The sequence below is a fragment of the Pangasianodon hypophthalmus genome, chromosome 22 (assembly GCF_027358585.1).
Source record: "Pangasianodon hypophthalmus isolate fPanHyp1 chromosome 22, fPanHyp1.pri, whole genome shotgun sequence".
In the NCBI taxonomy this organism is placed as follows: domain Eukaryota; kingdom Metazoa; phylum Chordata; class Actinopteri; order Siluriformes; family Pangasiidae; genus Pangasianodon; species Pangasianodon hypophthalmus.
The window spans coordinates 12,430,616-12,574,794 of NC_069731.1; the positions used below are offsets into that span (position 1 = coordinate 12,430,616).

Consider the following 144,179-nt stretch of genomic DNA (forward strand, 5'->3'; position numbering starts at 1 on the left):
TGAACTACCTGTTGTGTTACAGGAAAATAATGCCCACCTACTGACCAATCAGATTCGAGCATTCAACTAAGCTGCGGTATAAAGCTGAAGCAAACATAGCCAAAAGCCCATGCTGCACTTCCTTCCTTTTACTTAAAGGTAAAAAAAATCCACATAGTAATTAACAAATGCATTGTTCATTTGAACACAGTCCATGTACACACAAATAACTAATTATGCACCAATCCCACTTTTTCCCATTTTCAATACAATAATCATATTTCAGAGGTCTGTGTATTGACGTAATCTGACGTAATAGTAATCAGACTGAGGCAACTCTCTGAAAACTCCTGCTTTCATGTCAGTCAAAATAACACACATTAAACATGTCATTAAATGCATCTTTGAACCTAAAATATGTTACATTCATCCAGTACCTTTGCAGCATTTCAGGTCAGTTATGGGATTGGTACATCCCTACAAACATGTACTGTAGGGTTAATTCAAGTCTGGGCCTTGCTGAAAAGTCCACCTTTCTCTGACCAGATGTCAAAACACACATAGACCATCCTGCCAGTTGGTAAGTGAGCTAATAAAATGGCTTTTGATCGAACACTACTAATGTTTCACTGCAGACAAGCTGCATTTTTCAGCAGGGTGGATTAGCGCACTGTGTTTAGGAAAAGAGAAAAGGATTAAGATTAAGATGCACACAACTTAAGGTTAAAATTAGAGCCACAATGGCGTTTTGGCGGCTATCCATCCAGCTTGTCCCTTGATTTGTATGACCTTTGCTCGCAGAGTTACACAGCAACACTGTCTCATCATCTGCCTGTAATACTTACAGCCTGCTAAAGTAAAGGAAAATTAGAACCGGAAGTGCCACTTCCTACTCTTACTGTCTAAGCGTTGTTGAGAGAAGTTGTTTTCCCTTGTGTTAAACTAAAATTCTAGTCTGTCCACTAAATATTATGAAGATAAAAATATTTTATTTATATATAGCAATTTGCTATTATGGCTACATTAAAAAAAAGCTACACTGAATATAACGAATAAAAAAGGCAATAAATAAATGCGGTAAATCCTAACCGACAGTTAAAGGAGAGAAAGAAACGTTTGTGTATCTGTTGGTTTAAAAATAATAATCTTTGAGCTTTGTGAAAGTCAATGAATACGTGATAACGCTCACACACAGACTCTACTTCAAATGACATTGAGCTGAAGGAGGAACCGCGCGTGCAGTTGGTGTAGCGGGCCGCGCGCCAGCAGTTTCCTCGCTTCTGATTGGCTGATGGAGCCGATCACGGAAAGCACCTGCTCCATTCTAACAGGCGCGTCTGAGTCGAGACCCATGCGCTACTGCACACACAGCACGTAGACAAGTTCAGCAAGCGCGCATCTTCTCAAATAAAGGTAACCAATAATCAATATTCAGTTTTCTATAGCTTTTCATGGAATGCATGCTTGTTAATGGTATACATTTACTCTGGAGATCTACCAGCATGCTCTCTAGAGTGATTATTGCATCATCATTATTATTGTTTTTATTATTTTATTGTGTTTGGAATGGTAGGGTGCAAACTGTAGGATTGATTATTTATGTGCCTGAATATTAGTTCACCTGATGCTTCAGTCATGTGAACTGCATTAATGATGGACTATTTACTGACAGACTATTTCACAAAGTTCTATAATAATCTATGCAGAATATTTTAATAACAACACAATCTTAAAAAACATTTTTAAAAACGATCTGTTATATAGTATGCATGACCTAGTTTATAAGATGCACTAAGATAGGTGTGTCACGCTGTTAATAATCAACCTTATCTAGTTGCTTTTTTTTTTTTTTCCCCTCCATCATTTTATGTGGTCATTTGAGTTTTATAAGCTGAGCTACAAATATAATGTTGCGCACTGGATTATTTTAGTGCGTGATAATAACGACTCACTGTGGAGCAGTGAATCGATTCTTCGTTCAAATGAGTCGAGTGTGCACACATCTGTAACCGACATTGTCTATTTTATACTGTTATTTTCTCTAAAAGTGGTATTCCTTTGTGTCTGGCTAAAATGACATTTCCATTTTCTAATTTAATTGGTAGGTTAACCTACACGCTGTAATTCTCACTTAATAATTAGGCCACCTATCGAGTTCTGGCTGCGAATCGATTCACCTGACTCGTTTAAAAGAGTGCTGGAGAAAAGAGCCGATTCGCGCGTGAGCTGCCAGACGTTCCTCTGTCTATCAGCATGTGACTGACTGAGCGCTCGAGCGGCGCGCGCGTTCTCATCATGAGCACCGGGAACTGTTTCAAAAGAGCATGCCAGTAATGCAGCACGTCTGGACTTTCTTGTATGACAGTAAATAACAAAATCTATCGTGTGATGTGATGCATGTGCGATTTACTGAATGTGGCACGAATAACGCGCTTCTTATTGATGCCATGTAGCAGCGTCAACAAAATGAACTCCTTCAGTGCTGAATGAGTATGATAGACCGAGTAGACTACAGTTTTAGCACTTATTTGCTTTTTGCATTACCGTGCAAAACTTTGGATGGATAGCATAGTTCATCCATCTATCCATTTTCTGTACTGCTTATCCTGCACAGGGTCACAGGGGAGCCTGGAGCCTATCCCAGGCACAAGGTGGGGGACACCCTGGACGGGGTGCCAACCCATTGCAGGGCACAATTGCACACAAACACTATGGACAATTTGGTAATACCAATCAGCATGTCTTTGGACAGGGGAAGGAAACTCCCGAAGCATGGGGAGAACATGCAAACTCCATGCACACAGGGCAGAGGCGGGATTCGAACCCCCAACCCTGGAGGTGCAAGGCAACAGTGCTGACCACGTGCCAGGGACAGCTTTCATTATACTGCAAACAAGCCTATAATCTAACTGAAGTAAAATCTTTGACATTTCCCCGTAAATTCTTCTGATGTGTTAGTAGCCTAGAGTCACCTTTAGTACTGAATCAGGAAATATGGTTGCATATGAATAGTTAGTATTTGTTTTATTAACTGTTATGAAATATTCATTCATTCATTCATTCATTCATTCATTCATCTTTAATGACAGCTTTATCCTGCTCAGTGGATTGCAGTGGATCCTGGATGGGACGCCATTCACTCCACTCATTCACACACTCATTCACACACTCATTTACATCTGGGGTAATTAACCTAGACAGTCCACCTACAGACATATTTTTGGGATTTGGGTGGAAAACTGGAGAACCCAGATGAAACCCACAGGGATACAGAGAGAACATGCTAAAATCTGGGGCATAGCCAGACCTTCTACAACGAGATGGTCAGGTTAGACCTTATGACTTTATTAGGGTCGCAATCTAGGATGGGCAAAATTCTAGAAAATGCATAATGTGGCTACTCTATCTGTGTATGACCCGAATAGGATCCCCATCTGACATAAAAAGCACACACATAAGCAACAGTTGTCTGTCATGTAGCAGACTACAAAAAGTCACAGCTAATACAATCTTAGGCTACATCTTATGAAGCATGCTAGTGTTATAAATTTGACATCAGTAGCTATCAGTAGCTAATAATGAACTGAAGAAAATTAGTGTTATGCCTTCAAATAATAAATACTATGTCTCCAAATAGTATGGTCAGTGGGGCCAGGGAATAATTCGCTTTCATGATAGCTAGCTAAACTGGCTTGTTCCTGCACAACATTATGCTTGTTGACAATTCTCTCCATTGGACAATGATGAAGTGAACTTTCAGACTTCTCAGAGACATTGTAGTGGGCGTTCTGTTATTACCGAAACCAGCTTTTCACAGCGAATTTTACCAAGTTATTTAGTTTTGCATCATGACATTGGTAACCACACATATCACGATTCTTTAAGACATTTTTATAATACGTGATATATATCATGATACTGTATATGCGTCATTTTGATAGCAATACAATAGTGTTGCATTAAAAATAAAACTCGTTCCATGTTTTATTTAATGTCTCCAAAAATCACATTATTTTTATTTACCTATTTATGTATTTATTGAAAAAAAAAATAGAAAAGCTTTATCACTGAAATGAAAAAAGTTAAAAATCTGTAAAAGCTAACATTTTGCAATTTTAAATACTAACTACAAAATTGTTAAAATCACGTCAGTGCTTTCATTCAGTTAAATTATTTAAAAAACAAAGCATTAAACATTTTATTTAAAAAAAAGATATTATGATATGCATGAAAATTGTATTGTGACAAATGCTATAAATGTAAATGTAAATTAAAGATCAAATAGACATAAAGATCTATGCTCAAAGAGGATGATGTCTCATATAAGTATAGGAATATGACGTTTCATAAAAAAAGTATTTCATTTGTTACAGCTGTATGCAGATCACTGTACCTGTGTCTCTGAATAAACTCTTAAACTGTGGGGTTAAATATATACATATAATGTTGAATTAAGTTCTACAGTGTTTCTATAAACCCAGCCAGAAATGAACACTACACCGTAAGACACTTCAAGTTGGTTAAACATGGAAACGAAAGCTCACCTGCAGCCTTAAAAACGTGAGTAAACGTGAGTTTCAACTCAAAGGCAAGTCAAGACAGTGACTCAGAGTCAAACAATAGATTACGCTAAGCATGTTTACGCTGCAGATGTTAGATAATTCAAACTAGCGAATTATAGGATATAGGTGTCAGTTCAACATTAGGAGTTATTCCAACACTGTAGCTGTTAGTTCAGTATTATATATGTTGATTCTGTCTTTAGTTACTTTAAATCATATGTTACTTCTACACTGTGAGAGCTGATTTCACTTGGAGGATTTTGCTGTAGACCTGTGGCCGTTCCTGGGAAAACCACAAGCTCAGCATTAAAAATAAACCGTGCCCTAGCAACATAACACCAACTGCCTAATCCATCTATTGTCCTTATTTAAAAATAAAGTACAGTGATGTGAAACAGTACCTCCAGGCTTATCTCAACAATCAGTTTTTATTCAGTAGATTGAAGATAAAATGCAGATGTATGACATTTGCCAAACAATTTAAGATATTTTGCAAAAAAACTCGCAAACAAATCAATTAGGCTACATGCCAAAATACAAACAATACATACTTGTCACGTCAATGCCGAATTCAGTCCGATTTTCCAGAATGCACCTCCGACTACAACATGGCCACCATGGACTCCAACTCCCAGTTCACCTGAATACTGAGTGCACACACCTGGACTCAATCACCACTACACACATAAACACGCTCACTGCACTAAGACTGCGAAGTATTTGTTCAGCTCTGTTCATGCATCTGATGTGCCAAGCCTTGGTTTCATGCTGGCTCATTCCGGTTTTGATCCTCGCTTATTTCCTCGTTTCCTGATCATAGCTTCTGAATACCTGTTTGTACATCACCTGACCCTTCGCCTGATTCTGGATTCAGATATTGATGTTGTGTTTTGGATTTGTTTGTGCTTGCCAGTCTTTATTTTTAATAAAAGCATTCACCACCAATATGGTTTTTATTACAGCTACTACTACTAATAATAATATAAGGTTTCTTACCAATCATGAATGGAAAAGTTTATGGCCACTAAAGGCAGAGACAAAGAGCCAAATCTGTTTGATTTAAAAAATAAATGGCTCCAAAATGTCATTTTTGCTCTGATTCTAATAAAGCCTATTTCACCCCACTGTAGCCTTCAGTATGTGTTATACACTGCCACACTCCACATGTCACTTTGCATGCATTTGAAATTTGTAGTAGAAACTACAGATTGTTTTTTTTTCAGTTGTTTTTTTTTTTTAAATTCAGCTCAACCAATGTGTAATTTCAGCTTTATGGGAATTACAGTTTAATTCAGTTTTATTTGTATAGCAATTCTAACAGTAGAAATAGTCACAAAGCATCTTTACAGAAATCTGGCTGTAGATTTAAATCTGTAATGAACAAGCCAGAGGCGAGAGTGGTGACTTTCCAGACTCAAAAAGAACCCATCCTCTTTTGGGTGACACTGGATAGTGGGATTTTGATCAGTATACTATACAGTTTTAGAAAGAAGTTTTTAACAAATTCAATAAGGGGACTCAATAATAGAGTATGAAAAAGTCTTTTATTTCTTTGGACCATTTCAATTTGGACCTTCTTGTATCATTAACTAATCATCTTTAATGTTTGTTAAGGTTCAAGCTTGGTTATCAGCCATCTACAGTTTAATTGAGGGTTTAAAGTGTCAATAAAATCAAATAACATTTACTTAGGGTATGCAATTTAATATGAATTGTCTGTTCTTTAAATAAAACCCTAATATCGTGCTCTAGATGCTCTCTTCCCGTGTGCTGCTTCGGGGTTTGCGGGCTGAGACCGGGTTCTGGAGGAGCCTGTCCACCTCGACCAGAGCACTGGCTTCACACAGCCGCAGTGAGAGTCATTCATACACATTCACACTTTATATACACACCTACTGTGTATTAGTGTGTTAGATCTTCAGATAGCTTCTCTCTAAGATTTCCTTTTCACTGTAAAACCTGAAGCAGAAGAGCACTTCCATCACTGTACAAATATCTTAGTATCCCTTATAAATAATAATAATAATGTTTACTACAAGCATATCCACATTTACTGTGCTAATGTAAACTTGGAGAGAAATAAAACTATTTACTTTTAATATACTAGCGTGTCTAAATATACTTGAGGAAAAGTACACTAGCTGTCAAGTGAACTAGGTTTCGACATACTAGTGATAATATGGCTGTGAAGCTTATTTCTGAGTATGAAATGTTTTTTCTAAATACTCAGGTGTACTTATATTAGGTCTGCTAGATTATGTCTAAATTATACCATAAATTTAAAATTTATTTAATTATTATTTATTTAATTTATATATATCGGATTGGTTCTAAATCTGATTGGTGTATAGTTTTTTGTTGTTGTACAGTATTCATGAAAAGTCCACTGATTTACAAGTAAAGTCTGTATATGCAATATTTTATATATATATATATATATATATATATATATATATATATATATATACAGTAAAAATAACAGGATTCATTATATTACTATTTATGTTATATTCATGTTATGTTTTGATGTTGTGGAAACACTTTTTCCACATTTTTCTATTTACAGTTTTTTACTGTTGCTATTTAACAGTACTCTGTTGTACTCCACCCCTGCACATGTGACATGGGCATAATAGCAATTTTATAAGCTCGTTTGGTAGTTAATACAGGTGACATAGTGGTTATTTTTTATTACATCACAGCACTGTTGAATTCTCATTTCTGATTGGTCAGAAAGTGCTGATTAATTTTCTAGAACAGCAGCTCTGACAGCAGTGCCGGCCGTAATTCAAATCACAGGTTTATATTAACGTGCTTGTTCTAATACGTTATAATTTCTGTAGTACCAACTCATTCACAGGGACTTTTAACTACATGTTATTCTTTAATAAATAATTGTAATAAAATAAATAAATTTTAATAAAATTAAAGTAATTTTATTACTTTATTTTAATAAAGTAATAAAAAATAAAAAATTGTAATCGTTGACAAATTGCTGTGATATAAGAGGAATAAAACAATTCGCTGTTGTTGGAAAATAACATTTGAGGTAGTGACGATCCCGGCATTGCTTATTTTCCTATAGCAGGATGCTGCTCTATTCCTCATATAAGGCATGGCCACAAATTATTATATTGAGGTCACGGGTTAATATTTTGAGGCCACAAGCTAAGTATCAAAGTCGTGAGCCACTGATTGTGTAACTTGAGCTCATGCCTTAATATGTTGTGGAATATCATACTTAATACATGGCCTGCAATTAATAATTTGGCAGGAACAGTCTATTTAAAAGTCTATTCACATTGAGAATCACGTCATCATTCCAAGATCAGAATGATTATTCTTAAAATTATTATTGCTATTATATATAACAATATCAATCACTTTTATGGTCTAATTCAGTTGATTTCTTTGTCACTCATTTTAAAATACAATAATTGTCATGAATTAAGTAGCTCATGGCCATAAAATAGAGATAGAGAAAAATACTTTCTTGGCTCAGTATATAAATTTGTGGGCACAGCTTATTAAAAAATAACCACCATCACCGTCACCTCAGTGGTTCTGTAAGTTAAGGAACAATTACAATCCTATAAGCCAGGGATTTATACACCTCCACACTTTACACAGTAGAGGGCACTGCTGAGCGAGAGATTGTTGCCATCCATGTTTAACTGAAATGATCAACCTGCTGATGTCTGTGTGTTTCTTCACTGTTAGGTGTTGATGTGATTGACTGCACTGTTCCCCAGTACAATAACCGTCTGGATACACCACTGCCTGACATTCCATTCGTCAGAACTCTCACTCCTGAGCAGAAGAAGCTGAAGGAGAAAGAGAAGGAGTCATGGACGACACTCACCAAGGAGGAGAAACTAGCACGTAAATATGACCCATCACAGTTTGTGTGTGATTAAAATCTTTCAAATCAGACTCTTTCTTTTACCTGATTAACAGCACAGGTAATGCATCTGATCGGGTGGCCTGGTCCGATGTAGAGTTATGTTACGTTACAGATTTGTTTTTTACTTGCAGCATATTATTAATCAGTTGTTCACTACAGAAATATAATTCCTGGTGAATAACGAGATAATAAGATGAACTTTTAATGCATTAGCCTTATATCTAAGTAAAGTTTTGTAGTAAAGCCCTTTTTAGTAATGGACCCTACAGTATGTTTCAGTTAAAATCTTCAGAAGGATTAGAGTAATAACTCAAAATAATAGAATTTTTAATTTTAATTTTTAATTTTTAATAACAGCATTTTAAAACACCCTGTATTTTAGCATTTTTTTTTATAAATGCCATAATATTAAATTAATAAAGGAATAGTGAAGTGAATCTAGACATGTATATTATTTATTATGTATTTAATGAATTGAGAAATGGTTTTATTGGCAATAAAAAACAAAAAACCTACATAATTAAGCATCACATATATATATATATATATATATATATATATATATATATATATGTTTTACAGTTAATACTAACACTGTTATCTATCAATACTTTATATCTAAGCTTAATGAGTTTACCCCCAAGTGTGCCTCTCCCCTTAATCATTTAAGATTCAAGAGCAAAAACAGTTAATAAGTTCCACAAAAATCTAGGTTATCTAAATTTAACTGCTATTCTGTATCATTTTTTTGGACCTGTGATGATAATAGTGATTCAAGTGTAATAAAATATAAGAAACTCCAGGGTGGTCCAAAACGTTTGAATGGTAGTCTTGATTCTTTTTTGTTTTTTTTGTTTTTTTTTAACTAAACTTTGCTTAGTTTTCCAAAAGCACCACAGCACAGATAATTGTTAACCAGTAGAGCATGCATTGCATTAAACACTTTCTATATAAGTTTAGACACTTAATTTTGGGCTTTTTTTTTTTTTTTTGATAAACTGCTTATAAAACATTGTCTTCTCTTTCACAGTAGAAAAAGTCAAAGTTCAACACAAATCTGATTATTTCAACATTTTTATACACCTGTGACCTGATTATCTGAAAGCTAATAAGAGAGTGCTTTAAGCTCTGCTCACTTGGCACAGTCACATCATGTTATATATCCCTGACATGATATATGTTTTCCAATATTTGTCAATTTATGTGTCATTTTTTTAATATTTAGAACCTTAAAATCTCGGTTTCTAGATGACCTGCATTATTTCTTAAATAAACCATAAAAAATTCCAACTGTTTTGTAAACGCCTTTGTCTGAAGAATGTCCTCATTAAAAAAGACTAGATTGTCTGTTTTATTAAGTGTGTAAATTTATATATATTTAATAAGATGAAACCTTGTTTCATAAATAATTGCATTTTTTTGGGGGGAAAAAAAACACTCCAGACTTCAAATACAAAAAAGTGCTCATAAAACATTAGCAATCAACTGAGAATAGAGTAATTATGATATCTATTGTTTTAAAAACGACCCTGTTCACCTGTAATGTCTGCAGTGCTTTTGGGAAAATTAACTGATTAATTTAATTTGTATGAAATCAAATGAAATTGGAACTCACTTGTTCTAGTTCTTAGGAGTTTTCCATTAAGGCAAGTTTGAGACACGTCCAGATGCCAATTAACAATAACTTGTAAATTCTAATTGCTTTAATTACGCTGAAGCATAGAATTAAAACATACTCATGAAAAGCTAAGGAGCAATGTCTGAACTGCGCCGATGTAATCAAATCCACCAGATATGGACTTAATTCCATCACAATCCAATTTGATGGCATTTAACTTATTTATTTATTTATATAAAAATTGGGTTACCTTCATGCTTAAGTCTGGCAGAGTTGTATCGCAGTGCAGTAACCACAAGGTGGCAGTGTTGCCCACACTCCTGATAGCAATCATAACACTCCCTGTAATGCCTGTTTACATTATGTTTAGCATATGACACTAAAATGTCTTTGCTTGTGCATGGTTGCCATTTGAAACAGGGATGAGCACTTGAATAAATGTGATTAATGTACAGTGTTCATGTGTTTTGCACAGTGTATAGACTCTCATTTGATCTGAGCTATGCAGAGATGAGGAAGGGCTCTGATGAGTGGAAGACGGTGCTGGGAGGAGTCTTCTTTTTCCTCGGCTTCACTGGCCTGGTGGTGTTGTGGCAGCGTATTTATGGTGGGTATAAAACTTCCTCTTCACCTGATTCACTTTCTGACAGTCATTTATATCAGCTACATCCAACATCAGACACCACTTAAACTAGCAATCATTACTAGTTTAAGTGGTGTCTGATGTCCGATGTAGCTGATATAAATGACTGTCTGAAAGTGAATCAATTTATACAATATTAGATATACATCACTCTATATCCTATAGAGTGATGTATATCTAATATTGTATAAATAATACAGAAGACTACCTCTTCACCAAGCACTTCACTTGACATTTTGTTAATCTATTTTTTAAAAACATCCTTGTCTTGTGGTTGTGTTTTCTTTTCATACTGTACTAAATTCCCCAACAGGGTTTTTTGGGCTGATGGTATTCTTAGTCCCTGACCTAGTGAACTAGCATGAGAATGTGTTTTTGATACAGACTCCAAAGCACTTCGCTAAGCCACTATGGATAAGGGCATCTGGTAAATGCTGTAAATGTAAAAGGACAAAAAGAAAAAAAAAAAAAATCCGGCCCAGTGGATTTCACAATTTTTTTTTATATTTAGATACATATCAATACATAAGAATGATTTTAGGCTTTCAAGAAACTCATGTAAGGTTATTTTGTGTAAAATAACTAAGGGTTTTTTTCTCTGAAACTTTCATGTAATCTGAAGTAGATAAATCCAAACTGTTGTAAATTTTTGTATATATATAATTCTATATATAATATAATATATAAATACATATTTGTTATTGAACTGAGCTATGTGGAGATGAAGAAGGGGTTTTATATGTGTGTGTGTGTGTGTGTGTGTGTGTGTGTAAAAGTTAAAAAAAAGAACATAAAAAGAAACTCCACCACACTTGGGTACTTTTTTAGGTACTTTTCGACATCTTCTTTTACACCATACCCGCCTTGAATGTTGCCATAAAAATGATAGTTTTCTCTCATCTGACCTTAGTGCCCAAACGGCACATACATTTCTGATGAGAGAAAAGTTTTCTTCTGCAACACAGTCCAGATAGTTTGTTGGCATGGAGTTGGTGCCTAACTGCAGATTTGGAGACTTTGGGACCTCCAGATGCTACAATCTTCTGCAAATCTCCAACTGTGATCCTTGGAGAAATTGTTGCCTCTCTAACCATTGTCCTAACTAACCACAAATAATAAACATCTATACTGGAATTCTATGTGCTTATTAGAAGAAAAGTTGCTCCCTGATTACTGGCCAGTCTTTTCCAACTATTGTGTTTTTGCAGTAATTTGGATTGTTATCTTATTGCAGCATACACCCATATTTCAAGTTCCTGGAATTCTTTATATTTGTAGATTGGTTGTTAAATAGAGGTACGTTTTCCTTTTTTTCCATTGCCATTCATGGCTTTGCTGAGTTCGCAGCCATAAAAAAGCTACTGATATCACCATCCCTTTCTTGTTGTACCCTGACCTACTTCGTTAACCATCTGATATTCCCGACATTTCCTGGAGGTTGTAGTTTATTTGTTACTAAATCTGTACTAGGTCTCATAAACTGGCTTGTTTCACTTCGTACAACCTCAGAATTAATTTTCTTGCACAGACGATGAAGAACATTTCTCTGAAAAGTTCAACATTTCTCTGGAAACTTGGTATATACTTTTTTTTTTAAAACTACTTCCACTATTATTACTGAATTATACTGCAGTTACTTCCTGGATTCTTCTTCATACATATAAACTTTTCCAGCTACTCTAACAAGTAAACTGTGAAAGAGGTGGGAGAGGGTGGAATTATATAAGCTTTTTCCACCTGCAGTAGGCACTCTGTCTAGCAGCCAGTCCTTTGTACTCAGTAATTGGACAGTTCTGAGTTGCTGGTCATTGCTTCCAGAAACAGAAAGGGACCAAAAAAGCTAAAGATTTAGCTGTTTGAACTCAGACTTCATTTAAAAAAATCCGCAGACCCCCACACTCGCACCTCCACTCTTTCCAAGGCTATCTGTGTGTGATTGATGGTGAGCAGTTGATAATGAACACGCCGGAGCAAAAGGCTTTTGTGTACGTGCAGGGAGTAAATCAGGGGTGCATGTGATTTAGAACCACTGTCGGATGCAGCCGAGACTTGCATCTCGCACCTCCTGTCTCAGAGGCCGTGGTTCTTTGAGGAAGGAAGTCAGGAGAGAAAAGAACACTGCAGTGGAAGAGAACAGGAGTGTAGCGAGTAGGGTTGTAACTGAATACAAGTACATTATGCCGAATGAACTAACATTGGGGTGTACATCAGGCCAGGGATGCAACAAAAAGTGGTACTGGGAGATGTTTTCTTTCAAGCAGGCGTGAGCAATCGGTCAGATGAAGCTAATGGCAGGAAAAAAAGACCTTTTTTATTAACATGCATGTACTGTGTGCATTCATTCATCCTTAGTAACTACCTGGCCAAGGTTGTTTTGGTTTAACTGAGGCTACAGGGCTTTTTTTGGATTTTGGCAAAGATTTTTGGGCAGGTACAAACATAATAACTGCATGAGCGGGATTTGAAAAACCCTCCTACGTACATCTGTAGTTGAGACCAATTATGAACTTGTGTGATATCCTGTAGCTGAGGGTGAGGATCTGTCAAAGCCAGAATTCACAGAATTTGCTGACAGTGCTGGCATTTCTACATTTCATTTTTTCATAGTCTTTCTTGAGGAATAGCTTCAAAATAAAAATAAAGAAAGAAAAACAACCTTTCTGGTTTAAGCCACGCCTACTTCAGGGTTACACCTGAATACAGGTAGAGATATGGACATTTAGAGCACTGTGCAGACACAGATAGTGGCATTGCACTACACCCCTAGTAGAGATAAAGCAGAGAGAAAGAGCAAGAAGAGGAAAATAGCAAAACAGAGAAACATTATGGCTAAGTTTTGAGTCAAAGTGAGGGAGGGAAAAGAAGAGAAAGGAAAACATTGAGTCCAAAAGCCAGTTAAGAATGGGGTATTTCCCACGCTGTCTGCTTCATGTTGGAACTTGAAAAGCGAGGGAATGCACCTCATTAGGCATTAAGCGCTCGTCTGGCGTTGACTTAGACACGCAGCAGACTTGAAGGCTTGAGCTCAGATGAAAGAATGGTGAAAAAAAATGTTCAGGTTGGGTCAGAATGATACCTGACTCAATGATAAATGTATGTGGCTCAGTTTCACAGATTTACATAGCATTTGGCTGTGTGTGTGTCTGTGTGTATAAATTCTATGTCATGGTATTGTAGCAGTAGTAGTTGTGTGCTTCCCTTTGGCTGCACTCACTCATTTGTTTATTCCATTCCTGTTTTTTAGGATTAGATACTACATCAGGTACAGCATCTGTCAGGACAATTAATAGCTCTTTATCTTTGTTTTGCTGACAGAGCTGATGTGTGAAAAGTGTGTTGTGGTGTGTATGTGTGTGTATATGTGGTGGGGTATTTAGGGGATTTCACACAATTAACTGTTTCTTTCATTCCTCTTTTTATTTCCTTTTTAGATTTCGTTACCACTTTGTTACTACTGACATCCTGGGCTCCATTTTATCCAAGGCAATGAGTTTATTTCATCCAAGGCAGTTTCTGAAAATATTCCAAATACAGTGTGTGCCAAGTTAGTATGGAAAACAAAGTTTCAAACCAAAACATATATTCATTTTGAGACTATTTTCATTATTTACTTTCACAAAAGAAAGAAATTGCAAAAGTGTGTGTAGTGTGCCCCTTTATTATAACATGCATTTTTAAAAACATGTTTGAAAAGTAAATTTTTTCAATACCATGTGGCACGGCGATGCAGAAGGTAGTGTTGCCGTCTCACAGCGCCAGAGTTCAATCCTGAGGTCTGTTTATTATAACGATTATAACGATTATTTCCTCCCACTTCCCAAAAACATGCCAGTAGCCGGATTAGTGACTCTAATGCTGCGTTCATAACGCCTTGTAAGTGGTAATGTGCAAGTTGTAATAACGTCATTTCCCACCTTGAGACGATTGATGCGTGAAGTGAAAAAAAAAACCAAAACGTAGACGCCACCACGAAAGCGTGTCTTTTGTTTGCTCTGTCAGAGCACATAAAGCTCATAAAAAGCTGATTTAACCGCACTTTGACAGTTACGGGACTGAGTGGCTACTGGTACTATTTTATTGTAGTGAACTTTTCACTAACATTTCTGCAGCGACAATAGTGAGTAGCTTAGCAACAAGCCAGTGGGCTAACGTTAGTGATAACTGATGTTGATGATTACCTTCTCAAAACAGCGATTAGTATGGTCAGTGTTATAGATTTAACCAAGTAATGTGCCGTATATTAAGTGATCTAAAGCCACTACTCCTATAATCTAATTTAAAAGTAGAGAAGGGGGAATTTACATTGTTCACAGTGTGCATGGTAATGTTGATATGACATCTCTGTGCAAACAGGGAAGGAGCTGGTATTTGAGAAGACTACCACAAGTTGACGAATTGAAATTGCAAGTTGAGGGGGTGTTTTCAGTGGCTTTTTTACCAGTTTTAGGTGGGAAATTAGAAGTTGCAACTTCACCTCAAATGGAGCATAAATTTCCAACTAAGTGTAAATGAGTGTGTGTGTGTGTGTGTGTGTGCATGGTGCCTTGTAATGGACTGGCATCTCATCCAGGGCGTATTTCCGCCTCACGTCCTGTGTTCCCAGAATAATCTCCAAATCCACTGGGACCCTGACCACAATAAAAGTGCTTACCGAAGATGAATGAATGAGGATGAATACTGAAGAATGGAATATTAAAAAGAAAACTAGATTGCTGGAACAGTCATCACACTCTTACAAAACAAAAGGGTTTAATATAGAACCATTAATCAGTTTGTTCCTCTGGAAACTCTCTGTGGAACCCTACAACTGAGTGTTATCCTATCAGAGAGGGGTCAAAGTTGAACCCTTTATGGAAACTAAGAACCCTTAACTATCCAACAAATGCCTTTGGTGAACACCTAAATATGATGGTGCTTTGTTTTGCTTCTCCCATTCAGGAGACATCACCTGGTTCCTGAATGCAGTCGACGTCTCAATAGGTTTTTGTCCAGAAAATCACATTATCTTTGTTCATGTCAGCAGGCATTTGAAAAGAGCCTATAATTTAATCTTTAATAATTCCTGCCCTTATCATGACACACCCACATCAGTCAAAGAAACTGCAACCACAGACTCAACCATCAGTCCATACAAAGTGGCCTTCATGCCATCAATCCAGACAAACTTGCTGAAATCAGTTTACAGATACATTTGAGCCCAAGCTACACACTTTTGCTGATGTTTCTTGCTTAGTAGAGGTTTTGTCTGCACCCACCATGCTTTTCCATTTGCTTTGAGTTTGCAACAAACTGTCAAAAGTGAAATCTATTTGAGTCCTACAGCTTTGAATATCTGTGAACTGGAACCCAGTTGATTAATTGTAACAATGTCTCTCCAGCTTTCTAGAAGACACCAACATTTTTTCAATTTCCAGATGATATTTTCAGTGTAATATATAGCCTTCACAGAGCTATTATTCAGACACAGTGCTTGATAAGTCTTTCTTTGTGACCATTTTGTCTGTACAATGTGGAAATGATTAGCATATTAAGTGAACTCACCTTAATTAACATTTTAGTACCATGTGGCACACAATAGCATGCTTAATGAATGTCACTTGTTTTAAATTGGAAATTTACTTTATAATTTACCATTGGGTTTTCCTTAATTAAAATGAAAATAACAACGAGAATAAGGGGCTGCTTATTAACTAAGCACACTGTATATAATGAGAATCCGGAAGACATTTTAAAGGCAGAAGATACACCAATCAGCCATAACATTAAAAACCACCTGCATAATATTGTGTAGTTCCCCCTTGTGCCGCCAAAACAGCTCAGACCCGTCGTGGCATGGACTCCACAAGACCTCTGGTAAGACCACAAGGTATGCTGTGGTATCTGGTACCAAGACGTTAGCAGCAGATCCTTTAAGTCCTGTAAGTTGCGAGGTGGAGCCTCCATGGAGCGGACTTGTTTGTCCAGCACATCCCATAGATGCTCAATCAGATTGAGATCTGGGGAATTTGGAGGCCAAGTCAATATCTGCAGGGAGCATTATCCCATTGAAAGAGGCCACTGCCATTAGGGAATACCGTTGCCATTAAGGGGTGTACTTGGTCTGCAACAATGTTTAGGTAGGTGGTACGTGTCAAAGTAACATCCATATGAATGCTAGGATTCCCAGCAGAACATCGCCCAGAGCATCACACTGCCTCCGCCAGCTTACCTTCTTCCCATAGTGCATCCTGGTGCCATCTAAATATGATCAAACTAAATTACATAATTATAGTGTCATCCAGGTTTGCCTATATCAGTTGCTGATCACCTTTAATACTTAGTGGTCCAACCTGTCAAAATGTAAAGACCTCATGCCTACCTAAAAAAAGAAAATAATAATTTAGTGAAGTTAGTTACTTCAATTCATGTAAATTAAGAACTATTATAAGTAAACTGTAATTATCATTGAATCTGATTTTGTCTCTGAGTGGCTTCTGCTTATTGCTTTGAAGGGTTAGTTTTTCTTTTATATTATATTGTAAGTAAGGAATAAAACACAATGGGGCATGCTGTTATAGAAAATAATCAATGTGGGGGTGGTGTGGTATGATGCAGCCTGACATAAAGCTACTTGTTACCACCCTGAAGCTGATTAATTTCTAAAAAAAAAAAAATAAATAAATAAAATAAAGCATGTCTTGAAGTTTTATTCCTCTTATACCACAATAATTTGCCAACAATTACAAATTTTTATTTATTAATTGATGACATGTCATGCTTGTTAACCATTTATAGTTACATTTAATGTCCTGGAATGTCCACTGGACAAGTTAGTTTCTGTTATCACTTATATGTTATAGTGACTATAAACAGTCATCACCTCACCATATTCTCTTTTTCTCCTCTCTCCTGAACTTAATAAGACAGAAAATGCAGCTTGTCATGTTACCGAGAGTGCAAAGTCCTCTGTCCTGAAGACTGTCCCGTGATCACCGACTTACTGACTGTTACAAAATGCGGCCACCTTCCATAAATGTTAAATAAACGTCTACCTACAGAAAGCTTTATAGCTTATATCAACTATTACGAGCTTTTCTTAGTTAAGTAACACATTTTCTAATCCTCTTTTTATGAGCCTCAGATTACTTGGAGCATCTGCCACACAAGTCCCTGTGAATAAGCTGTTACTATAGAAACGATAATGTATTAGAATGAAGACATTAAAATAAAACATTTGAATTACAGTTGGCAGAGTTGCAGTTATAGAAAAATAATCAACACACTCTGACCAATTAGAGTCGAGAATTCAGCAGCGCTGTGTTTATCTCAGTGTTTTATTTTCACACTTTTTTAAGTTTTATGGTTTTGATGAACATTAGATATGTCTTTTACCACAGTGCTGGTGAATGCTTGATTCAGATTGGTCAGAAGGTGCTGATTAATTTTCTACAGCAACTCTCACACTAGTTCTGGCTGTAAGGTTTATATTAATGCTGTCATTCTAATACGTTATCATTTCTATAGGAATGACTTAGACAGGGACGTGTATGGCAGATGTTCCACATAAATGGTTAAAAGAATTGCTGATGAGATGAAGTTTTCTGTGAGATGTTCATTTGGCATTTTTGTAAGGAGTCTCCAGTGTCAGTGCTTTGCAACTGTCAGTGGTACAGGAAATCTGGAAATTGAGGTTTTTCAACATAGAAAAGTCTTCAGGGCAGAGGGCTTTGCAGTTTCTCTGTAATGTCTTATTAACTTCAAGAGAGAGTAAAGAGAGGATGGTGAGGGAATGAATGTTTATAGCTGTTATAAAGTAATAACAGGAACTAGCTTGTGGACAGTCTACAATATTGAACGTAGCTATAAATGGATGTGTAGGTCTTGTAAAAAAAAAAAAAAAGTAATTGTAGGCAGGTAACTGTGGTGACAGGAAAACAAACTTTGGGGGCGGTAACAGTAACAGGTCATATCACACCACCCCGTCATTCATTCTTTTCCTTTAACAGTATGGCCTGTTTTATTCCTTACTTAATCATTGTACCTGCCTGTGGTCAGCTCACTTCTCCTTGCTGTGTGTTCTGCAGTGTACGGTGACGTGCCACACACTCTTTCTCCTGAATGGGTGGAGAAGCAAACCCAACGGATGATCGACATGAGGGTTAACCCTGTGCACGGCTTCGCTGTCAACTGGGACTATGAGAAGAAGCAGTGGAAGTAGAATCCCACTGGCTAACAGTGTATCCCGAGCCGACATTACCCCGAGGTTCAAATCTTAACAGCTTTAAAATATATTCACACCATATATCAAATAAACACTGAATGAAAACACTGAGTGTGTGCTTGATTTTCTGCTTTGAAGAAAATGCACAAACCATTTGTCAGTTTAAATTAAAACATCAGTCAAGATTTGTCCACTTCAGCATTAGGTCAGCATGGTAAATGTACTTATTGAATAATTTAGATAGCACATTCATAGTGTTCTGTTGTTTGAAAGGCTTTGTTGTCCATGACTATACAAATAACCGGACCATTATCTAGGGAGTGTGACTGTGTGTTATAAGGGTGTATCACACACGAATGAGAAGCCTGTATGCGATCCAGGTCATGAGGAATCATTTCCGTGGATGTGCACCGACCATCAAGACTTGAAGATCCTATTAAACAATTAGAATCCATCCATCCATCCATCCATTTTCCGTACCGCTTGTCCTACACAGGGTCACGGGGCAGCCTGGAGCCTATCCCAGGGGACTCGGGGCACAAGGCTGGGGGCAGTAGCACACACATTCACAGACTATGGACAATTTGGAGATGCCAGTCAGCCTACAACGCATGTCTTTGGACTGGGGGAGGAAACTGGACGGAGGTGGGGTTTAAACCCCCAACCTGAGGGGTGTGAAGCAAATGTGCTAACAACCTAAACTATTAGAATATTATTTAAAAAAAAAAAAAAAACCATGCTGAAGCATGAGGTCATGCTGGACATCATTTTGGATAAAATTCTGTAACCTGAAATAAACCATGGACAACAGAATACAGCGTTGCAAAACCGCAACCTTGACTAAAATTCAGTTTCTATCTAAACTATTAGTGGTTGAGTCAGAGTTGTTGTCATACACTTACTTTCTGTAAGTCCTCTTATATGCTGCTTTATTCTTTACAGTATGAAGAACACTGAGAGCAGTATTTCAGTGTGCACAATATGTTTAGCCTCCTCTATTTGCAAGTTAAACTACTCGAGGCTATGCGATTCAAATTTGGGAAGCATCTCACATTAAAACGTGATTATAAACACCAGGTTATATATAGAAAAGAAAAAAAAACACAAACAAAACAGGCCTACTGTCATGTCTACTGAAGGGTCAAGATAAGCAAATTGTAAACCATTGTCCTAACCGGTCTAAATAGCGCACTACTGGATAAGTAGTGCACTGTATAAGGGTGCAAACTGTAAGTAGTTCATACCATTTCTAGTGCACTTTGAAGGAGTACGGGGCTGTTTGGGATTTGGCCACAGCCAGTAACCACAGCGAAAAATTGAATGGGTGACGTAGAGGAAGTGCCGGCCCTCAGGAGCAACAGCCTGCGCGTTCACAGCGTCTCCAATTACACACACACACACACACACACACACACACACGGAGTGAGGGAGAGAGACAGAGGGAGAGAGAGACACAGAGAGAGAGAGAGAGAGAGAGAGAGATAGGGGAGGGAGAGAAAGAGAGAGACACAGAGAGAGAGAGGGAGAGAGAGAGGGAGAGAGAGAGAGAGAGACAGAGGGAGAGAGAGGGAGACACACACAGAGGAAGAGAGCGAGAGAGACAGAGAGAGAGAGAGAGGGAGGGAGAGAGAGGGAGACACATACACACAGAGGAAGAGAGACGGAGAGAGAGAGAGAGAGAGAGAGAGAGACCGCGGGTTGAATGAGCGAAGCTGTGGAGCTTCAATTCCGCAACACTGTCAGGATCTTCAGCGCTTGACGTTACCTTTCTACCGACAAACGCCTGAATTGCTCCAGTCTAATAGCTGATAGAGGGGAAAAGTGTAGCGCGAGCGCTCACTTCATACCGATTTCTCTTCCGTCTTTTTTAGGGTGACGCCGAATGCGCGTGAAATCCTAACGCAGGAAAAAAAAATTCTTGTCGCCGCACGCGCTTTAATATTATTATTATTATTTAATTTTTTTTCCCACTGAGGATCGTATTTACAGCTGAAAATCCTAAGGCAAAAAAACAAAAACCAAAAAAGCATTGCGCATTCGCGCAGACGGACGAGCAGCGCGTTGGAGCAGCGCCTGAATGAGCTGCAACTTTGCTCGGTGAAAAAGGGGCGTTCCGGGCTCGTGCGCTGCGATCAAGGCGGACGCTCGCGCACAGAAGCTCGCGGTGGTCCCGCCGCAGAAAAAAAAAAAAACAAAAAAAAAAAAACGCGCTTCTCATCAGCTGCAGCTTTGCGCCACACAACTTCAGGATCTCTGGTTCGCTTTCGTGTCATATCAGCCTAAATGCTCCAGGCAGTTGGCGCCAGTCCCCGTCGGGATCGCAAGAAAATCGACGCGCGAGACAGATGTGACCGGCGTGGAAATGGATCTCGTGTTGGTTTTGAGGTTTTGCTCCGCGACAGACTGTTTTCAGGTTGTTTCTGAGATGCGTTCCGAGTGACCCCCGAAATTACGCATTGCGCGTCAGCTCAATTCACGGTGTCTAAAAAAATGGCAAACCAAAGTCCCTATGACAATCGGGATATCGTAGAGAAGTATCTGTATCACAAACTTTTGAAGCGAGGCTACGTGTGGGAGTTCCGCGCCGGAGCAGAGGAAGACGACGGATCGAGGGAGCCGCCGGCGGAAGTTGTGGATCGCAGGCCGCGCGCCGTCTTGCCGCTGCACCGCGTTCTGCGCGAGGCCGGCGATGAGATCGAGCGGACGTACCAGCGCGACTTCGCGGCCATGTCGGACCAGCTGCACTTCACCCCGAGCACTGCGCAGCGCCGCTTCACCGCCGTCATCGAGGAGCTGTTCCGGGACGGCGTCAACTGGGGACGCATCGTGGTCTTCTTCGAGTTCGGGAGCACCCTTTGCGTGGAGAGCGTGAACCAGGAGATGGCGTCCCAGGTGGACAACATAGCAAGTTGGATGACGGATTACCTGAACGGGCCATTGCAGAACTGGATTCGGGACAATGGAGGCTGGGTAAGTGCACGCAGATCCAAGCGCGCGCTGTTTCTTTTTAATACACAATGCTTCAGTGCTTCAATTTAACACACGGGGGTCTTTACAATGTTGTAGTAATAGTCTCTTAGAAACAGTGCGTGTGCCTGTTCCTTAGGCGCATGCGCACTATCAACCTCCCTGTGGAAAAATGGGAAATCTCGCTTTTAGTTCCACGTGCTCCTTTTACACATGTTCCATGAGGATTCGCCCACTATGACTGTACATAAGAATTTGGTACTCATGGTGCATATGATTCATATTCTAGTAGGCCATTCTCCATGAAAAGAAGTGTCTTCTGTTTTGCTTTTGCTTTCTGGAAGTCAACTAATTCATTCATTCATTCATTCATTCATTCATTCATTTTCAGTAACCAGAGCAGGGCACCATGCACACACACTCACACACTCATTCACACCTAGAGGCCAGTTAGAATAGCCAGTCCACCTACATGCATGTTTATGGGAGGTGGAGGAAACCGGCGAACCTGGAGGAAACCCACCCGAACATGGGGAGAACTTGTGAAACTCCATGCAGACTGAAACACTGATACATGAATTCAGGATCGAACTAGTGACCCTGGAGTTGTGAGATGGCAACACCACCCACACATCATCTATAAAGGCATACTTAATTTTGCATAATTGTTAACTAGATATTTGAAGGAGCTTGCTGAATGTTTGTGCCTGAAATCATGCCGTAGTCCCTAATTGCCTTCAAACATCATAGCGCATTGTGTTCCTCACTACGCTAAGCTACTGCTGTGCATTGTAGTGTGCATTACTGTGCTGCGTATTCTTCAGTATGCTTTCAGACATGATGGTGAAACTCCAGAAATAGCGCACTAAAGTCAATAGGGTGAGATTTTGGACCTCACACTGGTATAGGTTTAACTATTATCTTAACTCCAGTCATATATGCAAGGAATGAATGAATATGTTTCTTCTTCTTCTTCTTTAGTTGGTAGGGATATGGGGGTACGCAGAGATTTTTCTACAGCCTGCTGGTTCCTGCACTGCAGTGCATGTGTGCTGAATAATTTACAGCTCAAATTGAAGCAGCCCATCACAGCTTTGTGCACTTTTACATGAAAAGAGGAAATTTTTTTTACCAGTATCTGACTGCACATAGTAGCGTCCCTCAGAAACTCGCTGTGCCAGTTTCCTATCTATAGAAAATCTTGAATTTGACATTATAATTTACATGCTGTGTTATGTTCAGGATGTTTATTCCTCCATGTCCTTAATATCGATATGGCACAAGCATCAGGGATGGTACAGTCTAAATTCCACCCAGGTTAGCCTAGTTTTTGTTTTTATTTTTGGCTGAGAGCCATCAGGTGGGAGGGTGGTGGCCCAGTGGGACCATTATTCCTGTCTGGTCTGCGGATGGACTGGGGCAAAATTAATGGAGGTCATTACTTAACACAGCTGCTGCAGGTTACTCTGAGATGGAGTAAAAAGCCTTTCTGACAGGATGGGTTGAGCAGAGAGTCAGAGCTGAGAGAAATGACCACTCAGCCATGCCACGTCACCTACTGTATTTCTCATTGTCACTCTCAACACAACCATACGACATTTACAAATGCCATGAAAAGAAGAACTACTCTTATTACATGTGATGTGCTGGAATTATATATATATATATATATATATATATATATATATATATATATATATATATATATGCATGTGTGTATTGAGGGGCGGGGTTTATGTCCAACTAGCAAGTGATAATGTTCAACGTGATGAGACAGCATGCACTTAAAATGCAATTAGCTTGGCAGTTCGTTAATGATGTTTTAACTCATGTTTGCATTATTCACAAAGCAGCTACTCTCTTGGCCAGAGGCAATCAGTGGTTAATTTAGCTCATTTTGTCAAGAAAAGCATGCTTAAGTTTCACCTTAGATATTGCAGAGGGAATTAGTGTGCACAAAGATTGTATATTGTGCTTTTGTGGCTTTAAATTTCCCCCTTAAGCTTTTTTTTTTTTTTAATGTAAGATCTGTTTAATTATTTCTTGCACTAAGACCCAGTCATGTGTATTTATGTATTCTTTCCTCTGATACTGGAGTTCTTGAATAGGTGTCTTTATTGTATCCTGTCAGTGCACTTCATCCATGGTCCATATAGGTTTTGTTATATTTATTTATTTTTGGAGATATCAGGTCATAAATGTTAATTGGTCTTAAGACATCACTCAACCCCTGTCACTCTCACAGCCACCACTATCAAATCAATAAACTGGTGGCTTTGGTAATCCCAACCGTTTACACAGCTTTAGTTTAACCAGTGGATATCACGTGTCCTTGCTAACAAACAGAAGCGTATACAGAGACTAAATCATCATAAAACGTGTGTACTCTTGGAGGGAAAAAAGAACCTGACTGCTAATGATCTTCCATATAGAGTTTACATCATAATTTGAATATATAAAAATGGACTGAAACATAAATGCTCCTGATTGATTAATTGTTCTCTGAAAAAGTGTAAATAGGACCTGTTATCCGTCCCTAAACTGGCTCACATTTGAATTAATGTGATTTTTAAATACATGGATAAAGCCTATGGAATAATTGCTCAGTATCTGGAGAATACTGCACATGATTCTGCTGCTTTTTCATTGCTCTTCTTCCTGACACCCTGCTGAGACTCCCCTTCTAACCAACACGTGATCAAGACCTTCATCTTATTTTGGTTCTTTTTCCAATTGAATCTGGCATGCAGTTGAGTTTCTGAAGACTTTGAAAAAAACCTGTACTTATATGGAGCAAGAGGCAGGCATTCTAACTGTAATGGTGAATCATCTCAGTTTTGACAAAACAAAGGTCATAATTGAATTGAATTGACTGTCACTGATTGAATTTTTAAAAATATGATTTATGTAAATGTGGAACAGAGGGTAGTCTTACTAATTCACAGTTTTAGAGTCTATGGTTCGATCCTGAGTTCCTTGTGGAGTTCCTTAGGGTTCTCTGGGTTCTTCCTAAAAAACATGCTGGTGGGTAGATCAGCTTGTCTAAACTGGCCCTAGGTATGAAAGAGTGTGTGTGAAAGTTTGTATGTATGGTGCTCTGCAATGGACTGCAGTCCCATCAAGGGTGTATTCCTGCCTCATGTGTTCCTGGGCTAGGCTCTGGTTTCACCGTAACCCTGACCAGGATAAAGCAGTTACTGAAGATGATTTAATGCACAAATGATTCTTGTAAATGAGAACATCTGACAGTGAAGCGTTTTGAAATCCTAGTTCTTGTGACAGATCTAGTATTAAACCAGCTACATGAGAATGAACAGGAGCCTTTCCCTTCTATGAAAGGTTCTGAGTAGTTCAGGTTTTAGCTTGGTTTTAGTAGTTCAGGTTTTAGAGGTTGTAGCTTTCTTACAACGTCAGTCAAATTCAAAATTCAAAATCGTGTCTCTACTATTTTTTATTTTTTTTTGCATAAGATCAGGTTTGGATAGATAGATACTTACAAAAGAAGTTCACCATGTGGTCCACTTTGGCCACAAAAGGCCTTAATGGAAGGGTTTGCTTTGAAACTCCGCATTTAAACCACATCTCTATTTAACAAGGCTTGAGTTCAAAGAGGGATACAGACTCCTGACCATGCTGAAAAAACAGCTTAGACAAGCATAGCTGTTCACTAGCATGACCAGCATAATGCACCAGTGGAACCATGTCAGATATTTCTAGTCCAGTGCTTTGCAAGACCATGCTGCAAAACCAGCACCGGCGCTATCCAACATAAACGTGCTTGGAAAACCAGTATGAAATTCATGCTGGTGTAAGATTTTCTAAGCTTTATTCAGCAATATATCTTTAGTTAAACTGAAGCAGTGGCTCTCCAAATAACATTTTCCCTGATTGTTCTTCAGAAAAGGTTCCCATCACGCCACATCTATTCCTCATATGTTGTCTTAGAATCTTTTGAAATAGTGACCTTTCTGTTGATTCTCTGAAATAGAGCAACACTTAATCAAGAAGAAAGAATGACAATGGCAACGTCTTCTGTCATGAGAAACAAAAGTTTGAATCCATTCAAAGATCATAGTTACTAGAAGTACCTGAGCTATGTAGGAGTTTAATAAAGGGGGTGAGCTATAACTAAAACTTTATGTCTCTTAAACCTCAGTAAACACTGCTCAGCTACTTGATTTCTGGGTTGTAATGTTCTTTACTTGAGGTCTTATTAGTACACTTGCTGCTTTGAGGTAGTTTGTCTGCTTTACTTTGTTTCCCCTTTCAACAAATGACCGGTTGCTGTTGTTGTAATTGGCAGGTTGTTAAACTGCGTGTTGGGGGGTCCACAAGCCGTTCAGTGGGTGGTTTGCTGCATTGTGACTCATTCTACCCTCACAATCAACAATAAGAATTAGCAGCTCTGTTTATTCCATGCCCCCTGGAGATAAGCAAAGATTAAAGTGTGTTTCCATTCTGTCCATGATTACAGATTTACCTCGAAGGCTTTCCTTCTCCCATGTTAATACCATGCATTAGTATATTACTTTGTTTCTGCAGAACCAGAATCCAAAATATATGAGGTGGCCTAGGAAAACCCATTGGATGTTGCTGGGGTAGTTACAGGCTTTGATTAAAATTGAGTTTTTCTGTCAATAATATACTTTTGTGTTTTTAAATGGAAATGTTCTTATTTAGGCTACCTCCAAACCTTGCCTTGGCTTTTTGCCTGCAAAGATCATGTTGGATAAATCGTCTGTTTAAAAAATGCAGTCAGTCTGCCTAAAGATGTCTGAACCTTGCTAGCCGTTGAATGTCATGATTGGATCAAGCTGGTGGATAACTACATGCCATAGTGAAATGTCCATGAGCCTAATCAAGCCTGAGATACCAGCTGTCAAAATGTACACTTTTGACAGAAGTACATGTATGACTTTTGAATAATGCCAGCATATTGAGTCATTTACCTGATATCTACATCGCAATATACCTGAGTCTGTATATTTGAGGAAGACCCGGATAGCGCCCTGAGATACTGGGGATTCTTAGTGGTTCCTCTGGCACCGCTGGATGTGTTTACGGATCCAATGTCATCGCCTGCCGGACTGCTTGCTCTTGTGTGCCGCATGTGTTGCATGGAGGAGAGTTCGAACTTTCATCAGTAAGGTAGCCATTTTGTTTGATTTGCTCACTGTTTGATTTGAAGCGGCAAGTTATTCTGTGCCTCAACGCACACAAGCTGCAAATCAGGCCTGCAGCGTTCCTTTTTTTTATTTAAAAAACTGGGTTTGTTGTTTATGTTTAAGGTTCTGGGATATTTATATGAACATTGACATTTAAGTTGAAGCAAAGGGGAACTCGGTTAGACTAGTTAATATGGTCATATTTTATTTTAGGGATATTGGAGTGTATTTTTTGTTATTCACTGTCATATTCGATACTTGTTAATGGGTTTAAGTTGTAGAATTTGATTGGGGTATCACTACATCCAACTGAAAGGAGAACTTGAACGTTTTGTGCAGTTTTCAACATAGAAAGGCTTGATAATGGTGCATGGTGCCTTTAAAGGTTTATTTCGAGCAGTTAAAGGGAGAAAACTTCTCATTGAAATACTTTGAAAAGGGACTAATCTATTTTATTATATTATTGTTTTTTTCTTTTGGGTTAATTAAACACAACTCAGAGTTTATATTTTCTGCTTTATATTGTGTTCTGGTTATTATTTTAGTCAAAGGGAGCAAAAACCAAAAACAGAGAAAGAAACATATACACAGAAATAAGTGTTTATTGAGTAACAAGCTGCTAATAATTTTAGGGACATTCGTTTTACAGAGAAGAACCCAGGGCCCACCCTGCTTAATTATAGGGATTAGAGCTCTACACAAGAAATTTAGCGAAAAGAACTGAATTCATCAGCGATTATTTCAGCACCAGTGTTAGCATGAAAAGTGAACAGTTGAGTGAAGATCATTTTCTCCCTTTTCACTTTTGGGAATAACCCGAATTTTCAAATGCTATAGCTATGGTTCTCGTATGAAAACGAGAAACATGTCAGTTCAGTAGAAAGTAGAAAATGTCAAAAATTCACTATGTGAAGGGTTTTCCCATGATGCAGCTCATATATACTGTTTGATGTCACTGGACTGAATCCCTGAAATAAATTCCCCTGTCCAATCAATGCGAAAAAAAAAGGGGGAAAAATAATCAGACCACCAAGACATAATAAAATAACTGTGAACGTCAAAAAAGCACCATTTCCCTGATGCTGTTTACCAAATCAGCTGTAATTCAGAAATCTCTACTTAGCCATTCAGACAAAAACACAGCGGTGCCTCCTGTATTGAAGTTTGTTTAGTCAGACTACAAATGCGTAGGTGCTCAGCCCACACACAGCACACCTGTGGTTCCTGTGTTCCTGTGTGTGTGCGTGTGTGTGCGCGCGTGTGCATGTGTGTATGCATGCGTGCGTTTGTGCGTGTGTGTCTGTACAGTAGAACTAGTGGTTCCTCGCCTGTGAGGCACATTTGACCCCACCTGCACCTTTTTTATTTGGGTGGGTGTTGTGTTGGAGCGTTTACCAAAAGACAACGAAACACTTCAGAAGAGCTGCCGCTGCATAGCTATTCATTTTCCAGAACGTGTTTCGCTTGCTCCTTTCAAGTGACATTGTTTGTGAAAGCCATGTAGACGCCAAAGCTAGTATGTTGGGAAAAAAAAAAGACTCAAAGGAAATGAGAGAAAGGAAGGGGATTCTTTTTTGTCTTTTTTGTCCTTTCTGACAGTTTGATAGTAATCGCTGCAAACAAACCTGCTGCGCGTTCAGATAGTTGGCACTGGCTGCGAAGGCCGATTGAACATAGTACAGGATGGGAAAATGAGAAGAGACAGAAAAGTGAATTGAGACAAGAAAAAGGAAAAATGAACCAAGATATGAGAGATAGCCAGGATGGGTGATAGAAAGGGGGATGTTTGTTTTTGCCTTTTCCTGCCCAGATGCTCACAGGGAGTGCCAGTTTCTCCAGGGGGCAAGGTACAGCACTGAGAGATCTGAAAGCTGATTGGTTATCAAAGATCTGCAGAGTGTTGTAGATGCCTTGATTTAGAGAAGGTGTGTTGAGCTGATGGGTTAATATGAGCAGGGGAGGAGTGTGAGGATTCCCTCCTAGGTGGAGAATCTGTCTAGAATCTTGTGTTCTCTCATGTGTGCATGTGAGACATATTCACGTTTCTTTATTGAACATAATTTAATTTGGTCCATACATTGGTCCAGTTTAAAAGATCCTGCCTAAATGATTTATTAGGGTGTTTTCACACCAGTTAGTCTATTTGCTGAATCTGAATCAGAGTGAAATCGATACGGTTGTTTTGGTCCGCTCGTGAGTGTGACTACCGTATTCGTACCTGCTTAACAAACCGCACCAAGGGGGAAAACCCACCACAGTCCAATTCAAACGGACTAAGCGCTGCATATATGAAAGCACCTGTAATTTCCACATTGTTGTAGTGTTGTAGATCAGAGACAGAAACAGAGAGGACAAATTGGATGTGAGAGACAGGCTGAGCAAAAAGTGAGAGCTGAGTGTGGGGAAAAAACGCACCCACAACTACAGAAATGACCCACCATGTACCAAAACACACAGGGAAAAAAACAAAAAAAACATACACGTGTTCTTGCTTTATACTTTATCGGCCTCTCAGTTTAAGTCAGTGAAACTAGTGATTAATAAGAAAAAAATAACCTGAGTGAAAATGAAATGTCCTGGGTCTTTTATATGTTAGTCATCAATTTCTCTGAACAGATCAAAGCCACCGGGAGAAAGTGGCTGGGAATGCCCCTTTGTCTCCATACACATTTTTGATATTATTTGGAATGTGATATTCATATCTGATAATGTTATAGTATTATTGTTGCTGTTGTTGTTGTTGTTGAGTAATCCTGGAATGGAGAAACATTATTCTGACCATCATACTCTCAACTTAAACACCTTAAACACCCATATTTAAATTTCTCATACTCGTATTCCTTGCCCTCGTAACGTTTTCTGTTGTTTTCACGGTAGTTACTGAATAATTCATATTAGTTAGTGAATAATGTGCTTTACTATGAATAACTGAACAATTAACTTTGAGTTTAAAAGCACAAATTTCTACTGACATATTTTGGACACATGGAGTAAATGTGGATTACAGATATTTTTTGAGTTCTACAACAAAGTGGTTCATATGGGAAGGCTTTAATTCGGTTATACGCTAGGAAGATGGCAGATATGGTAGTGTGACAGCCGCAGTACTACTTTCTTCCTGTGAAGCAGCTAAAGCAGATTTGACATTTATTAGAACTGTGCGTCTGTAAGCTAATCACAGATAATTGACGTACATCCTAATTAAATTAACTATGTGTATGAGTAGTGCCTTGAGTTTTTTTTTTTTTACTTATCGATTGCTGATGATTGTCCAAAGTGACTTGCCGTGCTGATCAGAAGGGCTTTGTATTTGTTATGAGCTTCATTCTCGTTTGTTGTTTTCAACCATGTTTTCCTCACAGTTCCAGTGTGTGGGTTCTGATCTGTGCTTAATGACTGTACTTGCTGTTCTTTTCCGTCATAATCTCAAAGTGAAGCACTGACAATAACAACAGAAGAGGAGCGAAGCAACACATATCCGTGGTCCTGATTCCTAGAGCAGGGAATTCATTTGGTTTGGAGAATTGTGGCAAGTGGCTCTCAGCCTAAATGCTTTAGGTTAATGGCATAATCATTATCTCTCCACAGAACTGAAGTTTGTTCACATGAACACAGGGACACACTGTGCCAAAGTCTTCGTCGCATACATCAACAAGTATCTCTCAAGTATCAGCAGCTTATACACATCCTGTTCAGTGTATTATTGTGCTTTTTTTTTATAAATACCAGTTAGTAAGTGACAGTGTTTTATCTTGGAGCTAAGTCTTGTGATACGTCCAGAATAAGACAGTCTGGAACAAAAAAACATTTCTGGTACCTTTATAAAAAAGGGACAACCTCTCTTATGCAGCTTTGAAGTCAACTGTCGGACAGACAAAGGGAAATCCGGATTATTTGAAAAAAAAAAAAAAATCCTGATAGAATGGTGCCTCTTTGAGATGCCCAATTCAACCTCCTACACAAATGTTGTCAGCCTTGACAGTTGGCTCATAGAAGCATTTTACAGTAAATCCACATTCCTCCATTGCGCGTACACACACACACAAAAGAAAGAGAGAGAAAGAAAAAGAAAGAGAGAGAGAAAGAAAAAATACACCATCACACAAAGGAAGTAACAGAAGTAACACTCTTGCAAAGACTCAGTCAAAGAAAAGCAGACTGATGGCTTGTATTAAGGCACAAAGTGGAAATTGAACCATATAGCTGTTTAAATACGTGGCTAAGCCTTGGTGTCTTATGCTGCTGGAGTCTTAAGATGTGGGATTTTGTGTAGGCACGTTGGGGGATTGCTAATGGAATTAGCCTGGGAGCAGTGTATGGATTTCTTCCTCTCTTGTAGATGCATTCTGCCAACAGAGTCTATTTTCTATTTTTACTTGTTGCCCAAGCTTTTTGATTATTAAAATAACGACATTTCATACCTTTTATCCATGTATAGTTGTGTTTAATAATATGGAATGCGAGCAAAGGAAGTTTATAACATGTTTATAACAGTCATTCCCTCACTAGCTTCTATTTTTTTCCTCTCTCTTGAAGTGAATAAGACTAAATAAGCTTGTCAGCTTACAGAGAGACCAGAAAGCCTGAAGATCTGTCCTGAGGACTTTCCTGTGTCTGAAAGCTGAAAGTTGAAAGCTTTCCCTCTGATGGTTGATGCTGATGCTGAATAAATGTCTCCTTACAGAAAACTTCACCATATCAGCAATTAGACATTTTTAAAAAACTGCTAATGTGGAGCATCCGCCTGCATAATGCGTTACTGTAGAAACGATAACGTATTAAAATGAGTACGTTCATATAAAACTTGCAGCTGTCACTACTGTCAGAGCTGCTGTTATAAAAAAATAACAAACACCTACTGACCAATCAGAATCAAGCATTCAGCAGTACTGTGGAGTAAAATGGCACATGGAGTATGCTGCATGTGGAGTGTACAGGTATGTCTGTAAAATAATGACAAGCCTTTGTGACATTGGAAATAAAAGCCAACTAAAACACCAAGACCACCAACAAGACTGTCATACCACTGTCAGCCATGTTTTTAAGCCAAGCAGGAATACACTGACTATTATGAATCAGGTACTCTGTAAAGCCAATAATCACATTAATAAGAGGCACCACAATGGCACTCTTAATAGCCGCCTCTCTACTGAGGAACTTTAGCCCAGGAAATTTGGTACTGAAACACATGGGTTGCAGTTATTTCCATTACAGGTCTGTAAAGGCCAAGAAAAAAAAAAAAAACATTAAAACGGAACTGGTTCAGATTGTGAAGCTTGCCCTGCTATTCATTAACGTGGGAGTTTTTGAAGAAAAAAAAATGTTGTTTTTCCATAACCTGTTCAGTGATCTTTGGGTTTGTCAATTATAGATGAACTCCTGAACTCTCAAGTGCATTTTAGAAATAAGGAAAGTACAACCACACTTTCCATTAGCACTTTTTTTTTTTTTGCTGCAACAGTATTAACTACACTGATAATGTAAAACACTTAAAAAATAAAGTCTTCTGTTTGCGGATTGGAGCCGATCACATTCAGCTTTCCACCACTGCTGGTGCTGCTTTGTCTTGTGAAAGCAGATCCATTGAGACTTGTAAAGGATTAAGGGGTTGGAGCCAAATGTCCCTCTTTTCAGTACCTCTGTGTTGACCCTGGCTGTTTCGTCTGCCATCTGCCGTGCCTTTTGCACCTGGCACTGCAGGCCCTGCAGTCTCTTCTTCTGTCCAAAACAACTATCTGTCCATCCCAGAAAAGCATGTCTGTCCTTCTTTCATATGTTCACAACAAGCTGTTTCCTTAGGACATGGTTCTGCTGGGGTAAAATATGTTGTTATGGTAATTCCCTTTAACCAATGCTAGGCTCAGATACAGCTTTTGGTTTTTTATTGCCAGCCTGCTGTTTGTCTGTGGGCTTGCACTCTGATTAACATAGTGAGTCAGACGAACAGTGATCAAGCTCAGGAACCTCCAATGAATGCTAATAAGCCGTTATTTCCTGATAATGCAAAGCCTGCACCATGCTGATGACAGATATGGGAGAACCAAGCTTGGATAAATCTAATTATGTGCTCTAGGTTAATTCTTTGCAAGAAGAATTATTCACAGGCTTGGCTGAGGGTGACAGAAGTGGGAATATTATGTACATAAATTCTGACTGAACTTTGGGCCTGACAACAGAGAAAATGCATCTTGAGTTGCTCTTTAGGATGTTAAGGTGCCCTGTGTTGCATCCATTGGGGTTTGCAATGTCTGAGCTTGAGCAATACTTGACAATCTAGTGCTTTACTGAATTCCTGTGCAGAGAGACGACTGGCATCTAGAAGGATCTACAATCGACAATCTCTTTACTGAGTCAGGCGGAATCAACAATGCTCTGTCGGCCTTGGTACTTACGCCATGGTGGAAGAATGCAACTTTGCTAACCCCAACACTTGCTTAGTGCTCTGCTGACAACTGTAACTTCTGAGTTAAGCTGTAACCAAACCTCTGTAACCCAAAATGCCTTATCCAAAACAAATTATTTTGAGCAAGCCTGAAAGCAGAACAGTGTTGATGGGTAGACTCCAAGGTAGTAGTAGGTGGATAATCTCCAATAAAGAGTAACTGCAATCAGAAGGCAATGGAGACATCATGTTCTTTTTATTTGATAAGATATATTGGCTATGGCTGCCTCCGCCCTGTGTGTATGGAGTTTGCATGTTCTCCCCGAGCTTTGGGGGTTTCCTCCGTGTGCTCTGGTTTCCTCCCCCAGTCCAAACACATTCGTTGTAGGCTGATTGGCATTTCCAAATTGTCTGTAGTGTGTGAATGTTTGTGTGTGTGTGTGTGTGTGTGTGTGTGTGCGTGCGATTGTGCCCTGTGATGGGTTGGCACCCCGGCCAGGGTGTCCCCCATCTTGTGCCCTGAGTCCCCTGGGATAGGCTTCAGGTAACCCTATGACAATGAGCAGGATAAGCAGTACAGAGAGTCGATGGATGGATGGTATTGGCTATGTCACTTTATCTGACCTCTTCCTTAGCAAAGGTGATGTGGTTCATAGGTTTTAAATATTTTGATTGAGCAGCTGAACTGAAGCATGGCAGTGACCATAGTTACTCGTTCATCTTCAGTAAGCACTTTACCCAGGTTAGGGTTGCAGTGGATTTGAGCCAATTCTAGAAACACTGGACACAAGGCAGTAACATATTAGGAATGGGACTCCAGTTCATTGTAGGGCACCATTTTGGAGTACCCAATCTTACCGGCATGTCTTTGGGAGGTGGGAAGAAATTAGGAGGAAACATATGCAGACACAGGAAGACCATGCAAAACTGCGACAATAACCAGAAGGATCTCTCACTACCTGCTGTGCCAATACACCACCCACCATAGTTGTTCTTAATGAAATATACAGTAGTTGTTTCCTTAGAATAAGTCTTCATTTGTGAGCAGGAAACTGGTGGGCTACAGTGTATAGCCTAGGGTCTGATCGACTGTTTGGTACCACAGGAATTTCCTGAGTAGTTAATACAAGGGAAGAAATTTGATAGGATTATTGCAAAGGCTTCCAATTGTCCATCTTGGCTTATAAGTATTATTATCCCAATCATTCAGGAACCGTACAATAACTATTCAGCTCAAGTACAAGTACAGCTTGCTGCAGAACCAAAAGTCTGGGGGCTGGGATTGGACCTCCTCCAGTTCCTCCTACCTGGGCAGAGTCAATCCGAAAGTGCCGGGTGGGGGTAAAAACAAATTAGTGTGTTTCAATCTGGATAAATGCATTTTTTAAGTGTCTTCTTCCATGTTGTAGAGCATCTTGTGGGTTAGGGTTATAGGAGGAGTTGGATCAGGTCCAGCTCCACCCCTTGGAGTTTTGATTCTGTAGTGAAGATGTGGGATGCTATACTGTCCCCATTCATGTCTCCGGAAAGTGTGTTACTTTGTGCCATGAACACATTCTCAACAGGCCAAACAGTGCCCGGGGCAGTGCGGCATCCCTTACATGAGGCTTTAATGGACCCCTTGTTTTCTTCTTGCTGTATGTTTCAGTGTAGGTTAACATCATCTTTCAGACTGTTTTAACTTTTTTACCTGACGGTAATTTAGAATGTGCCAGCTAATAAATTATTCTCTTAGAAAATAAAATGACCAAGGACTTGTCAGATTGTAACCAATACTTTGACATCATTCACCAACAAGAAACTTGCCTCCACTTACTGTTGGTAGGTATACTCTTCTGGGGCCATATCCCTGCTCCAAAAAGAGTTTTTATACACTTGTTTTTGGGATATGTCAGCCTAGCAGAGGGGCCTCTTAAGCATGTAAATAGGTGGCAGTGTGGGCTAAGGCAGCTCAGCTGGCTCAGGGTACCTCCTCCCTTGGCTCAACTGGGCTCTTTGATGATGGCAGATGGGGATTGAAGTGCACAGGCCTCACCTGTGTAATGAGAGAAGATGAAAGAGGCAAACTGTCACATTCCTCTGTAGCAGGATGTTTGGGAGTCTGGAGACAAGCTCAGACTTTCTCTGTAACATTCAGGCCAAATCAATGACTCACACAATCTGCTCTTCAAGCAAGAGGAAGGGGTGTGTCATACACTCCCAACTACCTTCCATTGTGATGGTGCACATTATTTAAAGACATTTAAGAAGGCTGGGAAGGTCTGACTGAATGGCGTCACGTTTCTGTTGTTGGCTACTCTACTGTTTCAATACAGTGTCAAACATATCATCCTTCTCAGTCAGAGCCTTTACATTCCACTTTATTGTCTGTCTTGTTATTAAGGGAACCTTTCCTCGTCCACAGTACATTTTCCGGATAGTTAGCTTGTGCATGTTTTAAAGTGTTTTAGTGGTTGAACTTTGTCAGTGTAGAAACTTAACTTTTTGTTTCCCTTGTTGTTGAGAGAAATTCAATGTCTAGACATGGATAACAGCAGCAATTTGCACAAATTCCTGTACAACTTGCACAAATTCCTGGAGTTAATCCAAGTTGTTTCAAGTAAGGCCAGTAAAGTTCTCTTATTCCTTTCATGCCGGAGGCACATTTCTGATGCATGTGCAATGGTTGAAATATTTGAGGTGGTTTGTGAAAAAGCAAAAAAAAAAAAAAAAAAGACATTCATTGCCTTGTCTCGTGTTTTTGGTCACTAGGTAACATAATAGTGGTAACTAAAACATGAACGGTTGGATTTACGTAAGGAAATGAAGCAGGCATTAAGCTGCAGCTCGCAAGGTTTGGCCAGCACCAGATGCCAAATGGCTAAGCTGTTCCTGCTTGATATTAGTGGTTTTGTGGTTAATGTGATCATACAATGACAGCCAGCTACAAACGAGGCCCAGAATGCTTTGCGGGCACCGGCTTGGTGCTGAACCAGTCCCTGGAGTCACTGATGTGGCTGGAGGCTGGGAGTGGCCGTGCACATTCTCGTTTGGGATGCTCTCGCACTGCTGCACTGGCTCAAATACCCGGGCCAAAAATACCAGTGTGATGCATGCACTCTCTATTATGAAGAGATGTATATATAATAGAGGCCTGTGAATACTGTCAATACACAGGACTTTAGCAGTCATGCACCAAAATCAACTCAGACACATACAGCAGCAGCAAAGGAACGAAAAGTAAGTTGAGACTGAACATGAGGGGTGGATGTGGCATATGGGTGATTTGGAATGCAAGCAGCCTGAAGGAGTTCTTCTCTCGTTCACTTTCCCAGCCTCCCTTGCGTCTTCAACTTTTTCTTCTTCCACAGCCCCTCCATCGCCAATCCCCAGTCTGCATGCTGAGCAGAGGCAGAGGGCTGAAGAGTCAGGATAAGACAATGAGAGAGAGAGAGAGAGAGAGACAAAGAAACAGACATCCTGTGCTCTGTACTCACTGTCTGTAGGTCTAGTTGGTGTTTTATCTGTCATGGTTGTATGAAGTTTATAGTCATGACATCATGTTATACTATTCTGTGTAAATATGTAAATACACAGGCTATCCTGGCTCTACTGACTTACAGTCAAAATGTAGTGGCAAGGACGTGTCATGTTTCTTTTTGATAACTAAAATTCTTCAGAATCATGATCCAGCTATCAGTTTGCTCAGGACTTTATAGTTGTGAACTCCATTCAGCATACTTAATGCAGAGATGGCATCTTTAATGGCTGCATGAAGATGAAAGCACCTTTGTGAGTTAAAAGCTTGCATACTCTCTGCAGGTTCATTTTGGCCATTGAGTACAAGTGCTCTAGTACTGCAAGAGGTACTATTAAAATTGCATGACAATTTCCATGACTACAGGAAGAAGATTGCCCACTGCATAGTCCTGACAGCATAAACTATGGCACCGCAGTTTGTTGTTGAAAGTACGTAAACAAATCACAGAACTTGAGGAATAGGAAGAGGTGTTTATTTTGTTCCAAATTTACAAAGAGAAAAGGAAAAGAAAAATAATACACAGGTGGATCATTAAATAAATCGAGGGTTGCGGATGGCGAGTTTAGCATGCAAGTGACACCAATATGACGCTTGGAGTAAAACTGCTTTGGCATGGCTTATTTGTGACAAACAATCACTGGCTTGGTAGCATAATGTGGAGTTCACCCAGTTCACCACAATGTGCATGACACAGTGAGCACATGAAGTAAGGCCTGAAGTAAGCCACTGTGAGGAGAAAGTTTAGAGAATGGAGAGTACCTTGAAGACCTTGATGTCATGTCAAGTTCAAACCAAGCAAGCTCACATGCATTTTTGATTCGACTTCCTCCTATTGACTCCAGCAAAGGGAGTATTGTTGCACAGGGTACGGTCTTTGATCGTCATGTTCATTCACACCTTAACCTCCTTTAAGACAATTACAAGACATAGACATCTCAGTCCATATTAGTTTATTTCATTCATCTATCACATCACTGTTCCATGTATTGGTGAACTGCTGATCTCTGGGATTGCTGCATGGAAGTTTGTATTTAATTTAACTAGAATGGAATGTGTTTCCTGGTTAATGATGTTCTTCTATTACATTTATCATTAACTAACCTATGATTTAATCTATAAAGAATGCTCAGGATTTTTCTGCATGAAAACTTTGCGGTGCTTGACACTCATCCTGAAAGTTTAAATGAACTCCTACCATGTCTGCATGCCTTTTTTCGATATACATAAGAAGGTTTCAAAACTAGATTTTGAGCCAAACGGAAAAAGGGGCCAAAAATACTGTTTTGACGAGAATGCAAATGAATGCAAAGGTAAAAATCCCCATTGTAGTTTGTGCCATGTTTTGCAGTTAGCCAAAAGTCCCCTTTGGTATTCCCCCTACAAAAGGAGAACCAAGTCAGAGCTCCAGCCCAGCAGTCAGGGCCTCACAGGGCATGCCAAATCACCCAACAACTGGAACCTATGGTTAACTAAAAACAAACCTTTGAGCTTAGTTATCATTCAAAGCAAAAGAAATGTTTTTATTCGTATCATGTGATTGTTTTGTATGGAAAAAATGCAAAAATGCTCTTCTACGAATGACTGTTTCAACTGACTGTAAAGGTTTCGTGGAAAATCTTGACTCACCCAACCTAATCGACTGCTTTCTGTAAGTGTGTCCTCAGCTTTAAAAAATGTCTCAAGGTTTAAAGTCGTGTCATCCAACATTGAACAGAATTACACTGACCAGAACTGAGCCACATACCGTTTCAATGAAAACAATTACAGAATGAAACATGCAACGAAGGCTGTTTTTTGTCATAATGCAGAGTAATGAAAGAACTCATTTTTTTGTAAGGAGAAGCGATAAGATCATTTATACCATAGTGCTGTTGAAAGGTGTTAATTAATTTTCTATAACTGCAGCTCTGACAGTGGTGCCTTCTGTAATTCGAATCAGGTTTATATTAACGCACTCTTTCTAATACGTTATTGTTTCTGTAGTAACATTTAGTGCACAGGGGTTTGTATGCTGGAATAAAATGGAATAAAATATGTGTTGTTATTTATCAAAGGATAACCATATAGCCACTGGTATGGTGAAGTTTCCTGTTAAGGAATAGGAGTCATTCACGAAACATTTACGTAAGGAGTCTTGGGTGTCAGCGCTTTATTAGGGTCTATAAGTTTTCCGCCACAGGACAGTCTTCAGGACAGAGAACCTTGCCTTTTCTGGTTTCTCTATAAAATGAAAAGCTGCATTTTTTTGTTTTATTAACTTCAAGAGAGAGGTGAGGGAATGAATTTTTATAGCTGCAGTAATGTGCTATATGTGATAACAGGAACTTGTCCCGTGGATGTTGCACAACGTTAGATGTAACTATAAATGGATAAAAAGCACAGTATGTCATTTTTTAATAAATTAAAAACTGCAATCATTGGCAAATTGCTGTGGTATGAAAAGGATAAAACACTTCAGGATATTCTGTTATTGGAAAATAATCAACTTCAGGGTGACAATTATTTTTCTATAACAGCATGCCCTTTTGTATTTTATTCATTACGTATAGCCAGTTTTTGTTCCTCTCCTTATTGAAAGCGGTGGATCATGCAGTATCATCTCTACGTTAATGTTTCTCCTTTGCTCGGCAGATTGGTAAAAGGAGTACAAATGAAGGACAGCAAGTTAGGATAAGTTGTTCATTCCAAACTTTTTATATGATTATAAGGTCACTGGTATTGCCAGGCCCATTGTACATTGCTGCTTTGTCAAGGATTAAGAGTTAATTGTAGATAGAGTGTGGAAAAGAACCAGGACCTTGGAGCATGTTGGTGTTATTCTTCAGTTTAGAAATAGATAACTTTGGGGGGGAAAGTGCTGCCTTTCTCACTAATTGGCTTCTCTGCCATGTGGACAGCTTGTTAGAGCCTACAGATAATTGTGAGCACAACACTGAGCCAGTGTTGTTACAGTTACGCTACTGTTATGACACACCAGTTAGCTATGTGGATTTCACCTGCGAGTGTTGTCTTTAAATTCCCCATTCTCAGTGAGGCAGAATTAGTTGTGGTTGCTGTGGACAGGGGCAGTCCAGTGGCACTACTCAATAATACGTGCTACCTGCTAAAAATGACTGCTGGACTTGTTTACAACCGCACAGAGGGCCCAACACTATTATGTCACACTTTTTTCCCTGGCTTTTGTGCCAGTCTTTTACCTACATGTTACCCTGAGGACAACAAAGCAAGATTGTCTCACGCCCACATTACCACATTCCTCTCATAGATCTTCCTGAGACCAGGGTGAGATCAGCTGATAAAGAGAAAGAAGGAGGAGGAAAGAGAGAAAAAAGAAAGGTCATTGAACCCTTTCTGTTGTCTCCATTGTCACATGAGGGGAAAAAGAAGTGGGAGCATGTGTGTGTGTGGTGGAATTGGGGTGGCGTGGGCGTTGGGGGAAGCTGGAGGTGGAGAAGGAGGGAGCTGATTACAGAGCAGCAGGGCTAGGAGAGAACGAGAGGGCGTTTTGGCAAAAGCACTTCCAGAAGGGCCCCTTCTCCTCCAGTCTGTGAGCTAATGCTGGAAAAATGTTTTCCTTCTCTTTTTCCCCTATCCATTTGTGGGGCCGAGGTGGGAAGGCGGGGGTGGATCTTTGCATCTCTGCCGCCGCATGGTCACCACCCACGCAGAGTCTGAGCTGGGGCTAAACTTTCTCTTTCTGTCTTCCTTCCCTTTTCTTTCTCTAACTGTCTTGCCACTTATCCCCCCCCCATTTCCAACATTTCCTCAGTCCTGCAGCACTTGGTGGCTTGTGTGTGGCTGCTTTTGTCTCTGTCAGTCGTTTATCTGAGCTTTTCAGTCCCTCTCTCTCGCCCCCTTCCTTTTCCCCGCACTGGCATGTGAGCTTGGTTGAAAGAGTGAAAGAATGTAACCCCTACTGGAATGGCTTATGGTGGCGACAGAGCTGTCAGGAAGCAGGCCTTCCCTGCTGCTGTAGCTCAAGCTTTCTTTCTTTATTTTTGCCACTCAAAATGTGGTAGAATTCTCTCTGGGTTTTTGTGAGCCACCCCCTGGCACTTGGTGATGCCTCTTGCCCTGCTTGGCATTTTCGACTTACTTTTCCCGCACTCTGCTTTTTCACTGGAAAATAGAGGTTTCCGTATAAACACCAATTAAAGCTATTTCTGCCAACTGGGATTTCTAGCCTTGAAAAAAAAAGTCTAGCCACGAGCACATTAGATCTTATTGGTTCTGAACAGCCCCCTGTTTACCTATCAGATCACTTTAAACCATTTTATGTTGTCTGCACTTTCCCCTACAACAACAAGGAACTGACTGGTTTGCAGCATGGGCTGGGGAACCTTATAAATCTTTGCTCATTTCTTTGTGATTTTGTGGTTTTATACGAAATTCATCAGCAAACACAGATCTTAGAGTAAACAGCATGTTATCCATACTGGCCTCTTCCCCCAGAATCTTTGAGACAACTGGAACCCTGAATATCAAGAAAGGCAACACTACCGGTATAGAAAGGGTTAACATTCTCTGCTTGGCTGCAGCTACTGGTGATTCATTCGTGGCACCAAAATAAGAACCCCCTTCTACAGGGACATTTCCCTAATTTGCACAGGATTACTCATATACACACAGCCCTGCAGTCTGTACTGACCCTGTTAGACATATTGCGTTTTTGATAAAAAAAAAACAAAAAAAAACCCTGCAGCATGTCTTGGTGGTAACCACAAGTGCATTGTTTCACTTTTGTCTGGCCCGCTACTGTGTTCTGATATATGCATTCTGTTATTTCTGTATTACTAAGCATCCCATCCTTTGCACTTTTACATGATGATTACGCGTCCCCCTAGGAGGTACAGTACCGACACCTTCGATATGAAACTTTGCGCGTTCAGAGGCTGTTTTCGAATGTTTCAAAACCAGAGCCGCTTGACATGCGAGGAAATGCAGACGTTGCAAAAAAGAGAAGGGAATGTGACTGTCCTAGCGTTACTGAGGGACGGAGAGCAAGAGGTGATGACAATAATAGAAACAAAGCTGTTACATGATGTAGAAAACTAGCACATGCTATTGTTACCTCTAGGTTGGAAAATATTGAAAATATAATTATTGAAATGAATAACGTATTAATGTAATAATGTAATGAATATATATATTACATATATTATATAATAATAATAATTATATATATTCATGTTTATATATTCATATATACATGTGTACAGGTGTGTATATATATATATATATATATATATATATATATATATATATATATATATATATATATATATATATATATACACACACACACACACACACACACGCAAACACACATTTTCCACATTCTGATGTTTGATGTGAACATTAACAGAATCTCTTGACCTGGATCTGCATGATTTTTTGCATTGTGCTGTTGCCGCATGATTGGCTGATTAGATAACTAGACAAATGTGCATGTGTACAGGTGTTCCTAATGAAGTGTATAGTGTGTGTGTGTGTTTTATGGGTGTGTATATGCGCTTAATTCCATTTATTTGTAAGTGAAAGAGAGACAGAAGAGAGAGAATGAGTAAGGGGTTCTCTTGGTCCGGTTGGTGAGGGGATACTGTCAGATAGTCCAATGAATATTTTTTCTGAAGCACACCAGCATGCACTACTTCAAAAAGCCATTGGTGGCTTTCTGTTAACAGACTAAAGGCACCAGAACCATTTATAAGGTTCCACCTCAAGATTATTTTTAATTGACAATTTTATTTGTATAGCACTTTTAAAAATATACACTGTCACAAAGAAGCTTTACAGAAATCTGGATGTAGATTTAGATCCCTAATGAGCAAGGCAGAAGCAAGAGTGTCAAAGTAAAACTCACTGGAAAGACATGCGGAAGAAACCTTGAGAAGCAGAAAACTCAAAAAGTGAACCCATCCACTTCTGGGTGACACCCGATATTGGGATTATAAATCAGCACAGTATACAGTTGTAGAAGAGTAAATATTATGGAAGAATTGCCAGTCTTTATGATGACAGCAAGGTGCAGTCTTTATGATGACAGCAAGGTACAAGTCTACAGTATCCAGGTTAGAATACTGACTGAAGCAGGGGTGAGACTTGAGCATGAACTGTTTATGGGAAGTGTAAATCGGTAGGGTATCCATGTGAGACCATGCACAGCGGCAGAAATCTTTAAGCAGAAGTAGAGCATCAGGATAAATCAGGCAAAGAAACCACAGCAACAGGAGTGTCCCAGGAGTGTCTCAGGTACCGACATCACATCAGGTAGCAGGAGTACACGTAGACCTCGACAGAGATAGAACAGATTATTAATTATGTTCTTATCTGACGGTGGTTTAAAAGGGTGTACATTGTGATCAGAGTACAAGCGTAGACTAGCTATGAAAGCTTAACTAAAAAGGAGAGACAGAAAGTAACACAGGATTGAGTGCACCCTGAGACATTAAGCATCCCAGTTTACCAAAGCTCATTATAGCCCATGAAGCCCCCCCCTCCCCCCTCCCCCTGATCTGCACCTTTACCTAAGAGGAAAGCTATTTAACAAAATGCCTGACTGAACAAATAGGTTTTCAAATAGGTTTGTCTGCATACCGAGCCCTAATTAGATGGCTGTTCCATAGCTGTGGGGCTTTGTAGTAAAAAAGCTCTGCCCCTTCCTGTAGTCATCATTATTCTAGGTACTGATGAAGAACCTGCAGCTGTAGATTGAAGCAGACATGGCGGATCATAATAGACCAAAATATCGCTCAGGTCCTGTGGGGTGAAACCATTCAGTGCATTAATAGTAGTTTATAATCAAGGCGAAATTCTTCTGGGACCCAATATAGTATATGGATAAAATCTTTCTGGTTCTAGTAAGGATTTGTGTTTGTTTATGCACCTAATGGAACATCCAGGCAGCAAGGTGTTACAGTAATCCAACCTACAGGTAACAGCAGGAAGTGCTGGTTTTCTACATCATGTAAGAGCATTATATGTCTTAGCTTAGCAATGTTTCTGAGATGAGCAAAAGATTATCCTAGCAAAGATTACAGGAACAAAATAAGTTGGACTTAAAGGAGAATTATGTAATATTGTAAAAATTATGCACATGCTTTTCTTTTTTATTTCTCTTTTTTGTCCTCAGAATATATATTATAATATGCTAAATAATAACCAATATAGTGTAGAGAATACACACATCACTTGACTATTCTTGGATTGTGAAGCATAACTTTTGCTTTCATTCTTTTTTGGGTTTTGGTGGTTTAGCGTCACTTTTATCTAGCACTTAATTAGAATTACACATAACGTCAAGTTACGAAGAAAAGGCTTTCCAAGTACTGAGGCTGGCTTCCGGCAGCTCTCAGTCAGCTGACTTGAGGCTTCTGTCTGTCTAAGCGGCACAATCAGCTGGAGCTTTTCTTGTCTGAGAGACACCATGTGCGCGCGCCAGTCTGTGCACTGTTTATGGAGACCCGTGGTGTGTTTGACCATTGAATGAAGCAGCTCTCGTCATTCATAGAAGCTGGAATATGTGCAAAGAGGAAATAGGATGGGGTAAGAATAGAAGTGGGCAGAGTTTGAAGGAAGGGGAGGGTTTGGTAATAGACCGAGAGAGATCACATGATCACATGCAAGCAAAGATGAACTTGGGAAGAATGGCATTAGTGCATGACAGTAAAGTGCATGAGTTCAGCTAAAATCCTACATGGCAATGTATTCATGTGTGTGTTAGAGAGAGAGAGAGAGAAAGAGAGAGAGTGAAAGAAAGAGAGAGAGAGAGCAAGAGAGAGAGAGAGCGAGAGACAGAGAGAGCGAGATCATGCACGCATGTGTGCAATCTTCCTTAGCTCTGCTCTTAACCAAACCCCAAGCAGGAGTGGTTCTCAAGAAGCCATTACGTTATGCTGTCCTTGCTCTCACGCTTTTATCGTGTGTAGAAGCTTTGCGCCATCTGATGCGCACTGTCACCCAACCTGCTTACTGTTTCCTACGTCGTAACCGAGACCCACAGTTGGAAGAGTGACTGAAGGAGTGATGAGTTAACAAATACACTGAAACTCTCTTAGCAAACAACCTTGTGACTAATATTGGTCATGTGACTTCCTTGCTGGGTTTTGTTTATAGAAATCTCCCAACATCGCATATTTCTTAATGATACGTCTATGTTGGTTAACTTAACCTTCGGTTCAAGTATATTTCAGGCTCCAAACAGATTAGAAGTTATTTGTTATAAAGTGTGCAGCAAGTAAATCGGTAATATTAGGAAATACTTAATAGAAAATGAGAAAAAGGATGGAGAGAGTTTGTTTCAAAATGACAGTGTGCTTGCACAATTTCTGTATTTAGAAACAATTTTATAGCTTCATGCCTCAGCCCTAACTCTAAGAATACCGGTTGTGGTGAGACACATTCTAAGAACTAGGCTGAGGTTTCCAGAGAATCAAGCCTATGACATTTCACAAGATTAAAGGGAAATCAAACGCAAACACAGATATATACTGACATTATTGCCAGAGAAAAAGCAGGGCAGTAAACCAAGCACATCGTCACCTTCACCACCCAGATGTTGGGTTCAGATGCTGCTGTGGAAACCATGCCTTAATGCACAAACATGCACTTGGTATTCATTCAGTTCTGCAGTTACATTTTGCTGTATCAATGAAAATGTTCTCTCATGCTGTTTGTTAAATATAAATTTTTGAGTGATGGCTGAGGTCAGTGGTTTCATGTTTCCTCTTGTGCATGTTGTGTTTTTGCTGAGTGGACAGTGTCTGTGTGAAGTATGCTTCAGTGTAGTAACAGTTGAGTTTAAAAACAGCACTTTCCTAAGGCCTCTTAAAGACCAAATTATTTAGCAAAGTTTAAAATAATATATGACAAAATTTCAAAGTATTATTATTTGAAATTATTTGAAATTTTAATGTTATCTATATTAAAACTTGGACCTAAATGTTACAGTATTTTCTGATTACAGCTTACAATTATAGCACACTGTTGATTCATCTACCTAATGTGACATTTAACCAAACAAAACACAGCTTTAAGTGCAGGATTACATTGTGTTAGTGATGTGTTAGTGTATATATACACCGATCATAACCATAACATTAAAACCACCTGCCTAATATTGTGTAAGTCCCACTTGTGCCACCAAAACAGCTCAGACCCATCAAGGCATGGACTCCACAAGACCTCTGCAGGTGTGCTGTGGTATCTGGCACCAAGACGTTAGCAGCAGATCCTCCTGTAAGTTGCGAGCTGGGGCCTCCATGGATTGGACTTGTTTGTCCAGTGCATATCACAGATGCTCAATTGGATTGAGATCTGGGGAATTTGGAGGCCAAGTCAACACCTTGAACCCTTTGTCATCTTCTTCAAACCATTCCTGAACAATATTTGCAGTGTGGCAGGGAGCATTATCCTGCGGAAAGAGGTCACTGCCATTACTTGTACTTGGTCAGCAACAATGTTTAGGTAAGTGGTATGTGTAAGTGGTATTTAATAGTCCTATTGTAGGTGCTTTCGGTGCTGGACAGGGGTCAGCTTGGGCACTCTGACTGGTCTGCAGCTACGCAGCCCCATACACAACAAGCTGCAATGTACTGTGTTCTGGCACCTTTCTATCATAGCCAGCATTAAGTTTTTCAGCAATCTGTGCTACAGTAGCTCTTCTGTGGGATCAGATCAGACGGACTAGCCTTCCCTCCCCACGTGCATCAGTAAGCCCCGGGTGACCATGACCCTGTCTCCGGTTCACTGGTTGTCCTTCCTTGGACCTCTTTTGGTAGGTACCAACCACTGGGTACTCGGAACACTCTGATCGGTGTATATATACGTATGCATGTGTATTGTGAGTCTTTGTATGTGTGAGAAGAGACTGGTGCATGTTTAGGTTCTAACTATCAGTCCATCATGCCTTCCATTTTGACATATATATTTTTTGTTTTCTAGCTGTTCTCACTTCACGTCTCTAGCCAAAACCCTAAGCTGCTCACTTGTTTTGTTTCTGTTAAAGCTGACTTAAACTAGGACAAACGTCACTAGAGGCAAAGACAGGGCTGAGTGAAAAGCTCAGGAGTCTGTTACTGCCGTTTGAAAGGGGAATAAAGTGGGGAAATAATAAAAAAAAAAACCTCTCACTCGACTTATCACATTAAAGCTCCTTTAAATTTATAGATTCTTTTTTTCCAAGAAGCGGTAAGGTCTTATATGTTTGTGGAACAAGTCAGAGAACGTCATCTGTCATCTATCCTGAACACAGTTTTTAATCATCCATGTGCATACAGTGATGGTAATTTTGCTCCATATGGGTTCTACTTTGCTTACTGCAGCCAGTCTGTTAGGTGCAACACTTCAGTACTTCAGCGCTAAACACCTTTCTAAGGAAGAAAACTCACAAAGAGCTTTGCAATTACCTGCAAGAGAAATAAACACCCATCTCAGTGAGGGGTCTCAGCAGTGCGTAAAATGAACACATACACACACAGCCACTCAAGGGAACTTGTATCTTATTTGTAGCATTTATGGAGATTAAAGTGCACTCAGCAGTAGACCAGCATCAAAAAAAAAACAAGGCAACGGAGTGTCTTGCTGTACTTATACAGTCAGCTCTCCAAAACAGACACAAAGGAACACTTCGATGCCAGGCCCGTGCATTAAAAAACATTATGCAAATTCTTTAAAGAATATTCTCTATAGAGTGTGACGAATTGCCTGCTAAATATGCAAGCGCTCCTTTATGTACATAGCCCACACATCACTCAGCAGCAGCAGCATCCTAACTAGCACAATCATGTTTTCTTTTCTGAGTCACGCCGCAAGTGGCTAGCTGCTAATGAGTTCAAGTGCTGAACACATGCCTCAGAAGGGCCTGTTTTGATCTGTATTTAACCGTTCGGCTCTATATCGAGGTGGACAAATTACTAACCCAAACGCCCGAGACAAGCATATTTCAATTTCAGGCTATTCATTCGGTTAGTTATTAGTTGCCCACTGAACTAGTAGGTTCAACCAAAAAAATTAAAAATCCCTGATCCTTATCCACTTCAGGGAAAGCACATTTTTTTATTTGGTATGTAGAGTTCATGGTGGTGTGACACACTTCAAATCCCACTGCCTGCTTGAGCTACACACTAGTGATGGGCGATTTACACAATTAATTCAGATGAAATTTTCATCAAAAGTTTTCAGAATGTTCTTCTAGAGATGTGGATGTACATGTTTATATGTACATATTTAAATTTTTAATAAAAAAAATCCATAAATGCTAGTTTAAAATTTTAAAATTCAAAACGCAGGCTTGTACTCTCAAACACTGTGAATTTAGATGAAAAAACAAGCAAACAAACAAACAAAACAAACAAAAAAACGACAACGAGACTGAGCTTGTAGGAATGGTGGAAATATCACTTTAGAGATATGAAATTGGTACAGGTTTGAAAAGTCAGATGAACAAGTTCATGTAAAATATAATGCATTCAACTTACCTTAGTGGGAATTCGCAGGTCAGAATTTCCATTTTCGACCTCGGCACGTTCAGCTGAAGAAGTGGAAAATGTTGATCTTTGTTCGTCTTTTATTAACGACAAGTTAGGCAGCTAACTGTGATGAAGAATGTATTAAACAGTGAACTGTATAGTCAGTGTTTTAGATTTAACAAGCGAATATATCGGTATGTTGATTGAACGAAAGCTTATACTTGTATATACAGTATAACTCATTTAAAGATAAGAAGTGCTACTTTGTTTTTTTTTATAGTACCCTTTATTTAAATATCCTTTATGTAAAAAAAACCTTTGTTTGAACTAGTTGCTATAAATGGTGCTGCTACTATTTTTGCACATCTACATTTTCCAATGTCTATTCTAATAAAGAAAAACTTTATAAATAGATTTAAAATTTGCATTATTTAAGAACTAAAAAATATTGTAATCAAGAATTGTTCATAAATTTGAATTAAATTCATAAATTCAAGATTTATTTATTTTTTTTTCGCTAATATCACCCAGCCCTGCTATACACATCCATCAAGGTTCAACCTGGATGTCAGTACAATTTTTTCTTCCCTTTTTTTTTTTTTTTTAAGTTAACAGATTAATTAGTGTGCACAGATGACAAACAATCTCTCAGAATCAGGAACATGCAATTACTTGAAACACTGATGAAACTAAGCACCATGAAGTTCAGCTCAAAGCTGTCAAATAACTCTCCCACTAGCACAATATGTTAATCATATTGAGAGAAAATACTAACTAGATTAGAATAATATGCTTGTATGTGCGAATTAAGGACAGTACCCCACAGCTCGTAGCCGAATCATTGGTCAGTAACTTGCTTTCTCTTTGTCAAGGATACAAACGATGTGCTACATGGTCATGTCTTCATTAGTTTCACTCAGTCATAACTAGCTAAGTAGCTCACCATGTATTTTTATATTGCATTACCTACCACTCTGTAGACTAGGCAATTAGGTTTCCAGGTCAAAACATGAATGGAAAGTATATCACCCATCTGGTGAGCTAGCTAATGAATTTATAATTTGTCTACCCTTGCCATATACCTTACTTCGTTGGTTGAACCCATGAAACAAATTGGATGTGACACAAAATGTTGGTTATTAAGAATCAGAAAAGAAAGCAGCCAACGTGGCTTATACGGCAGCATAAGAGTATGGGAATGGACCGAGACTCCTGAAGTTTAATGAAATAACCTCCAAGTTTAAGCTCCAGCTTTGAAGCAGAAAAGCAGACTGAGGTTCTGACAGCACAATGAGTGGATTCACACCCAATTCCAACGTGGTCACACGCTGAGCCTGTTACTGCAGCTCAAACTACACAAAATGACTACATCTGGAGCTACATCTAAAGTTAAATGCTAGGTTTTAGCATTTAGTTCTTTTGTTACTTTGCAAAACATGCCTTAGGGGGCTAGGATATTTGGTCGTTTGCTAATCCAACAGCAACTCTTTGCAACCATGGTGCAATGGCTTTACTTGTTTGGAAATGTCTGCTTTTTTGGCCTTGCTTCCTTTGCCTGCAGTTCATTTGGCATTCATTAAGTGAGGCTGCCGCATTTAGATGATGAGTTGGGTTGAGTGTGGTGGCCCTGACCCGAAAGGAAGGATCAGGGTATCCGGCTTAATTGTCCATTATATATTACAGTTTTTTGTCAGTTGTTGACCTTGATGCTTCACACTTGTAGTGTATCATTTGCTTTAATCATAAACTAGGCTGTTGGAATTACACAGCACATATAAAGGCACCTTCTCTTCTACATTTGGTACTGTATGTCTTGTTTCTTTTCCTGATTGCAGTGCTGGAGCACTGACTAATGCCATTAGCACAGAAACTACGGCTGCCATGGTGCCTTTATATGTGCTGTGATGTGTAGCGGGGGAGGAATGCGTTTTGACACGGTGCATCATGCCTGTCAGGGTTCTACACATCTATCCCACTCTGTTCCCACACTGTTTGAGATCTGTCTCAGGGCCAATCCCAGTCCTTGGCCAAAAAATCACCCTCGCCTCTCCTCCTACAGCCACCGCTGCACATTCCTACACGCCAAAAATGCTGCACCCGCAGCTAACTCCATTCCTGAGGTCTCAGGAGCACAGCCAGACTGTACCACTTTCTGCCCTCTGTGCCATAAATGTGCTGGAGTTGTGCAGTCACCGATGCATTGCAAGCTTGTTTTCTCGTTTTAATTTGTCTGTCTTTGTTCCGTTTAGTTGCTATGCAGACAGATGTGCTTACCTGAGACACATCAATGCAGTATCAGACACAGCAACAGGGGATCAATCAGCCTGCAGCAGTCAGGATAACCAGTATTGATAAACCCCAAAAGAGAGCTGACGCTCAGGACTTGACTCATTCTGACTATTGAACATCACGTCACAGTTTTTGTGTGAGAGAATTGTGAAAGTAGATGACACGGATTGGCCAACAGCTGAGTTTGGAAACAACAAGAAAAAAAAATGCATGCATAATGTTTTCTCCTGAAAAACAGCACAAAGAATGACTGAGTGCACAGGGATTGGGTGTCACTAGCCAGCTGCTGCTGTTTTTGTCCATTCTCCATCAATTCTGTGTGTCTGTGTCTGTGTGCCACTGCAACTGCCTCTCAGTGGCCTTTGTCTGTGTGTGTATGTGTGTGTGTGTGTGCATGTGTTTTTTAATGTAAAATGTATATGTGTATGCTTGCTGAGTGTATGTGTATTCAAGGTTTAAGGTTCAAGTCTCTTTATTTGTCACATACATATTATATATGTGTGTGTGTGTGTGTGTGTGTGTGTGTGTGTGCATGTTTTCATATCTTGGTGGGGACCAAATGTCCCTGCAAGGATAGGACTGTCTGACAGTTTGAACAGTTTGACTTAGATGCATTAATAATTATGTCATTGGAAGGTCCCCACAAGGACAATAAGACAAACGTGTGTGTGTGTGTGTGTGTGTGTGTGTGTGTGCGCGCGCTCTGGATGACTTGCTATTCCAGTAACTCTGGCCTTGTATGATCTGGTCTTCTGGCTAGTTCTCAGAAGGACATCGTGATTATCAATGAGTCATCTGTTCTTGGAAATGTGCAGAGCAACCATCAATTTATATTGTTTGCATCATTTCTCTCATAATGAAAGGGTCTCTGATGTAACTTTGGCAGAGAGTTACGAAACTTGAAATTGAGAAGTACAGGACACGGCTCAGTTTGTTTCCACTAAAATATAGAAACAGCGTTTTAGATCACTAAGTTATCAAAAAAAACAATGTAATACCAACCCATAATGGGCCTCATTTATCAAGCTGGGTACAATCTAATTTGTTCATAAATTGTTCAGAAGAGCATTGTATTCATAAAAACACTGTTAGTTCCCAAAAACATTTGTATCACTACATACGAGATATGTAGTTTGTAATCTATGTACAGTATAAGAAGACATACTAATGTGAACCTCGACTGATAGGCGTCAAATCGTCCAATTGGCCTGTGTTTAAACACAGGTTACCTCGTCAAGTTTAACTTGGTTATTTATTTCAATGACACATACAAATCTAATGAGACTTTTGCGATATTCATTTATTTCATATTAATGAATTGAAGAAACAATCAAAAACAAATCCATAAATTAAGACAAATAAGACAAGTTATTCAATTAGAACAAAAGAAATGGCACCCTCTAATAGGAGTAAGTGTTAGCCTGTGTTTATGGTAGCTGAAGCGCTGCAATGGCTGAGCTCTATTAGTGGACGATTTAACAATTTAGTTGTCATTTTGTTGTTTTCAGCTCCCTCTTTTTTGGAGTTTTGTGGCAGTCACTAAATGTAAATCAGCTGTACTATGAACATGCTTGGCAATTTACGGCTGATTGGCATTTATCAGCACACACACATGAGGAAGAAAACTTGTGTTACTGAAACTTTTCTGGTTATGGCAGGGATTTGAAGTTTGGGTTGGCCTACAAAAACATTTACACACAATGTTAATAATAGATTGATAAATGAGGCCCAATGAGGCCCCCTAGGACAACGTCTCAGACTCACTCTGCCGCAGCTTGACTCTCAGGGACCCGATCCTCACAACAGCCACCTGATCCCAATACATGTCCACTGCCAAGCGGAAGTCCACTAATGGCACATTAATGTAACTGGGCCTCCACCTTGAGAAAGGACTATGAGGTTTAGCGTTATCTTGTAAATGGAATGGCCGTCTGGGGGCTGATGACTCTGTGCGCCAGGCTGGTTTCAGCAGGCTTCCTCTCCTTAAGCCCTTCATCTCTGGCTGCTCTCGGCTTTCCGGACAGATAAAAGAGTCTTAGTCAGAACCACCTGCTCCCTTCCAGAATCTCTGACGCCAGCCATATTCTACCATGTCATTCGAATCAGCAAAGCCTAGGGAAACTTTACCCACATGCTGCACTAAAGCAATGAACTTGCACCCTAGGATGCTAATCTACAGCAACGTTTGCAACCATGGCGCAACCAAGTAGAAATATCTAATTTTTTTTGTCATCTCTTCTACTGAGTCTGAGTCAGCTCCAGCTGAACGTGACTCATTAGTCCTGGTGCTGCTCTCAGTCCCACCACCTTATCTGTCTATCTGTCAGAGAACAGCCATCCTTCTCACCTTGGATGGATGTTTAGGTGCCTAGTCAATTGCAGAGTTGTCTAAAATTCAGGAAATGGGTGCTCTGCTTACCGGAAACCTAGCCTCCAGGGTTTATTCGCAACATATTTGATATATTGTATGTAACACCATCTTAATCCCTCGGCAGATGAATATTTTATGCATTTGTAGTAGTAATAAGAGAGTATGTATTTACAGAAGCCATTGAGCTGTTAAATTATGCATAACCCACACTGATGCACATCAGGTTGGGTTTCATGACTGTTGTCTACTTTGGGTGGCTAAAACAAAAGTGTATGCTGGAAAAAAAACATATAAATTCATCTCAGATAAAAATCAATTGATAGCTTTTAGCAATTAGAGAAGGTTAGAAGATATTATTTCTTTGTAATTGTATGCATTTCATTTCTTAATATAAGGAATTCCTTTGCGACAGAAATTATGGCAATCCACATTAAATTCTATAAAATTATTAAAAATAATTAAAAAAAATAAAAATTCTGTAAAATTATTTATATTCGCAGTAGCTTGATTAGGATTCCTGTGTTTTTAAAGCCTTTTTAGGATATAGGAAATAGGAAAAATAATTGTAACAGTCTGTCATTTCATTTAAAATGTCTCAGTTCAAATGGAAGGTTTTGATTTCAAACAGAATAATAATGGGATATGAAAAGAGTCATGTTTTCCTGAATTATACACAAAGCGATATTCCAGGGTGGCCTGCATTAATTTTATCTTTTGATAAAACCATTGAAATGCGAGTGCACACTTCAAATTAGCAGATATTTGTATGTATTAGATTTGATGTTTGAATAACTCTCTTACAGGTATTCCTTATGGCCCTGCTTCTGGCAAAGTAACCAGCAAGTCATCTGCTCAGTGAACTCCAAAAATCCCCTCACAGCTATTTCACGAGCCATTGTGCTTCAGCATTCTGAGAGTGTCCAGAAAAATATTTCAGTTTTGTTTCGTTTCATTGTCATGCTGCAGGCCCAATTCGGTTGTTCAACTGTTTGATCAGGGAACGAGAGAATCTGAGAGGTGATGCGAAAAGAACATGGGACCCTTGAATCCACAGCTAAGACCTAAATTGCCCAGCATGCCATTGTGCCATTGTGCCAGGCCTCACATGCCTTCTCAGTGTCCGTTCCTCCCATCTGTCGCCCTGCCAAGCTGACAACGACCGGTCGTCAAAGCCCAGCTGAGTGTGTGTGGCTAACATTTGAAGCAGTCTGCAAAAGAGGACAGATGGAGTGAATAAGTTCAGAGGGAGCGAGCAAGCTAAAGATAAATAGAAGAGAAAAATAGATGGATTGAGAGGAAAATTAGCCACAAGGCGGTTGATTCATTTATTGAAATAAATGATATAAAAATCTAAAGACTTACATTTTTTTGGCCTTCCTCCACAAATGAGTCTTGAGTGTCATTAAAGACAAGCAGGCTTCATATAACACCTCGCCCAGATGATGAGGCTGGCAGTAAGCGTGTTGCTTGAGTGCGTATCTTGGTTTGAGAAGCTTTTGCTAGCGCTCTTCTTGCTGAGCGCGCACGGCCGTCTGTGCAGGGATTTCACCTAATGCAAATGCACCGCCGGTCCGCTGATCCACGGCGTGACTCAGAATCTCCACTGAAACGCCCACACCCCAAACACACGCACATATATACATACATGCACTTCTCAAAAATACTGACTAGATGGAATCCATGTCAAACTTCTCGTTTGCTGACATGCACATTTTTTGATCCTTGGTCTTGCTTGTGGTTCGTTATGCACAGCTGGTCATTTTGAAGTACAGCATGGCTTTTTTGAAGATAATAGGCCACGTTTTTTTTTTTAAAAATAAATCTACACATTAATAAATTAAAAAATCTACACATTAATCAAATAAGGTGTATCTTACATTATTTTTATGCCTATGTATCAGCAGTGAAGCATAAAAACAATATATATATTTTTTAAAAATCAGTAGCGTCTTCCATATCCAAATCCACCCTGTAATATCCCAGTGGCAAGTGCAGTGGCAATAAAGCAAGTGTGATGCAGTCGTGGGTGATTATTCAGGAGCGAGCACTCCTTCCACAATAGCTAATAACATTTTGATTATCTTGCTAATCCCGTTCATTTGGTTAATCCGCGTGCATTAAGGTAATTTGCATGAGACGCTGATTACTCTATGGAGCTGTAAGAGGGGAAAATGCTCATCAAGGGAATTTTTTCAGTTCAGCTTTGGGTCAGGCTGGACCATAATATGCTCAAGAGCTCTCCCTCTGTTTCTTGTTCTCTCTATTAATTTCTCTCTGATGGAGAAAGCTCATCTTGGCTGTGTTCCCACTTCTGCATTTAGATAATTTTACTACTGGGTTTCCCTGCTGCTTTTTTCTATTTGCTATGTTTAGACAACCATCTTTTATCTCATTATCTCTTATTAAATATACTCCCAGACTCTCTTGTTTGTTTATGCCACACCTGGAAATCCCCTTCAGTAACTGCACCGAGTCGGGGTGTCTCCCCAAACTCATCAATGACTAAACTTCAGCACTCAGCAACACCTCCTAAATTGTTTTCTTGCCCTTCCTCTTATATAGTACCGACCACCCATTTAGCATTCGGTCTAATTTAAATGATCTTGGACACCCACTTAATTTGTAGCGCCAAAGATCCTAATAGCTTTAATATCTCGCATCTGGAGTACAGCTCTGAAGATACACATGCTGTCTCCTGGTCCTTGGACACAGGCCTAATTCATGAGAAAAGAAAATCACCTGAAGCCTTTTTAGTCTAAGGAAGAATGGCAGGAGGAAGTGGTTGAAGAGTTTTGTAGGGGGGGGGGCAGGCAGTTATGCTGTGATACCCAAGGGCACCTGGCAATTCTTAGGTTAGCTTCCTCCCCCCAACCCTTCACCCAGACATACTACTACAACAGATTTTTTTTTCTGGCAAGCTTTCAAGAACGGCTCAACGGTTTTTGGAGTATTCGAAACGTGTTGCAACAGAAAGACGAGTGAGGGGAAAATAAGTCTACACTTATCAAAGCAACCCACCCTGTGGCATGGCAGTTGAGCTTCCACTTATCACATTCACAAGCAGAGCTCTTTCATAGTTTAGCAACACAAAGAGTCAACCCTCAATGCTTGAGGTTATGGCAATCTTTTTCTGTACTCGTAGCTTGTATGAATGTGACTGAAAACCAACAAATAGTTGTTGGTGCTACTTTTGTCCATTATTTACCCTTAAGTTGAACATCCGCCTCAGCAAAGTGATATTCTGGACCATATGTGAATGCTTAGACATTGTACCAAGGATAAAGGATAAAGTTCATGAGATCAAGTGAAAAAACCTTTAAGGATTCTTTGGATAGGTAAAGATTCAAGCATTCTAAAGAGTAGGGATGCACTGATACTGTTTTTTCAGACTAAGTATGAGCACGAATGCATGTTTTTTTGGTACTTGTTGATACTTATACCCAAATGAGTAACTTACTTAGTATTAATCAGTCAGCTTTGTTTGCTTGAACACATGTGCGTTCATGCATTTAGGCTGCTCTGCTCATTCAGCGTTCAACAATCGTTGATTTTTAGCTAGCTGAATTAGTTACCTTGGATCGTGTAGGTTTGCAGTGGAGAAGAGCAGGGTTTATTTGCTTGCTGCTGTGTGCTGCTAACAATGGACACTTCACGCTGAGTTTTATGTTTAAGAGGTTTTATCAGGTTACTTGTATTAAGGGGAAGATGCTGTACATCCTTCTCTTGATATTTTCACAGAGCACAGTTGGCAATCTTCTTTGATTTGATTGCCATCATTAGAAATGAAAAGTCCAGATCACTGTCATTTTGTGTTGTTCGTTCATTAGTTCAACAGCATACATCAGGCTTGTGAGCACATGTAATGATGAGTAAATGAGCACAGTATCAGACCAATAGTCTTATACCATGATCAGTATCAATGAATCCCTACTGAAGAGCTTCTGCTGTGAACCTTTTCTAAGGAAATCTTCTGTTGTTGGGTCGCAGAGGGACTAACTGAAGACCCTTTTAGGATGCTTGATGGATCCATTTTTTTCTGTTCTGGGATCTTGGGTCTTAGACGATTAGAATGCTCTAATTGATAATGATGGGGTTTTCCAGGACAGCAGTTTCAGCCAAACACTTGGTACGTTTTAACAACACATGAACCCAGAATTCACTCCAGCTCCAGGTTTCGGAATGTGTCAGAGACCTCGACTCGAACAGAAGTCAGAATGCCTCAGCTATTTCCCCTTTTTAATTCAGTGGGGTTTGGAAGCATCAGAAGGGTTGAATTAGCAGACCACAGATATAAATGCACCCTGGGAAAGTGAAGTTCACTTGGTTCACACTGAGAGCTGAGAACTAATGTGTTTACAACTAGTGCATGTGGGCAGCAACTTAAATAAAAAACAGGACATCACAATAGCTGAAGTCAGCATAGGTGCATGAGAAATAGTTGCATCGCAGTGTTTCTTTTCTGATATGATGTCCTGATGACATTTTGTTCTTTGATAATGAGAAGATATCCAAAATGGCAACTTTAGTGGGTTTAACTTCAGTGCCTAAAGTCTGCCTAGAGGGCATGAAGCTTTGTGAAGAGAGATCACTGAAAGAGTCAATTCGGAGAGTTACTGTACAAGAACACAGAAAGGAAGAATGCAGACTATCCGACAATTAAACTTCACTGGTCTTCAACTGTTCCCTGACAGACACGTCTAGGTTGTCTACAGGGTATATTGCCAAACCTGGATGCTACAGATTAGAGACATTAAATCTGTTTTAGATATTAAAATCCAGACCGTACAATCCAGTCTTGCAAGCCAGACTTCTAGCTTCCCTGATGAGTCTGGTACATTTAGTGAATAAATGTGGCCAAGAACCGCCTACTTTGGCAGAATGAGGCATATTGATTGACATGCCAGATGACCAACCACAAATGTTTTCCAGTAGCCCATCAGTAAACGTGGGGTTAGCTTGTTTGCTCACTGCTCACACAAATCTATATTAATAACTTTTAATGTCAGGATTGTGTGAACGTTTTTCAGTCCAGTGACTATCTTGCTTCGAAAAGCTCATTTTGGCACAACGTTCAAAGTTTTCATACTGTAAACCAACGTGTGTGTGTGTGTGTGTATACATGGAAGTGCGAAGAGCCAATCAGATTGCACCCTTCAAGACTGAAGGTTGTGACCAGAAAAGCGTAAAAAATGATATCAGAAATCGCATAATCCCGTGGGTGGTGCGTCTGAAGCTAAGGCTAATTTTTAAGAGAAAGAAGAGAGGAAATGAGTGGCCAAGATTCTTTATGGGAATTTTTGTGGTTCCTTTAGCTCATGGTAGCCTCAGAGGCCCTCGTCTTGTCACACACATGCAATTGTACTACAAATTATGGATCGTACCGCCAGCAATATCTCTGCTCTTGGCTGTGTTTCTGCAGAACGTGGGTCCCACTTTGATGTAGAAGCCAAGGAGTCTGCTGTTCTGCAGAAAACCCACAGGCCCTGCAGTGGGATTGAGTCCTCTTTGGTCCATGGGAAGAGGCAGGAAGTGTGTTTATCCCTGTTAAGCAGTTTGTAATGGATAGCGTGTCATAGCTGCATGTTTGTATGGTGCCACAGTAGGAAGTGCTCTGTGCCATGGGGAAAACATTGGTGCTCTGAGGAACTTGTAATAAAAAATCGATTTGATATTTCCTGAGAGAGAAAAAGGAGAAAGCCTATGAACAAGAAAAAGCGTGTCTTTCTCTCTCTCTCTCTGTGTGTGTGTGTGTGTGTGTTTGGAGAGTGCTGCCTAATCTGGGGTCGTATCATCATTGTTTTTGGTCACCAAAATATTGGTGCTTTGTCAATGAGAAAAAAAGGCAGTGCCCCGCACCTCCTTTAGAGGAGTGTGTGTGTGGCATATATTTACTCATACTTCTGATTGCATATCTATTTAAAAAGAATTCTACACAGGTATTACTGACTACACGATATTTTCATATTAAACCACCAAAAATACCCTCTTTTGAATGCAGATCTCTTGTTCTGCTTTTAGTCCCCTGAGGTCCTTTATGGCAGACTTTTTTTTTTAAATGTAAAAGTCATATATACATTTTTTTAGTACAAATAAAAAATGAACAATGTATATGTCCTGAAAGCGATACATCTCCAGCAGGCGCATACTGAAGTCTGTGTTTTTTATTTCACTGAATCTGAAAGGGTGGTGCAGCAGGTAGCATTGCCACCTCACAGCTCCAGAGTTGCTGTCTGTTTGGAGTTTCATATGATCTTCCTGTGTCTGTGTAGGATTCCTCTGGGTTGTCTGGTTTTCTCCCACCTCCCAAAAAACATACTGTATATGAGTGTGTGAATGTGTGTGCGTGGAATACTGTGATGGACTGGTGTCCCATCCCAGGTGGATTGCAGCCTCACGCCCAGTATTCCCAGGATATACTCTGGATCTGCAACCCTGACAATGAAAAAGCGCTTACTGAAAATGAATGAATGATTGAATCTCAAGGGCAATGCTAGAATTTCATCATGGGCTTAGGCCCCAACAAGAACATATTCTGTGCAAACAGTGGAGTAATAGTAATATTTCTGCTGCTGAATCCAACGGACAAGGCCATTTGTGTGTGTTCACGTGTAGTGTGTGTTTCTGTGTGTTTCTGTGCATGCTTGTACAGTATATCACATCTCTTTTCCTCAGGAAATATGCAATGTCAGGTGGTTTGGTGAGTTAAAAAGTGAGAGGTTTAAATTGATTAACATAAATTACAGTTCTCCAAAACAAAAGCACTACATGGGTGGTTTCTCTCCAACTGGAAAACACTCTCAGTATGCACTGCAAAGGGGATCAAATGTGTTTTAAATCTGTTCTTGTAGGTTGTTTTACTAAAGACAGTCCACTGCTGGTACTGATCAGGCAAGCCCTCTCTATTTACAATCTCCCTCTTAGAGTTTTGGATATTTTTCTTGACTTCCTCTCACCTGGAGCTTGGTTGGGTGCTTTTTTTTTGTTGTTGTCTTGTTTTCTCTCTCTGCGTTTGTGGCCTCCCCATCCTGATCTTTCTCATTTCACCCCCTCCCTCTGCTCTGTGTTCACGCTCACACCCAAACAGACATTTTGACTTTTTATTTTCGCATTTTTAGATTGAATGATTTTTAAAGGTAAAAAAAAATGAAGGGCTGGGATCAAATTGACTTTTCATCCTGCTCTTCTCTATGACCTCATGCAATGCTACATGCAATACTAGTTATTTTCAACATCGAGATATACACAGGTACTGTATTCATACACTGATCAGACCATTACCTATGGCTCTTTTTTTGACTACCTGTCACCTGACCAAAATAATTTTAGCTTCCTAGCTAAGTTAATGCAAATAGGAGACTAAGTAATCATGATGTTAGCTAAGGTGGAAAGTGGGCTGAATGCCTTTTTTGTGTTTGGGTGAACTGCAGAAACACGATATTAGAAATGAGCACAGCATTGTCAGACAGTACTTTTGTTCACTTTAAGAACACTAATCCAGATCTTTGCTAGCTTACTTGTAAAACATTCCCGTAACTCCACCTCACCTGTAGTTCTTCGGGTTCACTGTGCGGCATCAAGAGTTCAGCTAAACTCGTGCGATCGCCAGTCAGATGAAGCCTTCATGAAGGAGAAGACGTTTAACTCACCGTAAACATCCGTCAGCAGTGAACGTAGAGAGATCGTGTGGCAGCACACACGGAGCGGATTCAAGACTTGAGCAATGATTGTTGTAAGATGCTTTGGTTTAGTTCAAACCAAGAAATCGTGCAACGAAAGGGAGGAGTCTGGGTACAGTTTGCAGATCGCTTACTGCAGCAGCACTGATGTTGTTAACTATCATGCTTGGCAAAACAGAGTACAAAATTATATTTAAAGAAAGGTTGACCAAACATTTTAAGGGGACTGGGATCAATAATAGGGAGAATGAAACTCTGACTAAATTCTATTGAGCATGTAGTGTAGCTTCTAGAGCACTTTTATATTATACTCTTCTATGTAGTGAACATATATAGTGAATGGAAAGCCATTTCGGATTCAGCTTAACTGTGTGTTTGCTCTTGCCTGAAGATGAGTTGGCAGACCCTGGTATTGTAAGAAATGTGAATGTGAGCTAAATATAAGAAGCAAAATCATTACTGTAGGTAAATGAATACAATTATCATATTCCTCCTTGTGTTTTTTTTAAAAAAAAGCAAAACAGTTGTTATGTCCCATGGTTTACAAACTCAGTGTAGTATATGAATTTGTTCTGGTACTAAATCTTTTATTCATTCATTCATCTCCAGTATCCATGTTATCCTGATCAGGATCATGGTGGGAATACACCCTGGATGGGATGCCAGTCCTTCGCAGGGCACCATGCACACACTCACACACTCGGTCACACTTTAGCATAGCCTATCCACTTACCAGAATGTTTCTGGGAGGTGAGAGGAACCCAGAAAACCTGGAGAAAACCCATGGACGCAGGAAGAACATGCAAAATTAAGCACAGACAGTAACATGAGATAGTAACATCAGGAACAAACCAGGGACTCTGGAGCTGTGAGGCAGCAACACTATCCTCTACACCTATTAAATGTTTTAAGTAATTAAAGTAGAATGTAATTGTTAAAGGAATTTGACAGCTTCACTCTTCATTGAGCCTGTAACCCATTTTTACATTGCCTTCAGATCTACAGCTGAACACCACTGTTCTGTTTATTCTGGTTGTGGTGGATTCAGGCAGATATGACTTGGTAATTGAATAGTGAGATGTGCTGCAGGCTCTGAGCATGAAAGAGTGTGTATAGTAGCTGTGAGGGGACTGAGAGTGGGAGAGACGCATGAATAATGCTGTTCAATGAAGGAAGCCTGAAGGCTGAGGGCTCTGCCTTTTGTCTGTGCTGCACTGTATTATGCCGGGAGTTGAACACAGAGCAATTACCTTTTAAGGATACATTAGAGTAAAGGGTCAAGGTGCAGTTCCTCTCCTTCATATGTTCCCATCTGCAATTGCATTTCTTCTTTTTTCCACTAGATCCACTGAGGTGTTTGGGAGCTTTTTTTTTTTCCACACAGAGGGCTATCTTGGTCTCGGTCTAAACTTTACTCTGGACATTATGTGGGTTTAGGGTGTCAGTCAGCTTGCTGCTAAGCTTGTTGGTCCGCTCACTCGCGTCACCTTGATCAGAGACAGGGGTCAGTTGTTTCCTTCACCGCCAACCTGGTGAGAAATGAGCTTCTGTTCAGTGTCATACATAATTAGAGCCTCATTTGTAATGAATATGCGGAGGTGTGGGTGTGCCGCCCAGCACAGGTGGTGAATGTATTTCTGCAGAGAGTGTTGGGGAGATTTGAGGAAGGAAAGGTCACAAACCCCAGTCTCGCAATTAACGATGAAGCAAGCATTTAAATTAGGGGTGGGCAATATAGAAAATATCAAATCATAATATATAAGTATGCAAACAAACTGCCAGTGAAACAGTAGTGCTGCATTTTACGTTTGATGACTTTTTAAATTGATGTCTTAAGTTAAATGATAAATGATTCAACAGAAGAAAACAAGGAAAATAAAAATTCTGTACAACTTGTAACGTTGCAATTTTATAGATTCAGTACAAAATGTTATCATCTAATCAACTACTTTGAATCACAGTTTGTGTTATAAACATGTCCCTGATATAGCAGACAATTGTGATGTAATCATGACATAATTTAGTTATACTCCTCAGCCCTAATTTAAACGCATATACAGTATTAATATTCAATTACGCAATATTATTATAATATTGTCAACGTTATATGAAATTGATTGCCACAGCCTAGCAAATCTAGCCTTCAGGTAATGTTTACAGCCGCTGTGTTTGAAGATCATTAGTAGGAAGTAAGATAATATATATTTTCATTATATTGGTTATGTATTATTTTATAATTGTTGGGAAATATGCAGAATGTAACTGTAAAAAGGGGAAATGTGGAGTATGAATTAGAATTAGAAAGAATTATTTATGATGTTTCTAATGAAAAATATAGTCATGTTAAAAATTTTATATCACTGTCACTCTCATAAAGTGTGTGTACATGTGTCCCTGTGCATGTGTGATAGTTTTATCACCCATCCATGTTGCTGGCTAAGTTCCATTATTCAGTTCTTTTGCATTTGTTGACCAAGTGACCAACAGATGCCCTATACATAATTTTGGAATGAGAAAGAGGGTGCAAGTGAGCACTATTCCCAGCCAGTGGTGATCTTATTTCATTCAACGCTTTGACAATGGATATCCTGAATGACCTATTATGTGTGGTGTGGGGGTAACGGAAATGCAATTATGTCTATGTCCAGCTGTGGCCTCCTAAGCTTACCCCTGCTTCATTATGTCTTAGGGAACAAAGACCAAGGCCATGTGTAACACATTAAACGGAATTAAATGGAGACATTCAGAATGTTGCGTTTGCGTTACGTCATAAACATTACATATGCCCCCCTTACATGTTGCATGACAATAACTGTATTCTAATGATAGGATATAGGTGTCTCTGTGTGTGTCATAGCATGCAAGCATCTTCCTCTACTTCTGGCTAATTGAACTGCTTGAGTGCATATCATAAATATGCTCCTCAAAGTGAAGGAATGAGGAAATAAGTTGGCTTGATATTTCTGTGAGATTCATGAGATTCATGAGATGAAGCATCCGTTCCATTCACACGAATAAGGTCGCAGATGTTCTTTGGTGAATTGCGCCAAAATACACTTCAGATTGGCTTTTTGAGCATGCACTCATTTGTAAAAGAGAAGATCGAAGAAGTTGTACCCCCAGGGTGAGTGTGATTGGCTGATAGAGGGGGCGTGAGGTCATCTCCTGGCCATTTGCCCAGTGAGGAAATCTGGAGGATGTGATGACAGTCATGCTGACACTGAAACCTACCACTCTACTTCTGCTTTCTTATAAGGACACAGCCTTGAGTATCTCCAAGTCAAACGGCCATTCACAAAGTTGGCTTGGTGAATCAAACTCTTCCTATGTTCAACTGATTGCAATTTGTTGCTATAGTCCTTGGAGATGAAAGCACAAATGCAGATGACTGTATGTTGTGTGGCAGTCTCAGAATATATCCTCACGTGCTTTTCACACAGAACAGCAAGTGAGAGTACTGCTAAATATCATCAAAAACATGGGGTGTTGTGGCTTGTCTTCTTCACAAGGCACATTTTGAGCATGAGACACACCAAGATAGTTGTAATAGCAGCATGCACACCCAAATGAAGCCAAGTGTGCTAATATTTTAATATAGTTCCAGTTAGGCATATAATGCCCTGCATACAATCTACACCACCATATTACACCCTGTGCAGTAATCAAATGGAAAATAAGAAGCCATTTAGGATTCATCCTGGCTTGAAGAGGGCTGAATTTACTTAGTTCACGGTAGATAAATCAAGCTATATATCAGGGCAACTCTGTGAGCAATGAATTGTCTTCACTATTTCTAGCTACACTCATATGTCACTGTTCAGTATGTATGGTACATAGAAAAATAGGAAGCCAATAGGAAATGGGCACTTACATATGGCATGGGTCACTTGGCTATAGAAACATCACAAAGTAGGATCACAGATTTGTTACTGTACAATAATATACTAGAAAGAGATGCATAATAACTTTATATTAAAGCCCCCTGTTTTATCAGTCATTCAGAGAATGTAGGGAACTTTCCTACATTCTGTCATTTGTGAGAAAAAGTCCAGCTCATGGAGCTTGAGCTACTTTTGATTCTCCATATACGAGTGTAATTTAACTTTTGTAAAAATAATCCTGCCTACAAGCTGTGATGGCTTGTGCGAGGCTTGCTCACACTGGTGAATGATCCTTTTTTGCTTCATTTTAGTTTAGTAGCTTTTCCTCACGCTTTTACTACACCCCCAAAAATGCTATTCCTCATGCCAGTGGTGTAGTCAGGAATTAATTTCAGGGAGGGATGAGGAAATATGCTAAATAATATCGCACATTATCTGTACAATTAAAATGATAAGTGGGATGCGCTCATGCATTTTTGGGTGGATGCCAGAAGGAGTGGGGCATTCAGAATTTGTCATTTTATTATTTAAGGCACAATCTGCTGTCAACCAATCTAGCCATATTAATCATGTTAACAGGCATAGGAAACAAAAACCTTTGTGATGGTTCCACTGAAAATGATTAAAATAACATGGGGAAATATACAGGGGAATAACAGGGAAATATTACATCTTACCTCATAAAACCAACCAGATCTACCCTTCAACCTCCAGTACTTCACTGGGCGTCACCTTGATATCTGGTTAGTAGCTTTCAGTATTGTTTCTCATCATAGCAGGTGGTAGCCTATTAAATGTTATAAGTCAAACTAAGTGATGTATTCATTTGATGTCTGGGTTGGTTAAATCTGGTGAAACTGTAATGACGAATTTGTGAACTTATTTATGAACATCGTTGTAGAGCACAAAGTAATGTTATTTGATGTATATATATATATACTATATACTAGTGCTGTACATGTGTTGTGTTAACCACCCACAAATAAGCATTTGGAACGATCATCAAATATTTCAAGGATGTTCATATCCGAAATCCATCCCTCCTAGATACGCCTCTGCCTCATGCCCACAATTGCTATTTTTCATGCCATGTTTTACATCAAGCCCACAATCTGCCAATACCTTGCTTGAGTTGCACTTTCCCACAGTTCATTTGATAGATAATATTTGGATCTCTGGAGCAATAAGCTCAACCTGATGAACAGCATGTGATGGAAGTGTGACTAACAAGCCCTCTGTGCTCCCTGCTCCACCTTCCCTACCTTCCACTCTTGCTGAAAGCAGGGGTCAGAGACATGGCTGTGTTACCGAGGCCATTAGCAGAGGCCTTGGGCAAACATAGGCAGTCTGTTCAAACACGGGGCGGAAGCAGCTCTAATGAGGATGTTTACTGAGGTGGAAAAAAACGGCATGAGCAAACAGGGATGTGGACACACATCGACACTTCATTCCTGTCACCTCTCCTGCTCTGGGGCCTGCCACAGGCCCTAATCACACCGGCAGGCAGAAATGCCTGTAAAAAAAGGCACATAGCACTGCCAGGTTGCCACTGGATGACATCTCAAATGGTACAGAGTGCTCCATCTCTTGTTACTGCTTATCTCATAGTCTTTTTCTCTGGTTGGACCTACAAAAATTGTCCTTCAACCTTTGCTTATTGCTTAGAGCTAGGTGTATGGAGTAAATGAGATGCTGATTTACCTGCAGGAAGGTGAGGTGGCCAGTCAAGAGATAGACAACGCAGATAACAGCGAGGTATAAATAGAAAACGGTAACGGAAGCATCTTGGGAGATTGCTGCTTGCCTTTTGTCTGTGTAACAAGGCTGGTGGCCATTGTTAGTGGTGTAAACACACTGTAGGCCTGGCTCTTGTGTCATCGTTAAATACGTTCTGCTGGCTCAGCAGCACATGGTGGAAGAAACTGTGATCTCAGTCCATCTGGGCTGATAGCTAACAGTCATTAAATGATTGGGGTGTGACCTAGCTAACTGTTGGTGATGTTGATGATTGACACAGCTGATGACCTGCTGGTGTAGATGTGTGTAAGATGACTCAGTAGGATGATGGTGCTAGGTGTCAATGGTAATTTAGTTGGATAAGTTGGTAAAACCTGCCATACTGCCTGCCTTTAATACTCTGTGGCTGTTTAGAACAGGTTGATGTGTATGTTTGTATGTGCCGGATGTGATAATAGAAGACAGTTGTGCAGTGCATTCATAGTGTGCTTGGTAGAATAGCACCTACAGAGGCTTACACAAGTATTCACCCCCTTTGAACTTTTCTATATTTTGTAGTGTTAAAACCTGAAGTGAAATGGGCTTAATTGTTATTATATGTCATGAATTTACACAAAATATCCCATAATAATGGAGTGGAGAAAAAAATAATATAGTCTGCAAAATTATTTCTGAATAAAAATCGTAAAAATTGTGACTGCATAAGTATTCGCCCCCACTGGTGTGAAACCTGGTATAAGCAGTTGCCATCAGCAAACTACATCGATTTTTTTGCCCTCCCACTTCAATATGATGGGCTTGTTTTTTATATAGATTTGTGATATCTAACCACAGTTAACTGTATTTCATTTCCAGCACTACAAAATGTCGAAAAGTTCAGAAAGCATTGCAAGAGGAGTACTTCTGCCTTGTTTTGGTCCGTCTTGTGAAATGGCTCCTTCATACATTAGACCTTTTCCTCATATAGAGCTTTGTGCCAAGTGCAAACAGAAGCTGAGCGCTCTGTCTTTCACGAGGCGCCAACTAGTTAATATTGCATCAGCACATTTGAAGAAGCTGTTGAAGAGAATACACGAAACCCTTTTGTGCAAGAGAAATAGAGATGCTTCTGTACACCTACACACACCGAAAGCTGACCACCTGTCTCATCCTCCCATGCACAGTTTGATCCAATGGGTGTGTACCTGAGCCTTCTCCCAGCATGTAGTGCAGAACGCCTGCAATGCAGTTTTTCTCCTTCCCGCCCACTCCCTCCCTCTCTATCTCTCTACTCTGTTTCTCTCTTATCTATTTGTTCCTTTGTACAGTCTCTCTTTCTCTGCCTCTTTCTTTCTGTCTGTCACTTTGTCTTGTTCTCACTCTGCTTTGTTTCGTCTCTTCCCCTTCCTTTGCTGTTCTGTTTCTCCCTCCATCTTGACTCTTGGTTCCTTTGCTATGTCTTTTCTGTTTTTCTCACCCTGTCTCTCTCACCCCCATGTCTGCTTTGTTTCTATCTCTTTTGAGCTTTCTCTTTCTCTCCCCATGGGCCATTCCAATGCCCATGAGACATGGTTTCATCCAAATCAAACAGTAGGGCATAGGGCGGCACCTCACTGTGCCATCTAGAGGCCGGCAGCAGGAGGATGCTCTGGTGCCAGCTGTCATAAAAACCCCTGCTTTTCGTATTAGAAAGCATGCATTACACTGCACTGGGCTCTCGTAGGAGGGGATGAACACATGCTCATGCATAAACACACAGGCATATATGCATAAACAGTTAATAATCTTCTCCCATATTTGCATCAACAAACTCATTTATTTTGCCACTATCCATGCATGGATGACTTATTACTGAGCAGTCTATATCTGACACTAGATGCACTATCTCAGATATTATCTGCATATATTGCAGGCATCTAAAGCTACTTGGGCTAATTATTAAAAAAAAAAATCATTGGATCGTATACTGTCTGCGCATTTACCCTAAGAAAGAGAAGTCAGCGAGGCTCTTCAGCTCATCTCCACTGCTGGGAGCCATGCCCTCTATATCCACTAAATCTATGATAATATATCGCTGAAATAGTGCCATTTTGTCTCAGGCCAAGCATAATTTATTTTATTTCTGGGAATGGTGTTTAATAGGGGTTCTCCCGCTATTAATTCTCAGTCACCTCTCTGGGGAGAAGAGGCTCATTATTTCCTTATAAATGGTCCAGCGAGCAGGAAGGGACGATGAACTCGGCTATTTCCTCGTGCCAAACGCTCAGATAAGTGGTGATATTTTGGGTGCCGAGCGACAGCAGCCTGTAGAGCAACACATGCTGTGGGTTTTGGCTGCACTGTTCTGGGTTTTACCTTGTGGCTTTTCAAGCCTGCTGTCTGAAATGCTACAGGACAGTGAAGCAACAGATGCATCGTGGGTAGGAGGGAAGAGACAGAGGACAGACTAAGGAATAAGTACACCTATTCCTTATGGGTATTCTTTAACTCAACGTCCCCCCATTGTGAAAAAAAAAAAGAACAGCACTAGTAAAAATAATGATAGAAATCATAATATAAAGCCATGTTTGACAATTCTTCTCTGTTTAAATATTGGTAAGTTTATTTAAAGTGACACATTCAAGAAATCGCTGTCTATTTCTGTATCTGTTTTCATCTTTCTCTCATTGTATCTTTGTTGGGCTGACTGGTGGCCTGCAGGGATTCTAGTTGCACAGATGTGAAGTGTCTGGTTTATAAAACTGTGAAAACTGGGTGGAGCAAAGAGGGAAGAGATCCCTAAGTCCCTGAAAAGGGCTTTCACACCATCATTATCTATAGTAAATGATGCCCTACCTTTATAGTATATAAAGCTATAGAATAGATTGTGACTCAGTCTTACTCATTCCGTTCCGTTTTATTTTATTTGTATAGTGCTTCTAACAATAGACATTGTCACAAAGCAGCTTTACAGAAATCCGGATGTAGATGTAGATTTCTAATGAAAAAAAAAAAAAAAAAAACAGAGCTGATAATGGCAAGAAAAACTGTCTCACACAACATGAGGAACAACCTTTAAAAAGGGAACCCATCCTCTTCTGGGCGATACTGGACTTATATGTAAATCATTACTTTTCTACAACTGTATACTATCACAGGAGCTAGAAAGGTTTTGGAATGTCTTGTGTTTTAACGGCTGACTGTATTTCTTCTTCTGTCTTCCAGGATGCCTTTGTGGAGCTCTACAGTCATCAGAGAGCATCCTTGTTCCACCCCTGGCCCTATTTAAAGACAGTCTTTGGCCTGGCAGCACTGGGAGCAGCAGGAGTCACTATTGGCGCGCTTTTTTCTCAGAAGTGATCATCTGGATCATCAACACCTGTCCTTCTTTTTCTGTCTGTCCTCTGGCTTATGAAGGCACTTGGTTTAACAGCGTAGCACTGCCCTGGTGTTCCGTCCATGTTATGGAGCTGTCCTTGAAACTGGAGTGGGAGAAATGCAATGATAAAAAAACAAAACAAAACAAAAAAAAAACGAGAAGCTCCTACACATGTACTATAACTATCACTGCCATGTATAGATCTAGATACAAATATATATTTACACATATACACACACACAGCAAACACAGAATGTACAACTCCCAAATTCATGGACCACATCAGCACACACAAATGACATTTAGTTCTTTTACTGTAAACTTTATTTACATTTGAACTTCTATGAACCTGCAATGCCAGAGGTCCCCATATGATCTTTATTATGGTTTTATTACTTTGTGTGTAGCATGGAATGATATGTGTATAACGTAGGAGTTGGAAAGCAAAAAAAAAAAAAAAAAGAAATGAACCAAGAGACTGCTATGAATGCTCCACTGTCTGCATGCATAGTGGCAAGCTACTTTTTTGCATGATGGCCTTTTCAGCATGGAAAAGCACCACCTGTGTAGGACATTGTTGGGTGTTATTTTTTCTTTTTTATCTGTCTTTCTCCTTCTCAAATGTTTCTCAGCGTTCCTCCCAAAAGTAGCAAGTGCTGCTCGTTCCTCATTAGGCATGCTCGTCTGTTTGAATGGATTTCTGGATTTGTCCTTGCTGGATAACCGCTAAGCACTCGCTTCACTTGCTTTCAACAGCTTAAAAGTTGTGTTCTGAGGTATACCACACCTGAATGTATAATATGTGTCTCTGTGTATGGTGTGACTCTAGAGACATTTAACCTTTCTCATCTCGTCTGGTGTCACTTTGCTTTTATTTCATGTCCCTTTTATTAAAAAAAAGGAAAGAAAAAATTTGAGGGCTAAAAGCCATCAAATAAGATTATTTAAGGGGTAGAACCTGAAAAGCAGGATGCAGGTAGAGAGATGTAAGAGTGTGTGTGTGTGTGTGTGTGTGTGTGTGTGTGATTGTAAGTAGAATGTGTTGAGAGAGAGCTTAGCCAGAAAAGGTGGGTATCTCTTAGCCCATTACAGCAACCAGAGATAAAGCAGGGCAGCTGGGGTCAGCCAGGTGTGGTAGGGAGGGGGTTGGGGGTACGGGGAGGGGGCAGGTAGCAACAGAGGCTTCATTCAGCATGGCACAGTGAGCATCCAGGGAGCAGAAGCTCCAGAAAGACATAGTAGAAAGTGAATAATAATAATAATGATGATAATAATAATACTTATTATTATTATTATTATTATTATTATTATTATTATTGTTATTATTATTATTATTGATTTATTTTATTTTATTTTCTTATTTTTATACATTATTTTCACATCATTAAAAAGTCAAACATTATGTGACCCCCCTGGACAATTGAGGCAGCGCAGTGGGGGTCTAATGACCCAATGGAGACAGACCTAGAATTCGAACCAACCTTCTGGACCATTCAACAAGTACGGAACCATGACTGCTGAGTTACCATTGCTCAGTGTGCTCTTGTGTCGAAGGAATTAGCTTGAAACTAGACAACTGAACCTGTGTGCTTCTGCTGCTGCTTTCATCCTGAGCAGAACCCAAGCGGTATCAGATATCCCAGTGCTCTCTATGCGGAGGATTTAAAGACATTGAGACATCTGTCTGACACGTTCAGCTAGGGACCTATAGTTTCCCCTGGCAGGTAGAATCTTTGACAATCATGGCGTAGTAAAATATTATGTTTACTTGTTAATGTTTTACTGTCATTTAATCTCATCTAAGTGATGTAACCAGTCATTTTAATATGTAAAGGCCTAAGTGATGGAGCTTTGTCTCCAGAATGCAAGTTATCTAGTAGTCCATCAAATTTAATGGCAGAACTCATGTTTCATGTTCTAAAGGTACAAAAACCTGGACGTAATGCAATGTTAAGCTTCTGCTTTGAATGCAGAAGTATGTTTATTATGTATCTTATGAGTATCTTACGGGAGAGAGTTGAAGACTCGCACTGTAACATCATGTATTTTAATGGCTGCTAATGAGATGTGTAGCTCTCAGCAATGTAACATCCTCGTCATTGAGACATCATATGATGCTGCTTTATGATACAGCAAAAACTGCCACTGGTGGGGAGCTGTACTGAAATCTCCCCACTCTGTAAGCTTCATTCATCAGGAAGGGTCTAAAGACTCAGACGGCCTTAGTGTGATTGTATAAACACTCCGGATCAAGAGAAATTGTTGTTTGCCGAGTTTGACAAATGAGGTCAGGGCCAGAGTTTCCCAAAAGAAACATTCTGTAGAACAGTTAAAGTAGTGTGAAAGATGCATTGAGTAGTTTATTAAAACCAGCTTTTTCAACTGAAATCATTATTCATTTTAAGATGAATAATTAATTTGTAAGACGTTTTTGGGAAATTTTTGGCTCAGATGGTGATTCCCCAACTCTATCTTATGTAAAAATTTACAGAAATGCTAGCAATCTCAGATGTAACCTTTACCCAAGTTGGCTTGTGGTAACTGTTACAAATTGGCATTTAGGTAAGGTGTTGGGTACACTTGATATTTCCATGATTAACGCTTTCTAAAACAGAATCCGAGATAGGATTGTGTCTCCTCTGTCTCCAGGAGCAATTATAATGCAACAAATTGAGGTTTAAAAAAAAAAAAAAAAGGTCATCCTGCTGCAAGCCTTGAGGAGACACTGAGAAACGGAGAGTAGAAAAGTAAAATACCTGCAGAGGATTCCAGTGCAATCTTGGAGCCGCTAAACATGTGAAACTTCCATGCTTTGGAGTATGTTAATGTTAATTGGTGCGATTTATTATGAGATCGTTCTCATAGTTGAGGGGGGGGGGAGGGCTTTTTGAAAGAGCTACCTGGAATCGGTCCTGGGTTAGTACCTTTTTGTTATTTAATATATGTATATTTTATTATATATCATCGGTTCTCATATTACAAAGAAATTTCAAAGCCAAAATAGGAAGTTTTCCGGCTTCTTAATTGGGACAATGGCACAACAAAGCTTCATTACGATGAATTTGAATGTCATATCTATACTGTATATGTGTCTCCTTCTACCACTATGCATTGTTAATGTTTATGTCCATTGATAAAGCATGAAAGCATCTCTCTGGGTTCTTCATCAGTTTAATTATCAAGGAGGGAGTGTTTAACTGAGTAAAGGTGGGAGGCTTTTCCTCTGTGTGAATTGATCTGTTGTAATTTCTGTGTTTATGACAGCGCCAGTTGGTATTTAACCCTGTTATTTACATTATGTATGAGTGTGATTGTGATTTATTTTTTTTATTATTATTATTTTGGCTGCAGCATTTTGGAGTTACTTTCAGCTATGTGATTTTTATATGCATTTCTGCAATGTCTTGTTTTCTGAAAAATATGCCCCAATCAGCTCTACATTATATATAATTGTGAAAAAAAGGTTAATGCACTTTTTTTGTCTGTTTAGGCAGCTAATATCATAGAACCATTTCCAAAACATGCCACAATGAAAGAGCCAAGCCAGACACAACATTCATTTTTTTCTGTTTTGTAATTTTATTGCTTTTCTTATTTTGTACCTTTCATTTCACAGGGTAGCACTAAATTTAATTATGGAACCTTTAAACCTGAACAAAATATCCACGGTATTTTGTATATTAAAAGATGATAGCTAGAGGATCATGGTTTATACTTTATCAGATCCTCTTATTGCAGTCATTATTTGTTCTGCTTTCGAAATGTAGCCTGCATAAACCACTGTTCAAGCTGTTTTTGTTGTATTTTGTTTTAATTTATCCTCATAACCCTTAGGTGTTCTGATATGCCCATACTATTTTGTTCTCTTCTTCCTATCATAAGCTAACAATGATGTGTCCTAATTAAAAGAAAAACCTTGCCTTACCATCTGCGAGCTGTCACTGAATCACTGAATCATAAACTTAAACCATAGCACTCCCTCTGCCATAGTGTGTCACATTCTTCCATATTGCATATGAAGTGAGTCAGTGGAAGAGAGACGTTTTATACACAGGTTGTGTTTCAGAAACGAAAGCTCGGATTGAGTCGTCATCTCTAGAGAAAGCGGTTTTTAGCGTTAAATTACACTCTGAAGAATCTCTGCTGTTTATTCTGTTTAACTTGAGAATTCATTGTGAGACTTAGATGGAGTGTGAATAAGAAAATGTGTGTTATTTACTTCAGTCAACACATCAGAAACACTACAGAGCCCTAGAGTGAGGAACTTGCGTGTGTTCTGTAACCTACTGAGAATAAACTCAGTAGTTCTCAGTAGTTTCCATCACTGTGTCATAAGCGATACAGCAGGAGTCGCACAGCTTGTCAGACTCCATCTAAAAATCCAAAGGGATGCTCCCAAAGCCTAATGTTACCTCCGGACCTGCTGGAAATGAGGAATATGGTCACAGTAATACCAGGGCTGATGCTCGCACTCTAAGCATTCATTTCTTCATGTCAGTTAGGACAACTGGGGAAGTGTTTTTAGCTGCAGGGCTCAAACTGCACACAGAGTTCCCTCTGGAAATCTCCATCATTAGACATTACACCAGATTAACCTCCTCCTGCATTCAAAGCCCCACGGCCGATTCGCAACATCCTCGTTAGAGAAAAGGAATGAAAAACTTGAGCATGGAGAGTTTAGCCCATGGGAAGGGTAAGGCTAAATTAGCTCAGGTTTAGAGTTCTGTGTGCAAAATGCTATCCTCTCAGCACATGAAATATTTGGAATGCTTGGAAGAAGGAGAATTTTTAAGTTTTTCTTTTTTTGGTCGTCTACATGGACTGCCTGTGTGCACTGCTTGGTAAATGTGCACAACTGAGGGTAGATTTTTAAGCTCTAAGTATCCACACTTGAATATAATTGCAGAATTTAAGTCTAATTTGAGAGATAGACAGAAAATTTTCTAATAACAAGCCATCAATGCCTGTAATATGTCTGAATAGGAATTTCAATCCGTAATCCAATATTTTATAATAACACATCAGAAATCGGTCAGATGTTGTCTAAAGCTATTACACTGAAAACCATAGATCTCATATTCACGATACATGACCAACCAATTAAAATATTTTGTTTGTCTTTTTTTCCAACCTGCATTTGATAATAATAATAATAATAATAATAATAATAATAATAATAATAATAATAATAATCCTGATAATAATCAGGGTTATGCATGAATTAAGCTCAGAAAATATGAAATCTACCTATTCCCACAGGCCAAGGTTTTCACAAACACTTAAAGCAAATGCCATTGTATATGTAAAGAATAAAACATGAACGGTGAGCTGTTATAGAAAAATAATCAATGATGGTGTGATGTGATGCAGCCTGAATGTGAAGCATTCTGTCAGAGTTACTGTCACCAGTACCAAAGTTCATTATCTTCCTTTAACTTCCTTTTTGTTTATTAAGGAACGGTACAGTATGCCATACTTTTAACTCATGTAATGTAGCGGAATGTCTGCAAAACAAATCTGTTCCTGTTATCAGTTATGTAGCTATGAACTGTCACTCCTTCACCAGCCTCTATTTATTTTTCTCCTTCTTGAAGTTAATAAGACAAAAAAATTGTAGCTTGTCAAGTTTCAGAGAAACTGCAAAGTACAAAGCCCTCCATCCTGAAGACTTTAACAAAGCTCTAGCACTGCAGACTTCTTCCAAAAACACTACATAGATGTCTCTTCACGCCATATAAACAATTAAACATGTTTTTAATCCGTATAAGTGGAGCAGCTGCCCTACAAGTCTATGTAAGTTGTTACTATAGAAACAACAATGTATGAGAACGAGTGGATTAATATTAACCTGGACTTAATTTACAAAAAATTAGAAAATTCTAAATAATTAAAAAAAAAAAAAATTATAAAAATTATAAAAATAGAAACACATTCTTGGCATTTCAAAAAAGTTTCCATTAACATAATTTCACAATTTAACACTATATCGTAGATAATAATTTCATTACAGTTAAGAACACTTTTATTTCTGACAGGATTGTAGCTTTATGACTAAAATTAGTACAACCATATCTCCTTTATCTTATCCTCTTTTTGTGGTTCTTCTCCATTCTTTAATAGCTTTTCTTCATGCTCTTCACATTTTTTCTTCCTGTCTTAGCTCCTGTCTCTGAGGAATGGATTAAGAGGAACATACAAAGGATTGACACCAAACATATTTACCAGAAGAGCTATCCTTGGTTACAAAGGAGTCGATTGAAAGTGACTAATGGATAATTTATTTAAGCAGCTGAATCACCTCTTATTTGACTTTGATTCATTAATTCATTTGTACACTTTGTTTTTTATTTAAGTATTATTATTTATTTTGTATATATTATTATCTTATCTTTTTTTTTTGGACTTTATTTTTGTTCAAGTAGAGAATTTATATCATAGTAATGTCACTGTAAAGGCTTAGAAACACCAGTGTTGACTTGCTTATTACACAAACCTTCCAACACTGACAAATTTACCCTACATTTAAACTAAGAATAATTACTAACAATTAAATATAAAAAAGTAAGTTTAAAAAAAATTCTATTAATGTGGGTTTGTAAATTTTTTTTCTTTGCATAACATTAAATTACATCTCACCACCTCAAACAAGGTCTGTGCCAACATTAGATTATTCTTATTGTTTAGGGAAACTGCTAGTATATATTTTCAATTAATTACATTTCTTTTTGCTAAATTTAGTCAGACAAAGAAGCAATATCTAACCCAGGTCATGTTCCTCCAAGAGATTTGTGCAGTTTACTCTGTAAGGGTGACAAATTTTCTGACTGCCTTGTGTACCCCTACATACATACATACATACACAGAAACCTGAGCCTCTGCTGAGATTATCTTAAATTTTAGACATTTAAAGTTCTAGTTCACTGGTTGCCTATCTAACAACAGTTGTGTCTAATGCACAACAGACTAATCACATGGCAATAATCAGTGGCGGCTCAGTGGTTAAGGCTTTGGGATGGTGATCTTGAGGTTGTAAGTTTGGATCCTTGATCAAGACTCTACCCTAGGCTGCTAAGCTATATCCTGTCTCATTACAGATCTAGCACAATGATTCCTCCTGCAGGATGTTGTCCTGGGGCTTCAGGTAGTAAGGCAGAAAGATATATGGAGAGGTGACTTCCTCCATGGCAGAGGTGAAATCTGATGTCACAAGGAGTGAATGGAATTTTAAATCGTACTTTATGTGGAGAACATATCTGTGGATTGGAGCTGATTGTATTTCTCACCTCTCACATGTTGGATGATACTAGGGCCTTTTTTTTTTTTAATTCTGTCTACTCCCAAAGGAATTCACTAAACTCTCCTGCTCCTACAGAAAGTTTAACCAATCCCGTCTGGTCTCACAGTTATTATATTTGTTTGCACCTACTTGTAGTATTTTCTAACAAAGTTTGGTTCTTATTTCCCCAAAATATAATTCAATTATATTTATAATATAATTATAATCTATAATATAATATAATAAATTATAATATAATTATTATAATATAATTCATGATGACCCTGACCAGATTAGAGCAGTTACATGAGCATCCAGTACACTCTCTTGTTTGTCTTGTGAGCTTGACCACCTGCAGAAAGAAGGAGCAGCCTGAGAGAACAAGCAGGAAATGAGTGAATGTCTACACCTGTGCATTGATAATCACCGCCTACTTTTGTGGCAATGAATGACCTGTGACAGACAAACGTGACATGGGGGTCATTTAAATAGGGGCAGACAGGAACCAACGTTGAGTGGCTTCGACAGGGTTGAAAAGCACAAGTTTAGGGTTAAAAGGCATCAACTAATGATGGCAAAACAAAGCTTCATGAAGTGCTGAAGTTTTCTAGCCAAGTGTATTGAAAACAGTTCATTTCTCCAGGCTTCAAGTATCCACTAAGGGCCTCTAGTGGTCAAAAAAATATAGGAATTTGTTGCATAAAACTGTTTTAGATGACATCACTGTGTGTATAATTTGGACAAGTAAACTAACAAGAAATAATAAAAGTAATAAATAAAATAGGAGTATTACATTTTTTATCACAGCATATAAATTTATGTGTCAATATTTGTATATATTGTAATCATTGCAGGGCACAATCGCACACACACACACACACACACACACTACAGACAGTTCGGAAAAGGGATGGTGAGATATATATACTGTTATATATACTGTGAGATATATATATATATAATGCTCTAGTTGCAAACAAGTTATGTTGCTTTTATAGGTTATTGATAGTATCATGTTGGCCCCCCTCCCTTTTGAGCCTCTCTCTGGGTCAGACACTACATAGTTTTACTTAAAAAGACAGACTTGCTTAAGTCTGTTTTAGCCAATTTGGCGTTCCTGCAGAGGAAATTTTTGTTTCCTCTCCTGATTCAGCCCATAGTGAAAGCTATTCCACCCCCTGGCTATCTTCCACTCACTCATACAGCTATACCTTTTGCATTTCTACTGTTGTTTTCACCTGGTAGGTTTGTTCTTTAAAAGTAGTTGGCCTTGGTGTAAAAATCTCATAGCATATTTCCACTGAAATGCCATTAACTATAGATCTGTACCAGCATGGTGCAATGTTAATGCAATTTTAACGCAATGTTAACCCTTTCCTTATCACAGTACACTGTCATCACACTCATAACTAGGCGTTTCTTTCACAGTGCAATTACACACTTGGCAGAGACTATGTTTATGGGTAAGCAATGCACACAGAGAGAGATGGGTAGTTGTCCCTTTATTATTAACATCTCCCTGCTACCTCCCCTGTCAGCCTGTGATCTGTCTCAGACCCCTAAGACTCAGCTCACTCATTCTCATCCTTAGGCTCTGGGGTTTCAGGGCCTGTGGCTCAGCCTGAAGCTCTGAAGTTGAAAGCTGGCTTTTCAAACAGAATTTCTGTTTGATTCTTGTGCACTAGAACTTTACACACAGACTCAGTGATTGTGATCTGGGTGGGCTGGACAACATGATACTTTATGTTTCATTAGAGGGAGGGATGAGTAGCTGACTTAGCATTGTGTCTATTCTATATTTTTTTGCATTAATTAACAACAGCAGGTGGAAATGATTTGCTGACGAGCGAGGTCAGAGGAGAATGGCCAGACTGGTTTCAGCTGAAGGCTATAGTAATTCAGACAATCACTCTTAACAGCTGTGGTGAGCAGAAAATCATCTCAGAATGCACAACAAAAGATCAGGTTCCACTTCTATCAGACAGTTTGGAAAAAAAAGAAAGTTCAAGTCTCAAATACAAGTCACTAATACAAGTATTCTAGTGTGCAAGCTAAGGGATTTTAGAAGTCAGTGATTAGATAAGAATATGTTTTATGAGAATCAGCATAATATAAAATGATGGAAATAAAATCATGGTATAAAAAAGGAATAAATAAAAGAAGAAAGCCTATTAGGATAAAGAGTACTGATGATCAAACCTGCTCTGAGAAGAGGAATTTGGGATCATTTGTTAGAGAAGAATACTGTATATTTAATTTGATTAAATAATATAATAAAAGGGTACATGAGTAACAATCAATTTTTAAACATGCTCAAGTTCATTGATTTGAGACAGAAGTTACAGCAACAGTCAGCTCTGGGATTGTTGGCACCCTTAGTAAAGATGGATTAAAAAGATTAGGAAAACATGTCTTTGTGGTTAAATAGAGTAATCTCACACTGAAAACATGAGAGAACTCTAAACTTTAACTGAAGTAAATTTATTTATGAAATAACATCCTTATCAATAATATATTTCCAAGAAAACCATGTGTCACAAATGCATGAAGTACTTTGTGCAAATTCCCATTGCTGAGTCTTCTCCTATAATGCCTGAAGAGATTGGAGAATACAGAGTAAGGACCACTCCTCACTTCAGAATCTCTCCAGATCCTCCAGGACCCTAGATCCTCTTTTGTGGAATTTCCACTTCAGCTTACACACAGGTTTTTAGTGAAGTTTAGGTCAGGGGACTGGAATGGCCTTGTCAAAAACCCAATTTTGTGGTCAGTGAAATGTGGATTTGGATATATGCTTTGCACTGTCCTGTCCATTGTAAGTTCTAGGCAGAGGCAACCAGATTTTCATTTAAGATCTACTGGTTCTTCATGGATTCCATAATGCCATGTATACTAACAAGGTTCCCAGGGCCTGTGGAGGACAATCACCACAGATCCTGCACCATACTTAACAGTGGGGATTACATACTTGTCTATATACCCAACCTTCTCTTTACGCTACATGCATCTTGGCTGTTTGTTGCTAAAAAAAGCTGACCAGAGTACCCAGTTCCAGTCAACATTCCAGTTACATCTAACAAACTCCAGACACATAGTTTTTATGGTTAGATGAAAGAAAATGTTTTCTTCTGGCATGACTTCCAAATAGGTTGTTGGCATGGAGACTTGGTGACCCCAAAATGCCACCATCTTCCGCAAATCTCCATCTGTGATCCTTTGCCTCAGTAAATTTAGAATTTTTGCCACAGTAACCTCTGAATGGGGGCAAGATACAATTCTCTTCCGGGCAGGTTCATTACAGCTCCAGTTGTTTGAAATGCCAAAAGGTATGTAACTATTTTTTATAGCCATTGCTTGATTAATGAAGGTTAACTCTCTTTTATGTATTTTTTTTATCCTCCCCATATTGATGAATGACTAAGGGTGTTTGGCCTCTATGTCAAGTAAGATGTAAAATCTAAATGGGAACATGCTTCAGTCCCAAATTGTTCATAAAAAAAAAACTAAATTTACAAAAAAAAAACCAGAAAAATATTTTGACGGCTCCCACATGGTGTAACTATCATCTGGAGATCGCAAGTATGAATCCCTACAATACCACAGCCATCTGTGGCTGGAAGTACAAGACAACAAAACTGGCCATGCTCGCTGAGTGGGAGGGATATCATACTCTCTCCTCTGTCAATCAAAAGTGACACTTGCCAATCATGTGCATCTGTGAGCTCATGCATGCGGAAGGAGGCGGATAGCATATGTTACCCTGCCCTGTAATGGACCATGAGCAGCAGTTTGGAAAGATGCGGTTGGTTGGCTTCATGTGTCTCGGAGGAAGCACTTGATAGCCTTCATCCTCCCCAGTTGGTAGCTGTCGTATGATAAGGGAGACCTACTAGTGGGTGGGAGTTGATCAAGACTAAATTAGAGAGAAAATCTGGAAAAACCAAACAAAACAAACAATTTTTTTTGATAAATATATTTTTTTCATAGAATAAGAATTAAAGGTTAGATTTGTGTCACATATTGAGTGTGAGATTAAGCTAATTTACCACAAAGACATTTTGGTAAATTATATACTTTTTTATTTTCCATATACCTTTTACCCATCTTTAGCAAGGGGACCAATATTTCTGAACCTGACTGTATGTAGTTATAGTTTTTATAGAGACAAAATAAAAAAAATAACTTTTTTTGTACACTCTGGGTAAGAGAACCAGGCCACAGCACCACAATATCCTCTTTGTGCACAGGAGCTATCAGGAAGCAATAGTGAGAGAATTTATGCATGGAAGACAAAGACACTTCTTCTTCTTCACGGCTAGAGTAGAAATATGTAGATCTCTCTTACTTGAGCTCTTCCATTCTGACACAGAGAGCCTAGGCCTGGCCATCTGCTAGTTTTAATAGGTCACCAACAGACACATTTCTTCTTGAAGTGTGCAGGGTGCTTGGGGGACTGCTGAGACAATGACAGCGCTGTCAGTGCACAGTGGCATGCTGGGAATGTGCTCAACATGAGCAAGGAGCCAGAAGATGATGCCAGGGTCTGCAGGGAGAGAAAAAAAAGAGGGAACGGAGGGGGAATGAAAATGTTTACAAAGGCAACCAGTGCAAAAAACCACAACAAACTGCTGCTGCTGCAGATGCAGATACACACTCCCAGAGCAGGATCTGTTCATTTCTGACACACTGGGCAGAGAACAAGTGAATTTCCATTGTAAATCTGCCTCCCTGTACACTCTAGAGGTGGTGCTAATTAAAGTCACATTAGGATGATGGGAAAGTTTGGGCTGGATGTACAATATGTCATGAGGTGTGAGGAAAGTCATATAATGAAACTCTCCAGGTATATATAACTATTGAAAAATACATATAACTATTGAAAACTATAAAATAGAACTTTCCAGGTATATATATATGTAAGTTGGGCGTATATATATATGTATATATGTATATATATATATATATATATATATATATATATATATATGAGTTAATATAAATAGTAATAAAGTTGGTATTAATAAATTTAGTTATAAAGAGGGAGACAATTAATTTTATGATTCCTAAACATTTGGTGGTATTTCTGATTTTAGTGTTGGTTTTAGTTTTGGTTTTCATAAACATAGATATTAGGAAAAAAATGTAAATGTGCCATTTTTTAAATCTTTAACTTACATATAATTTCAACCAGTTTCCATGAGTTTAATTCTTATAAATCTCTCCTAATTGCACAACATTACAAATCAATTGGGACACTGAAGGCTGCCTATGTTTTCTGTGAGGTGTGAAGTGAGACGCTGCAACGTTGCAGCACTGCTGAATATGGTGGTGCAGTTGCTGTAGATTGTTAACCGCCCAACTTACACTAATTTGTAGAAGACAAACTGTTTTCCACCAGTGCAGCTACTCAAACAGGGAAACAAAACCAAACAGAAGAGCATAATACCCTCTGCTTGTTGCACTCTTAAGCTCAAACTGCCTTCAGTGCCATACAGGAGCCTATTCAACTCACTTTACTATGCATGTATGTATGGCTTAACATTCTGCACCATGTTACAAATGTTACAAATAATATACATATAATATGCAGCCTGGGGTTATTAATTAGATACAACATACGTTCAGCTTCTTTGTGCAGGAGTGTAAGAATGCCTTCTGCAGCTAACAGATGTGTATTGACTGCCCCTTAGTGGAGATTATCTAAAACTGCATATTTTATTCAATACTGTCCAATTCATATTTTTATATGTCCTTGCTTGTGTTAAGGTTTAATTTTGTAACTCTGCAATGTAAAATCACATCTCTGTAGTTGATTTTGTCTTTCTTCCTGACTTGAAACAAAGGAATTGAGAGAAATTTCATTCATTCATGGATATTACACTGATTTATACCACAGCCAGTTGAATTCTTGAATCTGATTGGTCAGAGGTGTTGATTAATTTTCTATAACAGCATGGCTTAGGCAGTAATTCCAGCTGCAATGTTTATTGGTGGATAATCCACATAACTGAAAAAAAAAAACTGTGTAAAAGGAATTAACAGTTTTGCTCTACAACCTTAAAAATAACTATAAACTGATAAAATATACAATGTGTCATTCTTTAATGAGTACAAAATAATTAATTAATCAATTATTAATTAATAATTGTTGGAAAATTGCTGTGGTATAAGAGGAATAAAACATTTCGGGAAATGCTGCTATATATATATATATATATATATATATATATACACTATATTACCAAAAGTATTCGGTCACCTGCCTTGACTCACATATGAACTTAAGTGCCATCCCATTCCTAACCCATAGGGTTCAATATGATGTCGGTCCACCTTTTGCAGCTATTACAGCTTCAACTCTTCTGGGAAGGCTGTCCACAAGGTTGAGGAGTGTGTTTATAGGAATTTTTGACCATTCTTCCAAAAGCGCATTGGTGAGGTCACACACTGATGTTGGTCGAGAAGGCCTGGCTCTCAGTCTCCGCTCTAATTCATCCCAAAGGTGTTCTATCGGGTTCAGGTCAGGACTCTGTGCAGGCCAGTCAAGTTCATCCACACCAGACTCTGTCATCCATGTCTTTATGGACCTTGCTTTGTGCACTGGTGCACAGTCATGTTGGAAGAGGAAGGGGCCCGCTCCAAACTGTTCCCACAAGGTTGGGAGCATGGAATTGTCCAAAATGTCTTGGTATCCTGAAGCATTCAAAGTTCCTTTCACTGGAACTAAGGGGCCAAGCCCAACTCCTGAAAAACAACCCCACACCATAATCCCCCTCCACCAAATTTCACACTCGGCACAATGCAGTCCGAAATGTACCGTTCTCCTGGCAACCTCCAAACCCAGACTCGTCCATCAGATTGCCAGATGGAAAAGCATGATTCATCACTCCAGAGAACGCGTCTCCACTGCTCTAGAGTCCAGTGGCGGCGTGCTTTACACCACTGCATCCGACGCTTTGCGTTGCACTTGGTGATGTGTGGCTTGGATGCAGCTGCTCGGCCATGGAAACCCATTCCATGAAGCTCTCTGTGTACTGTACTTGGGCTAATCTGAAGGTCACATGAAGGTTGGAGCTCTGTAGCAATTGACTGTGAAGAAAGTCGACGACCTCTTTGCACTATGCGCTTCAGCATCCGCTGACCCCTCTCCGTCAGTTTACGTGGCCTACCACTTCGTGGCTGAGTTGCTGTTGTTCCCAAACTCTTCCATTTTGTTATGATAAAGCTGACAGTTGACTGTGGAATATTTAGGAGCGAGGAAATTTCACGACTGGATTTGTTGCACGGGTGGCATCCTATGAAAGTTCCACGCTGGAATTCACTGAGCTCCTGAGAGCGGCCCATTCTTTCACAAATGTTTGTAAAAACAGTCTGCATGCCTAAGTGCTTGATTTTATACACCTGTGGCCAGGCCAAGTGATTAGGACACCTGATTCTGATCATTTGGATGGGTGACCGAATACTTTTGGTAATATAGTGTATATATATATATATATATACACACACACACACACACACACACCAGGGTGGGGTGCTTATGGTCCTTGTAAACAGAAATCATCAGGAATTTGTCCATATCTATTCAGTACATCGGTTAAGCGCAGCAGGCATGTGACAGGGCTTTGGTCCAGATTCATCCATCACACTTAGGCAGCCAGTGATGTTCACGCTCCCAATCCTGAGGTGCTGCTGGATGCACGAGAAATTCGGTAGTGATTGGGATTCAGCTGCTGGAGCACAACTACATATTTAGCATTTATACATGGGAAGAGAAAGAGTCTAAACCATGACCTTGTCAAGGACATGGTTTTGATGTGCATGTGGCTGAGCAACCAGGAGAATATGGAGAAGGTTTAATGTGGAAAATAGATGTAGTTGCAGGCTGAAGTTGCAGTTTGTATTTTTTCATTTCCAGTCAGGCTAAAATGTCCAAATATAATCAGTTATGATTATATTTTAGCAGTTATCAATTTATACTTTATCTCATCTCCTGGATAGGCCTTTTTTCCACACTTGGTCAATTTTAGCATTCCAAGTGGTGTCAGATCAGTGAGTCAGCATTATTTTGTGCATATTTGAACAACAATTGAAGTCAGCGCTGCCACTGGCCCACAAAAGGTGCGTGAGTGAACCGTCCTCAGACCACCTCTAAGGGTCTCAGTACAATTCATTTGTGGGTCATTCTGTGATCAGATTTGTGTTTTGTGAAAGCAAAGTGCTTCCAGTATGCTTCACGCATGCTTTATGGCAAAAGAACTTGTTAGCTAGCTGTCTATATGTAGGTGTGAATGTGTGTGCATGGTGTACACTATACACGTTCCATCCAGGGTGTATTCCCGCCGCACACCCACTGTTCCCAGGATCGGCTCCAGATCTGCTGCAGCCCTGATCAGGATAAAGCAGTCACTGTAAGTCCGTGAGTGAGTACGTGTGAAAACGCCCTTATATTGTCATTTGTAATACCAAGCTGAATCACTAGAGGGCTCTGGAGTATTCTTTTGTGTCTAAATTTTAACATGTGATTGAGAAGTCATTACTACATGCTAACGGTTGTCATCAGAGACATGCTCTGCATGTCACAATATCTTGCTGTACATCATAAATATTTAGTAGTATTTGTTTGTAAATATTGACGGATGCAGCAGATCTATTCTATTCTATTCTTGCCTCCTTCACCATTCTCCTGACTGGATGGGGGATCAGTGTGCTCATGAGTCCAATTCCATTTTGTTATGGTCATAATTGTGCTTAATTGTATTTTTATCTGCTTATGTAATTTTTTTTTTCTGATTATGTAAGTCCTGCCTCTTCAGTAAAATCAACCAGTTGAACTGTTGGTAAAGACAGTTACCATCACAGAGAAATATGCATGTGCAGTAGCCAGAGCAAGCGAAAAATATATAATCTTTTAAAAATGTTATTGAGATAAAAATATCTTTATTAATATAAAGAAAATACATTATTGTCAGATATCAACTGCCTGTGAATAACTGATCATCTTGCTGAACTGCTTTTGGTATATGGGTCTCTCCCCACTGAAGTAGATAGGAACCTGGATTATTTTAACTATAAATAATTGCCCAGGAGCATTGCTAGGACGGCCACCTACTGGACAGATTTTAGTAGAAGGATTTCGTGAGAAGTCAATATGTCATTTGCTCATTAGACTAATTAGAACAATTATCCAACATCAGCATTCCCCTGCATAATGCATTCACTGAACAACCTGGATATAAAGAGAGAGGAAAGCAAATTCTAAAGGTAAATGAGTTGACAGGCAACAGTGATTAAATAACTGAATGCTAAGGTTTGACATTGCAAAAAAAGGATAACCTTGACTGCCAAATCTTAAAAAAGGGAAAGAAAATGAGAATTGGCATACCTGGGAAATGAGGCAGAGGATAATTTCAGAGGCACAATTGCAAAATGACCTCTAAACCCCAACTTGCAAGAACAGTAAGTCAATTCATAGTGCATAAAGCCACATGTAATACAAAGATGGTATGAATGGTGATAAGACAATAGTCAGGGGTATATCTGAGAGGGGGTGCAAGGCAAAAAATCATGCCACTTGAAAAGCTGCAATCCTCCTTTTCCATATCCTTTGGATTATATTTAATCAATATCGCACGAGCAAGAGTGCGGTATGCTGAATATCAGCACGGCTGTGATTCAGCCGTATTCGCAATTGCTGTACGTAAAAACCACATGACTGTGAGTGCAATATTGTTTTTATACAACAGTTCTATAAAAGAAATTAATATCAAATAAGTGACATTTTGGACAGAATATGGACAAATGTTCTGTTTATTATCTCTCTGCTAGAGGAAATAGATCCTGAACAGGCCATGCTCACTTTATAGCATGTTGGCTAGCTCGCTAGTTAGCTCACGTTGATTTGTGCATTCCTGTTATAGGGGCTTGGCGTCCCTTCTTCCTTATCAGCTTCAATTGATGAGCTTTCATATTTTAAGCCAAAAGTTTTATTCCTGAAACGTATCATTTGCCATGTCTGCTGCTGATGTCACTAACACTACTCTAGTAACTGTTTCGAACTAAGAAGTGGAACTAGGAACTAGGAATATTACATAGTGAACACAGATGAGTGATACACACAGTGAGATGTCCCAGTGTGGTTATAGGAAATATAGGCACTCTTGGAATGCCGCTCAACCAATCAAATTAGTGGATCGGAACTAACTGGTGTATAAAACATCAGTATATCACTTAAGATTATTATGTATCTATTACTGATGCTTTCATTCCATCCAAGTCACACTGGTTGGGTGTTTTGAGTTTTTCAAGTATAGAGGTTACAATGAGAGCACTTGAATATACTCTATACTATCATTTTATATCCCTGTGTCAGTTTCTATGTTGATTGTATTTTGATGAATGTTTATTTTTGTTAAAAGAGCAATCAATAGCAAAGTCTTAACCTCATGGTAGAGGCAACCAGGTTTTGGGCTAAAAAGTCCTGGTACTTAGCAGAACTCATTTTCACAAGAGCCTCTGGATCATGACCCTAAAACAACCCCAAAGCATCACTGATTCACAACCAAATTTTACAGTGGGTTTGGGGAATTTTCCTTGTAAGTAGTTCTCATTTTCTTACCAAACAAGCAGATGGTATGCAAATGTTTGATTTGTGTGTGTTTTGAAACCTTTTTTTTTCATATTGGATGGTGTTGATGTTAAAAGTTATTTGTTTTATCCCATTATGATGGAGGACAAAGGAAAGTCACATGTGTGGAACTTATATTTGGTCAATGCTAACAATTTTTTTTGGATACTAGGAACATTAACTTAGCTGCCTTGCTGACATCTCTTCCTGGATGAAGCTCAACCTCAAGAAAACTCTAATGGTATAGACCTGTCAGTCACCATATACACCCACATAGTCCATTAGGCACATGCAGGAAGAGGAAGAGTCTTGGTGTGGTTTTAGATGCTAGACTTAACTTCTCGGATTACATCACATTAGCCACCAGACCCTGCAGAGTTCTTCTTCATAACAAAGAAAAATACAACCATTTCTAACTACAGAATCTGCTTAACTTTTAAGCCCTAGGTATTTCAAGACTTGACTACTGTAACTCTCTTCTTCTTGGTCTTCCTTCATATAGCATATCTCCTCCACAGATTGTTCAGAATGTTGCCGCCCGCTGGATCATACTCTCCTGAAGTTCTCTCATGTGACCCCTACTGAGGTCACGCCACCGCTTTTCTGTTACAACAAGAGTCAAATTCAAAACTCTCCTCTTGGCATTCCAGTTGTTGAAGGGTTGCACCACATTATCTATGCATCCTGGCTGAAAATTGGTGTGTTTGGCGTGTCCTTCTCAGGGTGTTTGGCGTGTCCTTCTCTGAGGTCTAAACATGGTTGCTTCTTTAATGTCCTCATCCTCAGTGATGAAATGAGCTTCTGTCAGCACCTAAAACCATCTTCTTCAAACATCATCTAGAACAACACGTCGTTTTCTCTGCACTTGCCTTGCATTTATTGACTTTTGTATAACATCTTGATTTTTTATTTATTTGAAATAATATTTATTCACTTTGATATAGGGTTGATATATTTCTGCACTTGAAATGGGTGAAGTGGTCATTTTCTCACCCCACTAGATCAGGGGCTCTCAAACTTTTTGCAGTCAGGCACCCCTTTAGCTGTAAAATAAACTCCATAAACCATCTCAGTGTACATTTATTTCATAGACCTAACATTATTTATAGGCAACTTGTTTTTATTTTTTTGGACAAATTAGCATTTGCTTCTTGTCTTTTAGTTTACAAATACTTGCACATGCACAAGGTGCTTTGTGTCACTGCGTTTACACATTTTGTAAGTCTGTCTGGGTGAGAGTGTCTGCTAAATGACTAAATGTAAATGTAAATGTAATTTTGCCATATATTTAAGAAAAAAACTGTTTGCAAAAAAATAGTGGTAAAGGAGTTTTTACTATCAGTGGGGCTGTTACTGTACTAACTTGGTTAACTATCAAACACAGGCCTAGTCCCATTAACACTCCTATTTTAGTGATTCTTAAAATTTAAGAATCTTAAAAAAGAATCTAAAATTTTTTTAACAATTCTACTGTCTATAGTTGTGGAGTTGTTGCTCACTGCTAACCAGATTGTACATTTGTCTTTATGAATTGAGTGTTTAACATTCACTGGAGTTACTAGTGACAGAAAATAATAGGAAAGGAAAGACTAATATGGCTAAAAAGAGGTGATTACTGGAGAGGGGGTGTGCATCATTTACCTTAGGTAGATGCTGAATTTCAAATACTGCAATGTAATAGAGCTATCAGGAAGACATACACACTCATTATTTCTTCTTCGTCCCGATCTTTGCTACAATGAAGTCACTTCCTTCTATTTCATGTAAAGTATGAGGAAAACAATATTCATATGTTATATTAGTTTATTCAGTGATATTAGGAATGTGATTTAGGCACTGCAGGGATCAGCTGTTCTTGGGCTGTCTATGCTAAAGATTTTATGAAAAATATTAATGCCAGATAGCACACATATGTTGGCTAATCACTGGAAATTGAACGCAGAAAAAAACTAGTCTTGAAAATGTCTGGAAAATGTCTGGGATTAGACATGGCAAGACATCTGTAAATGGGCAAAAGCTCTGACAGACAGGCCTCAGATTCTTATCCATCTGAAGGTGATTTAGATTAAGATTTAGATTTATATATCTGCAATCCAAATGCCTGGGAAAAGAGTATCCCTGGCTGTCCTACATAGGGCAACCTTTATTCCACTTGATAGTTTTCTCATCTCTTTTCCTGTGCCACTGCCTGGCTTTCGTTCCTATTGGGGTCAGGCAATATGAGGCCACAGCAATTTTTAGCTGGCGCAATAATCCTAGACCCATCAGAATAGAGCAGGATATAAGAGCGATTATAAAGTCGTCTTCACCAGGGACCTCTGTCGGATGCCCTTTTGATAATGTTATAAATGTAATAAATGTCACACAAAAGCCTTTGATGGATGTCATCCTTTGGGGCATGGCTGACAGCAGAACCACTTCTACCTCAGAAGTTGAACTTTTTCAGGCAGACACTGTACAGAAAGCAGGAGGAATTAAAATGTCTGGATGGCTAAAGGCAGCTCCTGAAATGCCACAAGCGCTTGAGCCAATCTTCTTTGCTGGCTCAGGCCTATGAAAAACACCCTGAGAGTCAATACCTGAAGATTTTCTAGCCAAATCCCCAAAACAGAGAGATGCTTTTGATGGTGGAACATTCTGCAATCTCTTCAAATATGACCAGGCATTATCCTTTATGTCATAGCATCTCGTCATAGGGGACTTTATTTCTCTGAAGGCTTCTGAAAGCAACAACACAGCAAATGTATGAGGATAGCAGCAAATGAATGTGGTCTAATGACTGTGATTTATTATAAAATGCGAAAACTCACTGTGTCCATGTATGTAGCGTTCATTCATGTTTTGTTTTCAAAATCAAAACAGAGAAACAGCTTTTCATTTTAGTTTTAGTTTTATTGCAGGACACTAAAATAGGAAATGAATTAATCTTTTCATAAAATTAGCTTTAAAAAAGAAAATATTTATTCTTGCAATTGTTTTACCACAAGTCTAGGAGTCAAATATTCATTAATCCAAATATGAAAAACTCCCACTTCAATACATTTCATCATGAATGATGATGACCTAGAGGCACAAGTTGGCTTTTCTACAGGCTGTTGTCTTACCACATCATAATGTGTACTCTGGAACCTTATTCTTTATAGTTTTCATAAAAGATATGATAGAAATTGGATTAACATATGCAGAACATATGCAGACCAATTACTTGTTAGCTAGTATCAGGAAGATGGTAGCTTAAAAATACACATTTGTGCCTGATACAAAATAACAAGAGGTTGATGGTAAAGGAGGAAAAAAAAAATCTGCAGGATTTTCTGAGTGTTGCAATTTAAGAATATTTTAAATCTACCATCTTCCTGATACTAGCTACCAAGTAATTGCTGATACAAACTTTATGAGCATCTTGTAGCATTTTTTAAAAATTGAGATTAAAAACTAATGAATGCAATGTGCATGGACTTCACTGAAGGTTTTTTTCTTGTTATGGGATCAGAGACTGGAGGCAACAGACCATAATGAAGGGCAGACATAAGTCTAGATATTGACATTAGTTTCTTGTTTCTGGGGTGTAAGGATTGAATGACTTTTTTCTGTAAGTATAGATAAAATAAGATCTGTGAAGTTTGAGGATTGATTGTCCTTAAGGGAAATGATGGAGCAGGTAGATATTACAAATGCAAAAATTCATAAAATAGATTTTGTGGTGCTCTTTGTCTTCTAGATTACAGATAATCTGTCTGTCTGCCCTTTGTGTCTCTGTCTTTTGGTGTTGTAATTTATATCTCAGTTCTCATCTCTTTCTTATGGTCCAACTTACTCAGATTTAACTCAGATTTCTTCTTCTCTGACACCACAGCATTAATCTGAAATCTCTCTGTCAGAGAGCAGTCGACACACGCAGTGTATGGCTGTAAGATAAAATGTATTTCCAGACTGATGATTGCTGCAGTGATAGTTCAGGGCCGCAGCTGACTTTTTTCTTACAGTTAAAGCATCATATTGGTTTCTGAAAGTCATTTTTTTTACCCTGTATCCTGTTGACATTGTGAGAGAAAAGAAATTAGTTCTGGGATCAGTGCTTTCTGCTTAGCTTGCATTACTTGGGTTGAATTTGATGTGCTACATTAGACAGTGGGATTGCAGCACTCCCTAAGGCTTGCTGTATAGACAGGAAAGGAATACAAAACCTTGGTCCCCCTTTTTCCTGCTCTCTTCATTCCTTTGTCCACTGCTCCGAGTGTGTGTTCACGGTGTGTGTATGTATGTTCACTACTGTGTGTGTGCACTTGGATGGGTTAAATGCAGAGCACAAATTCCGAGTATGGGTCACCATACTTGGCCACAAGTCACTTCACTTCGCTTCACTTTGTGAAGTTGTCTTGATACTCCATACCCCTTACTCCAGAACTGTGTCTCATGCCCCTGAAAGCATTTTTGTCAGTGGTACTCATATGTCACTGTGGCTGAAATCTGGACAACAGCCAAATATTATGAAAAATTGGGTCAGGTCAAAAAATCTTTCCTAGGGTTTCTGCTTAGATCATGTCAAGTAAGGAGCCAGATGAACAAATGCAGTGGTAAAACCAGTCACTCTGCCTAAAGATGTCTAATACTTTGCTATTAGTGATTTGCACACAGTTGAATGGCATGCTTTGATCAAATTTTTGGATAGTTACATTATTAAAAGAATGAAAGAATCTTAGTTTTTAATGTACATATAATGGCTTCTAATAACCAACAAATATTGGTTGACCTTTTTATATCACATTGGTATTAACCATTGAGTGACTGCTGGATAGGCTATAAATAAAGGCTAGTATAAAGATATACTGTTTTAATTTTCATTTATAAACATATTTTTCATTATATTTATAATTTGTGAGTAAACGGAAATTAGATCAATAAATAGCAAATGCATGTTATGGTTAAAGAAAAATCTTTACTTTTGTGAATTATATACAATAGAAAATGTCAAAATTTCACAACTGCCAAACAACTATTGAATTTCATGGAATAAATTTGCTGATTCCAACTTTATGATACATGTCCATGCAACAATACTGACAGCAAATCATATAGTGCAGCTCATGTAAGCATGCTATTGAAACATCCCATTGAAAATCATCAACTATGGATGGAGTTTCCAAAGATCGAGCCTGAAATGACAGACAGTGGTGCTCAGTCCGGTCCATTTAAGAGGTAAAGAAATTTAGAAAAGTTTCCAGACATGGATGATGGACAAAGAGCCATTGAAATGTAGGTTTAGAAAGAGAAGAGTGAATGATTTAATGGACTTGACATCTCCGATAAGCCTCAAGAAATCCAGAGGCAAGCCTTCCCACAAGCCCATGAGTGCACTCTACTCTAGGTAATGACTTGAGCGTGAGATGGAGTGTGAGATTAATCATTACCCTGTGTATGTGTCTGTCTCTGTATGAAATCTTGCAAATACTTAATGAATAATTCAAACTGCCTACATGATGTCCATTAATTATCCACCCATTATAGGGGCAGCTGATCTTTAATGTCATCATATGGATATACTCTTGATGAAGGCTCCCTGAGTGTAGTGCAAACTGCAAAGGTGTCATGGGTTGTGTTAATGGAGGTGTTTTATGATAGTGTAATGAATTAACAAATTAACAAATCAAATCAGAATCAAACTAGAACAGATCAGCTAATCAGCCTCATTACTGTCATAGGCAATAAAGCTGGAGTGAGATGTCACAACTGGTGTTTATGTAGGTTTGTTCTTAATGGGCTGCAGGTAATGATGATTAGAAGTTGTGTGAAATTGTGTCCTAGAGCAACTGCTCAGTTGTATCCTGCTGGTTGTAAGTTGTTTTGGATAAAAGCATTAGCCAAATGAGTACAGTAGATGTAAATGATCATGTAGAGGTAATCTCTTGATGCTTCCCAGGCAGTCTGTAACCTGTGATTTTTACTTGCTCCATTCTACACTTCTTCTCACCCTTAGTTCCTTTTGAATTGCTTCACATTATTCTTGTTACCATCTCTGAAAGCCCTCTTCTTCTTCTTCTTCTTCTTCTTCTTCTTCATGAGTTGTTGTTTGGAAATTAGCACTTAGTTATAGATGGCACAGCACTATCTACTCAGAAGTTGATGCAGGAAATGAGTCCATTAGTGTCCACTTCATGCAGTTCAAAGAGAACACTCAAGTCAGTGGTTCCCAAACATTCCCTCTGCACATCCATAGCCTTGGCAGACTCTCCTGACCATCTTACAGGCCAGTGGTTGTCTCAATACCAAAGATTTGTAAAAGCACAGGAGATACCTGAGTTGATGAGGGTGGGGAGGAGTGAGTTGAGTGGAGTAGAGCTGCAATATGTCCATCCTTGCATAAAGCAAGTGCAGAGACCTCTTTTGTCCAATAGGGCCTTTAACAAAATGACTGAAGTTGGGTATAGTATAAGAGTAGTTGACATTATTAAAATCCCCAGAGATGAGGAATAGGGTCCATGGTTGACACGTCTATAGTCCATCCATCCCATTGTGAATGATGTCTCATGCAGAGGCTGTGTCAGCAGATAACATGATGAGCACTTTTTCATGATGACATGCAGCAAAACCCTGGAATTGCAACACATAGCTAAATTATGATTTTCTGCCTACTGCTAGGCCTTTTTGTACCTCTTTTGTGTGACATTTGATGTGACATTTAATGTAATAGCTATCTAAGCATTCACTAAAACACAAGGCAGCAGTGATTAATGAGAAATATTTTTCCCCGTTCTTTGAAAGGGGCATGCTAGTTTGGCCTGTCTAGCCACCTGACCTATTTAATAACAGGGAAAACAGTGCATTTGAATGAACCCATTAAAGTCATAGTTATCACTAGTGCATTGAAGCACTAAATGTACTAAAGATTCAGTGGGGGTATCAGGGGGAGCGAGGTTGCAATGGGTGTGGGGGGTGGTGGTGATGAATGTGAATATTGTTTGTGTTAATATTATCTTGATATTTTATTTAAAACGCTTTCCTTTCCATGTCAGTTTTTGTTGCTGTTGGTAGGACATCAACTAATGCTGCAACCCAGGAAAAGAGCACTGATCATGTGATTGTTGTCTTTTGTGAACCTGCACCATTACCAAAACAGGAATCATCTACACTTGTTAAGTGACCGATATCTCAATAGCTCTGGATTGCAACAACTGACATGGACCAAGTTACACCCTTTAAAAAGAGCCTTTCAGTAGCGTTCAAACGACTCTGTGATCTAGGGTGCCTGAGAAAGAGCCTCTGGAAATCGGGCATTTTAGCCGATTTTGGAGCTCTAATTACAGTTTAACATTACAACTCAGGTGCTGCTTTGGAGCTCGTTATGTTTCAGTCGGTCATTTTCAAAGTTCTCAGGTGAGAGACCTTGTTTGTTATTGATAAATTTAATCAAAGAACAGAGCAAATTTATTGTAGCTTTGCTTTTTTTCCCTAGTATGTTAGGTAGATGTAAAGTAGGTAGTAAAATTCAAAAGCATATCATTTCAACTTGCATTTACTATAATTAGCCATGATTAGTCATCATATATATATATATATATATATATATATATATATATATATATATATATATATATATATATATATTTTATATGTATGCTTTCCATAGGTAGTCTACATTTAAAAGCAGCTTCTTGGTAAATATGGTTGTTATATGGACTGTTGAGGGAAGAACAAGAACATTTTTCAGCTAATATATAGGCAATTGTGCCATTTTAGCCTTACTAACAGAAATACATTAATTAATGTCCTCGTACTTGACCATGCTACACATAGGCAACAAGGTGTTAAAGGCTTAAATGGTTACAATTTTCCCTGTTTATGGAAGTGTACAAAAATACTACACTAGAAAATAGCAAAGTGTCATGTTTAGACAGCATAGTTTTTATGTACTCCGAACTAGATTTGGCCATTTATATATTTCATTGTTTTCTAATCAGGTATTATTGATTTGCCTTTCATTCTTGTTGTTTATTTTAGACAAGTCAGGCAGTGATTTTGATGGCAGTCTGGCAGGGCAGCAGTTTCCAGCCGGTAGTCTACATTTAAAATCAAATTATTGGTAAATGTCTTCATATTGTAATCTACGTATATACTGTTGTACCATTTCAACGTTAAAATAAGAAATAATTTGATTCATGTACTCACAAATGTAAGCATATACAAAACTATTAGCAATGTTTCCCACACAACGTTACACTTGGACGGTCTGTTAAAGTATACTGACAGCCACCAAGGGATATTTTGTCCCCTTAAAAAATAAAATATTTCATTTATTAAGCCATTCTTAGCAGGTGAACTGTTTTACATCACCCCCACCCCCCATGATTTCACTTGATAATTTCACCCTTTTTTTTGTAGACTTCAGCCATGTCCTAATATTAACTCATAAGGGTTTGCCATGATTAAACCATGAAGGCACCAATATGTAATTATTTTAGGGCATTTTAGACAGCTTGAAAAGCCCCTGGGTAGGCCTATGTCTTAGTTTGATATGAAGAAAAGGGATACTGTGTGTTTGGGAATAAGAATGTTTTTGTTGCTAAAGAAAGGAAAAACTGAATGCATAGTAAAATACAAATAACTCCAGAATTTATGGCGCACCACAACAGTAAAAACAAAGCAAACATAAATATGAACATCTATATATATATATATATATATATATATATATATATATATATATAAATTCACACACAACAGTTTCTGCAGTTTACATAGAATGGTGCAAAAAACAAAAAAACATTGATTGAGTGACAAGCCTGCATCGTGTAAACCCTCCGCTCACAGTATATCTTTTGTTTTTCGCACCATTCTGTGTATATTCTAAAGACTGTTGTGTGTGAAAATCTGACATACTCAAACCAGCCCATCTGGCACCAACACCCATGCCACAGTTTAAGTCACGGAGATCACACTTTCTGATGTTTGATTTGAACAGCACTGTACCTGAAGCTCTTGACCTGTATCTGCATGATTGTATGCATTGTGCTGCTGCCACATGATTGGCTGATTGGATACCTACATAAAAGAACAGGCGTACAGGTGTTCCTTTTAAAGTGGACGGTTAATGTATATTTAAATAGCTCTTGCTAGTGGACTCAGGGGTTTGGATCCTTCTGCACCGTTGGGAGCCTTTGCTGATGTGCCTCCTTCATTCTCCTTTGTTTTGGCTAGAGATCAGATAATACCTCATGTATACCACCCTGAGGTATTTGTTATGTCTGCTCTGTCAACAAGGTTAGGATATCTTTGTCTCACTTCTTTTACGTCTTTCTCTCTTAGAGTCCCCTTCTCTTATACACAGCCTTGTACATTTATACGTACTCTTGTATATTCACCCTTTTCCATTACTTTGATGCATTTCTCTTTCTCTTACATTGCTTATTGTTATGTTCTAATTTATTTCTGTCTCTTTGTAATACTCTTTTTAAATGTCTTTCCAGGGTAAAAAGAAAAGAGGGAAGTGAGTGAACTGTACAAGTCCATAATTTTGTAGATCAGGGAACGTTTGGTCATGCTGTTAGCATGCTGTTATATCTAGTGATGGTTGCTGCTTCGCTATAACAAAATGAAATGCACCATTAAGCATGAGTTATGTACCATTAGTGAACAAGGAAGCCCATCGGAGCCGTGACTGTTAAAAATTTAAACAAATAACTTCAAACTTGAATTTATTGGAAAACTTGCAAATGCAAATACAACACACTGCAAAGGATGCAGCTTCTCCACCCACAGCATTTTTTCAATAGTCTGAGGCTCTGCTCTTCTGAAAGTACATGCATATTAATAGAAAAACACTCTCATGACTACCTCTTTGAGTGCATGTGCCTACATTGTGTATAAGTCTACATCTGTGTTTGATATTTTTCCAATTCATTACATGATGAGGTGATTGATGACCAATGTAAAGTGTTGATCTGTTATGATATTATTTCAAGTTTTAAGCATTGAGCATCATTTACTTACTTGTAAAATTCAATCATTTGTAGGTGTTTGTAGCACTGAGTACTAACACTTATTCCCACCCCTTGGATTTATTTGTGACTCTCTCTGTTGTCTTTTACAGCTGTCTTGCCTTCATAATATGATGAAACTTTGTATTGATGTTGGTTGCTTTTTCAGCTACATACTCGAATTGCATTTTGTCTCCTCTATGACTTGTTTCGGATAAAAGCATCTACCAAATGAACAAGTGTAAATGTATTAACTATTATATAACTATTGACTGTGATCTTTTTCAGATTGTTTTTCAGTTGCATTGCCTGAATTAAATTATGCCTTGGATTAAATTTAGATAGTTGCACATTGATTGCTGCTTTGTCTAGAGAGAGAAAAACCACAGCTGAGTCTCAGGGGCAAACGAATGGTGAAGAAATGGGTTAGATTAGTATAGATAATCTATATAAGTATAGATCAATGGGTTACTGATGGTAGGCACTTTATGGTACGTTCTGTTTGAACAGGAGACACTTAAAAAAGGTTCATAGAAAAATTATTTGATGTTTATCTTTTTATTCTCAGCTGAATCCCAATTTTTTGATATTTTCTGAAAATAGTATTAATTCTTAAAAAAAAAAATTATTAAATTTTGCATACAAAATAATATGTCTTTGAAAGGTGGGGGCACTGCAAGTAGGACGATGCTTAGGGAAACAGACTTGCTAGATCATTTAGATGGATCACATGCCAGAATGATGATTTTCCATAATATTTGCTTGATATCTATCTTGCTATCTAATGCTATACTGGAGTGTTGTTCAAGCTAACACTTCAAAAAACAGTGGGTTTGGAAACTATACAGACCCCTCAGAAATACTCCATCACTCGGTTAAAGAAAAACGATTATCTGGTTTGATGAAACAAAAATTTAACCCTTTGGGCTGAACTCCAAGTGCTACATCTAGTAAAACCAGATACTGCTTATCAACTGGCTAATACAGTCCCCACAGTAAAACATGTTGGTGCCAGCATCATGCTATGGGAGTACTTCTTGGTAGCGGGGACAGGGAGACTGGTCAGAACTGATGGAAGGATGAATGCAGCCAAATATAGAGATGTTCTGTAAGCTTGAAGCTTATAGCCAAGACAATGCTGGAGTTACTTTGGTACAAGTCTCTGAATGTATTTAGTGGTCCAGCCAAATCCCAGTTGACCTCTATAGAACATCTGTGGAGATACCTGAAGATGGAAGTTCACAGATGCTCCCCATCCAATCTGATTGAGCGTGAGAGGAAGAATGGGAGAAATCACCTAAATCCAGGTGTGCAAAGCTTGTAGAGGCTAACTAAGAAAACACAAAGCTGTAATTGCTACCAAAGGTGCTTCTACAAGTATTGAATAAAGGGTCTGAATACTTACCTAAATGAGAGTTTTTGATATTTAATAAATTTGCCCCCATTTTGGGGTCACCACAGAGGATCACCCATCCACATATTTTAATTCTGGCACAGGTTTAACGCCAGATGCCCTCCCTGACAAAACCCACGCTTGGGACTGGTACTGAGAGTGCACTGGCTCACGCAACCCTCCCTGACCAGGAATCGAACCCAGGCTGTGGTGGAGAGAGCACCACATGCTAGCCACTAGTCTGCTTTCTGTCAGTCCTGTCAGCTCTGGAGAGCAGCTTCAGTGACAGACTGCTCCACCCTTAGTGTGTAAAGGAGAGATTTTGTCAGTCTTTCCTTCCTGCTGCTGTAAGACTTTATAATGAACACTGCTGATTTATTTATTTATAAACTCTCATTGCAGTATTTACACTCACATTTATGTGCAATATCAGTGTGCAATATTTTAATGTGCAATACCGTCACACTACTGGCAAGCTACACTATTCTCAACCAACCTGTACTTATGTGTATACACCCCTCTCCCTTTTTGTTTTGTGTTAGGATTTTTGCCTTAGCACTATTTAAGCCATTTATGTACAGTGTATTTAGTTTAGTTTAGTAATTCTGCTTGTATTATAGTGTATTTGTATATATAGAGTCTATTTGATTTTGTTACCTCATATTAGAATAGTTTTTAATCTATCTTGTTCTTGTGTGCATAGTCTTTCTGTACTGTACCCCAGCTGTTGCTAAATGCAATTTCCCCACTACGGGACAAATAAAAAAATATCTTACTCTTACTTACTCTTACTTATCTTTATTACTGCTTCATTAATAGCTCAATGGCAAAAAAGTAAATGTAATCCATTTTAAAATAGTTTCAGTCTACCAGTCTGAAAGCATTCTACTGATTTTCTTTTTCCACACCTCAAGGTCCATTACCATTTTTTTTTGAAAATCATGGGTGAAAATTTCCATTTATTTATGCAACTTGCTATTATTTTGATTTGCTGAAGAAAGTGACAGGGCTGTAAATTTTGTGCAGCAATATCATTAAAAAGACAAAGGATAAACAGGAAAAAGGGATTGGATGGAAAGGCATGGGCCCTGTGTGTATATCGACTCTGTTACTATGTTTGTGTTATTAGGTGAACTAATGTGAGGAGGTCTGTGTGTGACTTATCACACTGAATAAATGGAAGGTGGTTTCACACAGAGCTGTAGAGCAGATGAAAGTGAATGGCAGGCAGCTTGTTACTGTGCACTGATGGTCAATAACATAGCCACCATAACTCAGGAGTGGTTCATATTGCCACAGGCTTCGAGCAGCAATTGGACTTTGCTTACTGAGAAAGAAAAACTCCTCAAATGAATACTGAATAATGGTATATAGAATGCATGATATCTTATATTTTATTGTATAATTCTTTTCATATGACCCAAGTTATATTAACATGATGACCACTGTCTGTTGATTTAAAAGTTCTGATATTATTCAGTGACATCTGGTGATTAAATACGCACAACAGCTCAAAATTCTGGTCACTGATTTCAAAGACCATGGCTTTGCTTTTTTTTTCTATTGAATTTATTTCTAAAAAATGCTGTCAGCCCTAGCTACTGATTGTCAAAAAACACTGTGGCCCAGTCTAGTCTGCATTTTAATGTCTTCTATGTAAAGTGTAAACCACTTAGTGGTTTATCACTAATTACTGATAATTACTGGGTTTTTTTTCTTTTTTCGTGCACAGATTTGTTATCCAAAACTCCAATCTTGTTTTTTTTTAAACCTTTTATACTAGAGATATACCAACACAATACTGATTAGTGGTATCGGGGCCAATATTGATTTTTGAGAATTACTGTTAGTAAAAAGCTGGGAGTATAAATGTGTTATAAAAGCTCTCAGAGGAACTCTTAGCAAGGAGTACTAATTAATTCTAGGAGTAAAATTAAGTGTGAAGTATGGCAGTTGCATCACCATAAATTGATAAACCACACCCCATATTTGTAGTAAGAGCCAATAGAAATGTATTAATTAATTAAATTAGGATATATACAAGGTCAAGGTACGATCATATCAGTGCTGATTTCTAGCTTATGGTCACACAATAATAATAATAATAATAATAATAATAATAATAATAATAATCACAAACTAGTCATATCAAGACAAATGTATTTATGTGAATTCTGAAAAGAATAAATCATTTAATAAGATAGGAGCGTCAATAATAATGGATTTAACAACACTACCAGCCAACACTTCTGCACAACTAGTTAACAGCACAACTAGTCACGGTTTGCCATGAGATGGAAGAGGTGATTAACGCCTCGCATCCTGCCATGTTGCACACCAAAGATTAGTGTGAGAAAAGACGGCACATACTATCAAAATACTGGAATTGAAAATGAAATAAAGTTGCTCTTTTGGTACATTAGAAATCATGTGTTCGTAGATATTGTCTATTACAGTAATTGTTCAGTACAAGATGAAAATATTTATTCTACTAAGTGCAGACCTTGAAGTGCTCGAGTTAATTTACAGTGAAAATCATCTCAGCAAATAAATGTCTGGCTGTTAGTTTCCCAAGAGTAGTTGAGTATAAATGTACACTGTGAAAAGTTTTATACTTCATTGCCATTTCCATATAGAACACTGATCACTACTGTATAAAGGAAGGTTGCACATATAATCATGGCTCCACGACTAAGTGAAGAATGGCCAGAGCCATTTCCTTCAGAACGAGCAGAGTCTTTTCATGTGCTGGTTTTTTGCTGAGTACAAATAACAGTCGTTTCCTCCTGACCATGATCTTGACCTCACGTGGGTAGTGTAAAAAAAGCTCCCTGTTACATCATGTTCATCTTCTGGCCATTCTCGGCAACCCAGGTGATCTGGTGGTCAGGAGATTTGTCTAGTTCAATACCTGCTGTCGGGACTGTCCACAGTGCAGCCACTCAACCTGATAAAAGAGTACACACAGAATCTGGTGCTGCAGGGGCAATAAGGCAGCTTGCACACACCTTGCGATCATCCTGAGTGCTACATGGAATATGGAAATATGCATCAAACATGCATATGTCACAAACAAAGGCTACATATAACACTGTTAAATCTGATTGCTCCTGCAGGCACAAATGAAAACTGAAAAATATTTATTTTTATTGATAATGTAGTCCTGATTTATGTATATAGTTTTCAGAATTTGTTATTGCCCCATTATTCTGAATGAACAGATAATCTGTTCTAAATGGGTACAAATACAGATATCAATAGGAGGCGCAGTATTTTTATTTTATTTTATTTATTTATTTGAAAGCTTTTCAGAAAGGTTCACAGGAAATCCGGTTTATTTGGTTGACTGGAGCTGTGTATCAGGAGTGTATACGGGTGTGAGAGAGCGGTCAGATGAAGCTCAGGAGACAAAAATAGCCTTCATTCATTTATCCTTAGTAACTGCCTGCTCAGGGTTGTGGTGGTTTAATTAGGCTGTTCATTTTATTTTATTTTTTTTTGGGAATATTGTGGGTAGAAATGAAAATGAATAAAATGAATAATTGCACAAGGGGTCCCTCATACATAGTTGAGACTAATTATGAACCTGAGTGATGTAGCTTTGGTTGAGTAACTGTCAGAGCCAGAATTCACAGACCATGCTGAGAGTGAAGACATTTCTACTGAGTTCACTGAGTTATTTTCCCCAGTGTTTTCTTGGGCATAATGGTAAGGATAAAAAAAAATTCCAGTTTAGGCCATGCACACTTCAGATATTTTTTTTTCCTGAATACTGATACAGGATAAATATTTGGAACACTAAACAGATACAAATAGTGAAATTGTGTTAGAAAATCAAATATAGTCTACTGGTCAATGAAACTTAAAAACATATCTACATTATAGTCTTAGTTAATGCTAATTTGTCAACATTCATTCTCTTTACTGCAAATACAGGAAGGAGATGCTCCGTGGAGATCATTTTAATTCCACTTACTTCTGCATGTCTCTTGCCACACTTCATCTCAGCCCTTCCATTCCTGGGGAAGCCTTGCACTGCACAGTTTTGCAGTCTAACATATGAGGATGAGAGTGTTTACTACAAATAGGAGTCACAAAAGTGTATCATCTTTCCATTATCTCCATTTCATTCAGTGCAAGTGTTCCAGTGTTTAATGAGTGTCCAGATACCCCTAGAAAAAAAATGATTGTGTGTGTATCCACTGATGCACCATCTGTTGCATTTATTCTTCCAACCAGAAGGTCTTTCCACCCACTGCCTCCTTTAATAGTAAAAAAAAAAAAAAAAAAAGGAAATCACTCAGATCGAGATCTGTTGAGAATGGCTGATGTGGCACACTCAAACCGCAGGTCCTTGATGGCTGCAACAGTGTGATGCGCAGTATGGAGCTGTGCATTCTTTGTGCTGCAACATGACACCAGTACACAGAAGTCCAGGTGGTTTTAACCTGATTGCAGGCTGTAGTTGATTACTGAGGAGATCCAAATAACAGTGGAACCCCTGTCGCACATTTAAGGTTTTCATTTGAATCACCTTCGTAATTGACTTGGCTCGTGAACGGTTGATGATTGCCGGATGAATGCAGGTGCACAATGTCTACAGATGTCGCTTGAGAACCACGGCTGTAGTAAATTAATACAGAAAACAAAACATTTTCATCTCTGATTGAAAATAAAGTGTGATTATTGTTGCTTTGACTGAATTCATCATGCTTTGTTCCACCTCACATTTTCACCCTTTTGTATTTGAGTCATCAGATCGGTTTCTGTCTGAACACTTGTGCAAACTTCATCAGCAGTAGTCTGAGCTGGACATTTAATTAATAACAGTGAATTATACAGTTACTACGGGCCTGATTTCACATATGGGCATACAGTGTATACTGAAAGCATGTGACGTATCCCAAATCTCCTATTTTATAAAAAAAAAAATTGCAGGAAAACATTGAATTTAGTCAAGCAATGTGCTTCATTACTGCCCAGAACAGCAAACTCACCGGCATAGTAAATTCTCTTCTAATTTATTAATGTTTTTTTTTCCAGGTCTCCTGTTAATCAACACATTGATTTCTATTCCAGCGGTTGTTGCTACTCATGAGAGATCATCATAGTATCTCATCAGCAGTGACATAGCAAAATAGAGTATAATCATGTTGTTTTTAAAAAATTACACAAACACTTTATCCACTCTATAATGACTATGCTTTAGAAGTCATTTCACAACTGAGTTGTATAAGTAGCTGGGTTGTTAGGTTTATACATTTCTCATAGTCAGATAGTTTATATGTAGTTGCTATCATCTTTGAATTGCTTTGGAGTAATGTTATTTGAATTCATCAAGAAATATGAGAAAAAGACAAGTATATTTCTATACTATAATTCTCAGGGGCACAACAATGTGACTTCAATTTTAGAAATGACATTTAAGTCACACTGTTTTTATAACATTAGCCTCATTCTCAGATGCTCCGTGAGCCATGAACGGAGTTTTACACTTCTCTGGGCACAAATACTCACAATCCTGAAAGTAGCAGTCTGATTGGTTAGATACACTTCTGTGTATACACACGTACTGTGTGTGCACCAGATTCTTACACAGTGACACCACAAGCATTTAGGAGCAACATAGGATTGAAAAAAGGTCAGAGTATCATGACGTTTTGTTTGAAGAACTTAGAGGTGATTTAGAGGTTTAAATTGTAATACTGTGTAGCGGATAAAGTGCTGCACAAGGTTTGGGGAAGAAGCGAGCCTGTCTAATTGCCATTGTTAATAATGTAATAGTAGCATCAAATTAAAGGCTGAATTACATAAGATAGTGTGTGCTTATCATTGAATGTTAATATAGTGATGACTTCATATGTGACTCCATACCATGACTGAAGAAAGCTCACCTTGCTCCTCAGAAATTGTGAAATTTTATCGCTGTACCATTGAAAGCATCCTTACTATCTACATCACAGTATAGTACAACGACTGCACAGTGTGTGTCACCAGAAGGCACTATAACGGGTAGTGAACAACACTTCATTGGAACACAGCTGTCCAACATTACAGACATTTATAAAAAGCGTTGCTTGTGGAGAGCGAGAGTATTATCAAAGACACCTCCCATCCCCACCATGGACTGTTTGTACTTTTCCCATCAGGAAAAGACTACAGAAGTCTGCATTGTCGCACAAAAAGACTCATGAACAGCTTTTTCCCTTCAGCTGTACTAATGCTGAACTCAGCTTCTAAGCGTTAACTGCCAGTCTCCATCTAATAAATAAACAGTAGCATTATTTGCAAATGCTTGCACTTTACTGCAATTATCTGTCATTACTACAATTATTTATATCAGACCATAATTATTACACCATAGTTATTACACCATAGTTCTTATTTATTTCATTTAACATAACTGCCATTTGTATTAGTGTTATGCATCATACTGTTTACCTTTACCTGTACACTGCTGTCTGTACACTGCTATCAGTGGCCAGATTCTTTTAGTTTGACCAAAACTAGTGTTTGTCCTGAGTTTTCTTCTATTTTTAAACTTATATATATATATTTTTTGGGGGGGGATTTTATGGATTTTATATACATAAAATGAGTTTTTATCTATTTTTTTTTTAGCTAAATCTCATTTTCACAAGTATAAATAATCTTATATTAAGAACATATTCCTTCATATTCTCACATATTCCTGAATGAACTCAAGGCAAAATCAATCACTGTAACTTTTAACTACCAAAACAGTGCTGGAACACTTTCACTTTGCTTTTGTTTGTGGAAATTTATGATTTATTTTTGTGTATTTGCTATAAATCCAGATCTTGGCTGCGGTGTATTTTTAAACTAGCCCAATTTGGTGTATTAAAAAAAACCCCAAAAAACAAAAAACAAAAATACAAAACAAAACAAAAAACAAACAAACAAACAAAAAAACACTGGCAACCCTGTTATTAACTATCTGTTCACTGCTCCTCCCCTGAGCATGGGGCAGCATGATTCCTGGCCCGATGGGCCTCTAGTAGCACTTCCCATTTTTGACCACTAATAGTTACCATTTCCAACCACTTAGGTGCAATCATATCTCTATGGAGGTAAAAGGGGCACTGAGCACACTGCCCTATGCCCACTTTCCCTTATGGCTGAGCTGCCACTGTCTCTTCCTTATATTTAATTTTATTTCCAGACATTTACAGTACTGTGCAAAAGTCTTAGGTACTTTAATGTTTTATCGTTAAGTCTTTGAAGTTTACTGTGAAGTTTGTCTTTTGTTTACTGTGTTAGTAGAAAGGGCAAATTTTGTTTTTCCAAACAATCATTTTCCAGAAAAAAATAATTGTTACAGAAAAATATGTGTATGTTATTAAAAAAGTAATGTTATGTAATAGACCACTTTTAAGATAAAAATATAATGAAGATTGTCTTATTTTATCTGCAGAAAAAGAAGCAACTGGGATATAATGATAAAAAATATTCATATCAGTAACTGTGAATTTCATTTTACACATTTTACACATGTATGAAAGTTGACAGATCTCTGCCTGTGTTTTTTAATCATACATGAAGCAGTAGTGCATAAATAAAGTAAATCCTAGCTGAGTAGATGATTTGTGATTGGATTGGCCTGATTCTTCTGATCAAATATCCATCCCTGGACTTACCACCTTTTCTGTCTCTACTGTAACCTGAAAATGTGAACACATACTTTAGTTTCACTTTTTCCACTGGAATTCTGGCAGTAATAAGTGTCTAACTGTGTTAGTCATGTGTTCTAGTAATGTCTGGAATTATAATTGGCCCTACACCAAATTCCACCATTAAAAGAAAAATGCAGAGGAACTAAAAACGAAGGTCAAGTGGAATATTCACTCATGCTTTTGTGGACTGAGACAGTGTTGAGTGCTCTCTATTCAATTATGACCAGAATTTAGCACTTTTTTTTTTTTGTCTGTCTCAAGTTTAATAGTCCACAGATCCCTGCCTTTTCTTGTGCTGACAGGATTGGACACATCATAAATGAATGGTCAAAATTGGTCAAAACAAAAGTAGGCAGTATCAGATAAGGATAATCTATTATTATTAAAGAAAAGGCAGGAATGAGTCAAAAACCAGAAACCAAGAAACAGGAACAACGCTTAGTAATGCACATAAACAATGAATAAGAGTTCACAATTAAATGAAAACCCATTATGGTAAAAAAAATGGGCAAACTAATCAAAGAATATCTCGTGAAAGTCAAAAAGAAGTCATTCTTCTCTTTTCCTAGTTGTTAAACCTCTTTGTCTGCTGGACAACTATGAATAAAAAAAAGCTGATAGCTCAGACATGAAATCTGCTTGCCCCGGGTGCCAGTGCTAATGATTTGACCACCCCTGGGGAATTACTGACAGATCTGGTGGTATAATGCACCATTGTCCTTCTGACTTTGCTTATAAAGCAGGTGGGTATCTGTGCACTTCTTTGTCTGCATGTGCTCAGTATTTAAAGTATTGACACCCCACCCATGGTCCTAGTCAGTAGGGGGAAGTCTTATCGAAAACACAATACACCCAACCAAATCTGCCTGAACTTTTAACCCCATGTCTGATTCACAGTGCTCTATTTCTGTTCTTCTCTGCTTGCCTGAGATATATTAATCTCTCTGGAGAAAACTAGTGTTATCACCACCATAACAGAACAGCATCCAAATCAGAACTGTATTATTACTTGCTTAAGCTCCACAATGTCCAGCTTAGCCGTTATTCTTTTGGCCCTAGCTAAATTTCTCTCTCATAAGAAATATATGAGGTTTATTGACTGAGCATTATCAGAATAGTTTTTTCTGTATAAATTGCAAACAATGGCCTCTGCGCTGAACAGCAGGTCAACCAGACCTGCAGATCCAGCTCAAAGGTTGAAGATAGAAGATCACCCTGTGTTGCACATGATGGATGTGACCTGCTTTCTGTGCTGCAGTATACAGCAAAGGACAATCCATAAATCATTCTGCGGCACAAGCTGAAACTCACGGCCACTGAAACCCTTTAAAAAAATCACACAAATAAATGAACGTGTATATGTATGTGGCCTGTAGGAGGCACTGTTGTTCCTGTGTCCTGTGTCCTGCTAAACAATCCAGCTGCAATCCTGCCTGTCGACTGATTGCTGCAGCTAATGTTATTGTTTCCTTCAAGCAGGAGAGCAAACATCGATCTGGTTCAGCAACACAGGAGAATTCATCATCACTGAATACAGATGTATCAGAGGCACACCAATTTGTTACCTGCTTGAACCTGTGCCATTCAATTCCATCCAATATCACTTTCTCACTGAAAGTCTTCTGCAGTAATAAAGCACAGTGTTTGGAAATGAGTAGAGATACTTTCTGTGAAGCTTGCGCTCATAGAGGATGTGAAGTGGCTGAAATTTCTGTATGTGTGTGTTTGTGTGTGTGTGTGTGTGTGTGTGTGTGTGTACACGCTTGTGATCCTGCTGGTTGTCCTTTCCCTGTGACCCTCTGGTACTGGAGCAGCCATGCCAGCACACATTATGGCAGCCATTCATCTCCATCTCACCTCAGTGCATCAGCACAGACTACAGTGTGTGTGTGTGTGTGTGTGTGTTTGTGTGTGTGCACGGATTTGTGTGTGTGTGCCAGTGAGCTTTAAGGAAAGATGTGTTATTGTCAGTTTATTCCAGGGAGCATTATATGCTCAGCTTTATGTGTGTTTCTGAAATTGTTCTTTAAATAATTAGACAGAACAAACGGAATATCACTCATGCTGCTGCGTAGGGATGGCAAAAAAAAAAAAAAATAAAAAAAATACATGACTTTCTCTTGAACAATTCTGCACAGATGCAGAAAAATGCCATAATCTGACTTTTACACATTTAATACACTAAAATGTACATATTAGGACTGCAAATATCAAGTACTATCTTTATTTCGATAATAAGAATATTGACTTTAACTATTTAATTTTTTTTTTTTAAAAAAAAGACATTTAATTAATCAACTTATCTAAACAATGAACTTGTTTAAAACAGATTAAAAATCTCTGCTTTCATTCTTCTTTAAGGACTAACATCTGTCTACCAACATTCATGTTGCTGAACCTTCTACAAATTGAAATAAGCAGAGAAAGGTAGTTGGAACAAAAATTATTAAAAAAAAAAAGGCCAAATGCTTACTTAAATGAAAAAATGACACAGAACGACAATAATATTATAGATGACACTCCAATGACAAACAGATTTTTTTTTATTCACATGTTTTTTCCACATTATTAAAGAATATTTGTAACTTGCATTCCTATGGTGGGACTACCTTGCATGTTTATGTCAGTTTAACTAGTAGGTCTGTGAGTCGTAACTCACCTTACAAAACTAACACGCGCACTCTGGCACTCAGTCTGGCACTCAGTCTGGCATGCTTCCTCTTCAGGTGATCACTCATGCATTCTGTGCTGTTGTGCCAGACTAATTCACATTTGCATAAACTACACTGAATGTTACAGTTTCCCCAAACTTTCATGTGATTTTGTTTTTGATTTGAGAATAATTTGAATACGGTTTTATTGGTACCACATTATGACCATGTTATGAGGTCATGGAAGTTAGAGATATAATTTAAAAGTGCCAATTTTTATTTTCAAATTCATTTAGATGCATTTGTTGCATTTAAAAAAAAAAAGAAAGAAACTCAAAAGATTTTTTTGTTTAATAATTACAAAGATTAAAGTATTAAACAAGGAACACAAGGGAAAATAGAAGAAAAGGAAAATTTGGTTTTAAAGGAAAACTCAACCCTGAACCACATATTAAGCTTTATAATTAATAATTATGATTAATAATTCATACTGTAAATGGTGATTTATTTTTTAATGAAATTGAGTTGTTTTACCTTAAAATTTCTTTTAAAAAAGTTATTTTTAGTATAAACTTTCATTTTCCCCACATTTTCTGAAATTTAATCACCTCACCTGTACACTCTGCTCAAGTAGATAAGGATCCAAAGCTTCAACTTTCATTGTACTTGTCATCTCATAGATTGTTAACTAGCTCAGCCAGCCATAATTTAGCATAACCGCATGGGATATCTGCAGTGCATTCTGGAACTTTGAGTCCAACATTTGCTGTCTCTGCTACGGTGGAATTATCATTAATATGACACTGAGCATTGCTGGAAATGCGTATTTATCAATATTGACATAATATCGTCATGTAACCCAGCTCTAATATAGAAATCAGAGATGCAGCAAGAATTCTTTTAGAATTGCATAGTGATGAACATTGAAATTGCAGCGAAATGTAAGGTACGTACAGATTCTCACCCCTGCTACTGGAGATGCTTTTCATTATCCAGCACTGGCTGATTAACTGGGTTATCTGGTAAGTTTAGACTTACTCATATCTGAAACTTCTGTACACAGTCACACTATCTCCATTCTGCTTCTGCTTGTCTCTTGTATTCTCACACACAGACGTGCACAAAATGTGATGTTGAGATTAGTTTTCCAGATGGTGTGAGTGAAACACTCTCAATAGTGAGCATGTTGAATGATATGGGGATGAGTATGGGACAATAGCAGAGATGATGGGCTCTTTTTATTTCCTGCTGTAACAGCGAACAGAACAAGGGCTCTTGTGAGGACAATCTGCCTTTTTGCCTTTCCAGCGCTCCATTCTCACTTCCTGATTGATTTCATGTAATTGTTAGGGACAGTTTTTACACTGACTTGTTAATAGCAGCTCAGCCCCCTGAAGGGTCAATTACACAGCTGTGTGGGCTGGCATCAGAATTACTATATGAAAAAGTATTATATGAAAATGACTCATTCCCTAGTGTATATTTCTCTCTCTCTCTCTCTCTCTCTCTGTGATTGTGTGTATTTACCAAGAAAATTGGGTCACAATCTGTTAGAGAATGAGTTATTACAAAATAGTCTGTGTTTTTTCATAATTTAACAGAATGTTATTTCTAGTGTTCTTCATAGCCATTGTGCAGAGTTGAATGTCAAAGTCAACACACTGTACTGTATGTATAGATTAGCTTCCATTAAATGTTCCCTATATGAAGCTGCCTTCAGATTTTAGTGACCATCTTGACAATTTGTTGTCTAAAACTTTCAAATGTTTTAACCAGGTATGATCTTTAGGTAGTGTTATCTTTATATAAAAGTAATCTTTGTATGCGTTAATACTAAATAATAGAACAAAATCCATTTATTTCAAGATTTAGTCGCTGTGCACACATTGGGCGTCATTTATCAAGCTGGATACGAATTTATTCGTAAATCTTTTGTACTTCTGTTTACACAAGAAAATTGGCATTCATGAAAATCCTTTAATTTCAGAAAAAAAAAAACGTTTGTATCCCACTCATATTCCTGAGTGTGTGTGAACTTATGAAGACTAACTAATGTAAACCTCATTTGATTGTATAAGAAGAGTAATTAATGTAAACCTCAATCGATTGGCTTCGAATTATATAATTTGCAAAGGTGTTACTGCATTTTAATATACAGATTGTGCAGTCAATTTTAAATCGCTTAATTTTAATTACATTTCATATTATTAAACCTGTCATTTCATAGTAACAGCATTAAAGAAATAAATAAAAGCAAACCAACCCAACTGTATTTTAAGACATAAAGACTTCAATTAGGAGGAAATGCCGCTATATAAAAGGAGGATGGGTTATTCAGTGTATATGGTAGCTGTAAGTCTAGGTGCTGAAAACGGCAGAATTGACAAGATCCTGTGCCATTCCTGTGCATGTCCAAGTTTTGTCTGTACTTGGATTTCTTGCTACTGGCACATTTCAAAGAGAGATAAGTGATCGATCTTGTATGCCTCAAGCTACAATGAGCTGTGAACCCCCTAGTGTGCGTACTAACATCATGGGCTCCCGAATACATCAGAACAAACTCCTCCTCCAGCCCTAAATAAAGACCCTAGTGAGGACGCTATTACGCTACTGCGCATCAGTGCCTCATTATGCATCTGTAAAGAAGGTTTCTGCCATAAATGGGAGAAATTCTGTCATCTCTTTAACTTCTGCCATCTCTGCAAACTTTATTATTACCTTCTCATATTTCACATTCACTGCTTTTCCAAGACAGCATTGCTGAGGACACTTGGTTTCTCTCTATATTTCGGCTTTTTTCAGGTGCTGCGACTCCACTGTTTATGCTGCTAAATAATATGTGTTTTATTCTCATAGCTGTGAGTCAGAAGTACTCCCAATTCTGCCTGAGTAGTCACTTTTCTCTCTGTGAGCTTTGCCTCTTCTGGAACTTTGTGGGCATCACTAAATGCAAATCAGCTATGCAGTGGTGAGTGTCATTTATCAGCATATGCATATGAATACGTAGAAAATCATAGGAAGCGTTTCTGAAACTGTTCTGAATCTGGCAGAATGTTTTTTTGTTTAGTTGGGCTTATGCAAAAATTTACACACAACTTTACTAAAAGATTGATCAATGAGGCCCATCGTTTCCATTTAAATGGCTTGTAACATTGTAAGGAATATTTTGACACCCAGAGGAACAACAGACATTGGTCTAGAAAAAATAAGAAAGTGCATGAAGAAATTTCAAAGAAACTGAATGGACAATTTCAAAGAAACTGAATGGACAATATTTGCATACAAATAGCTGGACATTAACAAATACAGTATGCTATATTTTCTTTCCTAAAAATTGTATTGCACTTGCATGATCTACAGTAGTAAAACAATGTAGGTTCTATAGTAGTGTATGAAAGTGGCCGTTAAAGCACAACACCAAATTCTTGACCAATTAAGCAACACTAGCAACCAATTTGGTGAGCTTAAAAACAATGCAGTGTAAGATCAACATAACCAAATCAACAGTGTCAAAAATGGTTTAATAAACTATTTTGTACTTTTATAACATTGTGCAACTTTATTATTATCCACTTAACGGTTGTTTCATTTCTACTCCTTTCTCTTGTTAAATTAATATATTTTGTAATATTGAAACTCCACGTGTCCAAATGTGACGCTGCCATTTTGATGTTACCAAACCAAAATCTTATGATACATGCCATGCGTGTGGGATGTTGTTATTTATTATGGGTAATCCAAAAATCATAATGATATTCCTTAGCATGGGTCAGATCACAAGTAGGCAATGTCAAAAGGGGATAATCCATAACACAAAATGAAAGCAGAAAATGGGTCAAAAACGGGAAATACAAAACCAAAGGTAACTCTGTCAGAACTTAACAGTACAAAGGCACAATACAATAAATGAGACTTTGCAAAGAAACAAAGACATAAGTAGGTATGGTATATGTAGGAAAACTAATCACTACAAAACAGGTACACACAAGTCGATTAGTAACCCAATGAAGAAACGGGGGAAGAGACAGGACCAAAACACAAACCAACCCCAACATGGGAACTGTAGTGTGAAGTTGTGTCTGTGACAGGAAAATATCTTCAAAATATTGTAATCTGATTCATCTGTCATACAGTTTACCCATGCCATGTTGCGTTTGTTTCATGACAGAGATAACTTTTTCTAAAGATCAACCAGTGGTAACGCACACACTCAAGCAAAACCACACATTACACTGTGCTGTACTGACAGACATACCTAATTAACTGAAAACTGAGTCTATGAACTAATGAAGAATGTACGTTTCTTTCATAGTTCCTGTTGGTCTCTATTTCTCTGAAGACTAGTTTAAGAGACTGTTGGCAATAGACAGAAAATTGGTTCCATTTATTTCAGTGGCAAGCACAAGTGGTTATCATGTGCACTGACAGTAAACAACGCTTTTTTTTGCCACCTCCACTGTAGCAGATTTTTCTATTCTATGTGCGAATGTGTGCAGATTGGCCACTTCAGAAAGTCTAGAGTAGTGCTGTTTGCCAGTCCAGTGCATTTATTACAGCAGATTGCTCTATTCAGCATGACAATATTGTGCATTTCTGCAGCCTCTCAGCAGTTGACAACAGCTCTATTATAAGAGAGATTTCAATTTGTAGCTGTTTGTGTGTCTGTTTGTGTGTGTGTGTGTGTGGGTGTGTGTGTGTGTGGGTGGGTGGGTGTGTGTCCATGGGAGGCATTGTAGCACAGGTAGCCTTTCTGGTCAGGCCTTAAAGTAAGAAGCACAGAGCTGTAGTTCAACAGAATCTTTTAAACGTTCAAAAGTACTTCTTAACTTCATGCTTATGCACACAGGAGTTAAACCAGTGTAAATTTAGGATATACAGTACATTTACTCAATTACATTTACATAAGTAACTTTTTGAAAGACTCGTTCTTGTAAGAGTAGTTTTAACATGAGTTACTTTTCATTTTACTTGAATAAACATGTAAAGATGAAAATGTGCATGTTATTTTGCTTGGTCATTTCCTGAGTCTACATTTTCAGGTTTTGTTTTTAATTTGGTCGATGTTCTGCTTTTGTTGTTTACTAGATATTTTTAGTTAAACCCTTATATCAAGGTTACAATGAGGTCACTTCTTATATTACTTAGGTGTTTCAAACATATCAAACAGTTTCTCATTAAGGTCTACAGTACATGACATTGTAACACTTCATAGGAGAAATCAGTGACTCAGAGGAGACAGAAAATATAGCGAAATACAGTAAAGTGCAAAGGTTTGCACACCCTTATGACAAAATGAAAAAGGCAAAGAAATGTAATGTAGAGCATTAAGACATTTAGAGCTGCACTGGCCTTGCATTTCCTTTATATTGTCTATCCAGCAGCTTTGTATAAACCTGAGCTTTTGAATTCTCCCAGGTGTAACATTTATTCCCATTGTAGCCCATGTTTCTGTTAATTTTGCTTTACATTTTGCATAGTAATCCTGTTATAGGATGCATCCACATTTCATTTAAACATTTTAGATTCTATTCTTTTTGCTAAAAAATCATGGGGAATGTCAATCGTTGCTGTCAAATGTCAGTGACTGTCTGCTACATTCCCCCAAAAAACATATGCATTGGTCTGTGATATCACTACACTGCTAACATTAGACAAGCCATCTAGCTAGCAAGTAGAGAATCCTTTGTTAGATGAAAGATGTAGCTACTGTGTCAAGTAATGCAGGTTTTCTCAGTTGATTTAACAAATTTGTCCAAACTAAATTTAATGCTCTCAAAAAAAATTAACACACACATCTGTGCTGCTAATAATTTTTGCAAAACACATTGCACATTTTCAATCATCTCACAGATATTTCAAATTACATACACTTTGTTCCTCAAAGGTCATTCACCTCTGGTCATTTGTGCTGCTTTTGTGTAATTTTGCTTTGACTGTTTGATAAGAGTTTAACTTCTTGTATAAATCAAAATAAGACTATAATGATGTGTTTGTTCCCCACATTATATGATCTCACCATGACTGTCCATTAGAAGGCCAAGAATTCCAAGACAGGAGCTGTGCCAACCCTTTTTTGCTTTCATTAAGCAACAGGAACTCTTAAAGAGATTGATCACGTGGCGATCCCAGGGGAAAAATATACCAGGAATAGAGCATTAGTGCTTTTTATTGATGAAAATTATAGTTAGTGGCTCATGCAGAGAGACCCAAGAGGGGGCTTGAGCCTATGCTTTCAGACAGTACATGTACCCTCCTGGTCAGTGTGTATAATAATTGTAGTTCACATGGCCTCTGGGTGGCTCACAGACCATAGATCCATGCCTGACCTTGCTCCAGGCTGTGCAGCTTCTCTGAGGGACATTTGACTCATTCTGACTCTAGATTGGTTTCCAGGAGCTTCATTGCTCTTATATGGATGACCTTTATGGATATTTCACCTCATTCTACTTTGACCTGTCACTGACGCAACCAGAGCCTATCCTGAGCCTATACTTGTTCAAAATGCTACTTCCTCACACAATCCACCGATGTATTTTAGGCTGGATTAACATGTGTGATGTCTGAGAACAGAAACTGGAAACTCCAGAGGACTGGAGTCATAATCGCTGAGAATTTCATCTACGGCAGACTTGCCAATTTGTTCCTTAAATTTCCATTTGCATGCTGAAAATTTTATATTGATTAATGGCACCCTTTTAGATAACACTAAAGAACTGTTCAAATCAACAGAACATAATAAATATCAACTACAGTACCTTGCATAAGTATTCACCCCCTTGAAACATTCCACATTTTATAGTGTTACAACCTGCCACTGAAATGGATTTAACTGAGAAGTTCCCATTTGATTTGCACATTGTTTCTAACAGTTAAACATACAAAATAATTTTCTATTGTGGCGCAAAGATTAATTAAACAAAAAAGCAGACACTTGTTGGTTGCAATAGTATTCACCCCCAGGGCAATACTTGGTAGAACCACCTTTGGCTGAAATTGCAGCTACAGTTGTAATTTCTGGGATGTGTATGTGCATCTACAAGACACCATCCAGCAAATTAGAGAAACTCTTGAAGGTGAATGCTTTTACTACCGATTGGTAGCCAATTGTTAACCTATAATACTGCACACAAGGCTTTTTATAACTGCCCTTGTACTGAGAATGAAAAGGGATGCAACCGAATATGAATACATTATTCAGAATTAACAGATACTGTATTCAAAACAGTGAGAGGTTTTTACTTTTATGTGAGTGAGCGTTCAGATATGAAGCTCACGGGGCAAAGAAAAACCACATACATTAACATGAACAATGCATGTACAGTGATGCATTTACAGCATTCATTCATTCATCCTTAGCAACTTCCTGGTCAGGGTTATGGTTGTTTAAATTACGCAACTAGTTTGTTTATATTTCTGGAAATAGAACTAACTAAATTTGCTAGAAAATACTGCGAGCAGGTACAAACAATAAATAATGTATAAATAACAATGAGCTTAAACCTGAATACAGATACAGATTCAAATATTTGGAGCATTAAAAAGATACAAATACAGATAGTGGCATTGCCAAATACATGGAATATATTGTACATGAAAATATAATTTATCAATTTATCAAAAGATATTTAATCAATTGGGCTGCAATTTACTGTTTATTTGGATAAATCCTTGATATCTGTTTTGATGGCTGTGTAGCCGGATTATTCCAGTCAAACAGTAACAGTACAGCACCTCTCCCAACAATGTGATTATCAGTTAAATGCTTGCTTTTGTATTTATGTATAAGAAAAGCATAAAAATCCAACAAAGTGACTGGGTCAAATAACAGAGTAATGGACTATAACAATGTATTATCATAATTAAATATCAAGATATCAATGCCCAAAGATTATTTGCCATTTTATTAACTCTAGACATCTTTAGTAAATGCTACTTATTGTACTACTCTTTTCTTTTAAAACAAGGTCCATAGATATTGTGATTTGTTCACTTTCTCTTATATGAAGTCTGAAATTGTGGTTATACTTTATCATTAACACCCCTCTGTATTATGGATACAATAACACACATTTCTACCACATTTCTCAGTACGTGTGTGTGTGCTCTATTGGTATATGGCATGCAAATCTCAAATATGGATGGAATTAAATATTGATAATAATATCACATAATAACATTAATCCAAAGGGAATGGAAAAGGGGGGGGGGGCGGTGATTATACAATACAGATGGTTTTGTCTTGGTTAAAAAATATATATTTTGAGTCACCTTCTTCCTCATGCAGATGCAGCTTGCTCCCTCACTAGCTGTCAATAAGAATGTTGTTAATGAGCAGTCTGTAAGAAGTTAGGACGTGGTGGGCTGTCAGTCAAAGCTAAGATGATGTTTGATGATGGCAGGAGGATGGAAGAGGGGAAGCATAAACGCCACAAATGACATCTGAAACGGAAATGTTCCGACTTCGGTTGTCACTAGGAGGCTGCATTTAATTGGTCTTTGCATGATGTTTCACCAGGGAGGTCGGTCCCTGAGGAGACAATCAAACTGGAGGAAGTGGTGCTTAGACATAGCTGAGTCACACGCACACACACAGTTCCCCTTGTTCTCCTACACAGATTCATATACACACTATATAAAGCTTGAATGACAGATACAAATGAAAGTTATCTTTTACTTAAAAGCAACTTGATATCAGTCAAAGTCCATATGTATTATAAAAAGAGTTCAGGTGCACTTATGCCACAGAACCTTTCCTCTGCTTTAATATGTCTCCTTTACAGAATTTTCACTTTACTTCTTCCTGAAACTGAAGTGACTTTTGAGACCTGGAATATAATAGTCTCAACTATAGTTCTGTCAATTTCAGTTACTCTTACTATGATTGTATATATTTTGTAATAATTCGCATGACTCAAGTCGCATGAAAAGATACGACAGTCAAGGCTAGGGTTAGAGGTGGGGTTTTAAAGTTCATACTTTTTCTTATGGCTTGATTCAGATGAAATTGAAAGAAATCCAACCCCAGTCTGTAACACTTTCTATGAAGTCCATGAATTCTTTGTAAGTTGGGAATGATTTCTTGTTATGCATTTTTATAAACTCTAATAAAGTCTCATAAAGTGTTATGAGTAATTCCTTCTACAATGTTCTAATGCTAGGGTCACTATTCATTATAAAGCTATGTTCTGTAGTGCACCATCTTTATAACTAATAATGACCTGTGCATAATTCTAAAGTAACTGTGATATTTATTAACAATTATAATTAAAAATTATAAAGCTAAGTGAATATATTAAATTATTCCTCATTATAGGTAAGTTGTAAGATGCTATTTATTTACAACTATTTTTGTAATATAATCTGGAAACAGTTATTAACTATTAGTTTACAGATAGTGCAAAGTGCTTCTGCATAAATTTTGACTAGGATGAAAGATCACATTTCACCTGTTCACAAACACTGCTGCACTGTTTGCATGTGTGTGTGTGTTTAGAACTGACTTTATGATACTTTTCCTGATTTTCAAATGCCTTTATGGTCTTGCTCCACTGTACCTCAGTGTACTGAGAGCCATGTGACCTTGCACCAGGCTGTGCAGCTTCTCTGAGGGACATTTCACTCATTCTGACTCTAGATTGGTTTCCAGGAGCTTCATTGCTCTCATGTGACCTTTATGGATATTTCACCTCAATCAACTTTGACCTGTCACTGTTGCAACCATTTTGACTGGGGATGTCCTGAGCCTATACTTGTTCAAAATGCTACTTCCTCACACAATCCACTGATGTATTTTAGGCTGGATTAACATGTGTGATGTCTGAGAACAGAAACTGGAAACTCCAGAGGACTGGAGTCATAATCGCTGAGAATTTCATCTACGGCAGACTTGCCAATTTGTTCCTTGCGCGCTCTTAAATTTCCATTTGCATGCTGAAAATTTTATATTGATTAATGGCACCCTTTTAGATAACACTAAAGAACTGTTCAAATCAACAGAACATAATAAATGTCAACTACAGTGCCTTGCATAAGTATTCACCCCCTTGAAACTTTCTACATTTTATAGTGTTACAACCTGGAACTGAAATGGATATAATTGGGTTTCTAACAGTTAAAGGTGCAAAATAATTTTCTATTGTGGCACAAAGATTAATTAAACAAACAAGCAGACACTTGTTGGTTGCATAAGTATTCACCCCCAGGGCAATCTGTGGTATCTTTCTTCACAATCTTTGTTTGTGTGAATGTGTACAATGTTCCTGTGAGATCAGGTTGTATTATTAGATGAGACCAGTGTTGAGGCAATCACAGCTCAAATGAAGTGAAGGTAGTGAAGTAAATCTCTGAGCAAAGTTTCTTTACTTATGACCCGGGAGATCAACAGTTCACAATAATAATACCGAAAAAGCTCTCCAACAAACTTCAGTCACTTTTTGTAGTTGTACAATTTTGAATATTAATGCTAACATACTTCTCTATTGCTTATACAGGACAAAGAATCTTACTGCTATTGGATAGTTTGAGAGAGAAAAATTATTTCCTGAGCAACAAAGGTGTTTGTTCCAAGAATTGTTTTTCATTTTGAGCATGAAGGACATCTTGTTCTTTCGTATCTAAGACCTTGAAAGTTCTTTCTCACACAGCAAGACTAAAATACACAACTCATACTTTTCTACATTATCAATACTATAATTCAAGCCACAATGATGACTTAAACTATACATATTAATACAAAGAGTAATAATCGTTAAAAAGTTTCACTTGAAAGTATATAACAACATAATGGCCACACACACCCGCTCACCCAAAAGAATAATAAAAAACACCCTACACATTTAACACCAAGAAAGTTGCTCTGATTTATATTTTAGTGTTTGCATAATAAATGATACATTTTCCACCAAACTACAAGGCCAGGGAGAGAATAAAAACTGATGGGCTCATATCAGTTATGGCCTGTGTCTTCTGAGTGGCCCATTTCTGCCCTGGTCCCTACTTATTATTATCACCTCACTGGGTTTGTGTGCATAAATCTCAAATAAAGAGGGAATTATAGTAATGTAATACACATTTAAAGGTTAATATGGGTGAGTGGTGGGTGTAGGGGTAACAGATATGACAGTCGATGTGACAGTACATGTCGCAGATGCAACAGAAGATGTAAAACAGATTATATTAGGATAGAGGGAGGGGAAAGAAAGAAAGAAAGAAATAGTGATTGCAATAACAATTGAAATTAAAAATGTACAACTCCATATTTCTGGATTCTGTGTATAGTGTGTGTATGTGTGTAATTTAGTTGCGTGTGTTTGTGAATATTATGCTATTGGTTATGTGGTGTGGCTGTAAGGAATCTGTTGTTATCTATTGTGAAGAGAATCACTCGTTTACGTAGGTGTTAGACCAGATTCTAAATGTTTTAGCAATTTGAATCATGCCTTAAAATGACTGGTATTCTATTAAAAACACATACTTTACATTTATTTTATATCCAATCTTTAAAAAAGAATAATAATTTATTGACATTATGAACTAGTTTCTGGTGGGTCTGAAATTTCTTCTGGCTCACGCTCTGAGTGTAAGTGATAAAGGTTTCTTTCCCAAGCCTCTGCTATTGATTTTTTAATAACGAGGAACCTAAAACTGGAACGATGCTGTGAGCTCAGTGTGTCGCAGATGTATTAAAGTCTGCTGCTGCAGACTACAGCCTGCCATTTGTCTCATAAAAAAGCTTTGGTGTTTTTAAGCAAATATTTATGTCTTAACTAAGTGATGTGTCACTGATGACACAATGTAAACCTACGATCTGCCAATACACCATAAAGTGCTTAATATGTTTGCACTAAAATAGTATAGTGTTCAGATGATGCATAGTTGAAAAAGACTAATTAATCACCAAAAATGGAAGCTCAGATAAAGGTCTGATGTGAATGAAAAGATATTCTTGCTCTTTCATTGTTTAATATTCATACACAATTAAATTTATATTGATATAGCAAATATTGTTAAAAAAAGCTTTGAGACACGTAGCCCAGGGACACAATGATAGACCAAGAGAATTGGAAATGGATATATTTAATAGAGCTCTTTTATTAACTTGGAAGAGCTTATTACCACTAAATTGCCCACATTAAATTACATTTGGGAAAAAAAGTCTCGTTCAGCAGTAAAGAATTAATACACCAATTTGTCTATACAACATTATTTCAGTTTGTATATATCTTTGGTATGAATTGCATTAATGTCTTCTGGATGTCACAACACAGCATGTGGAATTGAGGTCAGGGACAGGATGTATAAAGCCACTCAGAGTAAGAATCTGGTAAGGAACTTTACTCCTATGCTTAGGTCTAAGAATGGGAGCAATCTACAAAATATTATTATAAATATTACAAAAAAAAGAGTACTACTCTTAAATAGAGTATAGTAATAATATTTAAGAATGCAGCTGATGTCTCTCAAACTGTTAAGAGTATAGTGAAAAGTGGCAGGACTTAGATAGAAGGAAGTATTGCTATTGATGCTGAGCTCCAGCAATAAACATCACCAGCAACACTATAAGAAACGGTGCAATAACAGGTGATTGAGGCACAACCTCCATCTTGTATGTTGTAATCTGGCTGCTTTGTTCATTTCATCTCAAGGGTAAAATGACAAAATGTAATATGTGTATATATATTATAATTATACAGTATCATTGGCTTTTACTGTGGTGATTCATCCATAGGGACACTATATGCACTCACTGGCACTTTAATAGTAACACCTATACACCTGCACATTCATGCAATTAACCAATCTACCAATGTGGCAGCAGCACATTGCATAAAATCATGCAGATACAGGTCAAGAGCTTCAGTTAAAGTTCAGATCAAACATCAGAATGGGGGAAAAATGTGATCTCAGTGACTGTGGCATGGTTGTTGGTGTCAGTTGGGGTGGTTTGAGTTCCTTGTTGACGAGAGAGAGAGGAAAATGGCCAAAGTGCTTTGAGTTGACAGGAAGGCTAAGGTAACTCGTATAACCACTCTTTACAACGGTGGTGAGCAGAAAAGCATCTCAGAACACACAACACATTGAACCTTAAGGCAGATGGGCTACTACAGCAGAAGACCATGCTGGGTTCCTCTTCTGTTTGCCAAGAACAGGAATCTGAAGCTACAGTGGGCACAGGGAGGTGTGTCCGGTTGCATACCTGGAAAAGTTGGGATGAGAACATGATGACATATTTCTGTGTGTTTTTTCAAGGGTTTCAGAGTAAGATTGTTCCAAATACATCTCAAGTGTATACAATAAAATTTAAGTCCATAGAGATATTCTGACCTAGTGGTAAAAAATGGGAACTGCAACAAGCACTAATAGGGGCCCATTTGGGTAGGAATCATGCTGCCCCATGCTTGCTTTATTAACATTTTCAGTGGAAGAGTTTCAGTGGGAAAGATAGTAAACACCCGTTTTTGGCAGGTTTGTGGTTTTTAACGCAAAATTGAGCTAGTTTAAAAATTACTCCATAGCTGCCAATTTTTATAGCAAATAATTGGAATTGAATCTGACAAATGTCTGTCAACAAAGCCAAAGTGTAAGTGCATACAGTGCAGCTATGATGCACAGAAACATTCCTATTGTAAGATATTTGCAAAGATTGGGGAAGGGAAAGGAGGATTATGGAGTAGATAATGTCAATAGATTAGATTTGCATGTGCACCACAGTTACCTTGTATCCCATGCAAAGGCTGAGTAAAGAAGAAAAATGTGTGTCCCTTTTATATTATATTTATAATAATTTCAGGTCTTTTGTGTGGTTCTTGAGATGTAGTTGGGCTTTAAATTTTGCTAAAACCTGGCAACCATAGATAATGATATTAGCTCTTCTGTGTGCTCCTAGCTGACAACAGGAACACACCTTAAAAATAAATGTGGTGATCACAATAATGTTACATTAGTAATATTGCAATGTTTACAACAAATTCTGGGAATGTCTCTCTGTGAGCTCCTCAGAAATGGGACCATCAGACAAAGATGTGATCAGCAACCCACAACTAAGGAGAAAATCCAGAGATGAAAATTGAGATGGTTCAGGCACATGTGCAGGATGAACGCCAGCCGCCTACCATACTGACTTCTCTGGAGGCAGCGACCCACACAGTAGAGACTGCAGTGATCAGCAGCAGGACATGGACCAAACAAGTTGAAAATGACCTGAGGAATCAGACTCTCAACCCCAAAGAAGCCAGGCATGTCGCCCTGATCACCAAGCAAATACTGTCCAAAATCCAGTGCCACCCACACCAACTGGCTTCGAGGTCACCCTCATTCAGATGCTAGCTAGAAACCAAAAAGAAGCATAGTAAAAGACTAAATCTCAAAAACCACCTCTTAGTAAATATGAAGAAGCTTTAGCTGGATGTACTTGGTTGGAGTGGCATTAAATCTGTTATCATTTTGTAAAGATAAGCTAGAATCCAGGATTGGGGTGATTGAGCTTTTTGTATAGTCTTGTTACTGTGCACCTCTATTGGCTCTTACTATGACTGGAAATTAATTGGCCCATTATATATTTGCTGCTCATCCAGGCCCTGAGGCAGCACTGCAGTCCTGTAACATTATCCTCCACATCCACCATGTTCACAGTTGGAAAAAAGTTCTATCAAATTGTTCTATTTGTGGTCTGGATCATCCTGTGAATACCTCCCATGAACACCTCTCTGGTTCGATATTTTCTTATGATTTATTTCTGAACGTAGATATTATAAAATGCAGGATATATCATCAGATCCTTAGGTGCCACTAGGGTTCTTTATTATGTCTGAGGATTTTGCCTTTACACTGATCTTTGTAGGAAGCACACATCTAGGGGGAATAACTGTGGCAAAGAATTTCTTTTCTGTAAAGCGCCTACCAAACTGTGGATTTGTGGAGGCCTTTATAAATCATTTTGTAACCATTTTGTATGCTTTTTGACAAATTCACATCTTCTGAAACCTCTTTTGAGCCACATTATGCTTGAACAGAACCAATGCTTTCTTTTTGCATTATGATCTTACCATAAAAATATAAAAGTTTGATTAGTCAACTAAGCTACTACAAACAATAACCTATTTCATATCAAATTCATGGGAACGTTAATGAGTGAATTCTAAGTAAGAATGATTCCCTTGTACGAATCAGTATAGTTTATTATATTTTATAAATAGTTTTTATTTTCCTGCATGGCATTATGTTCTTTAGCTCAAAATTTGCCATGGACTTTGATTCTGTAATAAACCCATGCTGATATGCACAGCTTGCCTGAATAGTGTCTTATGCACAGATTTGCAATCAGATCTGATTACAGACTATAAAGACATGATATAAAGAAGTCCTGCCCAACTAGCTGTCATTCCATGCTTAATAATAATAATAATAATAATAATAATAATAATAATAATAATAATCATCATCATCATCATCATCATCATCACCATCATCATCATCATCTTTATTTTAATTTTTTTAAAGCACAAATAAAATTTATATATTAGATTAGAATGAATCATATTTATATTATAAACTAGATTGAGAGATATCTCTCTAGGCTATCACAGTTGTCATTATTTTAACCTGATTTAATATTATCCTGAGATGACAGGCTATAGCAAGCAAATGCCCTGCTTACTGCTACATTTAACCTAATATGTTGATGGAAATATGATATTAGTGACACTTCATCAAAGAATGATGAGCTTCCAATGAAAAACAAGTAATGACTTTGATCAAAAGCCTCATCCATGTCAGTGTCTCTAGTCTTATCACTTTACAGCATTTGACGAACAGGAGCTGCATTATCACTCTTGACTCAACTGATCACTGTCCACTCAGTGCAGAAATAATCACTGATTAATTCAGTGAATTTTGTTCTGTTGGCAAAATGATACATTTTTGTATATGTGTCCTGTATATGTGATAATTTTATAGCCAGTATTTAGACCATTTACAAACTGAAGGTGTTAGGCTTATATCTGTTTCACTATGCCACATAACCAAATACTCAATCAAAGCACTGACACTCATCGTACAGTTAGCTAGCAAGCTAATAATTAAACCTGTTATAGACAGACTGACCTTTTTTTTTTTTTTTTTTTGAAAACCAGCTCCATATTTATGTAACAACGAGCTTTGTTGTTATAGGCAGAAAAACCCATATGGTAAATTATTTTTGTCATTTTTAGCTGGTGTAGGGTTACCAGGCCACCACTTCAATATTGTTTAAACAATATTTAAACAGGTAAATTAGCTCTGGTTATCTAAAAATCTTTGACCTAAAGTATATTGTGATATTAATATGTTAAACTCTTCATGTTTGCATTCTGACAAGCCTCCTTTTGGCTTTGTTTCTATTTAATTCTTGTTGTGTAATCAGTTGTGACATTTGCTTGCCTGTGTTTGACATGGATTTTTGGAAAACTCACAAAAAAGACTTGCAATAACATTTAGCCATATATAGCTCTCAGGGTATTAGACTGATGGTGGATGGATTTTATTTTGTGCACCAGAATAACCTGAATAACATTCACACCCAAATTCATAACTGTTTGGGGCTCATTTTATGGTCTGTTCATTTCTTGTGCAACAATTTGTCCCAGTGTCTCAGTAATGGGTCATGGATGCCCATATCTGTAATAAGTTACTCAGTCTCTGTGTGTCAAATAAAAATTTTGAGACTAATTACAGCTGTGCAATACCTTGATCTGCAAGATTTGTTTATAAGTTAATGAATATTTTATAACTTTGTCTCCAGGTCTAAAATAATTACAGGAACTGTACATTAGATACTGTATATAATATTTGTCATCGCTGGATTGTTCCTATAAATGTTTTCCTGTTTAAAGAGAAAATATATGTGTACACTGAAACTCCCTTTACACTGATACTCTCTTAACTAAGATTATTTGATGCATGATTTAACATGAAGCGCTTTTAATAATAATAATAATAATAATAATAATGATAATAATAATAATAATAATAAATAGAATATGTAACATTACCCAAGTAACTAACACTTGCATTATAAGATTTTTTTTAATAATAAACCAAATCAGCCAATCAATCAACACTTGCAATATTAATACCAAGACTGAGCGAAATGAATGACGAATATGAACTAGCACCTTAATTTGACTGTTAAAATTCATAACTGAAGAGAAATAGCAAGTTCCATTATTTACAACTGGATACAAGAGTTCAGAAAGTTATTTACATTTGGGATCATGCTGTAATTTAATTTGTGTTAATGTATGTAGACTTATTTTTAAAAATTCATTCCAGGCATAAGTTAACAAGTATTAGTTTATGTGTTATATAACAGCACTCTTGAATTCTTGATTCTGACTGACAGAATTTGTTGATGTGTCTGACAGTAATCATGGCTGCAAGCAAATCATTCTCATAAGCCTCCTATTGGAAAACGCACAGAAAAAGATTGCAATAACATTCAGCCATCTATGGCTCTCTGCTCTCAAGGGTGGGAGCAGTTTATCATTAGTGGAGCTTCATTCATGGTTCATCTAAACAACCTAGCTATCCGTCTGTGCTATCTGCTGCAGGTTATCATGGACAGCTCATCCAGAAACTTCTTCACAGTCCAGGAACTTTAGAGAAAGAGTGTGCGTTAAGGCTGTGAGTGTGTGGGCCTGCTTCAGCATGCCCAGGCCCCATATTTGTACTCTCAGTTGGATCTGAACTTGGATCTGAACTGTAATGGCATTCGGTATTCACTCTGAATTTAGTGCAGATGGGCAATTGGCAATCTGGACCTACTTTTCTTTTTAGTATCATTCATTTAGAATATATTTACTGTCATTTATGAATATAGTTTATAATACTCTTATGTACAATTCGTTTTATGCTGGTCCATTTTTAAGTAACATTCTGTAAATTACAGAATTATGTAAATTATGTAATTTTAAACTTATAAAAGACATTGACTCTTGAACACTGCTGTTGTTCATGATTTTATTTATTACTTATCTGGACTGAAAACCACACATGAGTGTAAGGAAGTGTGTTTTTTCTGCAAAGAATTTGTAATTATTCTGTTAAAACTTGTAAACCCACCTTTAGCCTCCCACCTTCCCAATTCTTACTGACATAGGTGTTAACACTGTCTTTTTCGAATTAAGTCTGGAGATCAAAAGGACCGTGGGAATACTTAAAGAATTTGAGTTGTTGTCTTGTTACAGGGTGCATCCACATTTCATTTTTAATATTTTGTAATTCAGGTTTTGTAGGTAACTTGTAAAAGTGAGGTACATTTTCTTTTTTCCATTTAAAATTCACCTAAGGCACATACGATGCTATTTCTCTTGCCTTCCTCTACATTGATTATTTCCTGTGAAGGTCACTTTGCCTGTCAACAGCAAAGTTTTCACGACCGAGAGTTCCCCAAACCCTGCAGCACCTCTGTCATTAATCTCACAGAACAGGCCCATAACTGAGGCTCAAAGCAGGAGGTGGCAGACTACAGAGAGCGTCATGGGACAAGCTGCTCCTGTGAACTGCCAGAATTACTAATGCTTTTTTAAGGCACGCTCATCTTGGCTAATGAGCATTAGTGGGTATGATGAGCTTTTAAAAGCTCTGCACGCTCCATGGGGCTGCTGTAATGAACTCAGCTCCACTCTTTTTCAATCCTGTGTGTTCCCTCCTCCTTCTGCACCATCAGACCTGCTGGTGTCCTGCCAGATCCCACTGCAAACACTGAACAACAGCACACTAATCATATCAGAAAAGTTTTAATCACTGGAGTTTTCCTAGTAGAAGTAAGTCAAGGTAACTAGACTTGGGTTGTAATCATGAAGATGTTTTGCTATTCAGAAATGATAAAGTCTTCAAGATTATAAAGGCTGGTTTATGCTTGTTGTTAACTACAAGTGTGTGTACGCAAGAAGGCTGCCGTGTGTATCTTAAGGTTGTTTGGTGTGTCACTTTTGCATGTCCTCAGAAATGAATGTGAAGTGTCTCTGTGGTGCAATACCAACATAATTAGTTGAGGAAGTATAGCATCATGTGACTCTGTGTCCCCAACTGAATAAATAAACTAACACTGTATCTAAATCGCAATCTATTCTAGATCATTATTGAGTACTAACCCTAATGGTTTTGTGTACTAGTCTTCTAACACTAATGCTTTTGTGTACTAGGAGTTTCTAGATTAATAAATACCTTTGAATGTCCAATGAGCATTTTCAATTTGAGACACAGATCATGACAACAATTACACTGATTGTAGAAGGTTTTGAAGACAAACAGAGCTTGTCAGTTTGTTTAACATCACTGTGCATGAACTCTCTAAATGTTACTTTTCGACTTGGAAACCAAACAGACAGGGATGTTTTGGATCTGACGTGCCATCTATTGGATGTTGCTTTTGATCCTCCAGATGTACATAAGATACGCAAGCAAGAGTGTGAACAATGCCACTTGCATAGCAGCTGTGCACGTATGTGTGGTGAAGGTGATGTATTTGCACCTTAACACAAATCCAGCAAAATTGACTTATGCCTTACTGGAATGATGGACAACTTCAATGGACAATGGACTGCTCATTACTTAACAGAGAGTACCCTGCTATATTTGGGCATGCTGTTATAGGAAAAAAATCAACAGTGGGTTGGTGTAAAACAGCAAGTGTTTTATTCCATTCATACTACAGCAACTGATCAGTGATTATGATTTTTATTAACTACCTAATGACAAGTCATAATTTTTTATCTGTTTATAGTTACATTCAATGTTATGCAATCTCAATGAAGAAAGTTAGTTCTTGCTATCACTTACATTATAACAGTTCTTTCACAAGCTTCTCTTTTTTCGTTCTATTGAAGTTGACTAAGCAAAAAAAAAAAAAAATGCAGCTTGTCATGTTACTGAGAAGCAGCAAAACCCTCAATCCTTAAGAATTTCCTGTGTCAGATGACAACATGCTGACATTGGAGACTGTTTATGTGAAGCATCTGCCATCTGTAAGTTGTTCCTATAGACATGTATTAAAATGAGATTGTTAATATAAACCTTGCAGCCGAAACTACTGCTCGGGTCCTAATGTTATAATTAATCAACGACTTCTGAGCATTCAATAGTGCTGTGGTATAACCATCTTTTTTTCACAATACTGACTGACTGAGTTGGATTAAATTTTGAGGTGGTGACCAGTGGTGTAGTTCAGTGAGAAGTAGAGGATTATGGCTAATCCTTCATGATCCTGTCCCCTTCACTGCGACCACACATGCACCTACAGTATACCCAGTATAACAACAGAGTACAGTGAACGTAGCATCACTGACGCACACACTAACACACAAACATACACACAAGAATGTAGATACTATTTGTACCTAGGTGAATTTATAAACATATCAATAAATATGGTCCTGAACATATTGTATACATAAATACTGTATACACCATGGTCCTGAAGGAACAACATTTAATTCCAGTGCATGCGAGTTGAAGAAGTGTATGGGGAAATGACAGAAAAACCACCATTTACATTTATAGCAATTAGCAGACACTCTTATCCAGAGTGACTTATAAAAATCACCCTGACTTGACTTGATGAAAGCACCCTCGTGGACAGCACAGTGGGCCCAGTGTACGTTTGCACTTGAAATGTGTTTTCTGTCAGCCCCCTCTGGCGTGTCACACGGGTGAGACTGTGCAACAAAAATGAAAACAAACTACCAACTTTTCAGTTCACTCTGCACTGCACTCTGTTCCATCAACAGCGGCAGTCTCACACCGTCTCACACACTGTCAGACAGAAGGAGAGAGAAAACAAAATCAAACAGTGAGGGGAAATAAGTATTTAGACACTTTTTTTCTCTTATTTATTATACTGTACTTATCCAGTACATATATCCACTTCATATTTACACGCAATGTCGTTCGACTTTGTACTTATAAATATTATCACAAAAGTTGTATTCATAAGCATAAAAAAAAAAGATATGTTAAAATAAAAAACTAAACTGATAGGGAAAAAGTATAAGGCACCACAAATCAACCACATAAGTACTTTGTTGCAAAGCTGTTGTTGGCTATAGTTACAGCTTTGAGGCATTTACAGTAAGAAGTAATTAGCTTTTTGCAGCATTGTGGTTCAGTATTGGCTCATTCCTCGTGGCAAATTGTCTTCAATTCCCCAAGGTTACAAGGGTCCCTCTGATGGACTTGCAATTTCAAAATAAATTAATTTTCAGTGGGATTCAGTGCCTTTTGATGCTTCCTTCAATGATGTGTAATGTCCTAGCACCATTTACAGAGAATCAGCCCCATATCATATCACCATATTTTGTTCTCACCTCTGTACTTCACTGTGCGTCTGGTGTTCTCGGGATCACAACCCTTCTGTCTTCAAGAATGATTAATGCTAGTTCTATTTTTATTTCATCTGACCAGAATACATGGTTCATATACATACTGTATATACAAAACACATGCTTTTTAGCAAAGGAGTTGCTGGGTAAAGGAACAGAGATGATTGCGGTGCAGGTCGTTGCTTATTGTTGTGCATGTTGTGTAACTGCTGTTCCTGCTGCATTAGTCTGTGAAATCTTGCAAGACACACCTGTCTGGGGACGATTAGTAATAGTTACAAATAGAACTTTCTACCTGCATGTGTGAATTTCTATCTTGGATTATTAAAATGAACAATCTTTTGTTTAATAATGATCATGAGAACTAGGAAGCTCCTTTACCTCCAAAACGATTGGTACTTGTTGCATGAAATCTTCCCAACCAATGACAATGTCTTTTATAACGACATGAGATGCAACTTTTTTCAGAGTTTATATTGAGAACTTCCTTTAATTTTATGTTACTTATATATACACACCAAAGATGAAAAGGGAGCAGAACTTGATATAATTCCCAAAATTATATCTGATTTGGTAACATTATTAATTCATTCAATGACATAAATATGGTTCCTATGTTATATTACATACTGTATATCATAAGTTATATTCAGGTTTAAAAAGTCCTGAGAACTTTTATGAAAGTAGAGGTAGGTTGGTCGTCTACCCAAAGGAATTTTATAAATAAAATCGTACATTAGCAGCCTACATTAGCTAGATAATATTACCTAGCTTGAGATAGGAAGCTAGCCATCTGCTAGTTAACATGAGATGATAGTGTATTGTTATTAATAATGTGATAGCCAGGCATATCACCTAGTTAATATTAATATTACTTGCTACTTTGAATAACATATCAATACTATTTATCTGGACACAAATAGCACAAATACAGTATGTCACAACATACAACATGCACAGTTTGCAATGACCTCCTTTGCTAATTGAGAAGATGGCGTCATAATATATTTTTCCATCATTAGCTATTTTCAGCCACTTTTCCGTGTAATGTGTGATTTAAACCCGTCAGTGTTCAGCAAGCCCTACTTGTTGATAATTTATTTAATCTGCACACTATCACCATGTGCTAAGCAGATGCAGCTCAAAATAACATACTTTTTAGTGTTTCATTTAGCCAGGAAATATTCCAACTTTAAAATATTCATTAACAGTGATCCAAAACATTATACAAACATTTCTGCAATTAGCAAACAAGCTGCATGTGAGGTCAATGAGAGTAATTTGTGCACATTGTGCCTATGTTGGCAAAATGTGTGTGCTATCTGGGGAGTAACATCCATTAATTATCCATCAAATCTGTGTGTTTGTTTATGGAATTCATGACTGGTTATGAACAATCAAGCTGAGCTAAACTTGTGTTTTATGGAAATGTCCAATTAAAACTCATCAGTAATAAGCAGCAGCTCTTGGACGGATAACATTAATAACGACATCCAAAATTAAGTCAAGAGGCTATCATACTTCACTTAGTTGAGGGTCAAGAAGACTCGAAAGAACTTGACCAAAATCAACTATGTACACCAATTTTCAACGAGAGAACAGATACTAGAGATAGTCTGGTCTAAAAGCCAGCGCCTCCAGCATAGATGAATAGTCTAACAAAAAGTCAAACAATACAATTGCCTTAGTTGCTCAAACACTCACTGTTTAATTTGCCTCATCTGCAAAGAAATTTAGTTCGCTAGTCTTTCAGATGTGCAAAGATTTCAATCATGGCTTTATTGAAATGAGAATTATGATGGTTTCTGTTTGATAAGGTCTGATTTTCATCCTTTTGAATGCAAGACATCAAAATGAACCTTGAAAGTCTAAATTAATATCATTAACCTCTTCACTCGGTCACTCAAAAGAGGTGATTAGTATTTCAATGGAATTTAAAATGTAAGGAGTTGTGAATGAGGACTTTTTAAAGATCAACATTGGCTGAATGGCTAATATACTGTATATGATTTGGCTCTGATATGATATGAAGTCCCCTATGGACGTGCCACCACTATCAGTAAGTATTGTGTGTCAATATCCTAAATAGCGTGGTAAAAATGTGGGTATAGTGGCATAACTTCACCACTAATTCTAATATGCATATTACATTGCATTCACACTGCAACAAAGTTTGCAACTTTGGGGTCATGTCACTAAAATGCATGCAAGTAGTGTAACGCATGACAAGAATATTTGCTATGCCATGCTGAACAATCTGACTTGCCTTCTGATATGTGCTTTCAATTTGTATTAAGAAGAGAATTTTTTTTCTTACTCTCACTCTCATTTAAAAAATTAATAGAAGATGGGATGAAAAACACTTAGGTGTGAATGCACTGTTAAACTGCCACTACAATTTCCCAACTCTTCATCATAGTGTACAACATTATATATACATTATAATAAAATCCAATACCTTTCTAGCTGGAAAACACTTTAATCAAACACAAACTAGTCAAGGATCTCATTCACTCATTCACTACTTTTATTTGTCTACTTTGTTGTGCCTATGATATTGTTAGATACAAATAAAGCTAAACTTTTCAAATAGTGCTACGAAGCAGCTAACTAGAATACCTATCTATGAAGGCTAGTTAAAATAAATAATATGAACATAAATTTGAATGTTAATTAGTGTGAATAGTGAGGAATATGCTAGCTAGAACCAGAAGTTAACATAGATTTGTGAACCTAATCTTTTGGATCTGTTCTGTTTATGATGTTTTTCAAACTTTTATTTAATTCTCACCCTGTGAACATAACTATGAAGCAAAAAGGCAATGCTGCCTTCAGGACTGGTCAAAATAAAGTTGCCTTCTGAATGGTATAGACGTTACCTTTGGATTATGCATATATTGCCTAGAAATCTTATTGATGGTTTTTGAAGTGTGTATGACAATATTATAGGGTTGTATTTTGTGCTACAGGGGTGAACAAATCAGTAGCCCGGGTGATTGTGGCAAGCAGATTTATTGCTTTAGGTTTTCTTTGACTTTGCCCAATGGTCAGCAGTCAAGTTCAGCTGTCAGACAAAGAAAAAAAACTACTCCACATTTGCAAAATAAATGCTTTCTTTTGTTATGTAGGTTTTCTTTAACGTGAATATTTTATTCTAGTGCAAGACATCTTGATGCTGTAACTACAGCACACTTCCAAATGCCAACACCTGCTGCACTACACACACTGGCCGAGGCTTGATCTGCTGTCAGTTGAACGGATTAATTAGCATGCATGGATGACAATCTTTTCAGAATCAGGAAACGAAAACAAGGAGAAGTGAAGTGCAAAGCTGTCTTTTAACTGCTTATAACTTCAAACATACTGTGGGAAATAAAGACACTATCTGAAAAATATCAGAAAGAACTACAGAATATCACAGCTAATAGCCAAAATGTTGGCCTGTGCTTGCTGGCACAAACATGATAACTAGCTAACTAGCTTGCTAACTATTAAACTGTGTTAGCTACCACTTTTTAACCCAGACAAGTTTCCAGGCAAGCGAACAATGGGACTATGCAGCACACTGGAACTTACACCTCCCCAGTGGGTTAGCTAATAAATTTATCATATGTCCACCCCTGCGCTATATTATGTAACTGATAATCCACTCCAGCTGAGTCCCCACAGCTGGCCAATGAAGCCCTTCTGTTTTTAATACCACTGCTAAGAAAATGGAAGAATAACAAGATCCCATAAGTCCTATTATTTAGGTTTATATGTTATTTAAGTTATATAAACCTTCATGTGTGTGTCACCTTTGGAATTTGTGCTCTTAAGTGTCAGATCAAAAGGATGAACTGCCAAGTTTCATTTTAAGGAAAAAGCCGGTTCCTTTGTGCTCTCTTACTTTCACTGCAATTAATGCAAATCTGCCTCACCACCTGTCTGTGTGTGTGAGATCCTGTTTTGACTTCATGCTTGCAGGGGAGACATTATCCCTGTCTTCAGAGAGAGTAGTTTTTCTCCCACATACATATAAATTGAAACAAATTCATGATGCGTCCATTGAACAATTTGGCAGGAAAATTATTAGCTTCATGCACGAAAGCATAAACAGACTCAGACAAAGAATACAAACACAGGATAATTTAATCTATTAGCACCATCGTTGAGACATTTCACTTCTTTTGTGGTTTAGTTGTATTGGTGTACATATTGTATATAGTAGGTACTCATTAAAGGGGCTGTAACTGTCATTTATAAATTGTTAAAGTAACCAAAAAAAGGAATTTATGCTAAACAAGATCACATGGTCAGCCATTTTCAGACATTATGGTCACTTCATGTGGCCTCTGTAATATACGTATAAGACTTCATGATGAAAATGGGCCAAACTCTCTCCTTTCTTTCTGGAGTTCCTGATATAGGGCTTTTCAGTTATCTAATCAGCCAATCATGTGGCAGCAGCACAATACATAAATTCATGAAGATATAGGGCAAGAGTTTCAGTTAATGTTCACATCAAACATCAGAATGAAGAAAAAGTGTGATCTCTGTGACTTTAACCGTGGCATGGATGTTGTCACCAGATGGGCTGGTTTGAGTAACTGCTAATCTCCTGGGATTTTTACACACAACAGTCTAGAGTTTACACAGAATGGTGGAAAAAACAACCGAGTGAGCAACAGTTCTGTGGGTAGAAATGCCTTGTTGATGACAGAGGTCAGAGGAAAATGGCCAGATTGGTTCGCTCTGCCAGAAAAGATATAGTAACTCATATAATCACTCTTTATAACCGTGGTGAGCAGAAAATCTTAACATGCACAAAACATCGATCCTGAAGCGGATGGGCTACAACCACAGAAGCTGTCATCAGGTTCCCCTCCTGTCAGCCAAGACCAAGAGGCTAACTGAGGCTATCATGAGCACAGACTGACACCCAAACTGGACAGACTTCGCACAGAAAAAAAGACACAACAGTGTATAAATAAACAAATGAATCAGGGACTAATATGAAACAGGTGAACACAATGGGTAACAGGCCAATGACAAGACAGGACCAAACCAAAACAAACTCACATTGCAAACCATAAAAAAAGCACATGGTGATTGTTGCTTTGGGAACTGTGAAGCAAAGGTGGAATCAATGACAACTCCAATCACTTGGCTGGTGTTAAACTGGCATTAAAATTGGTGAGGAATGCATTCTGACTTACATTTATGCCATTTGGCAGACGCCCTTATCCAGAGCAGCTTACAGTTATCTCATTTATACAACTAAGCAGTTGAGGACCTTGCTCAAGGGCCCAGCAGCAGCAGCTTGGCAGTGCTGGGATTTGAACTCTCAACCTTCCAAACAGAACTCCAACATCTTAACCACTGAGCTACCACTGCCCTTGTCTATAAAGACAAGTTTAGAGTTTAAATTTTGCTTGTCAAACTGATTCAAACTGATTCAAATTCATATGATGTACAGCACGGCTTGTTTTGTCTGCCATGATTGATCATGGGGAAAAACAACAACTCTCCAGTTCAGCCAAATCCCACGGCTTCAGTTCTGATTTCCTGGAAGGCAGAAGGTCACGGCTGGTCCATCTTTGCACTTACAGTTAATGATTTCAGTGTTGTTGTGCCTCTGAGGCCCAGCAGACAGCAGTCTTTTGACCTTCATGTGCTAACACTGACGTAGAGCAGGATCAACATGGTGGTAGTATTCTCTTTATCTTTTTAAAGGCTCGACACTGGCATTCACAGAATCCCTTCATCACTTCCTGGGAAGAGTTTTGGTTGTCAAATGCGACTTGATGAGACAGATGTATTTACACTATAACTTGTAGCTAAATTGCATCTCCTGAAGTGGTTTCAGTGATTGGATTTAATTCTGTTGCAAATGCATCTTAAGAGCACTTACACTTTAATTCTTTATGTGGATAATCTCTGTTGCATGAAGACACATTAAAAGACCAAGTGCAAACAGCATCCCTGTTATTTCATGCTACTTTCTGTTAATACAAAATGGCAGCACTGAGCATTTCATAATCAGTCACAATAGATTATTAATATAGACTACATAAAATAAGCAAATTTGCCAAATTCCAGGGAGGGGATGACTCTCTGTAACCTTGTAGCCTATGTAGCAATGTGCAGCCACATTGTGTTTACACCCTCTACAAACAGGCAGTGAGCCTCTGACTAACATTTCAGCCATGAGCTGTGGATTTCACTCTGTGTAAAAGATGTTATTCGAGTCTGACTAGCATCAGATGTCAGTTTGAGCTAGCAATAAAGTTATATGACAGCTGCTCAGTTGTGCTAGTGAAAAGAATATCCATCATTAGTTCAAGCTAACTCATATATTTAGGAAAAATTGCTCCAACCAGTGGCATGACCATCAGCTGATGTGTGTGTGGTGCAGCAGGTGGCAGACTTTGGCGTTTCTAGACTTCTAGAACTTTCCACCATTAGAAAGTATGTTAACAGGGTTGGGGGCAATAAGAGTGATTGGACAGTGAAGAACAATGAATTAAGATTAGAAATGTTTCTTGTCAATTTTATTTTTAAAAGAGAAAATTGCTCATTAAAACAAATCCTTTATTCAAATCTCTCGTGAAGTCTGCATTATAAAGATACCTTCAGACAAAAGCACTTTTTCTTTCCCATTGAACACTTTTGCGATAAGCTCTGAAATGGTTGTTGATAGTGGTCATTACTTTTCTGAAGCCTAAAGAGGAAATTGAAAAATTACATTGTCATTCCACGTTTTGCAGGGTGAGACACTGGGTAGTATTCTTAACGGCAGCAGTGATAATAGAGAACATCAGTGAAACAGCAAGTAGCTGAGGAGGCACATTAATATCACTCATTTCTGGTGTCTATCTCTCGAATGTGTGCAGATCTGTCTTCATCAGCCCTTCACACTGGTAATGTTCATAATAAATAATGATGTGGGAAGTGAAGACTTGCTGTGTGTGACAATCGCACACGAGCAAAACGAACAGGCGGTCCCTATCTATCAGTATTATTGGTGTCAGAGTTACATTCCGGGGAGTCTCAGTATTTCCATTAGGCTCCCTAACTTTTTACAATCAATCATGAGTGCTTGCTGCTTTAGACTCAAATCTATAACAGCATGAAAACTAACTCCGGAGGATGTTTTTCCAGAGTTTCTACCCACATAAAAAAAGAAGCCACGGCTCCTTTGCTCAAGTTTTAAATCTGCATGTCTCCGAAAACTACTGAAATCTTAAACAAACAAAAACAAAAAAGACCTATTTGGATGGGATTCAGTTTACGTGGGGTTATGGAGTAATTCCATCATTTGCAGGCATTCCACTGTGATTTTATTTATTTCCATTCAGATCGGCCATGTTGGTGTTTTTCTCTCTCCTCCTGTGAGTTATACAGAGTTAGACAGAAACTACATACTGTTTTTTTGACCAGCTCGGTGGTCATCTAATTTAGAAGTTTAAAATTTACATCCAGAATTTATATATTTCTGTAAAGCTGCTTTGTTGCAATGTCCATTGTGCTATGCAAATAAAATGTAATTGATTCTGAATCCCATCCAGATGCACACACACACAGACACACACACACACACACACACACACTATATGGCCAAATGTTTGTGGATACCTGACCATCACACTCATATATGGGTCTTCCCCAAACTGTTGCCACAAAGTTGGAAGCACACAATTATATAGGATGTCTCTGTAGGCTGTAGCATTACAATTTTACCTTCACTGGAATTTTACCTTCATGGAGCTCGGTTTGTACACAGGGGCATTGTCATGCTGGAAACATGTCAAGCCCAAACATTTTCCAGCATGACAATGCCCCTGTGTACAAACCGAGCTCCATGAAGGTAAAATTCCAGTGAAGGTAAAATTGTAATGCTACAGCCTACAGAGACATCCCAAACATTTTCCAGCATGTTAGTAGGAGTTCACTATTAACTATGCAGTAATTACTGAGTCTTACATTTCTCCTGTAGAACTACTAGTTAGCTATGGCACTTTTGTAATAACTACTGATTAAATATTGATCACACCACCATTAATTCCCAGTAGCTAAGCCTTAACTTCCTCCTGGGGATCTACTACCTTAATATACCTCAAAATATTATAATACCTCAGTGTCTAAATTGTAAATGTTTATATGAGTTTTTATAGGTCTCGTCAGAGGAGCTCATGGCCAGTCTGTTTTTATTTAGCCAGTCAAGGCCTAAAGAGAGAAATCAACAACAATAACCTACAAAAGTATAAGGTTGTAATGTAGGAATGAGTAAATATTCTGCATACTTTCAGTTATTTTCTAAATAAATTTCTTTTATATAAGAAACATTAGTAATGAATTACCATGTGTAATACTGTTCCACATCTTCATTAGTAATGAGTTTCACTGTATTGTTTAAATTCATATCCATATAGTAAAGATACATGCAGACAACACTTGTAAGTGATTCATACAACAAGGAACTGTTATGGTACAAAACAGGGCAGACAAATGAATGTAAAATTATATTCTATTTACTTAATAAATAATTAAATAAAATAATAATAAACTGAAGAAGCATTAACATTAGCATGTCATTTACTCATATTACATAAAGAAGGCGGAGAAGGTAAGAAGAGTCAATTAATTACTGCACAGCTAATAGTGAACTCCTACTAACATACATCCTGAGTAATTAATCAATTAGTTAATTAGTTAATTAACCGATAGGAATAAGTGTTAATGAAGAACTACTCATTCATTCCTGCTTAGTTCCTGCATAGTTCTTACAGAGTTACCTATGAAATGTCGAGCAGTATTGTAAAGTGTTACCCTGTGTTTTGAGTATTAGCTTCTTCTTTGCTTTACTCTGTGGGACCTGAATAGCAGGTGACAGTAAATTGCTCTTTCTTCCTCAAGGGGATGTTGAAGATTACACCTAATTGCAGGACTTGAGGGGAATTTAATACCTGATTACTCTCTAATAGCATCGGCACCCTAAGACACACTTAAGCTGCTTTGCCTACACGGAAGAAATCAATAGCATTACATCTGAGGAGTGAATTGCTTCTCTTGAGCTTTTCAAAGCACAGTGAAGTTGTTTCATTTTTGCATTTTTCAAGAACTGTGCTTGTAATTAATTCACTATGTTCAGTTACTTTTACACACAAACCAGAAAAAGGTCATCTGTGTAATAAACAGGCTAAAGTGCAAAAGTGTAATAGGCCTATCAATCATAAAATGCTACAGAGCTTAAAAAAGGACCCTAAAGGTTATACTGTTCTGTTCTTAGCCCAGGTAATGATTATCACACACACACACACACACATACACACACTTACAGTAGATTGGAAGCTGCATTAGTGATTTAGAATTTTTTTTAGTGTTTTTAAGCCCATAATGCTTGACTGGTTCATGCTGCGTTTCCTTTGCATAGGAAACACGGTAAACAGGAAAGTTATAAAAGCTTGTTCATGTTCATTACGCCTGTGACTGCATCCGTAATGTGACTGCTGACGATGATTTATGGAAGCGTCACTGAAACAGGCTACAAGATTATAGCCCAAGATAAGCTCAAATGTAGGGGGTGTGTCACTCTTTATAATCAACTGGCATGACTGTCATTGATTGGATGCATGAATCTACAGCGCTGGGCTCATTACAGTTACCCCTTTAAACCATTATGTATGTTGTTCCTACGACCGCTGGTGGTGCTATTGCATTCAGTTAAAAAAAAATCCAAAATAATAGTCTTTAAAACATTTTCTAACCGCAAATAACATGTGGATGCCCAGAATTAAACCTTGTATAGATTTTATTTTTAAACCATTGATAGACAGGTGGCTTTAGCCGTGCCAGCCCTTTGATACGAGCTGTGCCTGCTGCAAAGTGAAAATAAAGATGCTAGGCAAATTTGAATAACATAGATTATAATACATCAAATAGCTGTAATGTTAGCTTTTTTCTTGAGAGCAGCAACTTGTTATGCAACATCAGAGACATTATTAGGAGATGGTAAAGACTATTGCTCCGCAGGGACACAAGTAGTCTCTTATAGTCAGTAGCAATACATTTAACAGAAATAACCATTTTGGCCATGTCAATCATTATTAAGATTTTTGGAGAAATTACAGCATTAGCATATCTTGTCTTCCATTGTAGTAATAAACATATCAAAAAAACAACAACAACAAAATTCTTATTTCAGTGTTTTGTGCTAATTGAGACCACTGAATTATCTGAAACTTAGCAATTTTGAAGAAGGCTATGACCGCAGCCCACTTGGCACAATCACATCATGTCATAAAATTTTATTTAAATTTTCTTGGTTAGACATTAAAGAAAGCTTTGTTTTCTGTCAAAGGATTCTCTTGAGGGTGTCTTTACAGTGAACTATATATTTCAATTCTAACTACAGCAAATGACTAGATTTTTGATCTTTTGCATATTTATGCATATTTAATTAAACAAAGTGCCATTTTCATAAATAAATGTATATATTTTTAAAAGTTTGAATACAAAAAAAACATGCTTGTCAGAATATCAGAAATCAAACGTTAATGATTCACATGTAGTACGTTGCTATCATTAGCTAACTAGCTATAAACTTTTAAAATGATGTTAGCTACCACCTTTTATTCTAGTGAATGACATTTCCTGGCAATCAACATGGCATTGTGCAAGCACATTGGAGCTTTCACTTGTATGTAGGTCTAGCTAATGAATCGAGGTTCCAGTAATGCGCATAATACCTGAATGAACAATGAACTTGTCCGATTACAGAGCTGTGTTCTCAGGAGTGTGTCAGGATAGATGTGAAAAGTGTTCATTATCTGAGGCCATAATATGATCCAAATGAAAGTTTCATTTCATACGAGAACCTCTTTATTTTTGCCTTGTGTAGTGCTAGCCATCATAGTTTTCAGGCAAACAGTGATTATCAACTAAAGTACAATTTATCCAGCATAGCTTTTAAACAGTTAGACCATCAGTTAGACCAGCTCAAGTTAATTTAGCTTGTACAAGGCAGCCCCATTTTTTTTTTTTTTTGCTTTGTAACCTATATGTAACATCCTAGGTTACTTGTCAGGTGATAAAATCTATGTTCGACTAAACCAGGGCAAATTTTCCCCTAGGACAGCATCACACCAGTGGGCTATATTGGGACTGAAATTACCCTTGAAGATTAAAACACCACTTGTTATTGCTCAGAGCCACTGTGCAAGGTTAGTGCTGGATGCAGAAGGCTGAGAAGCATGGCTTTAGCTCTCTTTCTTTGGCACACACACTTGCTACTCCATTCAGGGCTACCAAAAACATCTGGGATGCCTGTCAAGCATGCAAATAAGTAATTACATTTATCAATTAAATTACATCAAATTAACAAATGCCCATCTACAGTTGCAATACTGCAATGCAACATTCACTAAGCCAATTAAATTTGGTTATGCAACACTATGAGACTATTGTCCATGTCTTAGATTGGAGCAGTATATTAGGATTTTATATAAATGGCAATCTTCCACATCTATGTCAGACCTTTCCCCGTTCTACTGACATAATGCCATATAAATCACCATGTCTTAGCATTCATTTTTAACAGTTTATCCCATCCTTACAACAGGTGAAGTGGCCGTGTACTATTACTGATAGATGTAGCAATACAATTGTAAAACATTTGATTTTTTTTGTTCTCTCTGAGCAAATTTCTTAAGGACTGCAGTTCAGTCAACACAGAATGAATTAATAAAAACGTATCTATCTAGAGGTTGGACTAAATCAGATTTAAGAGACAGCATTAAATAAGGATGCTTCCTTCTTTCCTTCCTTATTTCCTTCCTTCCTTTCTTCCTTCCTCACTGTCTTCTGGACAAATAATCAGGGATTGTACAATATTAACACACATCCTAGGAGAAATTTGTCTGTTTTTTTCCCTCAAAACACAACTATTAGTAATTACAATTAATATATTTCCTGACAATATTGAGTACATACACATTAATATTTCCTTCAAGCTATATTAGCTATATTTTTTTATATAAAATTCATAGCTTTATTAAAAAAGAAGTCAATTTCAGTCCTCAATAAATGTAATCATCAGTAGTCAAAATGTCATTTTTTTTTTCAAAGTCAACTACCTTTTTGTGATGATCTCCACTTCATAACTACATTTTACTGGAAAAATAAGAACCCCAGGATTAAACCATCCACATCACAAATGTCATATTGATGTGATAAAGAGGGGAATAATATCAACTAATAATACTTCCTGGTCATTCTTTAATATCATTCTAAAATGTTTAATAGCATTTGTATAATTACAAAAGATATTCTCTTTTTTTCCAAATGTAAAACAACACATCCTGGCCAACTGCAATGACACCATCTTCCAGCTATTTTAAATGAGTTTTTAAAAATAGTTATGTACCTGGTTTAAAAGTGCTTTTTTTCGGAAATATTTTGCTTAAATACTTCAGTTTCTCTAACTTTCTTGATACAAATATGGCCACCATGGACTACACTTCCCAACAACAGACTCTGTCACGCTCACATTCACCTGATTACTAATCACCCACACCCTCAGTTTCACACTCTGATTGTGAAGTAATGCTCAGTGTATTTGTACCTGGCTTACCAAGCCATTTGTTGTGTATTGCTTTTCAGATTTTTGATCATTTTGTATTCTGGTTTAGCCCTGGCTATATGGTTTGCATGTCGCATGAACTTTGCCTACCGATTTGGATTACAACCTTGCCTACTGATTTGGATTTGTTTGCCTATGTTACATAAATAAACTCTCTCTCTGCATTTGCGTCCATATCCGCTTACCTGCTGTGATACTTAACATCAGATGTTCTGGCATTGTGGCAAATAAAGACCTGGTGACTGGGTCTTCATGTGCCAAATACTTTAACATGATTGGTTGGAATTATGTGCTTTTCTAACAATTAAAGTTAAAAAATTTTAATACATCTTTATATCTAACTCACTAGTTTCTTTTATATTGGTATACCTCCGGTGCAGTTAATAGGTGTACAATATTCATATTTATTGGAACATGGAAAGGTTTTAATTCACTATTATTTACTATCATACCTGAATGTGCTCAGAACCTTGTCTTTATATTATCTACCATTTCAGGCCTGGAAAATGTACTTTCAAAATCAACACGATATATTTTTATACCATTTTGTACATTCCTTATTTTTAGGCATATGGATTTTCCCCTGATGTTCCCTGTTTCGTATGAAAGGCTGGCTTATTAGGTTCTTTAAGTGCAAGAGGGGTCAGCGTGAGAGGCTATTGATCAATACCTCTATAATAATTACGACTCTTTCTTTGACTGGTATTTAAAGGCAATCAGCACCTTCTGGCAGACATCCAGCATGTGAGGAACAACTTGTGTTATAATATTTTCTTCCCCCATTTTCCACTAGCTTCTTTAGCTACAAAAGACGCTGAGTGAAACAATCAGGTTGGACGACAGCTGATCACTCAGACTGAGTCTGAAGGCCTTCCAATGTTGAAACGTGG

General features: G+C 38.1%; 2 protein-coding genes across 2 annotated transcripts; both read left to right on the forward strand.

Annotated features, from left to right (window-relative positions):
* Nucleotides 1-1,250: 1,250 nt before the first annotated feature.
* Nucleotides 1,251-19,013, forward strand: LOC113541340 (cytochrome c oxidase subunit 4 isoform 1, mitochondrial). The gene is made up of 5 exons (XM_026938259.3): nt 1,251-1,392; nt 6,294-6,393; nt 8,262-8,423; nt 10,539-10,670; nt 18,770-19,013. The coding sequence occupies exons 2-5, from the start codon at nt 6,294-6,296 to the stop codon at nt 18,901-18,903; spliced, it is 528 nt and encodes a 175-aa protein (XP_026794060.1). The 5' UTR covers nt 1,251-1,392; the 3' UTR covers nt 18,904-19,013.
* Nucleotides 19,014-20,352: 1,339 nt separating this feature from the next.
* bcl2a (BCL2 apoptosis regulator a) lies at nt 20,353-73,624 on the forward strand. The gene is made up of 2 exons (XM_026938147.3): nt 20,353-21,876; nt 69,546-73,624. Exons 1-2 carry the CDS (start codon nt 21,397-21,399, stop codon nt 69,678-69,680), a joined length of 615 nt encoding a protein of 204 aa, XP_026793948.1. The 5' UTR covers nt 20,353-21,396; the 3' UTR covers nt 69,681-73,624.
* The last annotated feature ends 70,555 nt before the right edge of the window (nt 73,625-144,179 follow it).

Coding starts and splice junctions, on each gene's coding strand:
- bcl2a (XM_026938147.3), top strand. CDS start 21,397: ATGGCAAACCAAAGTCCCTATGACAATCGGGATATCGTAGAGAAGTAT. Junction 21,877..69,545: donor TTCGGGACAATGGAGGCTGG/GTAAGTGCACGC, acceptor TCTGTCTTCCAG/GATGCCTTTGTGGAGCTCTA.
- LOC113541340 (XM_026938259.3), top strand. CDS start 6,294: ATGCTCTCTTCCCGTGTGCTGCTTCGGGGTTTGCGGGCTGAGACCGGG. Junction 6,394..8,261: donor ACTGGCTTCACACAGCCGCA/GTGAGAGTCATT, acceptor CTTCACTGTTAG/GTGTTGATGTGATTGACTGC. Junction 8,424..10,538: donor CAAGGAGGAGAAACTAGCAC/GTAAATATGACC, acceptor TGTTTTGCACAG/TGTATAGACTCTCATTTGAT.